We start from the raw sequence: 144,179 nt of genomic DNA on the forward strand, positions 1-144,179 counted from the left end.
TATCCTATTGCAAAGTGTCCTTGGGTGACTTGAAAGGCGCTCATATATAAAATTTATTATTATTATTAATTGCATTTGTCCTTAACCACCAGAAACCCTCACGTTAACTTTTATCAAGTGGAAAAAGGTTAGCGTTCATCCTTCAGCTTCACTGTGCTAATGTTATGCTAACGTAGCTGTTTTGCTAGTGATCACGTAGGACATCATTATATACCAGCTAGTCCGACTTCAGTAACCCTACAAAAGTCACTGCTGTACGTTTTAATTTTTTCAGAAATCTCTTAGTCAGAACATGGCATATCATGTTTAGGTGGAAACTAGCGAGCTAATTTCCTGCTAACTTCTAACTCCGTTGAATTTAATAAATCTGTTTTCATGGATGCCTGAATGTTAAACTTAATTGTTACACCTGGTAAAGCAGCAATGCTGATCATTTTATTAAAGATGAAAGAATTCAGACAGTTTTTAACTCTCAGTGATGCCACAGTGTTCCTTTGACTTTGGGACCTGAAGCAAACGGAGTTTTGAACCCAGATTACTCCGCAAGGCTCCTGACTACGGTAGCCATAATGCTCCGGCAAGCCATCAGGCGGTGCCTTCATAGCTTACCAAAGTCATACTAAAACATTTTTAACAGATTTCTGTGTGCTGTGTACTACATAAAATCGGTTCGAGGTCAGTAAGCACAACCAGAATTCATACATAAGGCACACTGTTGATTTTTGAGAGAATTAAAGGATTTTAAGTGTGCCTTATAGTGTGTAAAATACATTATACAGAAGAAAAGAATATATCACGATATATATCGTTACCCCACATGCTTCAAATTATACCATGATATGGATTTTAGGCCATATCGCCCTGTCCTACTCAAGAACATCTCTTTAAACAGTCTTTTCTCTTACCATTGAGTTTCTTTTCAGATCCAGAATATATTAATTGAAGTCTTTGTATGATATTGAAGCCTTTTTTGTGGTGAATTATGTACACAAGAAGGTCCTAAAAGGGCTTTCTTAATTAATGTCTGATTTTTTTTTCTCTCTCTCAATTAAATAATTAACACAAACAACCAGTTGTGCTGTTAGGTTTCCTGTAGGTTTTGTTTCACAGCTTTCAATTTTCTCCTCAAACATGAAGTGGCTTGGTGCCAAAAGAAAGAAAAAATAGTCTGACGTACTAACCGATCAACTATTGCAGACACGGTCTGTTAAACACGGAACAATCAGGCTTATGACACATTGCAGGGAATATGTTGCAAGTGCATTGTCAAAGAAGACAGTTTCGTTTTTCCCTTTAGGTTTTTCGAAACACTAACCAATCCTGCACCAGCTATGGATATAAAATCTCAAGACTCAGTCGTGTTCCTAACATTGGACAAGCTGATTCTTTTTCACACGAAATTGTCTTAGACTCTGGATTGTACAACTAACATGTCGGCTTGGCACAACAAACAAAACGACAGTTTTTTAGAAAGTTTAATGAAGAAACTAGACAAGCTGGTGCTCTTCAAGACAGCTAGTAATTTCACACTCACAAATATGAGACAATCCTGAGTTTCAAGTTCTTCAAGTTCTCTTCTGGTTCAGTTCATCTGTTTGTGTCTAAAACAGACTTGAAAGATTATTCCTGATGTCTATCAGTAGGTTGTCAGTTAGTATTATTACTGGTACTTCTCATATATAGGCTACACATTTTAAGCAGTGTTCTTTCTGAAATCTTTGGTATCTTAAATATTATGACACGTCACATTTATATTTTTTCATCGTCTCAGACCTTATAAAGCATATGGTGTTTGAAAGTAACCAAAAAGAGTGTGTGGGTTTTGTTTTTTTTTTTTTTAATTAAACCACCTGTATGTGTAAAATGAAATGCCATGTTTATATTTCCTTAAGAGGATATACTATTATTGAAGAGCTGTGTGCATTTTCCGCACCCATACATTACATTCTCTGAATAACTTAGGGTGGTGACCACTTAAAGAACAGCAGTTTTTCTTTTATTTGCAAAGCTATCCTTAATAAAGTACCATTCTATTTATTTAGAATGATACTTTATTAAGGCTGAAGTTCAAGCCTTATTTTGAAGGTCTCTTGCCGGATGTATAATGTATTTTTTATACTCGCTGGCTGCGGCTGCTTCTGCTCTCTGACTAAAATGTCTATCGTCAGTTTTGATAAATTACCTCAGGTGTCAAAGATTTGGATCGCTCTGAGGCGGCTTGACAAAAAAGGTTCGTGAGTTTGTGTGAGTTTCTCGTCATCTCGTCAGCCGTGATTTTTTTTAAATTACTCACTGATGTCAGTGTGTGCGTCTGCGTCCATGGCAACCAGCCCCTTTAACCCGTTAAAGTCTAAATGAGGATTATGTGTTCATATTTTCTTTTTCTTTTTTTCCCCCCAGATAATATAAGTAAAATCCATTTGAAAAAATATTTACATATTATTTTTTGCTTTATCAGGCAATAACGTATTTATAAATAACCCCCCAAAAGGGTAGGAGCATTTCGCTGGTGACTGTTATTAGCATATATTAGACCGCGAGCTCACATCTAAAATTATTATTATTTTTTTTCTTAAAAAGAACCAAAGAGGGAACGAAAATCTGATTATAGGATTACTAGAATCATGCAATTGGGTATTTAGCAAATATATTAAACGGTTAATTTTACTAAGAGATGAATGAAATACTGTAACAATCAACAAGTGTTCAGATGTGAGTGTTTAAAATCCATGTCAAATTTTAAGAAATCTGCTTTGAAAACATTTGTGCCTAATATAGTTTTTTTTTTACATAGCACTTACACATAATGTATATCTAAACAATCTGCAGTTACCTGAAAATATTAAACACAACAAATGTCTCCAGTTAACTATAAAGTCCATTCACTTGGATTGTAAATTTGATTTTTCATGACACTCATGTGAAGTGTGCTACCATGCGTTCAAACATAGTATATGTAAATCCAGCTTTCTCATGACGGCCATAAGACATAAATAAGCACTTCTGTGTTGAGAGAGATTATACTAAATATGCTGCTTTTTAGATCTGACGCACTGATAACATTCAATTAAGTTCAATCCAATCCAATTTTATTTTATTTATGTAACGTCAAATCACAAAAACAGTTGCCTCAAGGTGCCTACTAACTATACTAACCAAATGTCCAGCTACTGGCATGTTTTCCACAGCATTGGTGGCTGTTTTGGCTTATATCTTTATAAATTATACGTGAATGATTGATTAACCATTAATAAATGCACTGTTTGCAATTATGTAATGGTAACATTGTAAAAAGTAGACTCTTACATTTACTTTGCTGCAGATGAAAAAGTGGCTACTCTTCGAGAAGTGTCTATTCCCCCAGCTGCTGATGTTACCATCATTGTACAGGTATGCATTCATCCATCCATTGAGTCAGCCAATCAAATTTAAAACCTCAAAAGTTATACGTTTAATTCTCACAAATAAGCAGTTAAAGCAGACATTAAATTTAAAGATTTAAAATGATCACAGTCCTCACAGTATTTGTTGAGATTTGATTAATCTTTTATGTATAATTATGTAACTGTTCTTTCTTATCATGTGTATTTTTGGATTTTTATATATATATATATACAGTGGCGGTCCTAGCCTGTTTGGCGCCCTTGGCGAACACTCCCTCTGGCGCCCCCCCTCCCCCTCCCCTCCCCCCCCCCCCCCCACCCACAAAACATATTAAGGATTATACATTAACAAAAAACTGTTGTACACACACATGAGAAGAGAGAGAGAGTATGCATAGTATGCAAATTGCCACCAAACAGCCATCATAATTTGTCATACAATTAGAACAGGGCAAATCAACAATTAACAATGACTAATTAATATTAAAATCTGTAATATAATGTATTGTTTGGAGTTTAGTCTGTTACTGTTGCTATTTTTACCATTTCTCAGAGAAACTGTAACCCACATAGTTTCCTTAGGGATTAATAAAGTATTTTGATTCTGATTCTGATTGTTTCGGGATGACCTGCCATTATCCAATGACACATCTGCTTACCTGTATCTTTTGCTCGTTTCTCCTCCTCTTCTTTTCTCTTTTTTCTAAACTGAGGACCTGATGGCTTTGAACTTTTCTTGTCCATCTTCCATTGGTTTTAATTTTGCACTCCAGTATGAACACCCATCCCTCAACCCGAGGATCACCACAACATGACCTAATAGACCTACACCTTAGTTCACAGATTCACTTTTATTTCTGGGATTTCACACAAGCCAAGGTTCAAATCACGAATACATAATGGGCTTGGATTTACAACATTATAAATGAAATGTGCTCTATTTGGAAGCAGCAGGTCTCCCTCCCCTTTCGATTTGTTGTGTGTGAGACTTTAAATCATCAAACTGTAAATTTTACATTTTAAATTGTTATTGATCCCTTTACCCCGAGTCCTAAAGTTTACTTTGACTTCAGCAGCAAGCAGGCGCACCGAGGGCTCTCGCGCTCACTTTTCGTGTTCAGAATTTCGAAAAAACATCGGTGCAAATTATAAGTCTGTATTATAATGTCTGGTGTTTTCGTGTTTGTTGGTTTGTTTTTATTTTGTTTTATTTTGCGAGTTGATTATTATTAGATTCTCCAGCCAGAGAATCCCCCGCCGCCCCGCCCTCTCCTCCCCGTGCCGGAAGCAGCAGGAGGGCGATAGAAAACCAATCGGTGCCTGTGCCATTCCCTGGCTGATATATATATATATATATATATATATATATATATATATATATATATATATATATAAAATATTATATTATATTATATTATATTATATTATATTATATTATATCACCTTTTCAGATTGTCAGCAGTGCTTTTGGGCTGAACTGTTCCAGTGTTGTGTTCAAGGTACATGTGTAAAATACAGGCATTTCTCTAAATGTTTAGTGGAAGTGGGTCCATGTGTCAAAAATGATTAATGAAAAAAAATTTGGGGGGAGCTCTTGAAAACACAACAAGCTGATAAGTTTTCTCTGTGTGTAGATAAGGAACCATCATGGCCATCTTATCCCTCTGAACAGGTCCATCCCTGCTAACAGCAAGCACATGTATGTGGTCTGGTGACGTAAAAGTCTTTACATTTAATCACTGCATACTGAAAATATATAATCAAGCAGTTATATATTTTTCTTCACAGACCTTACGTGCTGGAGGTTGCAAAGATCTTTCAGCATGGTAATCAGTGTGTTTATCTTTAACAGTTTGTAAATGTTTCTACATTTCATAATCCTGTTAATGGAATAGCTACAGCCAATCAGCTTAGCTTATGGGATATACAAAGGCAATGGAATTATGAACAAACCTTGTATCAAATGTGGTGCTTGGAGGGGTCCCAGCACCTCTATTCTGGAAAAAGTATTTGCAATGATTCATTTGCTGTAAAAGAAAAATATAACTTAATATAAAGTATTAGATTTTCTTGTCATGGGACAGTTTTTTAAACAACATACAGAAATTGTAGAAGGTATCACAAATGGAATATCCTAAAGACTACTCTTGGTCAGCATCCACATCCTGTGAATGGAACCACAACTTTAATAGTAGCAGTGAATGGACTCGTTTTCCTTTATTTTGGATGGGAAACACATGAAACACATAAAACATGAATCAGTTTATCATGGCTAAATTATTCTACAAATAGTAAAGAAGATTATAGACTTCTCTGTTTAAATCACTATAAATATACAGAAAGAAAGATCACTACAATGTGTAGTCCTGAACAAAAAGGCACCTTTTTGATTTCTGTTTGGTTTCATATTACTTCAGTGTGTCCCAAGCTGAGAACCATCCCCATGACTGTGATCAATAAAACTATGAAAACAAGACTACAGACTATTGAAAGAAGGGTAAGTGCAATTCTTTAATGAGAGTACAGTACAGTTAGTGGTTTGGCAGTAGTCCACAGACTGATCTTTGAATGAATATATTAACGACTTAATAACAGATGCTACTTGTCTGTAAATGATTTTAGATTGTATTTTTAATTATAGATACAGAGACTGGAAGACCTTCTACCTCAAGTCAAACTCAGGCGTAATGAAAAACTAACCCAGGTATTTAAACTTTCTTAAAGCGGTGAATGCACTGAGAACAAAGCACAACCATATTGAAGAGTTTTAGCCTCTTCATCAAATCTCTTAACCCATTAAATCCCCCAAATTTCCCTGCAAAATAAGTGCATACATTGTACTCCTTAGACATCCCCTACACACAATATGTTTAATTTTTTAAATGTCATACGGGGTTAGAACAGCAACAGTTGTTCCCAGTGGGTTTAAATGGGTTAATATTACAGTGAGTTTTAAAAAAATCAAACACCTGGTCATTATCTTTTTGTCTGTATCAGGAAATTGAATGTCTCAACCAGAAGTTGAGGTTTCTTCATCAGAGAATGCAGGTAAATCAAAAATAATTACCATCCAACGTCTGCACACAGGGTAGATTAGTAACTAACTTAAAAAGTGAAAATCTATTATGACATATTCACATAGGATAAGGCAGGGTAAGATATCCTTTATCGATCCCCTTGTAGGGAAATTCATTCCCTTCCTTTCACTCATCAGCATAAGGAGCAGTTGGTATTCACTGTCAAAATATCTGGTGGACCAACTCCAGTTAGAAGCCAGTGCCTTGAACAAGCATAAGCTGACATTAACCTAGCGTTTTTTGTTTTAAATTATAAATTAAAATAAAGCAAAATGTGTGTCTTTTTTTTATATAATTCCTGTGTCTATTATGACATTGGGGATTTGTCTATTTATGATGTGCTTTACCACTCATCTGCACCTTAAATAACAGATTGAGATACGCAGCACTTTTATTTACTTTTATTTCAAATACAGTTGAGTATAAGGAATAATGTGTGTTAGACATATTTACATTGTTTAGGTGTTTTTCTTTTATGTTGGTTCTGCTCTGATTTGTTGCAGGTAGCAAATTCTCACACATGGAAAGGGGTGTTGATCAGAGCCCCTCTGTGGTAAACTGAGAGCTGCATTTCAACTGCAGAGCAATGGTTACAATTGCCATCATGGTGCATCATGTTACTATGTACAGCTGGTTCATGATTTGTGTGGCCTATGTTGTAGTGTTTCCAACTACTTATATTATTTATATTAGGATTTCAAACACCTGTAGCCATCCATCTAGTCACAGTCTGGACAAAAAGGCCTTAAACATTTAGATCACAGACTCGTGTTTGTATTCTCCAGGTTAATGCTGATAGTTTTTTAGTGTACTGCTTTTCTGTCTTCAAATGTAGTGAATATATTCCTGTCACCCAAGTATAATAGCAATATATCTGTAAGACCTTCATTTACTTGAGTAGCAAACAAGTAGCAAACTCATTTTGACTGGTGAACGATGAGTTTGACTGTATACTGTGTGCACCTTGAAATAAATAAAATAATTGAAGGAAATAAAAATAGTCTGACTGCATTATTTGTTATTAATATTTATTCATTTTGGAACTCTTATGCTCAGAATCTTTGTTGTTTTCTCTTACTGGTTGTGAAAAAGACAATGGTTGCAAATGTTGGGCAATTTCCTGCCTTTGTAACAAATGATGCAAGCAGTGAAACCGGTCAGGTCTGTCACACAGTGTTCAGTAATCTTTCTTGTGAAGGGGATTATGCATATTCAATTGCAACATAATATGCAAAGGCTAGGTGGCATCATGGGATTTTATGAAAAACTGTCATTTATTTGTCAAAACAAATGCTCAGAAATTGCTCCCTTATTGGTCCCTTTAGGCGCTGTGCATTGAACATTTTGATGTTAAAAGTGAGCAGTAGAGTTTGTTTTCAGACACTGCTGAATCATCATACTGGACATAACTTCAGCTTACACGTTATCCAAACAAGTCTGAAATGACTGGATTTGAAGAAGGAAAAAAAATGAATACAGACACTTTACTCTGTTTTAGACAAAAATGATAGGCAAAAGGACAAAAAATGTATCTAACAGAAATTAATTTGATTTGTTTTACTAATATGTCTATAATTAAATAAAATACATATCATGCAGTAGTTGAAAACATTATTTTATCAAAATTACCGTAGATCTATCAAGAAATGTAGTTTCAAATGATCGTCTTATACAGTAGGTGGCGGTGCATCCTCCAGCTGACTCACGTACAACATGGAAATGAAGACACGAAGAAGTAGCATTTTGTGTACAGTTAGCAAAAGGGCATGTTTGCTATGACGGCATTAAAGTTAGATATTGGCGGGCTTTGCTATGTTTTTCGTACCTTTTGTTTTAGTTTTTCGTGCTCAAATCCTTCGGTTACAAAAACAGATCAAATAAACAGTCATGTATTAAGTGGGCAATTAACTAGCGGTTAGCCTGCTATCTGCAGCTGTGTGTCTCAGTTGACTGAAATGTCTTATAGACGGGCACTGGTGGATTGTGCGGTGTTGTCTCTGCAAGATCCCTGTGTGTTTTATCCGTGTTGCAGATGCTGTTTCTCCAGGATTGATGTTGACCAGCAGGACACTACGAGGTAAACACAAAGGTTCAGTTGTAGCCGAGAAACGGTAGCATTGTGAAAATCACTTTAGAAACTGTCTGTGCTGAGAGGACTGTATCTAAGTGAGATACAGTCCAGTTAAAAGTGAATGGATTTCTTTTAGAAAATTAAAATATTTTTTATACAGTGTATGTTACCTCTGTTAGCTGACAGTATATGGATACTGGTCAATCGTCTCTGTGTACCCACCACAGATGCAGATGCTTCAAGTGTGGTTACAAGTGTCTGAGAGAACAGGTGGATTACAGGTACCGTCTCTCACTGAGGGTGGCCCGGGACGGACGTATATTCGGGATAACAGTATTTGGAAACAGCTTGAAACCATTCTTTGGCATTCATGCAAATGAATTACAAAGGTGAGTACAGAAAACCCAATGCAAGTTCTTATTATCAAGACTGAATAACTGTTAAAATGTCTTCCCTGGTTTAGAAGGAGTTTGGATTGGGTTAAAGCAGAGGCCATGGATACATATAAGTTGAGGTCATAGTACGGGCGCCCCACAGGTCGAACGTGGCTCAAGAGTTGGGAGTTTGCCTTGTAATCGGAAGGTTGCGGGTTCGAGTCCCGGCTTGGACAGTCTCGGTCATTGTGTCCTTGGGCAAGACACTTCACCCGTTGCCTACTGGTGGTGGTCAGAGGGCCCGGTGGTGCCATTGTCCGGCAGCCTCGCCTCTGTCAGTGTGCCCCAGGGTGGCTGTGGCTACAATGTAGCTTGCCATCACCTGTGTGTGTTGGGGTGGATGACTGGTTGTGTAAAGCGCTTTGGGATCCTTAGGGACTAGAAAAGTGCTATACAAATACATTTACCAATTTACCATAGTATGTGATGGAGTTGGTGTACTGGTTGTTGTTACTTAGGGTTTACTACACCTCCCTCCGAATATAAGAGGGTGGAGAAAACATTAGAACACTAGTGAGTGCTTTGTAGTTCAATACAACACCAGGACCACAATCCACAAAAATGCCAGAATTTAAGATTTTTGCCAAGTTTCTATTAACCCCCCCCCCCCCCCCCAAAAAAGAAGGAAAGAAATGGCAGTGCTATTGTATTAAATTTAACAGGTGTACCTAATAATATGGAGACAGTGGATACATGCTATTTGTTTTGTACGTCTTCTTTTTAAAGTGCAGATTTTAGTGGTATTTTGTCAGTTTCAAATGACTACAACGTGTGAAGAACATAACATCTTCTCTGCTGATTAAGTGAAGAGCTGTGTGGGCTTTGTGTCTTTTATAGATTGGTGGAAAACCTGGACAGACCCGTGGAACAATCTAGAAGACTCACATTGCTGGTGAAGGCAGTCGAGGACTGTTTCATTGGCAGACATTTCATTTTTGGTATAAAGGTACATTCGTAAATCACATGTGTAAAAGTATTACGTGACATGCAAGATCAAAAGTTATTCAAATACATATGAAGACTTAAAAATAGGCATTCGACATTTTAGTCACTATTGCTGTTTGGAGGTTTTTAGTTTTCTTTTTATATAACTTGAAATCAGTGTCTTCCTGGTCACACAAAACAGCAGAAATTAACTCAAACTCAGTTGTCCAGATTTTTTTTATTCCTGCTGTTACTTTGAACATGAAATGATTTTAAAAAACATGAAAAGCAAGACAAACTATGTAACAATGAAACAATAAACTTCTCTCCACATTTCACAATTTTAGTTTCTCAGTTCACCATTAAAGAAAATAAAATAATAGGATCAACATATGTCCAAAATGTGTTCTAATTATGCTTAATTTATTTTTGCGTTGTTTGAGCTTAGCTGTCTGTGGTATCATTTGTGTTGTTTAGGTGATGGAAGCAGAAAGTGCACTTTGGTTTGGAGGACCTGTTCTAAGTGGCTCCAGCAGTAAAAATGCAGCACAGTTTGTTGCTACTCAGATGATTCTTCCCAAAGCAACGGGAATGGGAGGATGCACCGTGGTCAGTTATTATCGGATTCTTCTTCAGAAAACTTCTGAATCTGAACTTGTATCTGCTGATACCAGCAGAATCTCCAGTCTTCCAGCAACAACCCCGCTCCTCATTCATGATCATTCTCCAACTAGCAGTTTTAGTGATGCCACACTATCTGCCTCTCATCTTTTGCCCCGATCACTTCAAAGGTAATGAAATTAAGAAATGATACAATCTTCTGTATTTTCTGTCCAAAAAAACCCCCTACTAACTAGAGAGTCATGTACTCCTATGTACTATTCCTTTGTAGGGACTACAAAATAACAATAAATGGCTCTGAAAGCCAAAGTAAAAACCACACATATTCTCATAAGCTCCTAATATTGACTTCTAAGCATGTGGGTGGAGGTGCTATTACATTACATGCAAAAATGATAATTGATAATAGCTTTTGTTTCCTTCCTAGATCACGTTACATAGACTGCACCCTTACTCCCACAGCTCCATGGCAGCAATCACTTGGACTGGTTACATCATCAGCAGAGCAGGAAGAAGGCTGCAGTACCCAGGAATGTGGAGATGAAAACAGAAGTCAGGCTGACAAAAGCGTAACACCATATCTTGCACAGAGGGGCTGCCAGGAAAACCAAAAAGTGGCAAAAGACTTGGCTCCTTTTTTCTCATTGCAGCACAGTTTTTATGATAGTCCATCATCTGAGAAGGGAGCTGGAAACAGCCCTAGCCTAAAGACTTGGTTAAGGCCATCCCAGTATTGTCAGAATAGCCCCAAAGAAAAGGAGTTTTCTACTGGACAGCTCACCAGAACATTTTCATCAAGCTCATTGGCTTGGAACGATTTGCCTTTCTCTGAAAGTCTGACAGAGTTTTTATGTGAAGCCAATAAAGATTTTGACACTGATAGAGATACGAAACAAGTTCAGAATGTTCACTGGAAGGAAGTAAAGGCAAGAAATAACCTGGGAAACAGCAGCTTAATAAGTGAAACATCTTCTTGCCAAAGAAATGTACAAATAACAGAAAGGCATTTGCAAGCATTGTTGGATGCCACTAATACGCCTGCAACAAGTGGATGTGGCTCACATGATTCAGCCAGCAAAGAATGCAAGAACCCTCTTCTGTTTGTCAAAAGGAGTCAAGCTAGAAACATCTATTCCCATGGGTGTTATCAGGTGGATGGCACAGCTAGTTCACTGTCTTTTCAAATGGAGGAAGAAGAGCAGCTTGAGGGGGATGCCTACAACTGTTCAGCAGATCTGTTTGGTAGCTCAGACACGATCAGTCTTGAAACGGAGAGGTTCACCATGCATGCAGAAGCCGTCGGTGATGGCATGGAAGCTTGCTCACAGTCTTCCAAGGCAGACGAGCATCATCTGATTTATGAAAATGCGAATGTGACACAATCAACACCAGATAAAGGGAAATTTAAAAAAAGTAAATGCAGGGAGAGTTTGATTCCACAAGACACCAAAGGATTTGACTTTGTCCCTCCCTCTCAGTCCACACCCATTGTAAAACTAGGCGTTGTATCATACTCACGTGTTGACTTGTACAAAAGTGTGACAGGTGAATTCAGTTCACAGCCTGTCAATCAAAAAAGTTTTAATGCGAATTTACATGAAATGGAGTGTAAAAACAATTCTGTTCATAAACTAAACTGTGGTAATGCTGACCAGGCTTTGCAGAGTGAGATGGAATCTGTCAAAGAAAACTTTGTGTGGAGAACTACATCCAGCAGACACAGCCACAAACTTACCCCCAAAAGAAAATTCTTGAAACCAGTCGAGGATAAAAACAGTCTACATCCTCTGCAGCACCTTAGGGTGCAGGAAGAGGCTCTAAACCGCATGTCAATCAACTGCAAAGCAAGATTTATTGACGTGTCAGAGTGTGGCTATGACAATGAAGCAATTGTTCCTCCTACACCTGCGAGTAAAATCCAACAAAGTGTGCCAATCCGAAAAAGAAAGCTGACAGACAACAGCAACAATTTTGGTTCCATTGAGTGTGTGCTGAGAAAGACAGAAAATCGTGACAGTGAAGAAGTTAGCGAAGGGAGCCAGACATGTGACTGCTCTAGAGATCTGTTCTCTGATTCTTTCTGAGACATTGTGTTGCAGAGTGACTTGTAAGAAATCGTGCTCCATTGGAGTAATACTGCTGTTATTTTACTCTGTGTGAAACAGAAAAAGAGGGCTCATATATTAAACACTATAGATAGAAGAGAGATGCTGTCTTAACCTTCAAGTTTGCACTTTAACTGAAAGTGTAATAAATTCTCTTCCTTCGCCTTTTTCATCAAATGCTTAGTCTAACTCAATGTTTTTAATTTTTATGCACTGTTTAGAAAGCGCTTTTAATTAAATGAAATATATAAACATGTTACATTTACCACAATCATTGCCTGGTCTTATTACAACCTGAGCTTAGCAGCAGTTAAGGTGGGGCAAAATCTCATCAACGACTATGGTTTTTGAAACATGTATAGAATGTGTTTGTATGTCCACATACTTATAGATCCATATTTTTGAAAGTATCACTGTCTTCTTTGAACACATTAAGGCTTTTTTGTGATTAATTATGTAATTAAGTGGATATTTAATTGCTATCTATTCAAGGACAATAACATTTTTCTTTTATGTTTTCATTTGTTTATATTAATACATGTATAATAATATAATACAATATAAATAAAGATTAAATACTATTACAAAAGATTATTTATGAAACAAAAGTCCCCTGATAGTTTAAGGCATGCTTCAGACCACAAAAGCCAACAACACTGTCACATCCTGAAAGCTCTCCAGTATAATTTGAATCACACCAGAGTCCTAAGCAGACCTACTGTTCTCCTGGGTTCACACTCCAGTTGTGCCTTTCAAGGGGTGTTTATGTTGGGATGTGTGTGTAAGGTATCATGCCAGAGAGCCAAGAATAGCAGCAATGACTACAATGTTCTGGGGGTGTGATCAAAATAGAGAGAGATGAAGACGATGTTACATTGGTAAAACTGGAAGTGGAACAAGTGAACAGCTGGAGCCTTGTACTGCATGTGTTACAGAAACAAGATTGGCATGTAGTCAGCTGGGTACGGCATTATTGTGTCTGTGTGTGAATGCACGTGCCTCTTTGGTTGGTCCTTGTATCTTAAAAGTGCATATGTGCACAGTTTAACTGATTTTGGAAAACTCATGTGAATACATGTGATGTGAATTCGCTGTTCATTTGGTTTCGCAAATGATTATGCATGGGTGTATGTAGGTGGTTGAGACTGAAATATCTCTAAATCCCATGTACCATGATGTTAGTAATGGCCATGTGACGATACCTATGATCCCACTATATGTTAATCTACTTAGTGCAATGGCAGAAAATTGCTTTTGAGGATCCCCTGCTTTTATTATATATTTTTTTCCACTAGCAGCACAGGCCAAATGAGATTATTATTGGAATTAAGTCAAACGTTTTTGATTTACTTCCATGCTGCATGTGATAATTATCAAAGGCCATTATCAGATCAGAATGAAAAAGAACCTATTATACTAGCTTGGTTTTGATTGTTGTTTCTCTTCTGTTAACCTTGCCAAACAACATATTCAACATTATGCTTTGATGTCCTCCAGCAACCATGGTTAACAGCCAACTAATAATGGCCTAAAGGACATTTTCAGTCACGAATGGATTCCAGGATCTGTGCAGTGTATTTTTGCAAGGCTTCTTCTTGTGGAGAGATGAAAAACAGACCATGCATTTGATGTCGAGAGCTTTATGAGTACTTAACAATTTCTTTGTGAAATTTTGCTTTGGTGCCTGTTTTTGGGTTAGGTCACAGTGACATCCAGCTGCTACTGCAATGTGGTTATTCTGCTATCTGTTGTTAGCTGCTTCATTAATAAAAAAAAATGTATCCTTTAGTTTCAGTAAGTGTAATTACATGATTTATGCAAATAGGAAACACAAAATGAATGCTTTCATATTCTGAATGAATGTGGAAATGCAAATGTGATGATTCAGGACTAGCAAGTATTGAAATTTGCAACTTACTGCACTAGTTTACATAAAATATAGGCAATATAAATGGGATTGTTTTTGTTTCCATGTAAATTGGTCCTTAGCCTTTTGAGGCTTTATGAGTGAAGCCCCATAACATCATATTGTTCCAAAACGTGCAGCTGTGTCTGTGAGCAAGGGAGACACTGTCTTTGAATGCAGCAGTACAGTACGTGAGCTATGTCACCAAGCACCCAGTGAATGGAAACATTCAAAGCCATGGTGTGCCAAGCTTTAAGTACGTGTGGTACTCTGAGAGAGAGAAAGGGGTGGGAGGGGCTGAGGGGCATGGTTACATAATTCAAACAATTATTATATTGGGCAAATCGATTAACTATTAAAATTCTGTTTTTGTTCATACTATGTATATGCTTTCTTTGACATTCTTTTAAAATTCGGCTGCAGTGAGAGGCAGAAATCATGAGACACAGAGTCATGCATTAAGAGTCACCTGACTGGAGTTGTACTATTAATCATACAGTGATGTCATGCACCTCAACCATTGGCCAGCTAAGAAATACAATTTTGTGATATTTTGCCTGTTTATTGTACCTACATTGTACTGTGGCACTCGATGACTTCACAGTGCGCATACTAAAAGTACTAATGTTAAAGCGGACATTTTTAACACCTGGCAAAATATTCATCTTCCATTTTCTTGTACTTTTATAAACATGTTATAATGAAACTGACTAAAAAAATACAGTATATATATATATATATATATTTTTTTTTTTTTTTGGTTTATATGCATGGGATACTTTGAAAAACTAATATAATTTGTAGCATATGCAATAACTATGCACTTAATTCTTCATACTTTAAATATTTCATAGCAGCTAAGAATTTTTCAGTCCTCGACATTTCCTGCGACATTAAGGGTTCTGGCCCTGTTTTTAGTGCCACTGGACTTATTTTTATTATTTACTTTGTGATGCAGTGGTAGTGCTACTGCACACTTTTTAGGTTAAATGTCCTGCTGTGTTGTGGACGGAGGTGTGGCTGTGACATTAGAGAGCTAAAGAGATTAGAAAGGCGTGACAGGCACATGGTGTGGAAGGGTGGAGAAATGGCTTAGTATGGCGTTGTCAACAAAACGTCAGCTGAGGGGGACTGGCTCGTAGTCCTGACACTGGAGAAGCTTCCCTCTGTAGAATCAAAGCAAATAGAAATACTTAAATACATCCCACTTTTCTTTTTTAGTGCTAATCATAATGCTTTTCTCTAACTTTACCATTTCAGCAGAAGACTGGTGGAGACTCAGAGCTAACAGAGTAATTAATGTTTTGATAAGATTAAAATCAGCTGTGCACTCTGAATGTCTATAGTTTACGTTCATTGCAGACTATTTTATAACTGTCCATGACCTCTAACCTCCCAGCAAAAATAAAAGCTCCTTAAAATAGTTCCTGCTTCCGTTTTATTATGGGTATGAGGGACTTAATAGGAGCTTGCACTGTCTTTTGTCTGATGTGAGTACAAACACTGGTTCTGATTGCTTTAGTTCTGTGGTATCTTGTTGGCTGTCCGTGGGCTGGTCTCAGTCCTCTCTCCAAAAGAGGCTATGGAGATTCTGACGTTAGACGCTAGCACTCCTTATAAGCACCTGTCCATTCATGTCACGCCATGCTCCCAATATGAAAAGCGTGTGATTGTTTTCCGAATGAGACAGTGTGCGTAGATAGTAAAGTGGTACTATATATCCTGCATATACAGTTCTTTTCTTCATTTCACTGCAAGCAAGACAGCCGAGGTTTGTTGTTTTTCTTCCAACATAATATGGAGGTAAGGGATCATTTTTCCTAATGTACATTTGAAATAGTATGTTTGATCAGTTTAATAGTCAGGTATAAGTTTGGAGTTCAGGGTAGATTTTTAGCATTTTTGTTGTATATTAACAAGAAACAAAGACATTTATTGACAGCTGTGTGTATTTAAAATCAGATTTTTTCCTATGTGCTTAAAGTAGTTCTAGAAATTTGGAAAACCTCATAAAGAAATGTCTTATGATTTTAACAGCTTATAATTTAAGAGAAAGGCAGTCTGCTTTTATATTCTTCGTGTGTGCACATTTTCTTTAATTTGGCAGAAATGGGGACATAAAGCTCTAGAATACATGTCTTTACTAAGTTTTAACATCTGTTGGATGGTGCATTTTAGGACAAAATCTTTAAGCCATCAGAGAAAGCATTAAAATATGCTTTAGATAGTGAAATGTTTAGGAAGCACACCCAGCTTTTTCAGATTTGTTTTGATCACTTTAATTATTCCTTCTGTTCAAAGTAACCTAACCTTGCCACTGTTCAGTGATGGGTGATACAATCCAAATCCAATCAATACAAAAATGTAACCCCGCTAATCTGAAGGCAATAAGGCGCTTTGGCAGTGTGAGCAAAATTATCAGATGTATTTACTCTTTGCAGTGACAAACTGCAAGTGATAAACTGACAAAATGTGGTAATTAAGGAAGTGTATTATTGAGATTCGCCACCCTAGTTCATCAAACATGGACAGTGGAATCATCTCATTAGCTTCAATGCACTGATTTTGATTAATTTGATTTTGTCACCTGATTAATGCTGTGTCAAGTGTCTTTATGAACGTGTTCGTACTAGTACTTGATTTTAATAAGCGAGAATCTATTTTTACTGACTGCTCTGTACTCTCCAGGTGGCACCTTGTGCTCAGGAAGTTGGTAGACATGCAGCGTTACTGTTGGCTTATCTGAACTTGCAGAGAAAACAAGGCCACTTTTGTGACCTTGTGCTCAGACCGGGACAGAATGCAGGTCAACTTTACCCCGCACACAGGTGAGAAAAATAAGCTAATAACAAACAAACACACCAACATATACATATCATCAAACTGCCCAATGATATCATGATTATAATAACAGTGTATGTCTTACACGATGTTCATGATTTCAGACCTCACCACAAAACTGCTCTTTGTTCCCCCAGATGTGTGCTGGCAGCCTCTAGTCCAGTGTTGGCATCTGTCTTGTCCTCTGCTGGCGCTCTGGTGGAGCTGCAAGCCAAATGTCTCTCTGACTCTGTATTAACACCTCTTTTGGACTATATTTACACAGGGGATTTGCCCTACAGTTACGGCCAACAACAGTATTATAGTCTGCTCACAGCTGCCTGCTACCTGCAGATGGATGAACTGCAAAAGGCTCTGAGGGCTCAACAGCAGACTGAGGTTTGCGCTGCAAATGGCGCAGAGGCTTCTGCTGAAGCTGAAAAGAATTCTTATAGGACAACTGTGAATACCTCCCCTCATATGCCATCAACATCCAGCATTTTTACCTTTAGAAAACCTGACGAAACAAACATCTCCAGTGAACAAAGTATGACAACCTCACCAGAGAGAGATATTCAGTATCAGGATTCAGACAATGTGGATCAGTTTAGTGAAAGTCAGATGCTCTCAGCTGCTATGGATTGCAGCACTGATGAAGTAGAAATAGATACAGGAAGAAATGGCAGAGACCACTGCAGTGGAAGGGATGCAAGGACGTTAAGCTATCCAAGTGCACCCTGTGGTATACTTGAAAGAACTGAAAGGAGCACAAATGCAAGACATGCCAGACAAGCAACTTATCTAACGCCACAGCATTTGACTCTAAATGTCCCTAGCATTGCTGAAGTGTATCACACGTCTAAAGTGGACAAAGAGGTGGAAAAGGATCGGCTTAATCCAGCTGGCATCTGGCAAAGGTACACAGGTGACACTCTGGTGAGGACAGCTGAAAATAGGAAGAGCTCATCTTCATCCCCACATTCATATTGTGGGGCAGTACCTGTCATCTGTCACAGCAGCAGAGCAGCTATCCCCCAGCTAGCAGATGTGTCTCCTGTGTCTCCCTTCCATTCAGCCCTCCAGGCTTCAAGCAACTCCAGCAGGTCTCCAGTCTCACGTTCAGCAAGCATAGAAAATGACAGCGTTGTTGAAGGTATTACATCTAAATGCAAACGTCAATATCAAGCACAGAGCCAGGAATACGGCCACAATAAAAAACACACCATTACACAAAATCTGAATAACAAGGATAATTTAGATCAATGTGCTTTACAAGATTTATATTACAAATCCAGTGGAGGTAGATCTCATTTTGACAGCAGCGATTCAGATCATTTTACAATACAGGACAATGAATGTGTTGACAGAGGATCATCTCACTTTACCAACAATAATGATCAGCATGCTTATTGTGATTCCTTTCAGAAAAATACACACAATCTTAGAGAAGATTCAGTGCTGCAGAGTAAGGACTGGAGCCAAGAATTGAAGCATAAAATTGATCTCAGGTTTGATGATTTCTCACCCCAAAAAAAGCAGCTGGATTTCTTTGAATCCTACAATGTCAGCAAATTGGCAACAGCAGAACCAGGAAGTCTGAGAGCTGAAGTTCCACTTATTGCTCATCCTGTGGAGGACTTAAACACAGAACATCTAGGTCCAGAGGAAGAGGTGAAAGAGGAACACAGTTACTCTAATAGAGTTCCAGCTGAAAGTGATATACAGGACAGCCACTGCAACTATGAACCAAAGAAAGGGTACTCAAACATATACAGAACTGACAAAAGTGCAAACAATGCTCCTTCTAACCATGATTCAAACTACAGTCCTACAGCTGTGGAAACCAAAGAATACCATGCTGATAGCTTCCCTAAATCTCTGCAAACTGAAAAGACCTCAGGCACTGACATCACAGAATCACATTCGATTTTTACAATGCCTGTGGACAGAAACATGTCTGACACCAGTGTTGACAGTGCTGTGGGACACTCTTATTATGGACATCTTCGTTATCATTGCCTACAGCATGATGATATGCAAGAGGATGTGCACTTATTGCAGGGAGGTTCTGATCACAAACATTTCCACTCAAACCACTTTGATGATTCTGATGGTTCAAGTGAGGAGGAAGACTTTGGTGCCTTTGAGAGTCCCCTAAAGCAGCACTACAGCTCAACAGAGACTACAGACCAGTTTCTTCTTCTGGATATTAGCACAAGACCTGCAGAACTATTAGTATCCTGCAAACACCAATCTGGCACAGAAGAGAAAGGGGATATGTTTGAAACTGGAATCTGGGCACATGATGGAGCAGAAAGGTACGAAAAAACATCTGTAGCATCTGTTGAAATGAAAAGAGTTACGGCTAGGGCTAAATTTGGAACTGGGAGACTTAATATGGGTGGCACACACTGGGCTGCAAAGACAAATGCTGAGGAAAGAAAGACTGTTGTTCAAAGTAATCCAGCTGTTGAGACTATTCAAAATTCTTGCATTGTGTCTGAAGTTTCCAACCTTAAAGAAGGTGAGAACCAAACCATTACCTCGACACACTGTTCACCTCCTGGAGTGTCAGACTCCGTGCAACCCTCTGTGTCTTTTTGCATGGCATCTGGCCTTTCAACCAGCATGCCAACCAATAGATCGGCTCATCTGTCATCTCCTGTTCACCACCCATTCCAATGCTCTCTATGCGACCGTTCCTTTAGCCAACGAGGTTCTCTAAATAGACATGTGCGGAGCCACCTTGGTGTAAGGCCCTTCCCCTGCCCCCGCTGCCCTATGACTTTTTCACGCCAATACCGTGTCACCGAGCACATGCGTGTTCATCAGCGATGTACCCCTGGGAATGATTTTCAAAAGCCCCCTGCTTCATCAACTTGAGAGTTTGAGGAAAATCTAGGAAACTGAAATGCATTTTTCATTATAATATAATGTGTGTTAGGATGACAGTTTCCTTTAGTGTCTTGCGAATATATGTAAGACAGGGAATTTTTTTACGTTTGATTTTTAAAATCAGAACTTGCAGCTGAAAGTTAGTCACTTTAATGCAATTAATATAGGCTATTCTAAATAAGCAAAAAAGTAGGAGGCCAAGAAAGTAAAGAAAAATAAATGCTGTGGATCTTAATCCTTTTAATATACAGCAGTAGGTAATCCTGTTGATTCACAGCTATAGCGTCCTGGATTCAATTCAGGGCAGGACCGTCCTGTTTGGAGTCTCTGCATTTCATCCGACCTCTGGGATATCTGGTTTCTGTCACCAGCAAAAACAAGTGTTCTTGCGCCCTTGACAAAGGTAATAAAACTGGTAGGAGTTGTTTCCCATAATGTGTTTACTATAGAGAATTAGTTTTCCTACAGCCATTAAATAAAAGAACCTATTAACTGAACATAGTGCAGAGGCAACATATCAAATGCATAAATAGAGAATGAATCAAATGAACTGCATTTTTGAATTTGATGCCAGCAACACATTAAGAACAGAGTGCGAGATAAGGCCATGTTGACAGTGATGCATCATCTCTGATATCAGAAACCCTGTATAAGTATTTGGCAACTGAGGTAACTAAATGCTGAAGTTTTAAAGGCAACATGTTTTCCATTCTTACCTTGGTGAAAGATTTTTAGCCTTTCTCTTATTGTATTTGTTGTATTTCATGTGTTGTGAATTCCTCCATTCCTCTGAAAGATGTGTCCTCTTTTTTCTGTTCATTTTATAACCAGTCATGTTGTTTAGTCGATGTCATCCTATCCTAGCATTCTCCTGTTACCCCTAAATTTACATATCCTTCATTATTCACCATTTTTTAAAAATTGCCCCATTATAACATTTGCTTACATCAAATTCAAAAGTATACAATTTTTAACAGTTGATATATTCCCTTTTTACTATTTTAAGCTAAACATATGGTATGACTGATTTGCAAATCAGTATGAAACCCAGAAGCAATTGGCAGGCAGGCACAGAAGCAACCTGGAAAACAAGGTGGCATTTCCCTGCAAACTAAGTGTAGAACAAATGAATATTTTATGTTTATATATTTGATATTTCACAATAACAATGTGAAAATAATGGCCAAATCTACAGAAAATACCATTCTGAATCTTCCCTCTACTTTATCTGTTCGGCTTGCAGTTTACTGTACTGGCAGCTATTGCATTCACATATCAGTGTAAAACACTCTAAAAGATTGCAGTATACTACTGGCACCAAACAACAAACAGATACCAGCTCATGCACAAAGTAGATCATTTAGTATCTAAACAGATAGAGTTCATTAGAGACCAAACCGAGTAAAACTTAATAATGACTTCACATTCACCAGGTAGCCAGAACCATGACATTTCCTCTGTGTGTGTGATTTAATTTAAAGATATTACCATGTCAACTAACTGGCTGGTACATTATATTCCAAAGTTGCTTTCACGGCCTTTCACATCCACAGGTACCAGAGTTGTCTAGTCTAATGCAGAGAGGGAGAGACACACATATTTTATGCTCTTATTAACTTTGCATGTTTAGCCATTAAGTGTAGCAGATCTTTGCCATAATGTTGACTTCATTCCATATAGTGTTGTGATTCTGAATCTCTCTATATGTATTAGTTATATGTCTCACATAGTGTTCCCTGTAAGAGAGGACAGCTTGTTGGGTGTCACAGTGTTTGTGCCAATGGTGTGAAACATGAGTCAAGGGCGGCTATGAGGTTCTGTGCATGTTCTGTCTGGTCTATTCCAAAATATTCCTGTTATGGACAGAAGGGTGAAAATGGATCATATTATTTGGTATCTTACACCTGGTATGAGCTATTGGTACCTTTGAGGTAAATACATATATAAATAAAAGGGCAATGCAATTTATGAGAGGTGCTTTAAGTTCCTAAGACTGCATTTTCATGTTCTGAAGTTCCCGCCTATTTGAATTTTTTTTTTTTAAGTTGGGTTATTAACTTGTGATGCTAAAAAAAAACCTTGTAGGACATTTACTTGTGTACTTATGATTAATAAGGAGTGCTGTTAATATTGTTTTGTTATACTAATGTAATAGTTTGGGCTCTATGGCTTTTGAAACATTAGCTGTGAGATGAGCAGTCTCCAGGTAAAATCAACCAGCTGATCTAAGAACACTGGAACAGTCAAACTGCAAAGTGAGACAAAGACAAACATTTCTGATAAAACAGATGTAATTAATTTTGAGGTCATTTAACTTTAATATTATAAGAATGTAACATTGTACTTTAACTGCATTAAAAGGTTTCATGAAAAATGTTACGATACCTTAAAAATATTTGTGTGTGTGTGTGTCTTTCTTGCAAACATCCTTTCTATCTCCTTTCTGTTTCTTTATTAACATACAAACACACATATATCAGCACACATTACAAACAAATACAATTAGTAGGGAAATATGAAAAAAGGTGCAACACATGCAATAATGCAATTAATTAATTGTATTAATTTTATAAGGAACCATCAGAATATCTGCTAAAACTCAGTTGGGGAGGTGCCCCAACAGAATTAAATGGCAGTATCTAATTAATTAAGGTAAATTGGACCAGTAAATACATTTGTACATAAATTTGGTTTATTAAGGATAGTATTAGCATGTGACATGGAATATGAACCATACTTGTATGAAACAGATTATTGATTTGTTCCTTATTGATTTATCAAGTTTATGTTAGGCCATACACCATGCAATTTCAAAACGATGTATTGAGTCTGCCCCTTCAGCAAAACTAAATGGTTTGTTTATACAGTATATATATATTTCTTCTCTTAATTTTTCACACTTCAGACAGTCCTCTTGTGCTTGCTATTCAACTGACAAATCAGGTGATGCAGCAGTCATCACTACAATGGCCTGAAAGAGGAGAAAAAATCATTAGCGTAACTTGACCTTTTGCAACTTTTTAAAACAAATATTGGGGAATAAGTTCCTTGTGGGACATTCCCAACACTAAGCAATGACTGCAGTGTGTCCTCTTACCTGGCTTTTTGTGGATCGCAGGGCAATGCCAGCCAGAGCTGACATTACAATGAAAATAACTGCAACAACAAAAGTGTAGAACACCAAAACTGCTTCCAAAGCCAATCCCATGAGCTAAAAAAAAGGTTTGACATTAAAGAAATGAAATACACTGTTACATAGCATTTAACGCTATATTATATTTAATTTAATACATTTAAGAATTTAATTAGTTAAATTTAAAGCTCCAGTCAAAATACATCATGCTGTCCAAAAGATAGGCAAATAACAATAACAATAACAATAACAGAGACATAAAACCTGAGGCTGAGAAATATGATAAAACAATCACCTGGCGATTTTCCATTGGTTCAGTAAATGAAAAGGTTCCATTATCATAAATGTAATCTAGGTGGTAGGAATATGCTTCTATGTCGGGCAGGATGTGTATTAAAGTCCAGCATGCGACCAGTATGGAGACAATGCTCAGAGATAACGAAATGGTTACCTGCAGACACCAACAGACAAAGATGGGGGTGATACACAGTCATTTCAAACAAAAAGTTTCCACTGGAGTCTATGCAGTTCTGTGAAAAACTGAGTACACATGAGAACCACTGTTGTAGCAATAACTTCAAATAAAATGTGAAAAAGAAATCACAACTTCAAGGCACTTTGTAAGGTAAAGAATCTATAGAATCTTTAGCATAAGGGAGAAATCTCCAACAATCAAATGATACGTTCTGAGCAACTTCTTAAGAAAAAATCCCATTATATTGAGGTTAGTAAGCATTTGTTTATGCACAGCTCTCTTAAGGTCCAGCCACAGAATTTCAGCTGGACCATTCAGCACCTCAAGTATTTTTATTCCCAGTTTCTTTCTTGTAGATTTGCTGGTGTCCAGTGTTTTGCTGTGAAAAGGCTTTCTAATGGAAAACCTTCCAAACAAACTATTCTCCTTCAGTCTTTTTCCAGTTGTACTGTCATAAAAATTAACATTTAACATGCTAACAAAGACCTGTAGTATAGTTTGTTTGTCGCATGATCTGACTTTGGGGTGAATTATATGATGTCCACATAGTGAAGATTGTTGTTAACATACATCTGAATGCTCCAGACCAGCAAACTGCCAAAAACATCTACTTTTACAGAGATGCTCTATTAATCAAGTGCATTTGCAGCACTACATACCCTGTTTATTTCTATGGAAGCAGTAAAGATGTGATTTATCTTCACAGGTGTTAAGATATTAACAATGTGAAACTATAAATCAAACTACACATTAAACTATAAATCAGTGTTGATGATAATGCAATATTAAATTCTAAGGCATCAATAAACACTTTTATTTGAAGAAACCTCTTGTTCAATATCTAGTTCTAGTATAATTTTGCTATAATATAACATTCATCATATTTCAGTAGAACTTACTGTTTTCTTGGTGGTGTTGTGTTGTGCCAAAATGTATGTAATTCCACATATGATTAACTATGAGAAGACAGAGAGAAAGACAGATTTATTACATATCCCATGTGTTGGATGGTTGTAAGGTGACAGGAAAGCAAACACTGACACTAAAATGAAGTGCAATATAAATTCTGATTATTTAATACTTCTTAAGTTGTACTAGAAAAAATATTGAGTCACGTCAAACTTCCCAAGGCACTATTTATTATTCCCTTGTTGAACTACCAACCAGTGTCCCCAGCAGGAAGCCTGGTGGGATGACTGTCCATATATGCATCATCTGGGAGTCTGCCGTGATCGCAATGGATATGATAAAGAAGGATGCACCCAAGATCAGCACAATTGTCTAGGAGAAAACATAAACAACTTTTAGCATGATTTGGTTAGCTATGTTTTATTTTCTGTGGCAATATAAGCCTCAAGTTCTTCTCAAATGTGGAAAGATACTGAAATGAAACAAAACAACAAACATTCGTGTGTGTATGTGTCAGTGTCTTACACCAATAATTTTGGGTTGTCCCTTTAAGAAGCGGTGTAAAGGTTTTGTGCCCCCCACTGAGGTGTCTTGAGGATTTCCATTATTCCCACCTGGATCACTCACAGAGAGGAGCTCAGCAGACATCTAACCCATTAACACACAATGGTTCACAATCATTATTCTCAATCAATTCTTAACAAATGCATGTATCAAATGTCAGATTTATCATCTGAAAAACTAAAATAACAATGTTTAACTTAACACAGGAAAAATAAATCATAGTTCCCATGAAGCTCTGGCAGCATGTGTGTAGCTAATGGGATTTCTTCTTATGCCAGCACAATATTTTTTCACTTTTAACCATAATTATACACTACAGCATTCATTTTTAGTTGTATCTTAGGAGATAAAAGCTCCCGGAGCCCATTTAAGCTTGTTGAGAAGCCCAAAAGCCTGATGCTGCTGAAATAGCATGGAGTCTGCAACAGATTAGCTACTAGCAACTGATCAACAATAGTCCAATAGACTGGCTGCCTGGTGCTTCAGCTCGTTGTCTGTAAGTAAACTAAGCAACTGTAGACAGTAAGCACATTCACAACATAAGCAGAAGCACTGTACTATAAACTATTTATTTAAAAAAGGAAAATCTGCTGTTCCACCAACCCACCGACACTCAAAAGTGTCTCTGCTTTAAGCTACAACTGTACTTCATTTTGAAGTGACTGACTACAAAATAAAGTTTGGGGTTTTTTTTACCAAGCAAAAAGAAAGCTAGTAAACAAGAGAAAAAAACAGACCGTAGGCAGCTGTGCAGTCAGAGCTGTAGTTCAGTGTGGAAGCTCTTCTCATATCAGGTTCACATCTGGAGCAGTTTATGGGTAATCTCTGGACGATCACATCATTTTGAACTCTGAGTTTTTTGGGAGTGTTTTTCTCTTTTTCTCCCCATTCCTCCAAAGTGTTTACTCATTTCTGTGTAGCTGAAGGGTTTTACTTTTTACTGTGAATGACTGTGAACTATCCATTACGGTGTTTACTTACTAGTCAGTTTTATGTACTGAACAATCAGGTGGACATTATGATCATTGTTATTTTTTTCCATTTTAAGTACATTAATATTCAAATGTGTAAATAGGTGCACATGCATGAGAACAGACATACGTCTTCCAACAAAAATCTTTTTCAACTAATTATAAACACTTTCACTCTGTGGAATGTGCTGAATCGAAATGATCGACTCCTTAAAATCGAGTCAAACTTTTCATCACTCCAGCCAAAGCAGCAGAGGGGAGGGATGAACTGTTTCTGTGTGGGGGCTAAAATGGGGCAGGGCTAAAATGAAGAAGTGGACTGTGGCAAAATAGCCTGAGAGTGGAAAACACATAAAGAGCTGATTTCCTGTTTAGCTATATGCTGTTTGGTGTCGTGCTAGATGGGAAAAAAATCAAATTGAACAGCAGAAGTTTGGGAAGGACAAAGTGTTAAAGTGATAAATTGGTAAGGAAGAAACGATTGGCTGGACTGAATTTTAAAATATAAAACAGATGCGGTTTAATAAAAAAACTACAAAGATTAAACACTTCCTGTCTGTGGTAGAATAACTTTTATTTTACTGCAGCACACTTCTTATGCCAGCACAATATTTTTTCACTTTTAACCATAATTATACACTACAGCATTCATTTTTAGTTGTATCTTAGGAGATAAAAGCTCCCGGAGCCCATTTAAGCTTGTTGAGAAGCCCAAAAGCCTGATGCTACAGATGCTGTTGAAATAGCATGGAGTCTGCAACAGATTAGCTACTAGCAACTGATCAACAATAGTCCAATATGTCTGTGAAGGTTCTCAGTCATCCAGGTCATCGTAGTCAAAGGAGCTTGCAAAGAAAAGCGTCTGGACTTCTTTAAGTTACTTGAAGACGTTTCACCTCTCATCCGAGAGGCTTCTTCAGTTCTAAGGTCAAATGGGTTCCCAGACGCCTTAACGCCCACTCACACCCTGGGCCATCTGACCTCAGGAATTCGCATGATAAGGTGGGGCCAGGTTTCACAATGAACTCACCTGAAACTCTGGCTGATTGGGACCCACACCCAGTTCCACACCTTGGCTCAGGCGATTAGAGGATCATCAGGGGGTCCTTTTGTCCCTCTGTGGGGGGACACTCCCACCAGGTTTACATCTGGGACTCTCCACCATTTGACCTTAGAACTGAAGAAGCCTCTCGGATGAGAGGTGAAACGTCTTCAAGTAACTTAAAGAAGTCCAGACGCTTTTCTTTGCAAGCTCCTTTGACTAATAGTCCAATAGACTGGCTGCCTGGGGCTTCAGCTCGTTGTCTGTAAGTAAACTAAGCAACTGTACACAGTAAGCCCATTCACAACATAAGCAGAAGCACTGTACTATAAACTATTTATTTAAAAAAGGAAAATCTGCTGTTCCACCAACCCACCGACACTCAAAAGTGTCTCTGCTTTAAGCTACAACTGTACTTCATTTTGAAGTGACTGACTACAAAATAAAGTTTGGGGTTTTTTTTACCAAGCAAAAAGAAAGCTAGTAAACAAGAGAAAAAAACAGACCGTAGGCAGCTGTGCAGTCAGAGCTGTAGTTCAGTGTGGAAGCTCTTCTCATATCAGGTTCACATCTGGAGCAGCTTATGGGTAATCTCTGGACGATCACATCATTTTGAACTCTGAGTTTTTTGGGAGTGTTTTTCTCTTTTCTCCCCATTCCTCCAAAGTGTTTACTCATTTCTGTGTAGCTGAAGGGTTTTACTTTTTACTGTGAATGACTGTGAACTATCCATTACGGTGTTTACTTACTAGTCAGTTTTATGTACTGAACAATCAGGTGGACATTATGATCATTGTTATTTTTTTCCATTTTAAGTACATTAATATTCAAATGTGTAAATAGGTGCACATGCATGAGAACAGACATACGTCTTCCAACAAAAATCTTTTTCAACTAATTATAAACACTTTCACTCTGTGGAATGTGCTGAATCGAAATGATCGACTCCTTAAAATCGAGTCAAACTTTTCATCACTCCAGCCAAAGCAGCAGAGGGGAGGGATGAACTGTTTCTGTGTGGGGGCTAAAATGAAGAAGTGGACTGTGGCAAAATAGCCTGAGAGTGGAAAACACATAAAGAGCTGATTTCCTGTTTAGCTATATGCTGTTTGGTGTCGTGCTAGATGGGAAAAAAATCAAATTGAACAGCAGAAGTTTGGGAAGGACAAAGTGTTAAAGTGATAAATTGGTAAGGAAGAAACGATTGGCTGGACTGAATTTTAAAATATAAAACAGATGCGGTTTAATAAAAAAAACTACAAAGATTAAACACTTCCTGTCTGTGGTAGAATAACTTTTATTTTACTGCAGCACACTCATGAGCTCTGCCTCTCAAAGTTAGTATATTATAATATAGAACCAAAAACAGTTCAATAAAAGCAAAAGTACAAATTTAAAGAAAGCATTATGAGGAGCCTATAGGCAATCTTGGCTGTTTTTTCTATTTCTGAGGTTAAAGGAACAATTAGGAACTTACGCAAGAAAACAATCAAGCACTGCATGCAGAGTCAAAAAAGTATAACACAAAATCAATATTAACTTTAAGTTTATTAAAGATGTGTCCATTGTACAGATTGAATTACAATGTTAACAATGGTTTGCACTGGATACTGGTGGCCTGTTGCTTAGAGCCAAAAACATAACATTTACATGGGAAGCAGCAAAGTAATCATCTAAATCAACACAGAGTCAGAGTCAGAGTGAAAACTAGTCAACAGTTTGAATGAATCTTTCACAGAAAGAAATTAGCAATCACCAAATGGGATTTTCTTTAAAAATGCTGGAAGCAAAATTTGAATTTTGACACAATGATCTCATCTCATCTCCATGCCTCCTCAAAAGATCAGGCGACAACACAACAGTCATTACTTAAGAGCATGCGTTCTGAGCATCTTTTTCCTCTGGCACAAATTACACTGGACTTCCCAAAGACAGTTTTTCGTTAAATAAAAAATAAATTCCTGACTTTCTTTTAAGTTAATCACAATACACAGAGTATCTGTTATATGTACAAACAGTGACAGTATAACCAGGTGAATCACAATCAGTCAGATTTGTTTCTGGCATTCTGGTATTTCAGTACAAGACACATGAACAAATACTTGTGTACTGAAAATATACTTGTTAATTTCAAACTAAAAATCTAACGAAGTACTCTGGGAATAAATCTTTATGCGATTTAAAACCAGTTAGGCAGTGGAAACATATCTGTTTTTGTGAACAGTTGAGGTTTTATCTTGGTTGCCATTAACGGCTCAAACCAGAGGCAGCACTAAAACAACTGGGTGTTGATTTATTGCTTCAGTGGTTGCGTGATGAAAATGGCACCTCTTAGTTGACTTAAAAAGAGATTTGCCTTGAAGCCTTAAATTGGGTGTGAATATTTGAATGAGCACCAGCATATAGGTATTTTAGACAATTTACTGATTCACAAGAACTTGTATCATAGTTCATACGGTCACAAAAATTATGTTAACACCATACGCAGTGGTTTTCCCATGTTAAGTAATATAAATTAAAAGAAAGGTTTACATTAGGCATAAAAGTTGTTTAGTCTATGTTATTAGATAAATGATGAAAATACAAACGTCTGATAACAGACAAAAAAAACCCATATGTACAAACTACAAAAAATAGGCATGTTTCATACAAAAACTTTACAGAATCTGAATACTCTTCCTTTACTTTCCTCTACAGGACAGATAAGTGCTTTACATGAACCTGTGCAATATGTCATATTGCATTACAAAACTGAAAATATACTTAGTGTTAAATTAGCTTATGAAGCAATTGCATTGATGGGCATTAGTTATTAGAATGAGTAGAGAGATTCGTATATTACATTCTACGATATCACAGAATTTCCTTTTTTGTACATTTAAAAACAATAGATAGAAACAGACAGAATTTCATTGCATTGTCTTGCACTTGTCTTGAATATAGTCACTGAAGACTATAATATGTGCCATGGCCACATGTTTCACAGTAGCACGGTCAAAAGACCACATGCTTTACTTTGCAAAGGAGTTTGGCACAGGAGATTTTTGCATACCCTATTTGTGCTATTTTTGCATGCTCTGGATGGTTTTACCATATATAGTCTGCATTTTCTGGTGCAAAATGTCCACTGTACTTGAGGTCAGAAAACAACCTTTAGCCACATAGCTAGATAGAATCTTATTTAAAGTTGTAGTCTAAGTACAACTAATACTGCATGCTACGAGCAGAACAGAAACCGCAGCAAAGGGCCCATCTAGGATTTCAAAAGCTGAACTAAATTGGCAATTTATGTTTTATTGTCTGCTATTTAGGCAATAGCTGAAATAGTTGATTTACTAATTGATATCCTTTAGAATATACATGATGGGTGTAGGTTAAAGGCAAGAATGGTAGCCAGTCGAAGGAATCAGTTAGTTCTGCCTTGGTGCCTTTAGAGAACCAACAAACATGTTTTGAGAAACATTTTGTAGCATAACAAAAAAATCTAAAGAAATATATACTCATGCTGTTTGCAAGGTTTACTATGTGTATGCATTAGAGTCAGTACACTTGCAAATGTGAGTTCGTTTAATTCCCAACCAGCTGCTGAATTTCATCACAGAATTATTTTGGTTTTGCTTTTTTTGTTTGTTTGTTTTTTTAAATCTCTTTTCTTTTTTCACTCAGCAGTCTCATTAGCAATTGATCCTAAGGTTGTCATTTTTAGTCCTCTGTTTTTATCTCCGTCTCCCTGACTACTTTTGTTATCACTCCTAAATGTTAGCACAGCTTGTTTCTTTGTGTTTACTGTAGAAAAAAAAACATTCATTTCCTTTGAATTGAATTATTTTTTTAAGGATCACCTGTGAGTTAGGAGCCATCTTGATTTACCATATTAGGAAAAGCTTGATGGCTTCATTCATCTTCACATTTATGCTAAAGCTGCTTCATGCTAGATTCAGCAGTTTCTTCAGCTCATCTTGGCTGGCTGTGGGTCTTCCTCTCCGTCAATAGTGCCTTCAGGAAGTACTTTGTTCCAGTAATTGCATTGGTCAAAAGTATCAGAGTGAGGGAAGTCTGCTTCCTCACCTTGCATGAAGACCGGAAAGACATGATCCACCATATCACACAAACGGCCATAGCTGAGAAAGAAACACAAGACTTTTGTCATTTTTCCTGTTGGAAGGCAGAATTCAGACATCAAAACATCGCCATGCATGTGGCACTGATGAAAACCAAAAAGCAACTAGGCATATAGCTTACGAGGAAATATTTGTTTTGGCATGCTCCTGCACCAGCTCCCCCTTAGGATTGACAGTGAAAATCCTGTTGAGTGGAACGCCCACCTCCTTATAGGAATAGACATCCTGAAATAACACCAACAACCAGCATGCTTTAAAAATCACTGAGGCAAAAATACAAGCGAGTAATCCACACTGCGGATGTCAGTGCAGTATTCTCACCGTAGCTCTGTTGCCAAAAGCAGCGTAGAATGGTTCAGTGTTCGGGTAGAAAAGGTGCTTGATGTCTGTGAGACACTCAATCTTAAACTTCTCGGGCTTCTTCTCAATCACCTCCCTAAATACAACATAATGTTGAACATTCTTTTTTTTTTTGTCGTCATTGTAAATCTGCCTCAGCTAACTTTTTTCAAAGGGTACATCTAAGTAATAACCACTAACTTGCCAGAGTAAATACTTTTGCCGTAGTTTAAATATGCAAAAACAATAAAGGTTACCTATTATTACCTGCAACTAAATATTTTAGGTTTTGTGTCAATGGCCAAAAATAATCTAGAGTAGAATTTTTCTACCCCTTGCTGTATATCTGACCTGTGCAAGGCAGAAAAAAGACTGCTTGGGCTGAGCAGCACTGGGCCCATTGGCAGCATGGTTCCCCTTTCATTGACCCAGTGGAGGTAACCTCTTGTCATGTCAGCCATGCCAATGGCCCTTGCAGAACAGTACATGAATTTATATCCATTTCTGTAACAAACAAAAGAAAATATGAGAGACAGAAACATAGCATTGTGCTCCACCCAAAAATATTGTATTTTAGCTGGAGGACAATAAGCAGCACTCACAGGCTGACTCTGTGGTAGAGCCGTGCGATGCCCTGGTGTGTCCAGTCTTTACCCAGTGTAGGGAGGATGTGGCCCAGAGTGTCTGATCTACAGCGTAACGTAAGACAGACAACGTCACAGAATAAAGCTGTCCCTTTGAACCCAAAAACTGTGTAAAGTCTGACTCCTGCTGGTAATATGATAGAACTGAACAGGATGTAGGCCACTAAGTGTTATTTCACACCTTGTAATGGTTCCATCTATATCGGAGATGACTATCTTGTCATCCCAGCTCCAAAGATAGATTGTGCCATGACATCGGCACGTGCCTTGATACTGAGTGGTCACGCTGAACACCACTTCATTAGGACCCTCCTTTAGCTGCAGGCTAGCCTGTAAACACACAGATGAGGAAGGTTGAGAAGTTTTCTTGAGGTTTTGGACGTATTTCTATTTTCACTTTGCCTCGACTGCAACAGTAATTTAAACTCTGAGATGGTCTTATTAAAGACAGTGTATTATTGTTTGTTACTGTACAGATTTCTTCTATATGTAGTGAACCACATGAGCAAAATATCTTAAATAAGGTCATTTGTATTCCTGTTTATGTCAATAAAAGCAAGTGTAGAAACAAACACTGTACCAGCTGCTCTGACGTGAGCCGAAGAGTCTTCTTGTAACAAATGCCACCAGAACTTTCAAGGGGCTCCGACTGAAAGACTCCTGATAGCTGACTGGATGATTTGTGGTCTTCATCACTTGAGGATGATTCATCCTTCAGCCTGAATTATACAAGACAAAAATGCTCATATAAGATTAAACAAGTAGGAAAAATATGTCAATAGGTGTGGAGAGAAAAATACACAGTTTTAAAGTCTAACGTCACCTGTTTACTGGGGCCATTGTTATGGAAGTCTCGTCTTGGTCTCCAGCTGCTTCTGTCACTGATTCCTGAGGAACAAAAAGGTCAAAGGTCACATGTATGACCCAAGGAAGAAATTTGACTAATCCTTTCCCCGTTCTTCCTAATGTCCAGTAAATGATACGGTGAATCATAGATAAACAAGTTCATCATCTGCATATCTATCTGTGCACTTACTGACTTATAGTCATTGTTCCTGCTTCTCCACGAGAACCACCAGCGTCCTCCTTTCTTTGGCATCTTGTCCTTCATAATGTTCTCCACCGATGCCTGGAGACAATCATGCACATACAACTCAAAACTGACCGAAAATGTAACTTAAAGCTGACAAAAAAGAGAGAGAGCACAAGAAAGCACAAAAAGAAAATCTAAAAGGCAAAGTAAAATATGACAAACACCACATTTCAAACCACACTAAACTCCAGCTAACTTGCTTGAAAAACAATTAGAATTGAAAACAATAAGACATGCAAATCGAAAAATAGCAGATGCTAGATTAAATGAAAAGGAAGATGATGTTCATGGTTGGACTCAAGTGAAAATATGGGGAAAAAGAGAGGCTGACAGAAAGGGTAACAATGATAAAGCAACAACGCAGGCAGATAAAGTCATGCCCCGACCAACACATAAGCAAAGCCAGAAAACATCATACAGGCTGGGAAGGACTGGAGCCAAACAGACCAGGGAGGCAGTATGAGAAGAAGCCAAAAGCAGAAAACACATAACTCAAACACCAACACTTGGTAAATATAAACATCGGGTGGATGGTGAAAGAAAGAATGGGTTTAAATAAAAGGGAAAAATAAGAAGGGGGACAAAGACATGACATTAATCAAGTGTTAGGTCAATGAATTTACCACAACAGTTCACTGTGATATAGGACTGGCAAATATGCTATAAGCTCTTCCATGCGTCGAGTAATTTTGATTGGTAGCATGTAAGTTTTGTTCACTTGGGATAAAGTGAAAACATTTAAATCTTCACTTAGTTTTGAAATATTGATTATTGAAACAAGAAATGAGTGTGAACGCATTTCAGTTGGTATTATTTTGTTGTATTAATGAGAGGTGGCTGGCAAACAACAATAGTGAACCAGAGTGAAAAAAACAGATTAAGAATAAATTGTAAAATGCCAGAAATGCTCTGGAGTAAAGGTGGTCCATAACATTGCAACACAACAAACACACCATATAACAAATAACAATATTGAATACAACAGTAGATAGTAGCCAAAGTAACGTATATTCATCAAAGCAAAATGTGACTTTACACATTGTTTCAGACAAAAAGCAAAACTCTTCATTTACACATTTTATTGATTAAATACAACAAAGCGTAATGGTCCGTCTTCACAGTTTTTGAGAGGGCAGAAATTTGTGGCATTCATGTTGAATGGAAAGAATCAGGAGTAAATACTTGTGTATCACTGTGGTGGTCTTACCTGTGGCAGTGGTTTCTGGTAGACTTGCATGGCCAGCATGACAGGAGCAGCTGTGTTCCAGTTGTAGTACCTACAACAGGTGACAGAGGAAGCTATTATGCACCCCTTCATTCTTAAAGACATCTACTGGCAAAGGATGGCTTACATATTAGCAAAAAAAGAAAGAAAAAAAAAAGCTTGTATATATCAGACGCTCAGTTCAAATAAAGAGCAGTAGAAGTACATACTTGCTTCCTATCTTGACCACAAGGTTAGGGTCATCAATAATAGAAGGGTTTTCAGAGAACTGTTGGTAGGAAACAGCCTTCTCCATGAATTGCTCTGTAGCAAGAACAAATGAGAAAAAAAAGATCTGATTGATAAGATAGTTTTTTCATATAATAACTTATTTTTGTCTAACTGTGTGAAATCTTAAAAATCTATTTATTTCTGTTTAAAATATGTAAAACATGAACCGACCTGCATTTATGAATATTGTTAAAGTTTTCAAATTAAAAAATATAATCTGTTGTTTTTAATTTCTTTCATATAAGCCTTATCTCGACAACTGCAAATATTTCATGTACATTATTTCCCTATTATTATCCAACGTCATCATTCCCTGTCCCACCTTTTGTAATCTCCCTGTTATCAGTGAGTCCTCCACACAAAGAGATGGCGACATGAGGTAGATCACACACTTGATCCACCAAACTGTCCACGCCACTGTCCACCCCGCTGCTGCCCACTGACTGTGGGGATTGGTTAGCGCTCCGCACACCCACCATCATCTCAGTGTCCCCCTTCATCGAGCTGCTGCCTCCGTCACTGTGGAGGGAAAAATACACACACATGGATCACACAGTAATTCTTCATACTATCATGCTATACTATGTGAATAATGGCTAAAATGTATTTAGTACACTTCAAGTTCTTCAAGGCTAAATTCAGTTTTGGAAATTGGAGTTCTCGAAGACCTTGAGAGGAGGAATATCTGTCTTCTCTTAGTTATAAAGAAGTTCAATGGCTGTTACCATGTGGTGACAAAAATACAACTGAAAGAAGGTCTCCTTCTTTCTCGTAGCCTAGCTACCTCATTAATCTTCCTCATGCTATCAAGTTAAAATAATCTCCTATTATAAGCACTTACAGTGAAGCAAGTGCTTAGTTATAGAAAAAAACCCTAATGTTATACAAAAATCATCCATAAAGTATTCTGTGCTCTGTGTGTCAGTGGAAAGAAATACTGTGATCCCTAATATGGCCACCAGAGGGTGCTACAACACATGCTGTACATACGTTTTAGGAAAGTAAAGAGCAGCTACTTCAGGCTCCAGTTCTGTAATGTCATCCAGGTAAATACCATCAGCACCCAGGTGTTGACTTCTCTTTTCTAGAAGAGACATTTATCAGTGCATAAAAGAGGAAACAGAAATTTAGACACACTGAGATCAAGATATCCTTTGTTTACGAGCAGAAAACTCAAACAGTACCTTTCCTCTTGGACGGTGAATCAGTCCTTTTGATGGGACTATTCCTGCTATCTTCCAAATGATCAGGAAGAATTCTTTGAGACACTGAGCATGTTGTCAAACTCTCCATCTGTACACATGACGGCCCAACGCTTTCCACTTCTCTCTCTAAAGGAAAAAACGCAGCATTTCTCAAAGCATTTTAATGTGACGCTATGCAAATCTATCCTGCTTTTAGATATTTGTACATTCAGTTATTATTATTATTCTACCTTGTTCTCTGACAATGTGTCCATTTCTGTTTTCCTCTGTGTCTTTGTCCAGTGGTGGCACTGGACTGCATGGAGTTCCCGTGTCACTGATGGCTCGGAAGTGAGTGCTAGAAGACACCGGTATGGAGACAACAGCAGCAGAATCCTGCTTCTGGTGGGCGGTCAGGAAAGATGGCTGTAAAAGAAAAACAGATAGTCAGTTCAGACAATATTTGCTTTCTCACATACATTTTATTAACCCCACCCCTTAGTCATGTTTCCTTTTCTCCACTCATACAGGCTGAAGTCTTAACATTACTTATAAAACAGATATGGCTTTGTTGGTTCTGATCAGCAGGTGGAATCAGTTCAGAATCAGTTCAGTTCAGAATCAGCACATTTGTGTCCATTTGTTTGACTTTGGGTGTGCAACCTATGCAGACATACTTTAGTGTAGTCCTCCAAGAAACTAACAGTGTGTAGCCTAATGTTGATGAAGCTGTGTGTCGACTGATACACAAAGTGGATCAGCGTGAGTAGTAAAGGGAGCAACTGTGGAGCGCAACCCGAAGGCGAGAAGCATGAAAAAACAAAAAAAGCAGCACAAGAAGTGTTAATAATGGGTGTGGTGGACAGTTTTCATTGTTTGCACACTTTATTTTACCTTGACTCTTTGCATGTTATAACGCAGTAAACAGCTACAACATGCAGTTATATGTATATATTGTATTTTATGACCATGCAGTTGATTTAAATGCTGCCATACCCAAAAGGCAAAGCCAACAGACTCAATTCACTATGTGATGCCATGTGTGGTTATGTACCTGGGCAGCCTGTGGTAACTCCCCCCAGGTCCATAGCATCTCAGGGTTGTCCTTAGATGGATTTGTTAGCTCTGAGTCACTCTTTGGTGTTGATGACTGCGAATCGTCTGGGCTACTGGAAAAGTTAAAGTCAAACATTTGTTTTGGATTGTCTGGTACTTCACAGTTTCAAAGTTACAAAGTTACAAAATGTATCATTCTTTATGCAAATTTTGAAAATTAGTGCATTATTTCATATTTAGTGTTCAGAGAGGGTGGAATCTAAGGTGATACCTAGTAGGGGAAGAGAAGTGAGAGGACTGCTGAGGACAGGAGATGGATAGACCACAGGGCTGAGGAATGGACAGAGTCTTCTTAATCAATTTACTACAGAAAGAATAAAGGACAAAAAGAATACAAAAAAAAGAGAAGGGAAGAAAAGAGAGAATGAAAGACAGTGAATTGTGAATCCATCTAATTATCATGAGGACAAAAAACATATTAAAATGTGCAATATGCTATGAACAGAATAAATAAGGATTTGATGAGAAGAGTTTATTAAAGAGTTCAAGTGTGTGTCTCTCAGTGTGACAGACACACACCTACATCCAAATACCTCTGTGAATGAGTCCAGTCAGTGCTGGGGAGAATGTGGGCATTGGCAGTCAATCCCTGATCGCCATACACAGGTCTGATCACAAATACACACATCCAGTGAGATGTCAGTCATGTGCACAACCATTTTATTTCATCATTAGTGCAGACACTTGTATTTACTATGTAAACAGTGTGTCGATGCAAGTCGTATCACATCCAAGAAACTATGGTATGGTCTTTTTATTTGTTGAAAATTAAAATGTCATGGGCTGTTTGACTGTGACCGCATATCACAAACCAGCCAAGGAAATACACTCATTAAGTACAATTTAGAGAATGACTTGAAGCACGCAAACTTTTTTTGCTTGTCTTTAAGGGTTTCAGGATCATGTGGCAAACTTCCTAAAAAAGGCTTGGAATGCCTTCAGTAAGGATGACCCCGTGAGCCATTCTTTCAAAGAAACAGTGCGCGCTGTGGGAAACGGACAAATCCTTGGAGCAAGTCCAACAAGCAGAGCTAGTTCCCAAGAGGGCTTCACACATGAACACAAACATGCACAAACCTGCACACACACATACAATTGCTTCTCTTTAAACACTTAAGAAAATTGTTTATTTATTAAACAGAAACTAACCTTAATTCCATTTAACACCGGTTAAAGAGAAAATTGGTCCTGGTTTTCAACATAAACACACCACATTGATTTTTCTGATGCCTTCTCACTGTTTTGAGCTGTGCAGGGCTTGCTTAGACAAATTAAAATCTAGCAATGTTTGAATATGAATCTGTTGAAAGCAGGTGGGCTGTTTGTTATTGCCATTCAAATCTGATCAAACTACACCGACACAGCAGTCCTCATGAAGCACATGTTCTAAAGTTTTCAGTGTTATATTCTTCTCTTATTAAGTACTTTTTCAACACATATTTTAATTGGAGATAAATTATTGGAATTTCAGGAGCGGGACCACACCTCCAAACATGCTCCTTCCGATTCTTATCTATATTTGTTCCTCCAGTTCTACAAGCTGTTCATTCTCGTTTACGTGCCCCACCCTCCATCCCCTCTTCAATTCTCCCAAGCAGATCTCGGGATCTGCTTGGCCCGGGAGCCGCCACCAGGCCCCTTTGAGGCCTTCCCCAAATCACAGTTCAATTCACGTCCAAGCCATTCACCTTTATCTACTAAAACGCTGTAAAACCTAAAATGAGGACGTAGGCCCAGATATGAATATATATATATATATATGTAATCTGTGATTTAAATTATATAAATACACACCCAGCTTTTAGACAGTTCAAACAGCCACTTAAACACATACCCATGAATGAAAAATGTAAGCACACACACACAAACACACACAGGTTTTCCACTTAACACAGTTAAGGAATTATTGGCAGTGGTTCATCGGCTTCGCATACAACACTGTGACAACCAACAAATGTTTTTTCCCCTGTTAAATACCAGGCTGGCAGGTATAATAACCTCTCTTTCTTTCTCCCTCTCTGTTTCATACACGCAAACATATTCAAACTTTCTCTTGCACACACACACCTGCTGCTGTCCCCCTCCATTTCCTCATCTGAGCTCAGGTCAATAGTGAACATGTCCTCATCATCTGAGAACTCTTCTCCACTTTCCTCTCTCCTCAGTCCTGCGCCTCCTCCACCTCCCTCTGGCCGTGCCTTCTTCTTTCTCTTTCTCCTCTTCTTGGTCAACCCTCCTTCACTTTGCTGCAGTCCCAGATTCTGAACAGGAAGCGGGCCGCATGGGATGGAGTCTATATGATGGGAAAGAGTATCATAAAAAACTGTTTATGAAAATGCAAATTGTCACAAATTCTAACATCGCTGTTTTCAACGGCGCCTACCATGGTGACGAGAGTTGCCCCTGGCCAGATGTGACTTCATTAACTCCTGCCCTGTTGACATGATTGGTGATGTTGCCAGGTAGGATGGAACCACTTCCTGTTTCCAGGGAAAGTGAGATAAGGTCTGAAATTAGCAATACTTGACGCAAGTCTTTTCTGCTGTACCATCTCTTGTGTAGAACACAGCATCTATAATAGCTGCTTATACTGACATGAGAAGTGCTTCTACTTTTGTTTTTTTAATTATTATTATTGCCTTATTGAGAACTCTTTGTTCATACATTTAATGATGCGGTTGTCTTCTTTGGTTTAAGCCATTTGCTTTGGTTCTGTGACATTTATATCTGGAGTTGTTAAGAATTATTACACAACAGCAAGTAAAAATTGCCCTCAGAACAGTTGTAATATAAAATAGATTGAGAATCCAATCATGTAGGATAAGATGCATGAATAAAGTGGAGCATTTTAAGGTCCCATCACCCTCTCTACAGCTGGGGGTGATGAAAACGCCTTGAGTATAGCAGGTAATGACCAGGCCAAATATGTTTGTTCTCTGTGAAAATGTCATAGCAGTCCATATTGCAGATTGCTGATTTTTCTATTCTAAAGGAAAATGAAATATTGCAACAACAGATATGGTCATTCCTACTGCCAAACAGCCACCTAAATAATCTGGTGAAAATTTGAGCTCAGATAAGCAAAATCACAGAGATTTGCTCATCAGGGTTGCACTGCCAAGAGGCTGCCACAAGAATAAAGAGAGACAGAGAGAGAGAGAGAGAGTGGGGGAGGCGGAGGCATGATAAAGGGATGATCCAAACAGAGCAGACTCACACATGCCTTGCAGTTCACGTGTCATAGCACAGTCCAACACAGCACAATTCATTTAGACTGGAGAGGAAAAGGGATAGTACAGATCTACTCTGAGCTCTATACTCAGAGGGAAATATCAGCTCGAAAGCCAGTTTTAGTTCCAGTATTTAAATTGTTTTTGTTTTTTTACTCCAATCTGTTGATATTTCAGTTTCTCACTAAACTATAAGTGTTATTCCCACAATTTCCTTAGAAAAAGAGCATTTGTGCACAAATATAGAGTTCTTAAACCACACAAGATCAACTATAAAGCGATTTGTTTATATGCTGCAAAATGCAATGTAATAAATAAGATTACTTCAATTACTGAGTAAAAATCTTTCCAACACTTTGGTTTTACATCTGTGATATTTGCATTAAAGGGTTGTTAAATGCACATGCCATAAAGATAAAGAGAGTAATAATTCTCTTTATGTGTCACCCTTTAGGGCACAAAATCATTAAGTTACATCATCGGAGATGTTTCTTTTATTAAAGCACTGGTATTGAAAGACGTGCATTTATTTGATCATGCACAAAGCCCTGCAAACTTTGCACCTTGAGAAACAGAGATGAAGAGTGTACAGAGTGTCCATTTGGACTTGAGATGTGACAACTTAGACTGACACAATCTGCAAGCTCCCATGATAATGGTTCTTTTACCTCTTCATGTGAGTGACAAACACACCGTGCTGTGCTACCATTGTGCTATTACCAGCTAGAGGTTTTATGTCCTCGTACTGCTCCTCTTTCATGACATGTACAGTATGTCTCAGTAATTTCCGAGGGCAGTCTGTGTGTAACAGACTATACCGTGTGTGAAATGGCAGACCTATAAATAGGTCTCCGGTGGTTTTCCACTCTCTGGAGAGAGAGTTATGTTAAGGGAAAGGATTCAAGTCGAGACCAAAACTATAAGACAAACATGGTCAAACCGAATTTGCAAATAACTCTATGTGGGACTGAAACTAAAAGCCATTATTTTCTTGTCTATTGTGGAAAGAGGTATTATAGTATTGATTTATTAATAGCTTCTTCTCTATAAGATGGACAGTAAGTAATGGATGCAGCATTAGATGGACGTAATCCTTCGGAAAAGGAATTTAGAACCTCTCAGATTGCAACATATTCCTTTTCCTTCTTGGCCAGGGGAAAGTGCGAGCTCTTGGTTACTCACCACTTCACGAGTAACATTGTGACTGCTGACAGATGTTGTTTACCACAATAGATCATCCTTGAAGTACCTCTCAACCTCAAATACTCCCATACTCCCTCCTACCTCCCATGAGACGTTACCTATTGCATTACAGAATCAGGTTTCAAAACAGAAGGGAATGTTCCCAGATTATGCTGTTACCTGTGACGTGTATGTGCATGTGCGCTGCAAATACTTATGTGTAATACGGCGTATTACAGATACATGAAAAGTTAAAATCTGACAGATTAATTCAGTTTCAGGGGATTGAGGCAAACCAGTGGGTAAAGTCTATGGTTGAATAATGTGAGCCGTTTCTATTACAGATGGCCCAATTTATCAGTTGAACATTGTATCTGTTGCCATTTGCCTGGAAGCAAATAAACTGGTGTCTGGCACTGGCAATAGTCAATGTCTGTCTGTCCTCGCATGACACTTTTGTACTGCGTAAATGTTCATAAGAGCTTTTAGACTTTAAAAACAAATGTCTTTGTTTCCCTGGCTGAAATGGGAAGAAAACGACAAACTGTTGCCTGCTCCTGGCTAATTGTTGGAAGTAAGAAAACACCCTGTATAACATAGTTACAGGTCCAAAACAACACAAAACACATTTAGGCAAATGTTGCTATGAATTGACACTATATGAATCAGTCATTCATTTCAATCAAATTTCTTTTTCTCCACCCACATATCAAAGTTAGACAATGACAGACTGTCGACTGTGTGTTTAGTGTCTGACTGACCAGTGTTTGTCTCTGCTTTCTGCTTGTCATGATGGTTTATTTCTGGGAAGCTAAACTCGTGTTTGCCAAGAAGATGCCACAGGAGGACAGAAGCACTTGTTGTGCCTTGTTATTGAGCCTAGTGTTTTGCTAAAATGTTTATCTGCTTATCTACAAACAAGTTGATAAGGTCTATGCTTGGATTTTTTTCCCCCAAGTATGACAACACTAGGATATTTTATATACACGTGTAAATAAAAAAGGTACTCAATTCATAGAAAACCTCATAATATTAAGAAATTTTGAAGTATATTTTACACTCCTTAAAGCTGTGTGGTAAAACTGACGCTGCGAGTGAGTCAAGGTACATCTTTTTTCTTACTCTGGGCTTGTCAGGGCAGGACGAGAAGACATTTAAGTTTGGCAATTAAAGTAACAACAACGTGTAGTTGCAGATTAATCAGTGAGTGGTAAAACCAGTGAGAATCGCTACTACCTAAGAGGGCAAATAATAATTTAGCTCTGTTGGAGCACAGTGATAAATCAAGCACTTCTTGTATATTAGTTCAGGCTTTATGACCTTCATATCTGCGAGTAATGTTCTGTGCTATTCTCGTGTGTGTTTACTGATTCAGGAGTAATGACTCTGTCAATCACTACTCACCATTTTGTTCTCAGTCTCTTTAACAAAGAAAGCCTCTCCATTTTCTCCCAGCTTCATGTGTAAGCTCACTGGCTCTCCATTAATTTCTATGTCCACCTGCAGAACAGAACAGAAAAAGAATTGATTAAGACTAATGCCTTAGACTTCATTAGCATTTCCTGACAACCTCCAGACTGGAAGGTTGAGAAGACCAATGCAGTACCTTTAGGCTATAAAAAATAAATAATAATCTGTTATAACCTAATGTTATCATTAAGATACTGACTCATGAGTTTTAGTGATTGAAGTCCTGTTTTAAATATACTGTTATAATGCACTGTTTTAGTTTATTTTTTTCAAAAAATATACTATAGCGCTACACAAATGAATGCAGATTAAATTTACATATATTAAAATTTACATTTAGCTGTCGTGAAATATAAAATAGATTTTGAACAAGTGCAGGTTAGAGAGCGCTCTATGATCTCACCACTTTCTCACGTGACCGCAGCACACCCATCTTGCCAAAGCGGACGTGAAACGGAGAGCACTGTAAGGAGCCATCTGGCTGCCGGACCACAATGACATCTATACACCCAGACAGTGTTGCAGGGTTGAGCCCTCTGTACAGCTCCTTGACCTGCACAAACACCTGCCCCGCCAGCTGACCCACATAATTCATGGTTTGCAACTGGGAGATAGAGAGTGAGAGAAGAAATATAGGAGATTATTCATCTGTTTTAGTCACGTTTCATGTCTTTAACGTCAAAACACAATGCAAGGCCATCTTGTTACATAATTACACATTAAGACACATTATTGATATACTGAGTCCAGTTTGTGCCCACTCATGCCAGCTAACTGCATAATCTCAAGTGGTTTCTGGCAGGTTGCTGATACCTCAAGCAAAGACAGCTTCATCATTCTTTTCTCTACTCTTGTGGTGCTTCTGAGTGCGGGGTATGTTTGTGGGTGTGACCAAAGTTGGTATATGAGAGCATTCTGCTTTTCAAAAAAGACAGAATGAGGGGGTGGGTTTCCCCCCCACCAAAAAAGACAGCATTATAAACTCTGAAGCGCATTTTTCTTCCTGTAGTGCAAATATACAGTCCATCAGGGATGTCTGGCATTACTCTAGTACGGCAAACATGCTCTTGTGAGCGCGTCACAGACAGGGAAATGCCTTCAGTGACCTCCAAGATTTATGGTTGTGAGTAATGGAGAAATGAACAGCAACCCATCTGTTATGAACTGAACAGCCTTATTAATTTTTTATGAATAAACAAGTTGATCTTTCATAAGCCTTCTTCTGTTGTACTGTTGTACTGTCTTTGCAATGTACAACCTAATGGCCCTACAGCTATGATGGCTTATTAATAGTAGCCACTATGTAATAGTCAATGGTAATTGTAACCAGATATTTTTAGAGAGAATGTTTAAAAATATATAAATCCCCTTTCGGTGAGAGGCATACAGAAACAAGAGGGAGAGTGGGAAAAGGTTACGAAAGGGTGGTGAGGCCACGTGCAACATGGGTTTAAACACATTCAAGAAAATTGTAACCACCTGTCACCTGCTTGTGCTGACTAAGATAGTGTCACATACACAAACATTACAGCACGCCCAGTCGGCAGATGGCTTCGTGCTTCAGCAAACTGTGCAAGAACGCTGATGATGAGGATGATTCATTAACACGCATCAATTATTGAACATCCCCCAGACTGGGGATCTTTTGTTCTAATGGCCTAGCTTTATTCCACTGCTCATCAAAGCCACATAAGTCAATCATCACACCCTTGGTCTAACCAGGCCACAACAATAATAACACAACACACCACAACACTGTTATTAGAATAACGACTACACGCTGTGCACCTTTCCTTCTTTTTTTGCTTCTGCAGAGGAGTGTGGTAGAAAGCGGCTTAACTTCAGTGATATCCGTATATCGTACAAAGTAACCCATAATGCTGTTCATGGAAATCAAAATGATTAATATGTGTTCTAAATGTTTATTCAACATTCTTTCTTTTAACATGGAAAGAAAATAATAGGGTGGAATAGAAACTGTAGTGATAGCTATCGAACATACTTTGCAAATGTACAAATTTGCATATAACCTCATGGGAGAAATTATGTTCTTTTTCCTTTGGTAGTTTGTTTCAACATGTCAGTTTCTATGGTGCAATTTCGAGCATTACAAATGGGATAGGCAATAATTATTTGATCCCTTGACCCAACTCTGACTCCCTGGACCTCATGTCCATTTATTTCAACACCATGAATATGAGTCCATCAATGTTCATGCCACAGACCTGACATCACGGTAAACAGAAATCTCCCGCAAACACATCTCTCTCTCCGTTAATCTCTCTCTCTTTCTCTCCCTCACACACACACACACACGGCCAAAGCCATGCCCAGTCCTCCAGGACGTTTCTGTTAAAGAGCCAATCACACTGCTCCTCAATTACGTAATAACCTATCACGAGTCCACCCAAGGGGTCATTATGTGTCATTAAATGGACATGCAGCACAAGAAACAAAACAGTTAGGCTACAAGAACCTGATCTCAGTCACTGCTGTTCTTTTTCGGACAAGTGAGCAGCAACGCTGAGTTGCATTCACAGTGTGTGACATAGTGTGCTGAGGCTTATTTATAAACATAAAACATCAGTGGCCTCTCACCACAGGAAAGACAGTGTGGCCACCAAACACGGACAGGATAGCTGAGAGGTAATTGAGAGATTGAGGGATTTACAGACAGATGATAATGTGAAGGATTATCCAATTAAATCAATTTAATGTGACTGGAGCAGCCAGACACACCGGGATTATTGTCTGTGACAAATGATAGCTAAATAAAACAAAAAAGGGAGGGGGAGGGCAGAGGGGTTCTATATATTAGACAGCACTTTACTAAATCACTATACCGTCTGAAAACGCACACCACGAAATAAAATCATAGATGCATATATTATACCTATATACAAATATATAAACAAATACTGTCACAAATATTGTGGATATTCCTCTTATGCAGGATGTGAAGAGAAGCTGCATCAGTACGGGATTGATAATTACGTCGTAGTGTGGCTCTGTGGCGACATGTAAACACGGGGTGAGGCTCTGCAGTCTGCATCAGGACTCTGTCTTCATTCAAACAGCCCAAGCAATATATAACACCTGTACTTCAAAAATACCTAGACCCCATGACATGTCTCTCACAGCATGCTACAGAAGCAATGTAGTCTTTGCTTACATTATTTATGGACGTCGCTCTTCCCTCCGGAATATTTCTTCCTTCCGAATTTTCCACTAAGGGTCCTCTACTGTTTTACGGCGTTAAGTGTCAGTGCTCAGTACAAACATCATCGGTAATATTCACACTCTTACAGCTTTGTTGACATCTGATCTTGGCTTCTGTGCTCGAGGCTGATATGCGTTTTAAATCGTATGCCGCGTTCACGTTACCTTGGAAATCGGACGCATGAATCGGGAGTGACGTCACTCCAGTATTAAAGTCTGGAAAACACGAAAAACAGGATTTGTTTTTACTTCTTAGCAAGGTACAGTCTTTTATGCACCACTAATAATACTGGAAAATACTTTTACTGTTTTTAACACATATTTGTGCACAGAAACTGCTCAGTGCTCCGCCTATGGCTTATTTAGCGAGCACGACAGTGCAGATTACAAGTTTTACAGTTTAATTTATGACACCTCGGATTGTTAACTCGATATTAATGGGGTTGTTGCGACTTCTCCGGTTGGAAGTCAGAGCTGGTCGTTCCAGACGAAAAATAAGACTGCAAACTCGGAAATTGACACTTCCAAATTACTCTGGAACGCACCACGTGGATTAAATATTCCTCCCTCCACCACAGAGCTGCAACCTCGGACTGATCGATTGGCTGAGCACCGATGACGCCACACAATGTTTGCTGAACAGTTCCCTGAAAAAAATCAGTTATGACTATATTATTGTTTTATATCTGCTTGTGTTTACTGTTCACACTTTCTAATTCCTGCATTATACTTTAATATTTCTTAAAAAAAAAAAAGAAATTACATGCAACAACTTTATTAATAAAGTAATTTTAAATCTTATCATAAGCCCCTATAAAGGTAAATAATTATGTTGAAAAGGGACCATTTGACCTCAAAACTCGTTGAAAATATTTCACAAATGCACAACCGAATTATACATTTCAATATTATATTCTAATGTAATTAAATAATACCTCTAATAATTATATATAGATAGCGTACTATATCAATTACTATATCTATATATAGATAAATGAATATATAAAATATGTAAATGCTATATGTTAGTGTAAATTCACTTCTTGTTTCAGTGAGAAAAGGATTGTCTAAGAGCAATGCATACATAGCTTACAGTTTTTAACAACTTTATTTTAATAACTGACTAAATATCCTTAGAGTAAAATACAGGTTAAAAAGTTTGAAAATCATTACGTTTTATTAAAATTACATTAATTACATATTACATGTGATATAGCATCCTTCTTTGGAAACAGGGAGGATTATCCGAGACATTTTCTGAGGACACATTGGGGTTAAATAAGAATTAAATTCTTCAGCAGTGATGACATATTAATGTCTTTCATGTTTTAGTTGATTGAAACGTCACATTCTACATATAATACAGTACATAGCAGAGTATTGACTGTAACATCATGGGAAAACTCAAATTACTTAGATATGGCATCATTAAATCACACTGTATTCATTTCTACTGAAATCTACCCAAGAGAAAAGGAAAAGAACCTTGTTCTAATTCTGAAGACATGCAAGCCTGGTATGAGAAGCCAAGGAGACAAGAATAGCACTGACATTCAGGGAGCTTGAAGGCATCAGCATTGTGCAATGTACTGACTGTATCTCAGTGGTCAAAAGTCTACCCATCTGTCCGGAGAAACTAAACCTGTAACTGCAGTTGGTAGTTTATCTATCTAATACATTGCTATAAAAAAAATAAAAATGAAGGAACACTTCATCGACTGAATTCAAAAATCAAAGTGAAAAATTGATGCAGCAGTAGGCTAATCGATTTTGCCCAAATTTCTTAGCATCTATTTAAAATAGTCCTCAGGTTGTATGGCCTCCGCATGCCTGACAGCGTTGGGGCTTTTAACGAGACAATGGCTGGACCAGGTTATCACTGAGCTCCTAGAAAGTCTGAGGTGCAACCTAGCAGTGTAAGATGGACTTGAAACAGGTCCCAGAGGTGTTTTATTGGATTTAGGTTGGGTGAGCGTGGGGGCCAACCAATGGCTTCAATTCCTTCATCCTCCAGGAACTGCCTACATACTCACCGCACATGAGGTAGGACATTGTTGTGCACCAGGAGGAACAGAGGAGCCACTTTACCACTGTAGGGTCTGACAATGGGTCCAAGGATTTCATCCTAATACCTAACACTTGTCAGGGTGCTGTTGCCTAGCCTGTAGGGATCTGTGTGTCTCTCCATGGGTATGCCATCCTGGTCATGCTGAGTGATTTTGCATGCAGCATGATATTCTCTACATCTTCTCCAGACCCTCCAGACGTTTGTCACATGTGTTCAGGACAAACCTGCTCTTATCTGGGAAAAGCACAAGGTGCCAGTGGTGGACCTGCCATTTCTAGTATTCTATGGCAAACACCAGTCAGGCCTCATGGTCCTGGCAGTGAGCACAGGGCCCACTGTAGAATGTTGGGCCCTCAGGCCACTCACATTAAGTCTGTGTCTGATTGTTTGTTCACACCAGTGGCCTGCTGGAGGTCATTTTGTAGCTCTGGTGGTGTTCATCTTGTTCCTCCTTGCACAAAGGTGCAAATACCGGTCCTGTTGATGGGTTAAGTATCTTCTACAGCCCTACACAGCTGACCTTACTGCCTGCCTCCTGGATTTTCCTCCATTCTCTTGACTAAGTTTGGAGGCACAGCAAACCTCCTGGCAATGGCACATATTGGTGCACCATCCTAGAGGAGTTGGACTACCTATGCAAACTCTGTAGGGTCCAGGTATCACCTCATGCTACCAATAGTTACACTGACCCTAGCCAAATGCAAAACTATTCAAAAAACATTCAGAAAAGATATACAAGGCACCATACATCACAAACTGTGTTGCACTGTGTAATCTGACACATTTCTATCAGAACCAGCATTAATGATGATGATGAGATAATCAGTGTTATTTGCTTTACCTGTCAGTGGCCATAATGTTATGCTTGACTGGTGTATATACTTTATAGATGTATATACTTCAACAACTGCAACCTTAAGCAAAATCATATCCTACGAGGAGGGTAATATAATCCTTTATTCCAACAATATAAAACAGCAGATTTTAAATTGTAAACGAATGCTTGTAATGTTGTTTTTTTCCCATTTCATAATTTCGGCGAAATGCTCTTATTCACTTTCTTGACTTGACTTGATGAGAAAACTGATAACTCCCATATCTATAGTCCTCTGTCAGATGTTTCTAACTATAATCCATAATCTGATAAAGTTACATTTATATATGGCGCCCTGAGTTGAGTCTGTACTCAGAGTTTAGAAAAACAAACACAAAAGTTTCGACATAAAGTCTCCCCGAACTGGGTCTCATGGCTTTTTCCTGTTACTCAGTGTTTCTAAGAACCAGATCAACTCCCATCCAACTGCCCCCACGCCTGCTTGTTCTAGACCTCTGTGTATGTTTGTGTGTGTATGTGGTCCGCATGAAACTGCAATCCCACGTGATACAGTTCATGACTCTGTGGATCAAATTCTGCTGTCATTACAAATATACTTTGCACCGCCTTGCTGTGGAGCACTTTATCATGGTGTCACACACACATACATTGCACCAGGCAGGGGGGAGAAAGGAAACACGTGTTGGGTTTTCTAAGAACTGGAGCATTCAACATGCAGGAAAACATAGCCAACTAGAGTGGGAGAGGGAGAGGAGAGAAAGAGACAGGAAGAATACAGAGCAGACAATACAGCGAATCTGGAGAATGCTAATATTTGTTACTGCTGTGTGTGAATATATGACAGAAAGAAATAATTGTAGATATGTGATGGTTTATTTACTGCAGTGTGTGAGGTCATCAGCGGGTCAGGTGCTCAACAAGGTTAAATGTATAATAATAATGATTTGCAATAAAAATAAGTACCATAATATCTTGTGTGAAAGATACACATTTGCATTTTTATGTGTGAAGGGAATAAAAGTGAAAGCTGAGGATGGTTTTAGTGTAATCTCAGGAATTTCATTAATTAGACTGTGGCCATGTGGTTTTCGTGCATATGTGTGCAGGTTAATATTTGTCTTGTTCAGCCTCGAACTATATGTGACTGTGCATGTATGTACATGCTAAGTGTTTCATCTCAGTGTGTTTACAGTGCATGTGTGTATGTGTGGGGGTGGGTGGTTGCTGGCCGATAAGCTTTCAATTGCTCCAGTGATTGCCTTGCAGTGTTACTACATATCAGACACGTGAGAGTGCTTGCAAACGACTGGAGGGAGGTGGGTCGTTTCCTGAGGCAGGGGTTGCCTGATCTCTCACAGGCACTCCCCCTTTGGGCCACAATGCAATCTTTTCATCACCAAGGAGATGGGGGTGGTGTTTGGGGGGGTTGGCCTGCTTGAGCCAATGGTAAAGCTGCCTGGGCCACACACTACAGACCTGCTGAGTCTGACCCCACTGCAGTACTGCAGTGCATGCTACAGGGCTTTAGAGAAATCTGATTAGAGTGGATTCCAAGGCCAGACGTGAATGGTTAAAGCCACTGCCGCCAATCCTGTATAAACAACACTAACGTACAGCATGTTTGAGCAGCATGAGCATGAAACACTGACTGCTTTTGAAATTCTATATTCCAAACTGCGTCTATATTTGAATTAATCTTGCCCTTGCCTTGCAAACCACCGTAGAGAGTTTCTGGGTAATCAATAACAATCAATACCAATAACAACTAACTATAGATTAAGTTCAGGAAGATGTTAAAGTTGCAAAAGAAAAATGTGGGGTCAAAGCACTGCTGTGGAACAGCATCACTGACTGATGTGTTATATACCTTTATAACACGTGGGCTTGAGGTAATGTGTGGAGATATCAGCTGCTAATCCAACACGTGATTTGACTGCACACACAGATAAGAATTCATCAACTCTATTTACAAAACCAGCAGACATGCAGAAAATGCTGTGTCCTACACTTCCTCCATCTGCACACAGTGCTCCTTTTTTTTTTTTTTTTAGCAATTTTCTTCTTTAGTCCCTCTGAAATCTTTCTGTCTTTACATTTGATTATATTAGCAATTTCACTCCAGACCTATTTCCTCACTGCTTGTAGTGTTTTGGGTTCCTTTTTATTTTATTGATTTAATGTCAATTAAGTTTATAGTACGAGCCTGAACTTATGTTATTCTGCCTGCCTCATGCATCCGTGCAGTATATATTTAGTTTTGTTACCCAGGACCAGCTGCCATTGGGGCTTTCATCTTCACTGTGGCTGGTGAAGTCTTCCTCTTCCATGTCATAAATGGCTGCTTCTTAATGAAATGTTCTTCAAGGAGTCTCCAGAAATCTGAAATATTCCTTACATGTAACAGACAAAAAAAAAAAATCAACAAAGAAGCAGTTCAGTCCTTTTAGATGGTTGATATGTCAAAAAGCTGTGTAGTAGTTACTGATTTATTTAAAGCTATATTTTATGAAAACTGTCTTCTGGTATGAAAAAACTATCTTCATGACAGTGAAAAAGCAGTTCTTAGTGTATCTGGACGAGTCCTTAGACTGTAATGTGTACTGTTGTTTTGACTGAGCTGCTAATGCTTGGGCAGCAAATGTTTTGGACTAAATTTATCAACAAGCGTTTTCTGGGAATGGAGTACTTGGGAGGAAATCTGAGAGCATCCGCTGCTGCTGTACTATCCTGCTGCTTCAGATGCTGATCTGACACCACATGACAGCAAAATTATATAGGACTGAAATGTTACATGGATAGGCTATAAAATCTTTGTACTTGAAGTATACACTGGACCAGAGATAGACATATAATGTAGCTATTAAAGTTTGCTTTTTGTATAGAGTGAGCCTTTATGATGTCTCAGGTTTTACATTTAAACAAACACAAGTTATTTAAAATGTCTGTACATTTATACAGATAAAAGCATACAAAATTGTACATACAAAATACAGTCAATTAATGTTTCTTATACATGTACAAACAAAATAATCACACAGCCTTCTGGAGCACAAAAAATGCCCTGCATCCGATATAAACAGCTCAGGATTCTTATTCTTGCACAAACTGAAACAAATTTATTTTTTACATGATAACAATCTGATGAAATATAATTGAAAATATTTGATATGTAAGAACATACAAGCAAAACAAGCATCTACAAAAATAACCCTACAAAAATATCGACAGAAGCCAGCTACCATGTCACACAAACGATTGCCTCCACGTTCCTTAAAGCTCTCCGTGTTGCCTGCACCTGCAAAGAAATCTAAACACTGAGTAATTCTAAACAACTGAATCTGCAAACAGATATCACAAAAATCAAAAGTAGCACTGTGAGTTACGGAGCCTAGCAACTTTGTTTTAAGGATAAAAATGCCTCTTTCCTGTGCACATACATTCCCCAGACATCTCAGACAATCAGTATATCTCGCTGAGAACATAAATGTATTTCCAAAACATGAATATTAACCGATTTCATGGAGCAGCACATAAAGCTTAAAAAAAAAAACCCAGAACAAAAAAAAAATCCCTTTCCTGTTTTTGTTCTGTTTGACAATTAGTAATTTCAGTCCTGTCTACGACAAGCCAAAAGTGCACATCTGCTTCAGTTATATGTGTTTTCCAGTCAGGAAGAAGAGCGGCCGGTCCTCTTTGGCATTGGCAGTCTGGAATTCATCGCTGAGCCTAAACCTCCACTCTTCTTCCAGCTCCAACCTGCCCACCGTCTCCCTCAGCGAGCTACGATCTGCGCTGATGACACACAGAGTTGCACCTAAAGCAAGCAGAGAGGAGGGAGAGCGACACTCTTTAACAAAAGTAAATGGCCTGTATTTATATAGCGCTTTACTAGTCCCTAAGGACCCCAAAGCGCTTTACATATCCAGTCATCCACCCATTCACACACACATTCACACACTGGTGATGGCAAGCTACATTGTAGCCACCCTGGGGCGCACTGACAGAGGCGAGGCTGCCGGACACTGGCGCCACCGGGCCCTCTGACCACCACCAGTAGGCAATGGGTGAAGTGTCTTGCCCAAGGACACAACGACCGAGACTGTGATCAATATAAAGTGATAACCACTGACTAATTTGCTCTTATTTTGTGGGACTTAATGTAAATTATAACTGTTCTAGCTTTACTGGTATTTGTTTACTTAAGTAGAAGTGAAGAAGATTGCTGGTCTGATATTCAGAATGATATCAATCTGCTCCAAATTCTACACTGCATTGACTTCTTCTTAAATGAGTCACCTGTAACAGACACATGCTTATTGTCTATATTTGGTCTGCTGCTGCACCTTTAAGGAAGGTGAACTTCTTGAGGAACCCGGGAGTCACAAAGGAGTCTGCAAAACAAAGGAGGAGGCCGCTGAACAGCAACCCTGCTGTACTGATGTTCACAGAATGAGGTCTGGAACTCACAAAACACACAGTCACCTACAGGAAGCAAGAAAATTAGAGTCTTTATGAAGTGTGTGTTGAAATATAATATTAGATATTATGATATGATATTAGAATTTCTTATTTGTGTAATTTCTTTTTAAAACCATGTCTACATGTATGTGTAGATGTGGAGTGTGTGTGTCTGTATACCTCAGGTCCCAGGTTAAGGTAGCAGTCCACAGACAGTACAGGGTGCGTGTAGTTCTTGGTGCTGAGTGGAAACAGTTTATGGCTGTTGTGCTGGAGATATTTTTCCAGAAGGAGCTGAGCTGGTGTAGCCAAGAAAAGGTGCTTACTGTCTGGGGCACAGATGTACTGTGAGGGGCTCACAGAGGTGGGAACATCTGTCATCTGGAGACAATATTTTTTGCTTATTAACAATAGCTTGTGAAATTAATAAGTTTTTTTTTATGTAATTGCAGAATGACAAGGAAAAAAATATCAATCACTATCTGTTGCCCAGTTTATGATTGCTAGTTTATGTTTTGATTTTGCTGACTGTGGACGATACCTTTGTCTTGATAATAAATGTTCTGTATCCTCCAATGGCGATCTGCTTCTTCATGACACTGAAGTTGTTGAACCTGCAGACAAGCAGCCCGGCACTGTGCAGCCTCAGAGTGAAATCGACGTCATGACAGGTGAAGCGGTTCTGGTCATACTGGACATTCTGACTGCGGTCAACATTTAGGAGGAAGAAGTCATGAAGATGACCTCGAGAGAAGGGTTCCCGCAGTACATTACCTGGTTTAATACAAAGGGAAAAAAAGTTACCATAAATATTATTTTAAGGCACAAACAACTTATTTTAAATAGTTGCTTTTTTATGTAAAAAAATAATCTCTGATCAGTAAGTTTGTTTGCCGGATTAAGTTAGAAAAATGCTGGAAAATAATGGAAGCAACTGTGATTTATTTTCTTATAAACAATCTGCTACACCTGCTTTTGGTGAGGTAAAATACATCAGGTAAAGTTGGGTGCACCCATTGACCTTTTTACCTCTTCAATATCTCTTTTTACTTTATTTTCAGTTGTTTAAGAGAGACCAAGAACCTGTAATGTACTGAAATTTGGCAGATATTATAAAGTTTAATAATTTATTATGAAAATAATATTTTTCAATGAAGAAAAATAGATTTTTGCATGAATATAATATCAGTTATAGCGCTTAGAAAAAAAAAAAAGAAATTGCCAAAAATCAGTATCAGCTGGTCACAGGAAAAAAATCTGGAAAAAAAAAAATATATATATTGCAGTCGGTGCATCTCTACTGCTATGGTCACCACTGACCTGTGAGCGCACGGCTGCTCCACTTCCTGATGCCACATAGACCATAGTGGGATAGGTCTGGACAGGCCTCCATGTGCTGTAGCACCTGTTTCAGTGACACAACGTGCTCTAGTGGGCCACTAAGGAAAACAGAAATCAAACACTGGTTGTGTTAAATCAAACCAGAAAATAAAACAACAAACAACAAGTCCTTTAACTCATACAATGAATTATGTTGTAAATAATCTGTCACTATGTACTTGCGTGCTTCTAGGTCTACTGTGTTCCACATAACACAGGAGTCATCAGCCAGGATGATGAAAGGCCAGACATCACCTGCTGGACCCCCTCCCTCCAAACGTCGGCTGCGTTCCAGCTCCAAGTTGTGATAGGAAAGCTCTTTAATCAGGAAGTGAGCAGCACCTGCGAGTTGGTTAAAAAACTTTAAAACTTGGGTTGACTGTAGCTGAGAAGAGCAGGTCATCTAATACTTGGAGGGTTGGTGGTTCAATCCCTGGCTGCTCCAGTCTGCATGCTAAGGTATTCTTGGGTAAGACAGCAACCCCAAGTTGCTCGCCATGCATCCATATGAATGCTAGATTAAGAGCACTTAGGCCTAAAAAAAAGGGCTTGTGTGAAGCTGGGTCAATGGGTGAATGAGGCCAGTCGCATAAAGTGCTTTAAGTGCTCAAGCTGAGTAGAAAACAGCTATATAAGAATAAGTCCACCAAAATGGTGATGAAGAAGATACTTTTGACTACTGCCTTATTCCATAAGAAGTCCCCACAGTTGATTGATCTGCATCATAGATTTTACACAGCATGGGCTTCATCATCCAGGATAAAATCCTCCCATTTATTGGGGGTAAACTAACTGCCGACCCTCCAGACTATGGAAGACTATGGATAACAGTTTACTTATTACTAACATGAGTAAAATACCTATTCCAGCACCATTGAAGACAGTGGGCAGCACCAGCATGATGTGGTTGGGCCAGTACTTTTTGTAGACGGCCATCTCATATTCTTTGACTACCAGGATATGTAGATGAGAGGCTCCATCCATGGCGTGGTACAGGTTAAACAGACCATGCTCGTGACGGCCGGTGGTTGGGGTGAAGATTGGACTCTTGATGCAGTCTGGGCTCTGGGAAAGTAGGGGGAAAATAAATTAAATAAAAATAATGCTAATAAAAAGAAAATTGTTATTTTTAATGTGAACTTTATTAATAAAATTCTGTATTACTATGTGGAAAAATAAATAAAAATAATGCATGCAGGCTATACTAACAGCATCCTCAGGATACCTCAGGATTTTATTTAAAAAATATATAGATTATGTTGAATTTAAACTCTGTTTAAAGTCCAGGTAATAGTCACAGATCAGAGCATTTCTGACTGATGCAAGAAAAAAATCTTGTAATTTCAAACAATACTTTCTCAAACCAGAATCTTTTGTTTGCATAATTTTGTGAAAACAAATAAGAACTGCTGGGCTGGTGGGACAATTTTAGCAATTGCTAAGCTAATTGCACCCCCTAGTGGAACCACCTGGGTGTTGCACTGTGGCAAACCCCACAAATCGCTTGTCTGTTCACAGAAATAGTCAACAAAAACAGCGGATGAAAATGTTCATGGAAGCAGACAAGGCAAAGAATTCCTTTTAAATCTTGACACACAAAACTTCAACTAAATTCTACGTCTCTATTATAATTGCCGCCTTTTTCTTGATGTGAGGTGAACAGAAAGGGGAACATTTATTTTCAATGATCAACTTAAATGATCAAGAACACACCCAGTCAGAAGTGAGCGGCAGCCGCATGCTCTCCAGTTGGCCTCCGGGTTGGCTGAAGCTGAAGTAGTGCTCTTTAGACTTTGGGATGATGAAGTAGAGCTTGATCTCTTCCCCAAGCAGTAGATGAGTGAACGTGAAAGCATGCAGTGTTGACTCGCACATCTAAATTATGATTAGAGATAACTGTCATGTTCACATTTCAAAGACAGTTTGAGTGAGATTTTTTAACTCTGTCTGCTTGCATGTACTGTCCTGACCTGGTATCTAGAGTTGAAGCCCAGGTATTGATGACACTGTTCGCAGTGATGATATGTGTTGTAGGCTGCATACTTAGACAACTTTATCCTAGCTGTCCGCCGACGTAGGTACACATCTTCCTGTCGCACAGGATTTCCTGGAGAACAAACAACCAAAGGCAGATAAGGACCAAAAAACAAAATACAAAAGTAACAGGTAGCACAGCTACAGGTAATATTCATACTATGCACATATAGTTTTGGCTTTGTGTTAATATATTGATAAATAGATCAAGTTTTTTCCAGCTTTACTTACCTTCAGAGTTCGGTTTATATCCAGGGCAGTATATGGTGCTGATGTCATCATATTTGGAGTCGTGGATGGTGTAGTCGAAAGGCATCGTCCTCACAATCTCTGGGTTGGGCCAGGGAGCACTGGCTGGATGGTACTGCACTCCATCTGTCTGGGAATCTGAAGATACAAAACATTTACAAATGAATACATTGAAAACAGGTTTATGTAGAATCTGTACTGATTACTTAATAAATACTGACAGATATGATTTTATGATCCAAGCAGCAGCAAAAACAGTAACATAAGAATCTAAAAACTGGTGAATGCTACAGCAAATGCACTGACTGCAGTTGATGTCTTCTTCATCGTAGATATCCACCTCCATCAGTCTGATCAGCATGCGCGACAGAATGCCCAGGAAGTGCAGGTATGCTCCTGTCTTACCCACCTGATGTCGGAAAACAACAAAGGTAAAATAATGTAAATATAAAGTACAACATATGCTCGAGTTTGAATAAAACGAATAAAAACAGAAATCACCTGTGGGGGGCCACTGAGCAGCAACCTGCGAGGGTGGAAGTTGTCACTGCGGCCTTCTGTGCGATTGCTGCTGTCCATGTGGTATGAGCGAGGGACCGTCCACTGACGATAATAAAGTGACTGCTCTGTACATGTCATCATTTTACTCAGTAAAGGCCTGCACACAAAATACAAGATCGGTCACTAATTTTGACCCACAAAATATTACTGTGGAATATTTTTTAGACTCTTTTCCACTTTCAGTATCGCTGTTCTATATGCTTAATGTTCATATGAAAAACATGGAAATATACGCGCATATGTGTTATAAATTGTTGTATATGTCCCCTACCTGAAACTGCTTGCCCATGCAACAGACATGTGTGGCAGGAATGAAGTACATCGTGGAAGCCCGCTGCTGTCACTTGCAGTGATGACGTTGTAGAGGGCACGAGGCAGGAGCACAGAAGGTGGCCGACTCGCTGCTCGTGCCCAGGAGCAGCTCGGATCAGGCGAGGAGGCTCGCGGAGAGGACGAGCCTGATGATGTTGATTTAGAGCGTATTTGCATCTGGGAAAGTAACGGTTGTTGAGGGGGTATTTGAAGGTAAGGTTGAGAATTTGTTTGAGATAACAGCTGAATTTGAGTCTGGGACTGCAGCTGGGAGATCTGCTGAGACTGTGAATAACATGGAGCATAAGGTTGCGTTTGGGACTCTGGTGCAGTTTGGGGACATGGAAAAGACTGAGAGGAGCACTGTGGCTGAAGTTGAGTCTGTGACTGTGAGGAAGACTGTGGGGCATCCAAGGCCACTTTCTCAACATTTGGAGAGGTGGCACTTTGAGCAGGGTTAGGATCCAGAGCTCCACTATCTGGGCATGCCTGGAGTGGCTGGCTGGGCTCCCCTGAAAATACCAGGCAGAAGAAAATATATAGCACGTTTGCTTTAAAAAAAAAAAGAAAAAAAAAAGAAGCATTTATCATTTTCTCAAACAAAATGAGTTCATCTATCTCTTTAGATATGAAATATAGATTTAGTGAAATCTTACCATTATCTTGTCCTTCCTCCTCTTCATTGTCAGTACTACTGAGTTTTTCAGCATCGCTTTCGAGCAGGTCACTTCCTGATCCAAGGTTTTGTGGTGGTCGTGACTCTTTCTTCACTAGATAAGCAGCCAGTCCCAACTCTTGTTCAAGCGTGGTACGCTGCAGGTATGAGCAGCTTATTACTCGAAGGTCACAGTACTTTAGCGATCTGTTGAAAGAATGACCCCTTTGTTTAAGCTCAAAATTACAACTATGACAGCTTTTTTGGCTGTGATGCAAAAAAATGTGGGGTTATACCTTTTTAATCTGTTAAGGCCAAAACAGAAAGTAACATTAACACTAATACTAGAACAAAGGTAAATACTGTCAGGGAGGGATGAATAAAATTCAAGTGAGCAAACCTGGGAAGTGACTCTCCTAATGGCTCAGCCCCTGAAAGGATCAGGATGCAAGGAAGGGCTTCCAGCTCCAAGTAGGTACGAGGAACCCAGTCAGCATCCTGGATCTTCAACCATTTCTACATGAAACAGAAGGACAAATCAGACTACATGCAGCTTTCAAAGTATTTGATAATTTTTTGTAGTTCTCTGCAGGTGAAATCATATATAACATATTTCTGAAGAATTACTACCCCACCTTGATCTGATCTGTAAAGGACTGTCCAATACTCAGAGCTTGCTTGGGATTCCCCAGTATGATTTCGAAATTCTCCTCCAAACCCAGCTGCTTCCTCACTCTGGACAGCCGTTGGTGGGCCCACGCTGCCAGAGCCAAAGAGGGGATTCGCACAAGTACCATGTGACCATGATGGGCTGGACACTGCTGTGCAGCATTGACCAGTGACTGTACAATTTCCATGGTCTCCACTGAAGTGTGTTTTTGGAGATTGTGGGAACGGTTGAACCTCCCAGACACAGCCATCAGAGCAACACAGTAGTGCTGGATCAAAACTGTGGTCCGGATCACAGCACTGTGCAGCTTTGGAAACCTGGAAATCACAGACAGAAATATCATAAAGCCTTCTTGCTGTATTCTTGATATCATTTTAAACTCCTTTTTTAATCATACAGTGTTTATGTGGATTTAACACATGTGAGTGCACAACCTTTCTTCCAAGGTAGCTGCCATGCTTTCAAATGAGGAATCATAACGCATCAGAGGCAGGCTGCTCCCTGAATGAGTCGACTCCAAAAGCTCTGACACACCAAAGTACCGTGTCCTCTCATGATACAGGTCCACATCCTGTATACACACAGCCAACAGATTTAGCCACTTGTGTGAACATATAGGCATTGCTAGTTTAAAAATGTTACGCTAAAAGAGAGTACCAATCACATAGAAAAGTAAATCTTACATTACTAAATGCAGACGGCCAGTGGATCTCGTTGTAGGGACTGATGCGGGTGCATTGTGTCTGAAGAGCAAAGGGAAACGAAGTGACGTGTAGAATCAGGATGTTTGTAGCATCTCTGACTTGTCGGGAGTTTAACAGTTGGTCCACAAGACCCAAACCATTATCTGAGCTGCTGTAGGTTGCACTGAGAGTGTTAAAGAGGGACAAAAGGGAAGAGATCCAAAGAGACTGAGTAAACACACTCGATTTGCTCTTGTTGTACCAGTTTTGATACTGTTAAAACAATGACAACTGAAAACAATAATCATTACATTTTTCTTTTTACTTTGCACACAAACCTGCTAATATCCCAGTGGGCATGGTCGTGGACCAGGATGTAAAGTGTGTACGAGTTACTGTATGCTTCCCGGATCAGGCTGTCAATACGTGCCTGAGCACTGTGGTCCATCTTGACCACATAACGTTCAGCCTCTCTGTGAGAAACACATGCCTGGTCTAAACTGCCAAGCTCCTGCAGAACACCTGACAAATACAGAGCAACATCAAAACACAATATGTATAGGAATAAACACGTTCATTCAGATTCTTTTGATTGCTTTTTTTTTTTTTTTTGAAATAAAAGAAGAACCATGAACACGATTGCTGGCAAAAGACTTATGTGACTAACCAGAGCTCCAGAGGTGGAGAATAGTCTGCTGAAATGTAACCTCAGAGGGCGGGACAAGGATGAGAAAGCTGACCCTGTCAAAGGAGCCAAGGTCCAGGTTCTGTGTGCTGGAGTCAGCTATAGCACAAACATGGGACAACAGCTTTCTAGCCACTGCCAGCTGGATGGGACGCACCTCTCGCCAATCAACAGAGTATTCTACACAAATACAAAAACACATTTTAGGCCATGTCACTTGACTCTGATGTATCCACTTACTCTATCCACTAAGTCATGTGTGCTTTACCTGAACAGGTGTCTTTGGGACCTGAAGCTGTGTCTTTTGGGCTGTCTTTTGAAAGTTGTGTATGTGAGTCCTTTGGACTGTGTGTGACTCTGGGACTTTTATTACTCCTCTCCTCAGCTGACTCTTGGCTGCTGGATAAAGGAGATGGCTCATTGCTGTCCAGAATGGCATTGTCCAGAAGGGAATCTATATCACCATCTGCAAAACATAAAGCCGCACAACAAGTTAGGAAACAATCACTAAAACAGAGCAACAGGTCACAGATAGAGAGACACACCTTGTCCGAGGGAATTGCAGTAGTGGATGAGTTCTTGTGCAACACCAGTGGAGAGCTGATGGGCAATTTCTTTCAGACCCTGACTGGGAGAGAACATGCTCTCTGCCAAGGCACGACACTGGTGCTTGCCTACAATACAATACAATACACAAAGACGATAAAGACCACATTTTTCACATACAGTATAAAGGCATATACTAAAAATACAGATCCCACCTGTAACTACCACACAGGACTGCGTTTCCTGTCCTGGAGCAGTGACAATGATGACCACATAGTTGGTGTTTTCAAGCCGTCCTTCCATTAACCTGCTGAAAGTTAGATGGAGGCCTTGAGTCAAAGATCCTACATCCTTCCCCAACACTACCACGCCCTCACCATAAGATGATGCAGCCAGCTGGGCAAGCCAGGGAAGCTGGCTTGGGGTCAAGGGTTGTGGGCTTTGTGAGGGCAAAGACAGATACTGGGGGAGCCCAGGCAATACAGGGGGGATCTGGAGATAGAGTAAGGCGAAAACTTTGTTAATTTATTGTCATTATGTTTTCTGTAATCTTTTTTCTCAAATATTTTGCATGAAAAGGTTATTAATATTTGCTTCACTGTACTAAACAACTGAAAAGGAAGCTGTGGTGTTATGAAGTGTTTAAAAAGCCCTGTAGATATGTACCTTAAAGTCTCCTAAATTCAAATATAGAAGTATAAAATGATTTATTTATTTTTATTTCTTGCAGCGTCTGACCTCTATGCCGTAGTGCCTCCCTGGGGTTCCAGTTGTTTGAGGTTGCTGGTACTGTCTGATCTCACTGAGGTGGGACTCCCTCCAGGATCTCATGAATATTTGTTCCAAGTCCTCAACCAGAGGCACCTGGTCAGACCCTTGGAAATAGAGGTGAGAAACAAAACTTAACATTTATTCATTTAAAACAGTTTAGCAAGTAAAAAAGCCACAGTTTTGATGAACTATTTACTACAACAGTGTGTTTCTGAAATAAAGATTGTATACTTACCAAGCTGAACAAGGTAATAGACAGTGAGCAGAATCTGCATCTCAGTGGACAGCGGTTGAATGGGTGATGGCCCATAGTGCTGGTAGACTCTGGGTAGTGTTTGTGAGCTCAGATAACAGCTCTGAAGTAGAGAACTGACAAGTACATCACTTACATTGCCAGTCAGCTGAGGAAGAGGGCCATGACCTGCATACATAAAAAACAGTGCAGAGATAAAATAAAGGAAAATATAGACATAACGGGGAATGAGGGAGAATGAAACTCAGCTGGAAATAGGATGGAAAAAAATGTAATTCAGTTTTATTTAGATACAATTCACAACAGTTGTCTCAGGTTGCTTGATATTGTAGTGAAAACCCTACAATATTAGAAAGAAACTTCAAGAACAAATCCCCCTATGAGCAATCACAGTAGGATGGAAAAACTTATTTTTAACAGGAAGTAATCTCCAGCAGAAAAAGTCTCAGGGAGGGGCAGCTGTCCAGAGAAGAGCTCAGACAGAGACAGGACAAAAGAGAGAGCCAGAGTATAATCTCTGAATGGTTTAATACAGTAGTGGTGTATAAACACTGTGATGAGTGAAGTGCTGGGAAGTCCCCCAGCACCCAAAGCTTATTGCAGCATAACTAAGGGATGGTTCAGGGTCACTTGATCCAGCCCGAACTATAAGTTTTATCAAAAAGGAAAGTTTTAAGACTCATCTTAAAAGTAGAGAGGGTATCTGGATCAACTGAAGACATTTCAGGGTGTTTTTAGAGCAACCTGATAATCATGAATTACAATGAATGCATGAAGAAAGATTTTTAGGGTCGAGTACAATAACCTCAGTTTTGTAATAATTTATAATTAGTAAAATAAAGGTCATATGGGTCTTTATGTCTTAAAGGCTTGTATATATGTAAAATAGTAAGCATTTTCTGAAGTAATACATTAACAGACAAATGCAAATGAATAAAGTTGTTGGTGCAGAAAAGGCAAAAACTGAATGCAAGAAAAAAGGAAAAAAGAGACATAGGTGACCTATGTATTTGTATTTTTCTTCAGTTAACACAATGAAGTCTGTAAGCTGGTTTAGGCAGGCACCTCGTACTCTTTGGCCTCACACAGACTAAACTGGACCAATTTATCTATTTACGTAGCAGACTTTCTCACCTTTACCTCGGGCATGTCAATACTGGTGCTGTCCTGCATCACCGCCTGTTATTTCAACTAATCTACTGCTCCAGCACCCACAAGAAGGCTCCAGCTGTTGATTCATCCTACATAACTCACAACCTCAGTCTTACTTTTTGGCAGACTGGAAGACTTGGATGGTAATACTGTGACGGAATGAACCAAATATTTAAAAAACACAACAGGTGGTAAGATGTTGGCTGGCGTGGTGAGGGGCAGATAGGTTAGGAAAATTTAGTGAAAACACAAAGTTAAGTTTACAGAAAACAAAAAGGGGCTAAAAGGGTGGAGGGTGACCAACACCATCAGGTGTTGGCTGGGCTCTGATCCATGAGGAGGGGCAAGCTAAACTAACTTTTGACTAAAAAACTCACGCGTAGGAAAAGCTGAGTTCAGCTGAATGGAAAATGATGATGAAATACAAGCTGGATGAGGACTGTCACAAATCCAAATAATCTTGTGAAACCTAACAGCATGTTCTCTTACTCAAGTGCAACATATTCCTAATCCATGAGTCCCCGAGGACCTGCTTGGGTCTGAGTGACATTGATTACATCATCAGAGGCAAGCTCCTTGCAGACATCTGCATGTCCTCCAGTTTATTGCAGTACCTACACTACAAGGACACCAGCAGATCATTTTATCCAGGCAGACTAAAATAAATAATATAGGAACTACCACACATTCATGGCATCCACAGTTGACCAAGTGTGAGCACAATTCCAGCCCTAGTAAGGTAGAGTAGCTCTCACTCGAATTTCTAACCTTTGAAAATGACAGGTTGCAGTCTGCAGGTTTGCAGCAGCTGATCCGGAACTATTACTGGCACCTCTGGGGGAGAAAGCGGTGTTGAGATCCACTGTGATGAACCCTGTTGGGCTGTTGTCTCTGCATACAGAAGGAAAATACAAATATTTAGACAGAAAAACACACAAGAAGATCATACAACACACAACTGTCTTGTTGATACATTTATAGAGTCATAGTAAAGGTAAAATATAGTCTTTTTTTCCTGATTGTACCTGCTCTGGAGCCGTTGGTGGCGACAGAGGACACTGATAATGTTGATGAGGCCAATGAAGATGGTGGCGTTTTCGCTGTGCTCTCAGGCAGACTGCTGGTAGATGATTCAGGTGACCAGCCCTTGTGCCTCTTTTTGGGAGGCCCAGTATTTACATGTACCCCTGAAAGATGAAGAAAAAGAAAAAGAAAAAGCTTATTAATATTAGATTTAAATCTTTAAATTGCACCACTTTCTTATTTTTTCCAGATGCACAAACTCTACTTCTCCTACATGTTTTGACAGTTAATTTGTTAAATTAGATTTTTTTTCTACAACTCAGGTTGTTTTAGGATTGACTTTCTGTAAAACATGGAGTACTCTTGGTCAGTGCCACGTGAAACAAACCAACAGAACATCTGCTCTGCGATTTTTGTTAATCCAACAAAAAAAAAGAAAAGAAAAAAGAATTGCATCTTAGTCATGCATCAACCTGTCTTTTCCTCTACAGTTTCTGTTGTAATACTGTAATATAGGGGACACATAAAAGGCCCACTTGTTAAAAGGACCATGAAAAAACAACACTGACAGGAAGGAAGCTTTTCAATAAGAGAGAAAGCAGGAAAAAGAAGATGAGACGGGGTATTTTACAACCTTGGTTTATAGAGGTGACAGACTGAAGCAGAGGGAGGGAGAAAGACAGACAGAAGAAAAAGGGGATGTAGAAGTTTAGTGCCTGAAGTGCTGGCAAATGAAAGCAGGGAAAACAAAAGACATCCCTCTGCAGACAATGCAGCTGGCTGGCGTCTGTAAAGCAGGGGTGTTATAACACACACACACACACTCACACACAGTGTTTTGACTGATGGAGGCAGGAGCTCTGCTTTGAGAGGTGAGAGGAAACCCTTGGGAGGGGGTCAATGACAATAGGCACAACACTCACTGTGTTTACATGCACACAGAAGCCAAGAGATCAGGTTAAAACAGCAAATTAAAAAATTCTGCAACACATTACATAAGCTGTGTATGCAACTACTTTATGAGATATTAGATTTGTAGCATAAACAAAACCCCTTTAAACAAAATATCATCTGTAAGCCTTTAAACCAACATGGAATAAACTGCAGAAGTCTCCGGAGTGCACAGTGTACCTGTAGCTGAGGGTCTTCCAGGCCCTGACTGATTTAAAGGTGGCTGAGTATTGGAGGGAACAGCCTGGTTGTCATTTATCAGAGTGTGGGAGACGTCAGCTGTTTGTGTCTCCGTGTGTGAAGCTGCCATTAGCAGAGACAAACAACAAAGTTGAATCAAAATAATCAACAGTAATGAATGAAACTTTTCATTGAAACTATTTCTGTAATAATTGCATTCACTCTTCACTTTAGCTCATTTAAGCAAAATACAGATTGTCTGTTTACAAATTTTTGACGTGTCTATAACCCTGAGCAGCCTTGTGTTTAAATAAGACTTGCACCCTGAAAATGATTAAATTAAATCTTTTTTAATACAAACAAAAAATGATGACAAAAAACCAAAAAGGAACCCAAGAATCATCTTGTCTTTCCTGGAGCTTATCTCTGTATTGTTTGTTACCTGATGGCTGGCTCAATGCTTGATTTGGCGGCTGTTCATCTGGTGTCGATTGGCCTTCTGAGAGGGTGGGTCCCAACTGTCTCATCCTGCCATCTGATATAGAAAAAAATATCACCACTGAGACAGAAACGTAGCAACAAGCTGCTGTAACGGATAGCTTTAAATGTGTGTATGCATCAGTGTGCAGGTGTGCGAGGTTCATGGGAAGACAAAGTGTTCCAGTCATGGTCTGAAAGTTCAGCAAAGTTATCCAGACGGCATAATAATAATGGCATCCTTCTTAAAACTGGGCTCAGGGAGGAAGGCATACTAATAAGCAGTCAGTGAGAGTTACAAGTGCATCAGAAAACCATGTAGCAGAAGAGATTAAAAACAGTATCGAGTAAAAACGCAACGGTCCTGGAGACGTTTGTGGGGAACGATGACGATAACTACTTAACCAGCCAAATACTTGCCCTTATGGCTTTACTACTTATTCACTTGGTTGGGAATACACGAGCCAAAGATTCTATACAATGGATAATTATTTTGAATATGATTTGTTTGTAGATGTTAAATGAATAAAAAAAAACCCCAATGCTGTATATGTACATTACTAAGCTACAGCATTAGCTGTGAGAGTTTGGTCATTGTTTACACTAAAACAAGCATTGGGTGTTTTGTTTTTTTTGTCCTAACAATGCTAACTGAAATATGCAGAGAATGATTTTCAAAATAAAATCAGACCTTGAGACCTTCTCATAAAGTTAATTAATCTGTCAATGAAACCATCATTTAGTGGCAATGTTTTTCATTCCCTGTCTTTAATTTGAGTGGAGTAGTAAAAAAAAAAACAAAACACATATCAAGAGCAATTTATTTTATTCAATGGACTACTACCTGTTTAAAAATAAATACAAGATACCACAAATTAAAACAGCAGAGAGTACCTTTTATCTTTACTGCATCATGATGCTTTTAACAGTCCACTTTTTATTCTGAGCATTTGTTATGTTTAAGAGGGGATAGGGCTCATCTATAAACTGCTGGAAAATGGTAAACTATATTTCAAGGCAGATCGAGGTTCTGCCCTGTGCTTTATGTGAATCCTATTTAATGCAGATGTTAGAGTTATGCAGAAGATGGACACCAGTAATTGCTGAATCTAAATCTGATCAAAGACAAATGTTTCTTGAAAAAAGACAACGTTCATGCACATCTGTGACCTACAGTGTTTAGTCACTACGATTGAATAAATCGGTGTTTGTGCTACAATCAGGAAGTCAACTTAACTGTTTCACTACATTAACATGTGTGCACCTCTTACCATTTCCCCTCCAATAGATGGGAGCTCCTCTGACGAGCAAGCCCTGGCTGTTTCGGTACAGATAGTACTTCAAGTGCTTCTGTTTCTTGGGCTGGGTGTTGAGCTTCAGGTTAATGTGATTGGAGAACTCTGTGAAATAGCGGAAACCTTTCTCTCCACAGCCTATACAGTTTCCTGAGAAACCTGTTGGGGGTACCAAAATAAAAAAAAAAAATTATTACAATAAAAAGTATATAAAACAAAAAGTATTTTTTGCGTATCCCTACATTCACACAGACTGAATGGCACAAATGCACTCTTTATTTTCCTCTTTCAGCTGATTTTTTGTTAACAGCACCAATTTCCTGTTTCAGTCTTCTCCCTCACCCAACAGTGCATAACGACCCCGTTCGTCTGGCAGGAAGCGGCGGTCCACAGCGCAGACCAGCAGGTTCTCAGGAAGAGAAGGAGACTTTACTCCAACCAACATGAACCCAGGGGGTACATCCAAGGGATCAGAAGCAAGGGAGGACAAGCGAAGGTCCTTGCCCGCTTGACAAAAGCCTGTGGAGTGGAAAATCAGGACAGAAAAGTGATTTTCAGTAAATGAAAGGGCAGTGTGCCTTGTGATTGACAGTCCAGGGTGTAACCTGCGCTTCATCCGATGACAGCTGGAACAGATTCTGCACCCACACATCCCTTAATTGGATAAGTGGTCAAGAAAATTAATAAATGAGTAGTACATTTTTATCGTATCTATTTTTATTAAAGAGTGACTACAAAATGAGACACAGAAGACAGCTCAACTCAAGAGTAGGTACAAATCCTGATTTTTTTCTCCATTACTTCACCCATCATGTACAACGCATTCACAGAGGAGGTAACGCCTAAAAGGTACATCTCCTTGTCACTGTTCCAGCTCCGAATCCTATTTATAGTCACTATCTTGCACATGTATTCCTGAGAGTGTATGTTTATTGGTTTTATATGGTGTTTATGTGTATGTATACAAACCGTCAGTGGTGCAGCATCCCTCAGGTGGGGGCTTCATCTGGTAGGGTATCGGAGGACTATTAGACTCTGAGCCATCTTCGTCTGTTTAGGATGTTTGAAGCACAACCACAATCTTTACATTTTCAGCATAAAAAACGTGACAGGAAAATAAAAACTAAAGAAACTGAGATTCAGCTGAACATCAGAAAGTCATCAAACCCTTGTGTTGTTCAAAATATCATTTCTCATGACCATCCATAAAACCCACCGTCACGTGCCGGTGGCTGCTCTGTCTCAAGGTATAACTGTGAGAAGACAGGTCGGGGTATTATGGTGTTCGACCTCAGCGATGCCTCAATGGAATTATGGAGGACCTCCTCAAAACGTGTGGTCCGCAGCTGGCCTGCATAAGAGTTCCCCATTGGTGTCCTGTAAAAACAAAGTGACCTTATCTTGTGATGAACAGCACAGGACAATTTGTCCATGCTAATGTTTTTTTTTTTTAGTTACTTTAGAAAAAGAAACTGCAAGATGGGAAAAAGACCACATAGAAGTTCTGTGATGTTTGTGGTTTCTATGGAAGATGATTTCAGAGGAAGAGGATTTCAAGACTTCTTAAAAAAATAGCTATGTTATATTTTTTTTCTTTGGTCCAGGTGCATGTTTCAAGCACACACTACAAAGGTGACATTCAAGTCTTATTTATCATAAATAGTTAAAAGGCCTCCTTTTAAGGTAGAATTGATTTTGAAGCCCTATGATATCATGATTACATTTATTCTTTAACACTGTTGAGTAACACACACACACTAAAAATAATCAGAAACACATCTAGTCACAAAGAAACACAGGGAGAAACACGCGCACACACACGCGCGCACACACGCACACGCGCGCACACGCACGCACGCGCGCGCACACGCACGCGCACGCACGCACGCACACACGCACACACACACACACACACACACACACACACAAACAGTGGTTACTGGTGGATGGAATCTGTCCAGACAGCATGATATAAAATCAGCTGCACTGACAGTGTCAGGGCACCCTGACCTAGACACTACCCCCTCCCTCTGTTTTTCTCCTTTCTGCTCTAGTGCATCTCTCTCTCTCTCCCTGCTTCGTTTCGCTTCTCTACTCTGAAACAGATGAGACTGTTTTTCTTTTCTTTTTTAAAGTCAATTACACAATAATACAAAATGTATTAAAACACTGAGTATTTTCATAAAAGACTTCTGTCAGAACTAAATGTGCTGCAGAGAGAACAAACTGATTCAACACAGGGGAGAAAAAAAAACAAGAAAAAAACAAGGCTGAACAGTAAACACCAACTTAATCCCCCTCCTCCAAACCTCTGAGTGCTCATATACTAGCTGCTACAAGCACAGACCCACACAAGCTGCACATTACTGACTGGCAAACCTGGGTACACGAGCCAGCAAATAGTCAGAAACCCGAAGGGTAGATTAATTTCTTTTTTAATGGCTTGCATGTCAGATTACAGCCTTAAAGCTGAGTAAATACCTTACACTATGGTTCTCTAAACCATGAGGCTTATGTACAAAATCTTTAAAAGCCAAAATATGACATCCAGTTTTAAATATCATGGTATATGGATTAATGAGTAACAGATGTTAGTTTTCTGTCTCAGTTTTCTGTAATTTCAGCTTAAACAAATCGTCTTTAACTTATACTGACATGAACTACCATTTATAATAAAACCTGCTGTATTCATTTACTTAACTGACCTTTAAAGAGTTTAACATCTTCACAAAAATTAAACCTGGTTAAAGTTTTCCCTAAACATCTATCTATCTTTTACTGGGACAAGTCTTCTCTTGATTTCAGCTTTATTTTCTCATCTTGAAACACTTCTTGGAAAGAGACACACACGTCCTCTCTCTCACATTTCCCATACACATACCTTACCAGTCAACCTTCTGCTTCCACACTTTCATATGTAAAGAAGCAGAGCTGGCTTTTAATGCCTTGCACCGTCTTGTAGAGAGCAGAAAGACAAAAAGCCCTGTCATAACACAGTCGGGACTGAGAGGAAGTAATCACACCTTCTACCAAAGTGCAGTCTGATCTTTTTACAACCACAGAAAGAGACTGTGGGGAGGGAAATGGAAGGGAAAGCAGATTAAAGCAAAGAGGTGTAACTCCACCTTTTACTGAATCTTAACCAAAATCCTAAACTTCAAATAGGCAAATGCTGTCAGTCTAAGGAAACAGAATTGGCTTTCCCTTGAGCTGTGTGGTGTGGTTTTGTAGCTACTTGTTAATAAAAAGTGATTCCTTGTGCTATCACTTCAAAGACAGATTTTCTTCACATATTGTTATGGGACAGTCCGATTTAAAAAGGCTCAAAGCATACAAAGCACTGACAGCAATCTTCTTCTGGGACTTGTATTGTTCAATAAAAATGCCCTCATCTTTATTTTCTAGCTGCACATCTAAGGAGCAAGACATGATGCAGATTCTTTACTTAAGTAAAAGTGCCAACACAATGCAAAATCTTGCTAAGAATTAGCAGGAACATTACTGTAGCATTAATGCATTTTACTGTTGTAGATGCTTTTGTTTCAGCCACTTTTGATCAAGCTGCATATTTTTCAGTATAGCAATGCATCACATGCTAGAAGAGCATTGTATGTTTGTAAAAAGAGAACCAAATATCTCTAAACAGTCCCCTTTTTATTAGCTCAGAAACATTTTTTGTCACGATTTTGTGACAATGCAGTTTACAGTTAATGCAAAAGGGGGTTTAACGTAGTTTTTATATAAAAAGGAATAAAAACTTTTCTTAATGGGATGAGTAAACCTCATCTTTGAAGCTGTTTCTGAAATGTACTCGAGTAGGAGTGTAAAATACCTAGGTAAAGGACAAATAGTCTAGTGCTATTGATTCAGTTACATTCTATTATATTACTTCTGTACTCTTACTGTTATAGGTCCTAAATTAATTCTTTTTACTACATGTTCCAAGCAAAACAGAGATCACTTACACATGAAGGAAGACATGCAGCCGAGATGACAGAAATTATCTCTAAACGAAAACTTTTAAGGAAGCTTTGTTGATCTTTTCTCCTCCCATCTCCCCCACCTTCCTCTCTCCTTGGCATGGAAGTGGGAGATCCTTTCAAGTCACCACCACCCCCCACCACCCTTCCCTTCTTCTCTTTCTGCCTCTGTTTCACCCTGGGGAGAGAGGCACTATTGTGGTGGTTTATGACCTCTTGGACCCTGTTCCCACTGCTGGCTTCAAACACAGCACCTCACACATACAAACCTGCAGTTAGGATCCTCCCAAAGCTCTGAGCACCACGCAATCCACACACTGCACTTTGCCACCAGTACATTTATATTGAGAACTTCAACACTTTTAAATAAATGGATGTAGCTGCCTTTAAATAACAAATGAAGAAGATGAGCTCTATTTGTTTATTTTCTGTTTTTAATGAAAAAAAACAAAACAACAACACACAACGCACACCTCGTGAGTCCCTACTTGCTAATATATGCAAACTTTCATGCACATGCTGACTTTTGAGGGCAAATTGATTGAGAGATGTCTCATGACCGTGAGGTCAAAGGGGGGTTTAGATAACAATATTTAGCTAAGGCTTTGATGTGGCTTATACTTCTTATAGACATGTGCATAAACATGCACAGTCACACACACACACACACGCACATGTAGGCACTCGCGCATGCTCTCTCATAGGCTCTAGCTCAGCTGACACAAAAGGCTTGTCTTGAGGGGTGAAAGGTCATCCCGGGGAGGTCAGATAAGAACCCCAGGCTCTTTCTCCGTTGGCCAGGCACACATACCAGCCACACACAAACACATGCAGTAGCTTTTCTTTCTTTATGTTCAGTCAGACATGAAGGGTTGCAGTCTCCACACACCGCAAATATACAGCCATAAATCTTTGACTTCAGAGGACATTATATTAATTTACATTACCTTTCTGAAGACTAACTCTAAATTTAACTTTTAATTGCCTAACTGGAACCTAACCTTGAAACATGTCCTCAGCTTTATATTTAATTATTTACCTCATGGATTTAAAAAAAATTGTTCCTAGAAGTAAGACATAGCCAAACACATACAATACCATTACATAACAGTTCCTGTTAATGATACTGTTAACACTGTTAGTCATATGCATATATTCAGCTAATTGTGCATGTGACTGTGTGAGAAAGATAAGACGATAAGGCAAAGGAATGTCGAGCACTGTCAGCTGGTCAGTACAGCATGTCTTTCGGCACCAAACAGCAGAAATGGAAAAGAAAAAAAAAGCCTCCAGCTTTGCAGATGCTCTGTGAGCACTGAGCCAAAGCCTGCCACATATGTAAGGGGAAGCCAATAATACACACACAAAAACACACAAGCGGACCTTTTGATAGGTCCATAGCTGACCACTGACCCACAGTAAATGCTTTCATTCACACTTTGCTCAGCTGACACTGAATCGATGGTGAGGGAGCCAACTGGCCAACTGGTCAGGCAACTCTTCAGCCAGCCATTCAAGCAGCCATCCACACATTGCACTGGGAAGCCACTCAGCCAACCACTCGCCTTTGCCAACACAAAGATATCCAATCACTGAAACTCAGCGATTTTTCACTGATGTTTCTTTCTGAGCATGCCTACATGTACATCAATTTTATAATAAAACACAACATTACATCTGACAACATACAGTACACAATACATCTGTTGGAGTTTGTGCACAAAAATAAATAGCTGGAAGGGACTACAAAGCTCCAACTCCCTGAATTTTCAGTGTCTGCTACACCTGCTGCTTCGCTATCTCACTCAGCGTCCTTGAGCAGTTTTTGTTTCTTCTGTTCTCTCTATCATGCATGACTCCAGGGAAACTTGTGTTGTCTACATGCATGCAAAATCAGTATGAACCTGCACCTTACAATTTAAAACAGTTTAGCTGCAGGATGACTTACAAAGTGACTAAAAAGGGTCCCATTACCCAAATATTATTTGTGTTATTTACTCTGTATCAAAATTGAGTTTAGCTACACATTACACCTAACATGAAATAAATTTTCATGACACAAAAATATTGATGTACAGGCTGTAACCACTGTGTTTAAGGACCTAATAGAAGAGAAAAAATAGGCAATTTTCAAGACAACACATGGTCTGTTGACACATCTACATAGATAATAAACAAAGTAACATAACAGAAGTATAAATGTCTCATCAAGTAGGCATCATTATTAGTTCATCTGACAACCTGCAGCCCAAATTAAACTTTATTTAATTAGTCAAACTGACATTTTGAAGATATCAAATTAAGACGTGAGTTTGGAAAATGAGGTCAGACCTTATGAGAAACTTTTTCATTACGTTGGTACAGTAGGAGATGGGGACAAACTATCTGCACTAGCAAACATAACAAAATCCTAAAATTTGCTGCCCCAGCTTTTACAGGATGCATCCTTGAATACGAAAGCAAATAAGATATGGATCTATGATTAAGCTGCCAACCCAAATCCTATATTACACAGACAGCCGTCCCTCACTATTAAATAAATACAAACGTAAAAGGTTAAAGGCACATACACCACGAGGGTTTCAAGCAAACAGTGAAGACACAGCGCCACAGCTCATACCCACTCTGTTCGCAGTGATCACTACAACATCATCTACAACCGAGCTGGCAGAGAATGTTTTTCATCAGCAACAAACCCAAAAAGATAATGTGTCATGCCTACAGAAATAACACCAAAAAATAAACTGGCTACTGAGCGCACTTACCTCTACGATTCAGCGAGAAAAATCGAGCAACTACTCTTCAAGAAAAGCCTGCAAGCTAATCTGGTGTGACACCATGTCTCCGGTGCCAGACCTACAGCGGGACTGGGGATCGCGCGTGTCATCACCTCTGATCCTCCACATGGAAAGGTCCCCCCTCCCCTTCCCCCTCCCCTTCCCCCTCCCTCCTCAACAATGGTACAGTCCGACTGCGAGCGCTTGCCTTTTTTTTTTTTTTTTTTTTTTTTAACCCTAATTCGTGTATCTTTTTCTTCAAAAGCAACAAGATACCATTGCTCTGTTACTGTATTATTATTATTATAAGGAGCGGACAACAGTAAAGCTGTGGGAATTTTTTTTTGCAAAAGTTATTTGTTACACAATGAGCTCCCCTGAAAAAAAAGAAAATGGTTCAAAAATGTTTAGATGGGAATTTTCCCCCTCGTTCTCTCTTTCTCCTAGCTAGCAATTAAATAATTAGTCAGCCTTTCGACAACCAATGAATCCTCTCTGAAGTTTCAAAGAAAAAAACAAACAACCCAAATTTACACTTAAAAAAATAGAATCGTGGTGATAAAGAAAATACTCCAAAATACTCCAATGGTACAGCCATGCAAAGTGAACAAGGAATACTAAATTACCTAAGTTAACCTCCTTTCGCCTCAAAGTTTTCACCCGCTTTTGAGAGAATCAGGCCTCAAGGAAAAGAAAATTATGAAACAGGATAAAACGGTTGAGAAAACGGATTCAGTTGAACACGAAAAATCGTCTCTCCTGTATTAGGAAGAATTTAGTGGACCAATGACTGTGCCAACAAAAACACAAAAAGCAAGTAGGTGCATATCTATTATAGGTACTGCTATTTATTTGATGCTTCAAGACTCTTTAATTCACCAACAATATCAACGTTTGACATCTTAATGAATCACGTTACTTTGATTATTAACGTCAGTTTTCGCGACATGGTGCGGCAATTGGTCACTGGGACATAGTCAAAATTACATTTTCTCAAGAATATGTATGCTGGTTTTAGAGGTTAGGATAAAAAACGACATTAGGCTCCATATAATTACTGCATTTATATCGTTTTTTGAGATTCACCGTCATTCGCATAGAATTTTACACTAAACACTCCGCAAAACCTTTAACTGTGTCAGATAAATTCACTAAAAGAAGTCTACCTTTTAGGGGTTCAGCATCTTGCTCATCAAAACTTTAATGTGGAGGCCTGGGGATCGAACCACTAACCTTCTGATTAGTAATTTAACCGCTCCTGAGCTATTGCAAAAAATAAGCTTCCCCAATAAATAACGTTCCATTAATAGTTTAAAAAAATGCGCAAATGCAAAAGTGTACTACTTACACCTAACTTTCTTTTCTCACAGTTCGGCTATTGAACGCTAACGTTCACACAGCAGTCCTTTGATAGATCTCTGTCGCCCTCTAGTGGACTAAAAATGAGCTCATAGTGTGAAGTATGAGAGGACCCAGGAATACTGCTAATAATGCACGTTAATCAAAGATGATTGGAACCAGGGGCGATTTTAGCCCAGTTTTGGAGGTGCTTCAGCACCCCCAAAATGAATCAAAGCACCCCCAAAGATGTCTTACTTTTTTTGAAAATATTTGCTGTTTGTGGGACACACTACTAAAAGTATAAAAAGCATACAGTACTTAATTGAGATGGAACATTTTAACAACAAAAGTATAGATAACCCCTCCCCCCTCCCAAAATGGTTTGTTCCAGCTCGGCTCTGTCCCACTTGCTTTAGCACCGTTGCTGCCAGAGTGATGGTGGCTGAGACGCAGTGGAGCAGAGGTGGAAGTGCCTGGCTTAAAACAGGACATATTAGCTGCATTTAACTTTCAGTTACTCTTTATATAGTTAGGTAGGAGTCAGACCATGTTTCTTTTGAACTAAAAAACATTACAACAGGTAACCTGCTGTGTTGAAAATAGGGCTGCCACGATTAGTCGACTAGTCACGATTACGTCGACTATCAAAATCATCGACGACTGATTTAATAGTCGACGCGTCATTTGAAGCTTTGTAAGATCACAAAAGACGCAGGAACAAGTAGTAGAATTTAAGAGTGTAATAACGGACTGAAACAGAAGATGGCAGCACTGCATGTACAAGGATGCCAGCTGCCGTTCAACCCCGAAGAAGAAGAAGGAGCTGTGTCCCAGAATTCATAGCAGCCCAGCTCAGTTTCCAACAATGGCGGCAGCTAGTTAGTTTTAATATTACTCTTATTATTCTTTCTGGGTCACAAAATAAACGTTTAGCATATTTTCAGGCGAGAATGTAGCTGTGTAAACCTCAAATATCTGCTCAGTTTATCAAGACACCACATATTTTCAAAAGCGCTCCGACGTTTTCGGAGACGTCTGTTACCCACTAGCTCGATAGCTAGCCGAGGGCTAGGCTCTCTAGAACCCGTGAGAACACCGGACTCCGGCAAATCGCTTTCAAACCCACTGCGGTCTTTTGCTACTCAGGTTAAACATATATAAGTCACTTAGATAACTTAAAAATGTTATTGTTTGGCTTTTTTTAGTATTTTATTTGTTCCTGAGTAAATGATTAGGCTGAGATTAAAGTTATAGTTTTTACACAGCTGAATAAACTTCAAGCAGACAACTGATTATCAGAAGTGTGAGATGCTCGAGAATATACTCTGGTGTCCCGTTATATTTTAGATAACAATGAGTTTATTAAACTTCACCGAAACAATCTGCAAATTTCATTCAAATTTAATAAACTATCATCTTGTCTTTATTTTTAGTTAGCACATACCTTAAACACTTAGAGCTGTAAGCTAATGATAGTTATATGAGAGCAGATGCTGCTGGTGCAATAAGCTGTATGCTGTACATCCAATGGATGCATGATCTGATTAGTCGACTAATTGCAAAAATAATCGGTGACTAGTCGACTATCAAAATAATCGTTTGTGGCAGCCCTAGTTGAAAACGTGTTTTCCGACGATGTTTGCTCTGTAGTAAAATTAGCGATATTTGACTGCCCTGTTGATCTCATTGAAATGTATACAGCCTATTTAAAATCTAAAACTTAACATTGTCCGTAGCCTGCTGTTGTTACCACTGTCCTGTTTGAAATGTAATGAGAGAAACTGGTTATTTTGCCATATGTGCATGTGCCGATATTGAACCCAAGGTACTAACTAGCTAACTGACTGGATGCCCATTAACCTTATAACTCCTGTTGTGTGTGTGTGTGTGTGTGTGTGTGTACAGATTGTCAGTCCAAAGAGGGAGAGAGGAAAGAGGGGAACATGAGGACAAAGTACAAGATCAGGAAGTACCAGGTAAGAAAACAGACAGGGAGTACTAACAGGCAAAACAGTAACTGTTTAACTGGCAAAGAAAAAGAAAGACAAACAACTAATACAAACAACTCATACAATCTGGAAGTTGTGTTCTCCCTATATTAAAGCTGCTATACAGAATCTGCAAAACAAACTGGGTTGTCAGCCCTGGCACTGCATTACCATATTGAGCTTCAGTCAGAGGAAGTCACGGTTGCCAAAGACTTTATAAAGCTCAAGAGTGAGGCTGGTGCCATTCCAGATATGTTAACATTGTACAATCTTCTGGATAATCAGATCTTCCCCAAACTGAAAACTGATTCAGGTTGCCCTAACAAACCCAGTTAGCAGCTGTAGCTGTGAAAGGTCTTTTAGTGTCTTGAGTCAGCTCCATACCTGGCTGAGAAGGACCATGGGTCAAAGCAGACTCCAGCACCTGGCTGTGATGTCAGTTGAGAAAGAGATGCGTGAGAGACTAGACCACCAAAATGTGATAGACAGATTTACCAACCTCAAGGTGAGGCGACATAGGTTAAAAGAAAAGAAAAAATCTGCAGAGCCATAGTAGTATCTGCAGTAAAGATCTTTTCATACATTGTATACATTGTACCAAAGGCCAAGTGTCTCCATCTTCTAATAATATTTTGTATATTTCAAGGACTCTTCTATTTTTGGAGTGTATTTTTTATGTATCTGTATTGTATTATACATACACTTTAGAAGTGAATCTCTGTCCAAAAAATGCACACAGTTTACTTTTTACTCACTATGAGCATCATTCATCATTTTTCCCCAGTAATTAAGGTTAGGATATGTATTTTTTTTTAATTCCAATCCATTCTTCTTTGACAGCATTTTAATAACCTTGATCAGATTTGATGGTTTTGTTACAGACTTTTCAAAAAAGTGTTTTGCTATTCTTTCAAATATGTGGGGATTAAATTGTGTTAAAATGTACAAAACAGTGATGTCATGTTTTGTGACGAGGACCCAGGCACAGAGAGACTTGATGAATTTAAGAATCTTATGATTTAATAAAGAAATTTGCAGACTTGCACAGAGAGGGTAAAATTATGATGACTGATAATGGAGATGAAGACAACAGACGATGAGGACAGGGAGGAACAGGGGTTTAAATGCACCAAGGAGACAGTCAGAGAGAACTCGGGACAACTGGAGGCATTTAGGGATGCAGGGACTGACAGAGACGGGGAAGAAGTCTCATTGTGATGAGAAAAGTTTACCTTGCCTGGATGGGCAGCTCTCTGGGTGCTCAGCACCCCCAAAGCTCTGATCCTAGAATCGCCCCTGATTGGAACTGTGTTTTTTAAACATACTCATATTTATCTCAAAAATAAAAAATAAAATAAAAACCACATCGTACAGCCAGTGAATGAAACAAATGCTGCAGATTTTAAATTTCCTGCAGTTGAATATTGCTTGTTTTCTTTAAACAAGCAATATTAAACAAGTGAAGTTTAAGTGAGTATGATGTGCAGGAAAAAAAAATAAAAATGAACTCTCTTCTGAGAGTAAAAAAAGAAATCTGCGCATCAGGTGACCACTCTCTTTGCTTTCATCAACATGGGTAGTAGTGTCCATGTGGAAAAAGAGCATGCCAAACAAGAAAAAACCCACCTACACAGCAGCACAAATACTCATTTCTCATTCATCATTATTCCCCACCATATTCCCCTATGACACATTAAGCCTTGGCGCTTAAGAAGTAAAACTTCATGTGACAGAAGTAATATTTTTATTTGTCTCATAAGGTTAGCTTTGTTAGTCCCATAGAACCCATTTAGGGAGCACAGTCGCAGCAAATGCAGCTATGGCTGTGTTATGCTGTAGATAGGAGCTTGAATCAGTCCTTTGGGTGCTGCTGCATTGGGGAGTCATTTTTGTTTCTAAGGTTTGCACAGAATTTCTATCAGTAACAGCTTAGAGGCAGGTATTATGTAAATAATTCTAAAAACAATATAAAATCTAAAAATGTACAAATATTTGTATATCTCAGGTGCAAATGCAAACGTTATGCATTCTTCATGTGACAAATAAATCTAGATCATATCATACCTCAATCACTTTTGTGAAATATTAATTTATCATTTGGTATAATAGATGAAATAAATGCCATATTACACACCAACCTCAAAATGAAAGTCAGTGGTGTGATTCATTTGCTAAAACAATGTGCAGGGATACTTAAAAAAATCCAGATATTTGTAAAAGACATAAAAATTTTCCCATGTTATCCTCCCTGCTGATTACAGTTTATATTTTGTCACAGGGATTCTCATACTTCATCGTTCTACTACCCCAACTGGGCAGTGCCAATCTGTACAGTGGCATAACCATGCCACGCCAACACAACATCCCCTGATGGGAGAACAGGTGTTGGACAGGGTCCAGTGGAGCAGAGCGAAGTGGGCTGCCATGATATATCAGATGAACCGGCCAGCACCGACTCCTCTGGCCCCAGGGAGGGGGACCCGGCCATTTATTAAGTGTGTGTCTGTGTGTTTGTGTGTGTAGAGGTCCTGTGAGGGCAGCGGCGGTACAACAAAGAAACCCAACAAAAATGATTGGGACCCAAAGCTGCTACAGGGAACCAGGCTGAGCTGGGAAAGCCCTTAAGAAAAACTATAAAGGCTTCCTTGAAGCAATTAATAATTTTATAAGACAAAAAGGAGACATTTTATTGATAGTAAAAGAGAAGAAGTCACATTAAAAGGCTGCAGACTTTCTGTCAGCACTGTCTGACAGATACACAACAAATTATGCTTTAACATTAACTCAGTGAATGAAACATCCAAATTTAGTTGATTTTGTTTTCTTTTTAAATTTTGGGTGGCCTTAAAACAGACTCCCCACTAACTTGTACTTTGTGACTCAGACCTTAAGAAACTGGTTTATTGGGTTTTTGAGATCAGTTTCTCAAGTCCCTTTACTGCTAATTTTACAGCTAAAATGACACTAGGTATGATGATTTGCTAAGTCGCTGTGGAGCCATATTGGCCTAGGCAAGGCTTGTAGTTCCTGTTAATGGGTTGAATATAATATTTTATGTCCCGTTGCTATAGCCACGGTGCTTAACTTGTGATGTAAAAATAGTCAGGCCCATTCATTTTAGTATAAATACTTCACTTCGCTTCACAGACTGAGCTGTATGTAAAACATGTCTATTTGAATGTGCCCTAGCAGAGGGAAAAGGTATTGCTACTTTACACATAATGACGGCCCAGGTCGTTTGGTTGAGAATAATGGTGGTTTCGCTGTAAAGCATATCACTCTCATTAGGTTTTTACACACTGGTCGTGCCTAACTGGAGATGCACTTGTCTGGATACACACACACACACACATACATGCTTGCATGCACACATAGACTACACCCTCACAAACACACACACACACACACTCATATCCATCTCTAAAGTCATTAAATCCCTTTGAAAAGAGGCCTCATTTGAGAGAAGCAATAAAATTTTTAATCATTTTATTACCAAAAGAGTATTTAACAAGTGGGTAATGAAACGCCAAAGGCAGGTTAGCTGAGTTTAACCTTCATAGAGGAAGCCATGTATCACATGCTGCCCCCAGGCATGGTGGGACAGAAATGTCATCCTCCATTATCCACCATACCTGAAGTGTGGCTTTGCGCGGCTGGCAGGCAGGCGTCTCGCTCTGCAAGGCAAGGCTGACGGGAAATTAGGGGGAATTCAATTAATGGACGTTTTTTACGCACCAGGGAGAGGGCACAGCTGCACACACACCTTAATGCGTGATGCACACACAGTGTAAGAAAGGTAACACACTTGCGAATGCACATACACATATCTCCAAGCATATCCTACATGTCCCGCACAGTGAGGGGCAGCTGATGGGACAGGAGGAGCAGGTGAAAAGCATGTTCTTTCCCCAGTTACCGGTCACCATCTCTCTTTGGAGCTCTCCTCACTTTGTCACATCTACTTTCTTAACTTTTTGTCTTCTTTTTTCTGCATGTATGAAGTCAGCTGTGTTGAGTCTTGCATTCTCTCAGTCTTCTTCAGGATAGTATAGCAGGGTCGCTCCATCGCTTTCCCTCAGTGGGTCAGTTAAGAAGAAAATGAGGCAGAGGGGGACACTTACTGTCTGTCACCATAAAAGAACCATACCTACTTACCTGCTCCCAGTAGCTCATATAAAACACTGTTAAACTGCGGTGCAGGGTAAATTGTGGCTTTGTGTGCACGCCCACTTCCAAGAGTGCATGTGAAAGAGGATGAGAGTATGGCAGGAGAACAAAAAAGGGAGGGACACCATATTCAGTAAATGCACCTGTTCAAGAATCTTAGTTATTTATTTATTATTTTCCTGAAAAGCAATCATCAAACAAGTTTTTAAGGGAGGGGAAACACACCAGCCACCTCTGGAAGAACCAAATATAGCTCCTTACATTACATCTTCCAATTCATTTGACATGCAGGAATAATTTATGGTTGATAACAAAAATACTCTATTTTCAATAACAAGCTTCTGTGGTACTTAGAGGGACTGGCCCCCAAAGTTAATTGAAAAGTGTCCTGGCCCTCATTTGCATAAGAAACACATTTAAAGGTGAAAAATTATAAATAAATATGCGGCCACCTGTGAAATATGGCTTTTGGCCTGCTGGTCATTTATAACTTTGCCTTTAATTACGTGACAGGCTGGGGTTCTGCAGCTGTAATGAGAGGCTGGAGTGATGGAGAGGAGTGTGGGAGAGACAGAGGGCTATAGGTCATTTAGTGTATGAACAGACAAACACGCATGCAGAAGCACACAGATGGACAGACAAGCACGCATGTTGAAAGATATAATATATAGACACACTCTCACATGGCTTTCGATACACATAGGTAAACAAAGAATATACATAGCAATGGAGTCAAAATGCAATTTTAATAAAATCGGGATTCCCGTGCATTATATTTTGAAGACTTGTAATCAAAATCAGTATGTAGCACAACTTACACCTTTTGATGACTAGTCAGCCGATGCAGTATAGCATCCCGATCAGTGGAGATGCTATCCATCCCAGTAATCAGGATGCACCAGCTCCTTAATGCTCCCTAATGCTTGATATTTTGACATTTGCCATCATGGGAAACAAAGTTGAAACTGGCTGCTGATCATTTTCCTCACACCTCCACAGTAAGGGCGGCATTACGGTACAGTGTTTGGCACTGTTGCCTCATAGGAAGAAGGTCCTGGGTTCAAATTCACCAGCCACCTGGCTCCTGCTCGTGTGAAGTGCGCATATTCTCATGTTTTTGTGTGGAGTTTGCTTGCTGTCTCTCTGCCTGTGTCTCCGTGTATCAACACAGTAAGACACACAAAAACAAAACCTGTGACAAGTACCTGTGGCATTTCTGCATACTCAACAAAAAGCAAAAAAGACCAAATACATGAAATCAAAGTAAGAAACTGAGAAATAAATAGAACACATCTGTACACAAGTAATGCTAAAATTCCTTTTTTGAAAATTTAATACATTCTTTTTTATTTTTTCTTCAATATGTATTTATGGTTTTTTTTTTTTTTCATTTCTTGGAATGTAGTGCAGTAAGTGTAATGATTTTCTAATTCACTACCTGGTGAAGGCCCTTTAACAAAGCGTTAGAATTCTGGACAGGCTGTATTTGCAGACTCTAGCAAATTTCAGACAAACATATTAAATGACCAGTTAAAACTAGCTATGATAGAAGTGAGGCAGGGAGAGACAGACATGCATTACAGATCATCATTCGATATGTAGACAAAAGACTGGGTGGTGGCTATGCAGTGTGTGGCACTTCTGTCAGTCTCTCCTCACTCCCTCACCTCCTCTCTCCCTCCCTCCTTCTCCTTTATGCATAAAGAAAACAGCTTGCATTGCCCTGCAGGTACTACCAGAGCGTCGCGCCGCCGCGCACTGCCTTCACTTTCACCTTCACTCCTTCTCTGCGGTCACTTCCCGGTAGAGCTTGTGCTGCGGCAGCAGCACTTCCTGGGGTGTTCTTTCTCTCGCTCCCCTTATCTCATTTTTTTTATACCCCCCAATCTCTGAATAGCAGTAGAGAGAGGAGGGATGAGGGAGGGAGTCATAAGCATGCCCCGCCCCAGCCCAGTAAGTCCTATTATAAGTAGAAGAAGGCGATATTTCACCATTTCACCCTCCAGAAATATTACAAGATAGACAAGCAAGCAGGGGCTAATCCCTGGGATGAAATTAGCGGTGGAGGGGTTAGCAGCAGGATGGACGGATGATAGAGGAGGGGGGAGGGTTCTGGGGTGGGTAGCTGAGCCCAGCTAGAGGCAACTCGTCCATAGGGATAATTACAAGATGCTCCTGGGGTCTGTCTGTCTGTCTGTGGGCTCTATTGGGCTGGCCTTCATTTTTGATGGCTCTATTTTCAACACAGGGGGTGCGGGGGACTCGCTCTCTCTCCCTCACTCTGTGCGCGTGGGTTGCCCTTTCTTTCTGTGTCTCCAGTGCTTCAAATACATAGTAAAAGCTATTAAGATTGAAATTGTTCTAGGGGCAGTGAGCGAAGGAGGGAGAGAGGGGACACACTCAAACCCCACAATGGACTGTTTAATAATGGTGTGTGTGTGTGTGTGTGTGTGTGTGTAGAGATGGCAGGTCCTGTGGTATTTTCTTTTATTCCAAGCTACATTTCTCTTAAATTTATAACAGCAAGCTTGAAATTGTGACCATAACGCCTCATTTAAAACTTAGGATCAGATTTATTCCTCAACTTCAGTTTATCTGACTTTTCTAGTTTTTATTTAGTTATCAACCAGTCTAGTGGAAGAATACCTTGTATTTTTTAAACCTTTATTTATTACTGATCTTTTTTTTCCCAATCATAGTTCTAAATAGAATTTAGAACACAAATGAGAAAAAAAAAAGTGATTACAATTTTCCTACATTGCAGGTAAAAGTGAGCAGATCTCCCTCGCTCCCTCTTTGGTCAGTGGTTGGGAGGTGAGTGTGGCAGCAGAAAGCTTTGACCAGCACACTGACCTCTCTCTAGGGAAACAATGACTTTGAAAATGCTGGAACACACATGTATGCTTTCTCTCTCTTTCTCTCTCTCGCACACACACACACACAGTCACGCACACACACAATGAAGAATGGAATGGGCAAACTCATTCATCACTTTCGCAAATATAACAGGCTATTGTAAGAGCTTGCAAAACAGGAGACAAAAGCCAAAACAATTGCACTTTAGTCTGACACATTACCCACCTACCGCGCACACATTTGCAGGCACATTTCTGCATGGACATACATTTCAGTGCATTTAGTAAAAATTAAAAAGTTTTATCTGAATTTTTTGTCATAATACAGCTTAGCAACTTTAAAATAAATACAATTTTATCACTTTCACATGTACTTAATGTACCACTACTTTACCAACACCTCATAAAAAACACTTTCAGTACTTTCTTCTCCTATAGCAACCCAACCTGGGACTGACTGACTGACTGGAAAACTTTATGTCTTATTTGAGTATAATTCTCTGAAGAAAAATGGCCTTTTATTGTATTTATTTTAAAAATATTAATAAATGCTGGCTGTCATTTCTCAGCGGATAGTCCTCTCGAGCATGTTGCTGAGTCTAAAAAAAATGTTTGTCTCTAAAAAACTGGTGACTGAGACTTGCGCAGCAGCTGAGGTGTACAGTGTTGGACCTGTAGATGGAGCTCTGCACCAGGAAATGATACAGAACTGTGGTGGAATGTGGACCATAGCGCAGAATAAGAGTGTGTGTGCGCGTGTGTGTGAGGGGGAGAGAGGGAGAGCTGGAGAAAAGGGAAAATAGAACAAGAAAGATGGAAAGCGTGTATGTATCTGGGTGTGTGTGTTATAAAAAGAAGAAGAAGGAGGGAGTAGAAAGAGAGAAGTGTACAGTACCTGATGTTACAGAATAGTCTAATGACCGTCCTTCTTTGTCTTTGAGCCCGCAGACAGAGTCATCCAGCACATTCAGCACCAGAATAGCTACAGAACAACCACGCATAAAGTGAAGTTATAAACAAAAAAGAGCACACTAGATCATCGAGAGAGACAGGGCCAGGATGACATTTCCTTCTGATAACTGCATCCTCTCACATAATTCACAGAATCGCCTGCATGCCTGGACTGGAAACTCCTCTGGGTTCAATTAGTTATGTAAACTATTGTTTCGTGCCTAAACTTCTATTAAGAAAATGGAAAAAGCTGATTATTTAATGCTTGAACAGGTTTACATCTTAAATGACAGAAAACGGGCTTACAAATAAAAGCATAACAGCAAAAAAAAGAAGAAACATACATTCCATCACACATGTAAATTATAATTGAGGGTAAATGTAATTGTAATTACAATTAGGGTTTTGTTTTACCTTTCTAGCAGAGATTGTTATTTCTCAAACAATAAGAAATTTTTTTTTTTTATTTAAACAACAACATAATGGGATTTTTTCCTCTCAGTGATCAGAGTGTAATAAAATAGAGTGAAATAAAATGATTAGTGATATGTCGCAGTAAGGAAGACATACAGAATAGACTGTGCATATTTGTTATATTATCATCGCATCTATGTGAAGAGAAACATTTATTCAAGGTCAGGTGAATAACTGACCCAGTGGTTAAGCAGCTGCCACATTTTGTTACATACAGTTACACAGTAATTACACTGTAATTACAGAATCTAAGCAGCAACAAACACAGACATAGAGCATTTTGATTCTTTGTCGAGTTGAGACAGGAGCAGTAAGTGCTATTTTTTTTCCAGATCACCTGCAAAAAAAATTACATATCTTAAGCTAGTTCCTCTTTAGAATAACGCGCACCTTGTGGATAAGAGCTTGAATAATTCCTGCCTCAATCTAAGAGCCACTGAGTGACACATATGTCATATTGTTTCCATCCACCTTTTGCATGAAGGTGTTTCAGGGTAAAAATCTGTTTATTCGGTGTTAGTGGGAATGACATTAATCTGACAGGGATTCCAGTCTAAAAATAGAAAGACAGATGTGACCAAAAGACAAATTCAGTGCTGCGGTCTTCACTGCGCGTTGCAAAAGCGTGTATGTATAACCAAGTGAAAAGTGGTGATTTACAACAAAGTGACAAAAAGAGAAAGCAGACAGCAGATTTTTTTTTTCAGGTCAAATACATATTATTATTATTAACTGGAGAAGTATTTAATAAATCAATTTAAAATAGTAAAAATATATTCAAGTAAATTTAAAATAAGTTTGCCTAGTTTTTAGATTTTGTATTTTTTAATCCTCTATTTTGTTTGTTGGTTTGTTGTTTAAACAATTATTATTACTACTATTATTATTAGTAGTGCTTTACCTTGCTTTTTTCTTCAAATGATTTGAAGGCTCAGATGTCAGGCTGACTATCCATGTGCAAATCGCAGAGAAAAAAACAAAATTAAATGCTAACTCTAAATCAAACTGACTTTTAAAATATTCTTCAGAATTTGGTTTCAATAAAATATCCTGGAAATGATCAATGTCACATATTTTGCCTTTTCAGCATTTAGTCACTGATTAAATATTGCAGAAGATTTTTTGGCCATATGCTGTGATTTAACAGAAACTGCAGATGCACGTTTACATATGTTGGATCCTGCTCTGAATATAAAAAAGGTGTCCTTGACAGTGACTCAGCCCCTCTGTATTGATGCTTTCTATCATTATTTAATTGAACTTTTCTAAGTTATAGTGTTGCGGTAACCCAGATGAGGTTTCAGATAGGGAGAGAGGTAAAAGTCAAACTCTTGTTTTCTATCGCAGCTTTTCATAAGCTGTTGATTAAACGCGGGACAATATTCCAGCTTTTCTTTAGACCATCCAGATTGTTTTTAATATATTTCTTAGACTTTATATGATGTGGATAATAGCATTTAATTTTGTGATGTTGTGTGTGTTGACCAAACAGACATGTACCTTTTAAGGGAATCGGGGAACTTTTGCATTTTAATCTCTCTTGTAGTGTTACTTCTTTTATTTGCAGCCACAGGGGAGGTCAGAGAGAAAGGGTAACTATATACTGACATGTATGGGAACCACTCAGCGTCCAGTATACTGCATATGCTATCAATTTAGCTTTAATCATTTTTCCTAAACAGTGTTTTCCCTAAACATACACACTTTATATTCAACAAAGTGCGATGGCTTTTTGGAGTGCAATGAAAAGGTCACAAAGGTGTTGATGTCATTCATTAATAAAGCATTCGATTTAGACATGCCAACAAAAATGTGCTGTAATTTGTTTCATCGTTTTTTTATAGTTCAGACAGGCTTTGACTTAGCCATCATCACCTTTATACACCCTCAAGGTGTCTCTCACATATAAGGACACGCACACACACACACACACTAGTGCCTCTTTAGCGCTCACCATTTCTCTGTTCCGCATGTCCCACTCAGCAGTGTATGAAAATAAAGACAGCGCCCTTGCCAAAGACACACCAGCGTTGCGAGTCAGCCTTGTTTTTTCTTTCAAGTTTCCTGATTGGATTTTTGTCACTGCATGAGGAGTTTGTCAAATGAGTCGTGACAGAACTCGCAAAAACAAGTCATAAGCGTACATTTTTAAAACCACATTTAATGCTAAACTGTTAATATTAAAAATATTCTGAAATTATTATTAGTATCTAGTGTTAGTATCAATGTAACTACTTTAAATGCTGATATATACATTTAAAAGAAAAAAGAAAATTACAAATAATAATAAAGGAGACATTATACTATTTTTTTTAAATTGCCCAACATTATTTTTATGCTACATTTATTTCTATCAAGTGTCTTTTAATTATTGTCTTAAATAAAACACATAACGTATTTCACCACAAATGCCAGTTTTGTTTATATTTCCATGTTTCTAAATTCAGTGTTCCCATAAATAATGCTATAAATGACATGTCTCAAGAATACAATAGGGCAGGGGAGGGACACACTCTTTCTCGCTCTTCCTGTCTGTCCAAGTGCACTGACTTTGGTTTTTTGCATGATAGTTCCTAACGGTTAAAACTAATGAATTGACCAGCCTCGGGGAGGTATATATAAACCTATTAGCTTTAATAAAGTCCGAAGGTATAAAATTACTCTCTGAGGTATTTCACTATACACTTAGTACTCTCTTCAACCTAATAATATCAGCTTCTCTTTCAAGTACATTGTCGTGGTCTTTGATTGCATTCTGGGGGTCTGTCTGCACAATTATTTTCAATTTAACCACTTAGATGACAGAGACGGGAGCAGAAAAGTGTGTGGGGAGATGTGTTGTCTATATTTACCTCAGAGACAACTCCAGAGTGTTGAGAGACAGAGGTGGATATGAGAGAATGAAAAGCAGAAATTAGAAATGGAGAATAACAGAGTATAAAACGATCAATGAAGAGAGACGACGACAAAAACAGAAGCAGAGAGAAAGACATAGACATTAGTTGAGTATGTGCACGTGTGCTCATTTGGCACCTAATCCCTGATTCAATTTCTACCCTTTACACATGACGAATTACACTCCTGTCCTTACCTAATGCTTTTAACACATCCCTATAAGAGGTCTTAATCATGTGAGATGGGCCCCAATGTTACTGGCTGTACATACGCACATGCATAAACGTCAAATACACATTCACAGACATGCAAAGTGTGTTGGCTGCACATACATACAGCACATAAACAGGAACACACACGCACACCTTCAAATACACACAGATAGGCTGATTAGCCTAGCCCTAGTGCTAGCCACCCCGGATAAGCCACCAGGTGGATAATGTGCTGCTTTAGCGCCTTAATTACGCTATAATCTGTTCAGCGCCTCAACCCCCTGCACAGAAGGACAGAGACATAGTGGGGGAGGTGGGGGTGACTGAGGTGTGGGTTGGTGGGAGGTAGAGGGGGACTAAAAGACAGGACAAGAGAAGAGTGGGTGGAGGGAGAGAGGGAGCAGTGGGAGAGAATGAAAGCAAAAGGAGCCCTAAGGCACTCCTCTTCTTAACCTATACCCCCCCCCCCCCCCCCCCCCCCGCACCTCATCTCTAAACTCTCTGCGGTCCTCCTGTGTTCACCCTGCATGTTTCTCTCAATCCTTCCTTTCCTTTTTTCCCCCCTTATATGCTTACTTGTGTCCTAAATTCCTTCAAACACCCCCTCGACACACCCGTTTTGTTGCCTAAAACACTTCAGCTCTCAGATTTAGTCTCTCTGGCTACCAACACTCATGCTGTTCTCCGTGCATCTTGAGCCTCTAGTTTCTCCTCACCTTCCTCAACCACTCACCCTTCCCTCTTCTGGCTGTTCTCCCTCCATCCACCTCTCTCCTTTGGTTTGTGTGTTTCAGTATCTCAGGTCCTCCTGTACCCTGTACCTGTCACTGTGCACGGCCCTTTGACAAATCACGTGAAGGGCAGACTGAGTTTTGTAGGACGAGACAAAGCTTAAACATATGGCTGCAGTGTCCCCAGGTGCTATGCTGTGTGCTCTAGCAAGTCCCTGTGAGTCCTTATATATAACATTAGCTACCTGTATGTCTACCAGAATAGTACCCTTTCTGTCTGTCCACTTCAGAGTGTTTATCTGCCTCAAAAGTTCTGACTGGCTCTCCAAGATGCACACATGATATTAGTAATGTAACTAAATACTAATGGACCACAAAAAAAACCCCTTCAATATATACAACAACAGGAAGCAATAAATCTCCATATAGAGTTAAACAACTCACCATAAAGCTTTGGGCCTGTCTTTACATGTAGTTCGTCACAGTGTGGAATGATTGATATCAGAAAAAAATGACTTTTACATAAAGTCTATTCTGCATTTTACTTTTGTGGTGGAGTATTCAGTATGTGAAACTGATGCATACCTTATCCAACCACTTATGTCACATATGTTATACACTGAATTTATTCATAAGTTAAAACTACTGATCTTATTTTTCTTTAGCCAATGGAAAATCAGCATGAAGACTAAAAGCATTGCAAACCAATGCAATGTAAATGTATTACTGTTGTTAGTCATATGCTGAAAAAAAGAGTGATTCAAAATTGGGTCAACTGGGTCATATGCATTTGACCTCGTAATATTGTTTTTTTTTATCATTGCCGGCTGGTTACTGTTCCTTTTGAAGTGTACACACACACACACACACACACACACACACACACACACACACACACACACACACACACACACACACACACACACACACACTCACAAATCACATCAGTTTTGCTAATGAAGATGAAGTGAGATATGAGTGTTTTCTCACCGCTCTCGATGCCAATTAAGTGCCCCATTTAATGCTAATTGGCCACTGAACCTCAATTTGCAGAGTTATTTATTCTTTTGAGCTTTTCTTTCTTCTCATAATGTAAGTCAACACAGGAGAATTACTATCTTTCCTCTGCTCAACCACTGTAAAATTTGCTAAACCTAAATACATAGGATACGCATTCAAGTTTACAGCAGCACTTCACACTTCAGCACACGCTTTAAAGCTGTGCAGCTTTTTCAGAGGTGTGCTGCATGAGTGGTTTAAAAAGTTATAAGGATCCTTTACTACATTTTAATGCTGTAAAAACATGTCAAGACTGAAATTCAAGCTTAAAGCCGAAACAATTTTTCACAGTCTATTTAATGCACCACCCACTATGCACTGGTACCAAATATATGAAAGTACAGTCACTATGGTAGAGGGCTGTTATTTGTATTTGCTGATGCTTACATTTTAGACATGTGAGACTGTCAGCTAATTTTACAGTTTATAATAATTGCTTATGAGTGAGCTCTAATATTCTGAATATGCATACTTTCTTTGCCAAGATGAAATAAAGTCAGTGGATCTTACGACGAATGCCATCACTATCACAGTATAACAGCATATCTTTATTTATTAAATGAGAAGAGAGGAAATGTTTGGGCATGTCCTACAAAGTTTTGAAGTTCTTTCCTTTTTAAACTTTACATGCATTTGCTGGCATGCAGAATAATTTTGGGCTTTGCTCGTCTCTGGGGCAATGGCCTCAGGAGCAGGCAGACCCCCACGGGGTACAGGTGTCAGGCAGGTGTGCACTGTATGTGTGTGAGTTTTAAATGTGTGTGTGTGTCAGTGAGTAATGGTGCTATCAACTGGCCTCCACGATCCATCATGCACGTCCCTGGCCTAGCACCTTTAGGCCCACAGTGCACATGCGCACTGCAAATGAGCACACACACACACACGCACACATGTACACTCACACACTCACACACCTAAACAAGCAGATGTATTTAAGCATGAAAGTATTTAACAAACAATTCTTTTGCTCTGAATCCCCCCCCCCATGGACAAGCATAGACACTGTAAAAAACACTGAATACACAGTTGCTCTCAAATCAAGATTACCTTTTGCGACTACTGTTAAATGAGAAAGTTGTGAAATCGTATCACAACTGTTTTACAAATGGTTTGTGGGCCTTTTGCTTTGCAGTTCCTCACATAAAGCTATTGCAAAAAGGCAAACAAGAGGTCATAGATTTAAATCAGACACTTGCTGCTTTAAAAGGAACTGCTATTAAAAACTCAATTATACTCCAATCATGAAATGCATTGTATTGTTTGAGTATGAAAAAGGGGCCCATTTTAAATTCTAACAACCCTCCACTTTCTATTATTTATTTTCTGCCTCTTTGGTGTTCTGTCTTTCCATCTAGTTTCTTCTCTTTGTCCAAGCAGTTCATCTGTCGTCTTTCTTCATGTAGCAGAAAATCCTTCTGAACAAATTGCTCTGTTCAGTTATTATCTCAACAGGGGAGGTTGATATTATAATTAACAAAACAATAAAAGTTTATTAATGAACATTAAAATGCAAAATAGCAGGAAGGGAAGACAGTGGGTGCTATCAATCAAAAAGAAGTGACTCCCTCGCTTTTTTGAGTCTTAATTAGCCGTCCATACCTTAATGAGTTGAGTGTGTTTGTGCGTGTGTTCGGGGGAGGTTACAAAATGACTTTAATTGATCAGTGACCCCAAAGTGGGCTATCATCAAGTTGGAGCCTGAAAAATAATTTATAAAAAAGGTGTCAGATTTTCTTTTCACAACAACTAATTATGAAACCAAATGAATGCAGCTTTTACTTGGTTAAAAGCTTCATCTTGTCAAATGACCACTTTACAATATGATACTCCAAGTAACCATAGAAACGATACTAATGCTTTATTTTGTTGGTTAAACCAAGTAGCCTGCCTAGTAAGTGGTGGTGATCAGGATTACACATGATGGATAACATTTTTTTCAGTAATCCCAAAAGGTTGATTCTGTTCATCTGGACGTAGTGTTTTCAGTGGGAGAAACATTTCGTCACTTCTTCAGTCACTTTATATAAATCACTTGAATGAGTGACAAAACGTTTCTTCTTCCCTTCTCTCACAGTTAGTATCCTCTGTGTTATTCTTTCATTTCAGCCTGTTGTCGATGCGGACACTACTTCTACTCTGCTACTTCTAAGTACTTCTACTCCTCCTGTCACTGGATCATCAACTAATCCTCCTGCTCAACACTAACACATCAACCGCTGCAGAGTATTTCTAAAGGCAAGATAACATGGAATTATACTGATGTTACAAGATGGAAAAGAAAAGAAAAAATCTGTTGATAGAGTAATATTTAGCCACAGTAGGAGAAGTGTTTTGCAAAAAATGTGATGTAGCAAAAAAAAAAAAAAAATGCAATAAAATTGTACATAAACACAGAATAAATGTTGAAGTACACTGGCTGGAAAAGTTTCCACGCTGTACCCCAACTCTCAACTGATGAAAGCTGGAACTGGCTTCATATAATCCATCCATGGAAATAAGTCAAATTCAGAGTTTTCAGTAACACTCAACAGTAAGACCATATGAAAAAATATGAATTCATGTAAACTTTATGAACAACCAGTGAACCACTAACTAATGTGTGTGAAAATGTCACCTGTTAGCACTCAAATATAGTATAACCATATCTCCATCCAGACTTCATCTCATCTTATGACTTAGTGACATACATCTACCACCTAGAATTTCAGCTTACTAATAAGAATTATTTCATTTGAACAGAAAGCAATATAAACTAAAGGTTCTGAGACCGCCACGGAGTCAGCTGTAGGAACTAAACCTAAACTAATAAAAAAATATAAAAACCCAAACAACCAAAAACAAAAAAAACAAAGAAAAAAAAACCCAAAACAGATGACCAAGGCCTAAATCCAAAATGGAAAGAAAACACACCCCCAGAGAGAAGCAGGTATCATTGGAGGCTGAAGAGGTTCTTGGTCTTGAGAAAGAGCCTCATTTAAATAAGTGCAGGTCAATCATTAATTACATCAACCTGAGAAAGAGAGATGAGAGAGTGGAGCAGAAAAGAGAATGCAAACACAAGGGAAGGTGTGTAACATGCTCCTTCATGTAACATGGTTATTGAGGTAATATTAGAAGAAAAGTAAATGCATGGATGGAATGGCTGAGAATATTAATTACAGAGCATTTACACATGTTAAACAACAACATAATACAGTATTTTGTCTTCACAAAAAACAAAAATAAACTAACATTAAGGAAGTCCAGAAGTATTATTTAATTTACATTACCTATTAGCACATAAATGTCTGTAGACCTGAAATTGCTTGTTAAAAATATATCGTGACACATGATATGTGACACTTCTCAGCTTGTGCATAATGTTTCCATGCATATGATATTTTGAAATAAAATCCACGGCAAATACAGTTAGAGTTATTCAATACTTCTTAATATTAAAACTGAGCACAGGCACATTAAAGTTTTTGACGGTGGTCCCCAGGATGCCATTACACTCATATAAACTTAAACAGGACATAATGAAGTTGTAAAGTACAAATTGATTGATAAAATCACAAAAAGCATTTATATAATAATGCATCTTTGAAATATGACAAAACACATACCTCATCTGAACCACACTGGTAGGATGACGGGTGAAGAAACATTCGTATGGACACAGTATTAATAATATTTTGGGGCTTTACTGACTCGTGACATTGCCATTTGGTTTAAAGAAGTCTTTTTTTTAAAAAAAAGCTGTGAGGGTGTAGTGTAACATCACACATCAGTTCGGAGTTGAATTTACAGTATATTAAAAAGCCAACCAACTTAAACCAGTGACAAATTAGGTTGCCCTCCTGAAGCTATATTTAACATACTTTAAACCAATCAGAAGCCATCTCTTTTCTTCCTCCTATATCTTTCATGCATACACATACAGAAATTACTGAGGCACACACTACTACGCCCACGTGAACACATACAGTATACAACCCAGCTCGATTTATAATAGTTGGCATGACCATGTGCCCCCTCTCAGGGAGGAACTAAGAGAGTTCAAATCGTGGCCTAATTACACCCCGCTCCGCTTCGCTCCCTCCGCCCTGTGCTCTCAGAAAGTAGAGCGCACGGCTAGAGCGCACACAAAAGCCCAAACACGCACACATGCTCTGCTTTCAGAACAGACAGCATGTTTCACACCAAACTCCCCTGCTTCAACAATATGTGTACAATTCTGCACACAGTACTGAAACTATTCCTTTGCTACCTCTGACAAATCTTGCCACATGTGTATAGTCAACCTACATTTTTCTTTTAGTGAGACTCAGTCACTGTACTGGGAGTCCATAAAGTGGAAAGTCAGGTGGTTCAGACCTGGATACCTCCAACCCTGCCAAAAAAAAAAAAGTGCGAGTAACTCTATATATGTATATACTTCAAATATATATAAGAAAACACAAGACAGATAAGGAAGTTATCTTCAGTTTAATAATAAATAATTTAATAATAAATGTTGAGCCGCTGGGGTAGTGACACTTTAATCTGACTTTTTGATAGTTCAGTAATCAGGGTATGGGGGACAACATACAGAATATGCAAATCAAATGAAGAGGGCCATGTACATTACACATAAACTCACAGCTCTGCTTGCTATGATGACACACTGATTAATCATAGTTAATAATGGTGAAGGTCACACAAATACCTGACGACCAGAGATCGTATGTAATACCTGGTTATACATCACACAAATGTGGAGAAGGTCAAGATGTAATACCAACAAAGTCACACACTGATAAAAGCCTGGCATCTAGCAGTCATCTCTATATCCTCTTCTCACCTAAACACATAGACCTACTGTTGACTGAACCTAGTGCCAGTTTATGCAAACTGCTTCATTATGTTATTGGATGGAGGAATAGTTTATCTTCAACATAGCCACATGTCCTGGAGGACTTCTGCTGAAACTCTGACTCCGAAGCTTGGTTCAAGATAAATAGCCGCCTATTTTTCTTCAGTAGTGCTCTTCAGCAGTGCTCTCCAAACTCCTCTGAGAAATGCGGGTTAGAGATCTAGGAATGACCACACAGGCTTCAAGCAGGGAACATCATGATGGTGACAATGATCTGGTGGAGGGCAGCCAGTCTTTAAATACCAAGTGCTGATTAGCCAGGGTGCAGGAGAGACAAAATGGGAAAAAACAAACCCGCAGGCAGACCCCCCAGGAAATCTCCCAGGATATGTTCTCCCAGATGTCCAGGAATATGAGCGGCGAACACTTAATGGAAAAAGTTACTGAATTTAAAGTAACGTAAGGAATTGCAATCAATTCAAACATTATTGTCAAGTGAATTACTGTCAAGTAAAACACAGAGACTCACACATTGAGCTGAAATTCAACCAGTGCCCTAAGATTGTCATCTCTCACCGGTTACAGACCACTGATTGAGAGAAAGCTGCAGCTAGTATATAGAAACAGATGTCACACAGTCATCACTCAGTGGAAAAGTCTTCATGACAACCAAGAAGTGGAGATGTTTCCATTTGTGGGCCTCTGTGGGCTGGGTTTATGTTCTATGTTCCTTCATGAGTATCTGGAAAACATGAATGTGACTGGGGGCAACTGGTTGCAGAGGCACATTGAGGCTCCAGGCAAGTGGCTGAAGGATAGGGAGGGCAATAATTTGCACACCCATAGATCTATATATAGCATATTATGAACCCAGTCCACATTAGGTGATGCAATTAATATTTTCATTGGAAAATAAATGCTTCTAAGTATGGCATTTTGATGAAAGGGGATGAGTATCAGAGTTTTAATTGATGCCCAAAGAGGAATTCATACAGTATATATATCGAAATTATAAACATTAGCAAATTTTAGTTGATAAACTTCCACCAGCAGCTTAAGGAAATGGAAATCTACACTGATATACTTTTTAAGGTTTGCTTTTTTTAAAGTCTTCTGAAAACATTTAAAAATAATTATTTAGTTTTTAATACTGATTGTACCACAGATGTCTGAATTGCCTTCCTACCTTCCAGCTTTCTGACAAGCGCCCATGTAAAAAAAAAAAATCTGGTTCTGACTAATGTTCTTAACCAAAGAAAAAGTCGTCAAAAAACGGAATCACTTGAAGCGTAAAATGTTTCAGACCTCTTTTAAGACGAAAAGCTTTAGTTCAGATCAACTGACTTTGTCTGAAGATTGACAACTTGAAAGTTGTGAAATCTGCCAGCAGGTCTCTAATAACATCCACACACACACACACACACACACACACACACACACACACACACACACACACACACACACACACACACACACACACACACACAGGTAATGTCTGACAAAGAACAGACTTTATGAAAAGAAATGGAAATAAATTGGATGGTTACAGTTTAATAACTAACATTTCTTTCTGCATTTCTGCCATATGCTCAGTCTTTTTACACCCAGGTTGCCCAGTAATATCCTGCATTTCTTACCACGAGTCTTAGTTCAAACGAAGATTACCAAAATAATTTGCTTCATTAGCTAAACTGATGTGATTTGTGTGTGTGTGTGTGTGTGTGTGTGTGTGTGCGTGTGTGTGCTAAAGGTGGATAGTGGATTGGGGGTGGTGGTGGTGGGGGGGTGTCTCCTCACAAGTAAGTTGTAGACAAATGATTTGGCCCTGTGTATCCACTCCGGGTTTTTTCTTCTTCATTTCATCCATGTAAATTAATCTGTCCAACATCGCTCTCCTTATTATAGCCCATTGTGTTTGTACATTGTGTTTATCTTTCTAGTCTTAAAATGTGAAAATTAATGTGTTAACCTTATCTTTAAAATAATGTTTTATCTTATGAGATCAATATTAAATATATATTTAGATAATATAAAAACACAATATTATTATTATTTTTTCTAAAAAAAAAACCCTTCTCATTTTTATCTGAATGACTTTCTGTAACTCTTTGTAAACAGTTCACTAGATAGTTTTCAGAACAATGCCCCTTTATCAGTGTGGCGTTAACAAGGGCCTGCAGTGCAATATGTCCCTGTCCTGTTTCACTGCTCTATACGGCTTCATTATGTGGTAGTTGTTTCAGTAGCACACGCTTGCACATACTGTACATACAACAGTGTTGTATATACACACACACATTTTGTACATAAACAGGGTCACAACAATCTCTTTGATGAGAATATGACAGGACAGGTAAATGTGATTTGATTCTCTTTACCAGGCTGCCTGCGAAGACAAATGCAACAATGACTGCAAGCAGAGCTGGTAATATGGCATATGACTCCCACAGACATGACACGCAGGTCTGCTCAGTGTGGACACCTCAAATCAACGGGCAAAAACAGTGAGACTGAGATTAATGAACAGAAGACAAACACATATATGGAGAAAATGGGAGTTAAAGAGAGGAGGGAAAAAAATAATTTGTAGCAGTTAAGCAGGGAGTTTGATATTACACTACCCCAATCAAAGGTTCTAGAAAAAAATCAACATTTTTCTTTACAACTTTTTCTAGTTTTCACTTCTTGATTGATATTTTTTTATTAGAAATACCAGGTAAATTCCACTTAAATTTATGGACTATTAAAACCAGACACTATTTATCACCTTTCCTACATTTTTCATCATTGTTATTATTATTATTGGTAAACTTCAATTAATATTATTCTTTTTAAAATATATATGCAAAATGTGATCTTTAAAAGACCTTAAAGATGCAAAAAAGCAGTTATGTGAATTCTGTATGATATCAGTTCAAGCATTTTTAAAGATATATATGTATTTAAGATATGTATTTTAAATGTTCTCTTTGGGGTGTAACTTCAGTAATCCAGTAACCATAGGATGTTTTAAATTTTTCAACATCAGACACCCTCATCAAAGTTACCTAATGGAAGTTGATCAAGCTCAGATTTGAGTCCCAGGAGACACCACCAATGGATCCCCACTTTTAATCTAAAGCCACCTAGTGGCTTGCGCTGAAGCTGCACTCACAAATGTAATGGCTGTTTAAACTAATACTGATTTGTTTCTTTGTGTATCAGTTTAGTGTTAAGGATATAGCTTTGCATAAATTTACAGAATTTGCATTAACGTATCAGTGTAATGTAGAATGATCTATCAACATTACGTAGGAACTGGAATCTTCTGGTGTGACTTCAGCTGTGCAGACTAACGCATATAACATGGCAATTATTAACTTTTGCCTGAACACTTTATTAGTGACTATCCTAATAACAGCTCACTAACATCAATCAACAAACAAAGAATTGAAATACTGCATGAGATAGTAAAATGCACAAAATGCACGCTTAGCTACAACCCGTTTAGTCTAAAACTAAATGGAAGTGACAAAAATTGGCATACCACACACAGTCCAAATACATTTCCTTTATGGTTGGATTGCATAGTATGCTTTTTCTTTTCTTTCTAGGCTATGTCCTTGCAAGTATTTATTCTTTTGTATATAATGAGCTATTCACTTGCAAGTTTTGTTAAAAAAACATAGCATACCGGATTTAAAAATTCTTAAATTACTTCAATAACTTTATTTATACACCCTTTAAGTTGTCAAATAAAATCAAGTGCAACACATTTTATCAGCAATCACACACACATGCATATATACACATACACGCACGCACACATATATACCTGTGTGTATAAAAGGGGCATCTATAATGGACGCACCTCAAATATCTTTTTTAGATGTCAGGAGTAATTACTGTGTGTCAACCTCCAGAAGGATAACGTAACATGTGTGTATGGTAAGGCCTGTGTGTATATGTGTGTGTCTTTCAAAGAGAAGTTCTTATCCTGAAAATCAAAATCTCTGCAGTAACCTGCCAATATTTTATTTAATCTTGTATAATTAATAATTTCTTTAATATACTGTGTGTGTGTATGCAGGTGTGTATCCAGAAAGGGAATGTCTCATGCCGTTATTGTATGATGTGCTTCAGCCTTAATGCTTCTCTCTGTCCCTTTGAGACACAAAATGTACCTGAAGCAAAGGTGTAATAGAACACACACACACACACACACACCTAGCTTCAGGTGGCTGCTTCTTTGCATCATGTCAACCTTTGTTTTCACTCATGACAATGGTTTCTTTTTTCCCCTTGATGGAATATAACATGATGGCTTCAATATGACACCAGTGCTGATGGGCTGGAATTGAGGAGCTCAATTTCCAGATGCCATGTAAACACATATCACATAAATAGTAAACTATAGTTATCTAAGCTCCTTGAGGCGACTGTTGTTGTGATTTGGTGCTGTGTAAATAAATATGTACATAAATATATATAACTTCAGAGCTTACTTTGAATCTATACATATTGTCAGAGTTATAAAAGCAAGAAAAGCACAAGTGTAAAGCACAAGAATATAAGTTGGTGCATTAGCGTAATGAGCAAGCGGGACACGGTTCTAGCTTATTATGAACATGTTATTATGAACACATAAATATTCCGAACTCCAATCTTACTCTTTGTTCAATGTAATTACAATAATATACAAGAATATATGAGAAACTATGTGTAAATTTGTAGAATATATAATATATGTAGGATGATAAAGGCCATACACTGTGCACTTGTTCTTGTATTTTGATAAAACTGTGGCATCTGTGTGGAGTTATTTACAGATTTATGTGATGTGATCTGATGTTATTCTACCATAATGCCCAACTACAAAAAAACTAAACACAGACACAAAAACACAAAAAAAACAGGTGATTAACTTTTTTCCACCATTGGTTTCCCTTTTTTCCTGTTTGTTTCATTTGCGCAGGAGAGGTGCACAAATCTGTCTCTGATAGTGTTTGTGATCCAATGTAAGTGGATCATGTGCTCTAAACCACCGACCCAATGTAGCAAATACCTCAACACTCAGTTGTATATTATGGGAGAGACATGATTTGAAAAAAGAAATGAAAATAGTTTGGCCTGGTACGAGTATTTTTTGGTGTTTGTGTGTGTTAGGGGAGGCAGATGTAGCTCACTACATGAGGTCTGCTGAGAAGAGAACATCTGATCTCAACTGCCACAAAAGTGACATGTCTGTCTATGTGAGTGTCTGTGTGTGTGTGTGCAAGTTAAGATGAGGCCCTGAATCACACTGCTGATGATCTGTCTAGTCTAGTCAGACCCCTGCGAGTATGTGGTTGTGATTGGGGGTGGGTCGGGGTTGAGAGGGACTCTTAAAATGTCACTTGGCACTCTCGCCTACAGCTGCATTTTTAACTTGACAGTGACCTCAGCGCACACACCCAAACACACATTAATACTATAGTTTTTCTTGCTTTCCGTTTTTTTCTAAATAGTAGAAAATTGATAAATAAAAAAACACTGAAAAAAGTAAAGACTGTAATTTTTACTGTTGTGATATGAGGGTTAGAGTGTTGTGTAAACAATAAGAGGTATGTGTTTTCACAGTCATTGTTACATTATTGATACAGGTTTAAAGTCTGGGTATTGATCTTGTAAGGGTAGTAGTGGCCTAATTGATTAACCACTTGCTTAATGCTGACAACATTAAGAACATGTTGGAACTCCATCACCAGGGCACTTCAAGGAGCTCAGTGGAAAACATACATGCGTACACACACAAGGCCCTACCTTTGTCATATGTTAGCTAAATCAGCTTACCAAAAGAATTCCACCGAGGTATGATAGCGAGAACATGCTTTGGTAAGACTTCACACATCTCCAAACGTTCCTCTTTGCTTTCATGTTAAAAGTGTTGCATCTCTCTGTTACCAGTCTTCTCCTTATCTCTAGTTCTCTTTCTCTCTCTCACTCTCTCTTATAGATGCCAGCCATAATGGCAGTGCCAGGCAGGTGATGGTGATGCCAAGCTGGAATGACACACACATACACATACACAAGTATACACAAACGTCTCCCTACAGACGTTCTTAATTAGACTCCACCCGTCCCCCATGGTCCCTGTGGCAGGCGAGACAAAGGGAGGTTCACTCGTTTGGACGTGTGAGTGTGTCTGCTTTTGCCTGTGTGTGTCTGTGGTGTGTGTGTGGGTGTATACTGTGTGTTTGTGTCAGAGGGGCCTATCTTTAGCAGATGCTCATACCTCTCCCGTCTCTCTGTGTGCTGAGCAGCGGTGCTATCATTAAAGTGTCATTGAGAAGTGGCACCACTTAATTTTAGCTGCTCTCACTGGGGGCACTGCTGGGAGACGCTGGAGACTGAGAGGGAGAGAGGGAGGAGGAAAAGGAGAGAGGGACAAGAGATGGAGACAGAGAGGCGAGCTAGAAGAAAGACACAAATATTCAGTGGAAAGAGTTAGGAGGGGAAAGGCGTGTAAGATTGGAAAGAAAAGCAAAAGAACTTTAATAAGACAAGTTACTGCAGTCACAGGCTCAACTTTCCCCACATGTGCAAGAAAGCGAGAAGTGTTGCTTACCTTGATAAAATGTGATAAGATTTGCTAAAGCAGCAGTCCCTCAAAAAAACATCTTGTATAAATTTGTGTTTTTTATTTTAAACTATTACAATTCAGAACAGAATTCATCTTTCTGATCCAAGTCCGTCGTAATTTCAAATAAAGACAGTGGCCATGGAACTCATACCTCAGGGTTATGAGTCTAGATTTGAGGGCACGCACTTGGTACAGTAGTTAGCCTCACAGCAACAAGGTCCTGGGCTTGAGCCATTTGGGATGCTGTGGAGTTCATGTTTTTCCCTGTGTCTGTGTGTCTTCTCTCTGGGTAATCTGGCTTCATCCTATAGTTCAAAAGCATGTGTGTTAGGTTACTGGGGAATGTAAATTAGCCATAGGTGTGAATGTCAGCATGAACTCTGCAGTAACCGTGTGAGAGGACTGACAACCTGTCCAGACATTTTGCCTGTGACCGTTAGGAAAGGCTCCAGCACCCCCACAACTGTGAATAGAGAAGAAAGGATGGATGGCGATAGGGTTCAATGCGTTGCATCTCAACAGAAAAAGAAAATGGACACAAACACTTGACAACTTTGTACTTAGGAAAAATTCCTGTAGCTGCTTCACAGCGAATGACCCTCAGTTAATTCAGAAGATGTCAACTAGGTATCCAAAACTGGCTACTCCATGAAAGAAGCTGTACTTTATTGATTCTGCACTTTGGATAACAAAACAGAACAAAACAAAAACAAAAACAAAACAAAAACACAAAAAAACAGGAACAGTAGGAATAGGAGGAAACAGATGAAAATTTAGAGGGAGGGAGTATATTACACTACTCTCAGCAATTTCCCAAACAACTTAATTGCTCTGAGATGAGTTCCATGAGACACACACATGCACACACAGAGAATCCCATTGGCGTCGGGCTCAGTAATGAATCCATGTCTCAGGGACGTCAGGTGAGAAGCAGCACTTCCTATGGAGAACCCAAAATAACCAAGTGTTCAAGTGTTTGAAAGAGAGAGCAGACAGACGGATGAACAGACAGGCAGACAGATAGAGTACGTGTAGAGTGATAGATAAGTGAGTGCACTGTCAGCCATAAGAGAATGCCAAGCAGAGGTGGCAAGAGTACAGACATTCTTCACCTAAGCAGAAGTACATATGTAAGTGTGAAAAAGTTGAAAAAGTGAAAAAGTATGGGGCCTAAAATTTAATCCAAGCATAGAAGTAAAAAGTAACTATTTGGAGGGCACGTCTTCTAGTTACTTTCTTGCAAATGAGACTGAAACTTGTGCCATATTAACATAATAAAATATTATTAATGTGCGTGAATGAAATCTTTATTTCAATTTTAATTCTAATACAAAGAATGAACTCAGGTTGAACATGTGTTGTATAGAACACATGCATAGAAAAGGGTAAAAAGGAACTTTTTCCAACCACTATACAGTATAAAGTTAGCATAAAGGTGGGATTCAGTGAGTGGATATAACCAGTATCATCACCTTAAATTTAATGTGCTGTCTGCAAACCTTAATGTAACCTAACAGTGACCATGAACACCACAAGTGCTCTGCACCAGTCCAACACAGTGCATTACTGTAAATTCACAACAGTACAACAAACTAACCTGTTTAACCTGCACTTAACTGCTCAGTATTTTCATTCAACCTTTGAATAGAACAAAGTATATTTCAGGGGGGGTTTTTTGTATGATTTATTTTACACAACATGAAAAAACAGAACTTCAGCAACACATCACATATAAATACAAAAGTTACTAAAAACAAACTTTCAGTTTATCAAATGTCACTGAGCAATACCTAAAAATAACCACCTTTCTTTCTCTCCTGTTCTGTCTGTACTGTTACTGGATACACTAATAAAATTATTTTTATGTGATATTTTTCTCTCCATTTGGTTTCAAATCAGTTTAATGTTGGGAAGTTGTGCAGTGAAGGGAAATAACTAAATCTAAAGCAACAAGCATGTTTTAAAATGTAAAAGCTATAAAGTAGAGATATGCTAAAATGTAGGAAGTAAAAGTAAATAGTTTTCAGAAAAATAAATACTCAAGTTTAGATACCTGAAAATTCTACTTAAGTACAGTAGCAAAGTACTTGTACTTGCCACCTCTGATGCAATGTCAAGAACATGCAGAAGTTTGTGGCAAGGCTGGAAATGTATATCTGATTAATATAGGTCTTCCAGACTTTTTCTATTTATTTATTGACCTTGACCTTGATATCATCACTCTTTCGCTCCCTCCTTCCCATTTGTCTGCCCAATGTGTCAGTAAAATGTTAGCACATTGTCGTTGTCTTCAAGAGCAGGTATAGACTTGTTAATCTTGCCCCCACTGCTTTCTGCTATTTAGATTTTGTCTTCAAGGCTAATGCATTTTCATAAGGCAGTTGCCAACACATACAGAACATTTTCCACAGTCTCGCCAAACTGTTACTTTTACTGGAGGGACTTTAAAAACTTTTTTTTGTAGACTTTCCATTATTATCCACATATTATTTTCTTTGTCACCTCTCCAGCCTACCATCACCACTCAAGGTCTTTCAGCTTTTCAGGCTTTGTACTTTTGTAAAGTTTTACACAGTTGCTGTGACATATCAGTGTGAGTTATTTTAAAAAATGTTTTAGTGGTGGATTTTCTTAATATTTAGCAATCAAAAATCAAAGCGGCAGTCACCATATGAAGAAATCATTTCTGACAGGGATCTTAACAGAGATATGAAAAAAACAAACTCCCTAATATTCTCTTTGGTTGCATTCTATATAATTTCAGGCAGAATTGCAGAAAAAGTTATTGTGTTTGTATGTCATAGTCAATGCAACAGTGTTACAATCCCCAAAATTATCAGCACAATTCTTGAGTGGGTTGGAGGTGGGGGAAGCAGTCAAACTAATTTGGTGTTTCAACTAACCTTAAGCGTTACAAGTCCTGATGGGACACTGTAACTCTTCAGTAAGTTGTATAAAATGTGAAATAAAATATAGATGTGACTTCCCAGAAAAACAAAGCCAATACAGAAGTGCCCGAAAACCTGCATTCTATTACAAGGCCACCAGATGGCGATAGCTGAGGTCGCAAAAAGATTTTCAGTCCTATAGAAGTCTATGGGAAAAAGGTTTTCTTTCTTGACCCCTGTACTTATTCTCGCTCATACAAAATAAAACTTTAAATTGATTTTTTCAGTCATGGTAATACCATGTTTCAAAAAGGATTATTAGCAGTGTTGTTTTCCCACTGATTCACAAGCCATTAGCCAATGAGCAGGTAGTTTCACTCACAACTCCTTATTACATCTTGTTTCTTGCATCCAAGATGTTGATGGTGGAAAGACACATCTTAGACTTAAGAAAAAAGTGGGCAATAACACAGTAGTTACGTCCATCTTTTTATACTGTCTATGCTTAGGAAGCTACAAAATTTACAAGAAGTAAATTCTGTGTAAAACAATATCAGCATCTGTGACACATCCTTTAGGGTCAGAATCAGATTAAGCATACAACACTATGAATGCAAAGCAGTGCCTTCTCAATAGAACGTTGTCCTTCTATCTTTTTTAATATACGCTTCTCATAGTCTCCTCTCTCTAACCTTACCTTACAGCCACCTACTGCTCCCTCCACCCTCACTCTCTTCTTGTTTAACACTCACTGTCATACGTTCTTGGCATCTGCTCCCTGCTTACTTCCCACATGTGTTCCTACCTTGTCCTACCCAAGACACTCCATATATCCTTTTACTCAGCTTTCATCTCTGTCCTTCTCCCTTTTCTGTTCTCCGTCTACATGCTGTGTCTCTGTCTCGTCTCATACCATGTGGTGTACCTGATAGGGCAGCTCACTCCTCATGGATCTTTTTGCGTTGTTGGCTGGGAATTGATTGTGGCACTTTTAGTGTTGGAGCCCATCATTGCATTTTCGTCTCACAGCATGGTATCCCTCTCTGTCTGTAACCCTCTCTTTTAACTTTTCTCAGTCCTGCAACCGCCTGCATCTAGCCCTACTTTTAATGCTGGGATCTTTGTAGTTTAATCTTTTTCTGTAATATAGCATGTTTGGTATAGTTGACATCAAAATAGAAATGCTTTACTTACAAACTGAAAAACATAGTTATTGCTGTCGTCTTTGCAATAAAATTAAGCATGCTGTGGCTTGAATCCGCTTTGAAACATCCAATTTTCAAGCTGGTTACTGTAATGACAGGAACATATGATGATGATATTATAGAAATGTGATGTTAGTTGGTATCTGCTCTGTTGGGACTCCACATTAATTGTCCAAAGTGTTCCAACTGTACTGAGAACAAAGTAGCTTTTAATCACAAAGAGTGATTTGTCTTGACTGCAACATTACAAGTATTACTATAGCCCACATCAGCTACGTGTGTGTCATTTGCAAAGTGGGGGATGGTAAACAGGTTTGCATTATGCATAGATCATGATGGTCTACCAGAAAATATGGCAGGAAAAGGACTGAAAACTCAAACATGTGATTTATATACTACAAGGGGATGATTAAAAATGAGGCCAAAATTGTTAAAATTCACAAAAAAGACATACAGTGAGTCCGGATATGAGAAAGCAGGATAACGGTGAGGAAAAAAGAACCGGAGAAGAATGTGGTGGGAGGTGAGAAAGTAGGCGAGCGGGGGGACCTGAAGAAGGGATGAGAAAGGAGAGGATGAGGAGGAAAAAGGAGTGAGGCCCTCTTCATTTATTGCTCCAGTGGAGAAGAACGTAGAGCTCTCTAATGGTGCTGCCATGGTAATAACAATAAAAACCAGGAGAACAAGAGAAAACGAGACGCAGCGAAAGAAAGGGAAGAAGACAGAGGTTAGGACAGAGCGGGAAACATAAAGTATGACTGTTTTCTTTCTACATTTCCATATTTTCCCATTTAGCTCTCCCTCTCTTTCCCTCTCTCTGTATCCTCCACCCAGCACAACGGCACTTTCCCTCTCTTCTTCTTTTCTGTCTTTCCACTGTTGGCACTGTGTGTCCTTGCTCTATGCTTTGTTAGGCAGGGCAGTGGTACTGCTGTAGCTGCTGTGTCAGGGCTTTCTATTGGTGGTGATTAATGTATGGAGATGGACTGATCGTCACCAGCTACCAACAATATTCTCACCGCCGGCACAGTGGAGGTGCACGCAGGGGGTAGGGGACACAGAGACGGGCTGCACATTGGTGTCAGTAGCAGTGAATCATAAATGCTTGTTATATTTGGACACATAAGAGACTACGGCACAAATACGTAGGAGAAAAAAACTTTTTTGCTAAGTAATAATAAATAAAGCCAATATTTGCATAACACCGCATTTAATATATCACAGAATTATAAACTAATGGTCTTTGACATTCATATGTGGTAATGACAAAAGTCATAAACTAAAGTGATTAATCAATAAATAATAATATGGAACAATTTTGATTACCCTTTTGAGCATTTGACCCTAAAATAGTAAAATCTGTGCATATGGTCTTCTTTAAATAACAAACAAACAAACAAAAAACTTCACCTTTGGTTCACTGTAACTGAGATAAGCACTTTACAGACAAAACCAGTGCACTAACAGAAGAACATTTTTAAAATGTTGGGCCTCATATTCATATTTCTAAATCCTGAAGTCTTTAACTGATGATTGCGATAAATAATCAGTAAATTATGATTATTGTACAGCCCAATCTTGGTTTTGGTGAATTCAATACATTTGAATACGAACACATTCAGAGATTGCTGTGCGCTGCTTCCCGATCACTTTGGTTCACTGAGCATTCAGTTCAGAGTCGGACAAGTTGCTTCAATGAAAAACTGAAAAACTTCTGTCTGTCTAGTAGTAGTAATCCTGTTGGATGAAGCAAGACACCAAATTAAAACATGATAAATTTCCAAAATCTTTTTCAAAATCAGTGGAAGTAGCATTGAGCTTCTTATCCTTCTTGAGATATACGTGTTGATAGCACAGTTCACTCTAAACTAACAGAAATTACCAGGCCAAGGTGGAATCATTACATGAGAATACATAGATCTCTACCAAGAATTTCAATATCTCTGTAGTGGTGAAGAACAGAGCTAAGATGAAACATCCAACACTGTTGTTATTTAATGAGCATAATTAACAAGCAAAATTTGTGCAGTATATGAGTACCAAATGGTGAGCCAGCCTGGCATTTCTGCCCACACTGCATATGTGTGTGTTATGATTAGGCCAAGGAGACAGTAGATAAATTAGCTTTGGGTAGAAAATGAAAGTGGAAGATATACTGGATGGCCCTGCGAGAGTTCATGTAGTAAGTAGTGATACAAGCACGCGCACACACACACACACACACACACACACACACACACACACACACACACATACACACACACACACACACACACACACACACACACACACACACACACACACACACACACACACACTAAACCTTTCCTCTGTCTCTTCCTCCCTATCCACCTTCCCATCCATCAGGCCATCTCAGGGAGCTGCCCGCAGTTCCACTGGCTGGTTTAATTGTTAATGCTAATTGCTATTTATTGGCTCAGATGCAAATGATAGGCTGGCCAAAGTGAAATTTTATGAGGAGTGAACTCCCCCTCTCACACAAATTGAAAAAGTGAAACAAGAGGAAGAGGGAAATGAGGCGAGAAGAGAAGAGCTTAATGGCGGCTCTTTAATAGCAGAGAGCAAAAATTAAGACTGATTTAAGACACAGAGCTAAATCCCCCCAAAATCCTCTGTGATCCCCACTCAGGGAGACACCCATTTGGCACAGCGAGGAGAGGAGAGGAGAGGAAGGAAGAGGAGAGGATATTAAGGAAAAATCTGAAATTCATTTAGTCTTGAAAGCTAGTCAGTATTACATAAAATGTAACATTGTGCCTGGCTATAAACCTTGAAACTTATTTAGAATAAAAACAGAAAAAAACTGATAGATAGATAGATAGATAGATAGATAGATAGATAGATAGATAGATAGATAGATAGATAGATAGATAGATAGATAGATAGATAGATAGATAGATAGATAGATAGATAGAAACACCTTCTCAGTGGAATAATTGTATTAGTGGAAAGCATATGGAGAATGACAGTAGACTGAGGTCAAACTTAGCCAGCGGCAGCCTCTCATTGACTCCCTATATACCAACTGAGCGCGCACTTGAACATCTTCCACTTTCTAATACACTCTAAAAGGCAAAGCAGTATTTGGACGGCACATTATCTTAATGTAAGCCTGACAATATGTGTGTATGTGTGTGTGCGCTTTGCCAGAGTCCAGGCACAGGACGAGCTTTGCGGCATTGTTTGACACAGCAGTGTCCTCTTTTTAGGTTCACTCATTTGCTTTTCTGTCCATCCATTACTGCCTTCCTCACTCCTGTCTATCCGTCGCTCCATCACTCCATCTGATTGAAGGATCTTCTATCCATCCTCAAGGTGTGATCGCCCTGCCAATTAAAGACCAATCCAATCACATCTGAGCTTCTGTGTGTGTTTGCGTGTGAGGCTGCAGTGTGTCTGCATGTATACACATATGTATGAGAATGGATGTGTGTGCATGTGTGTGTGCATCTATGTGTGTGTTAGATGTGAGATCTGGCAGGTTAATGCAGTTAGGGTTATTTCACAGTCCATTAAGAAGCTTATGTTGACCTCCTGACCCTAAAGCCAACAACACAGAATCCATTATCATGACAATAGGACTCTGTGTGCACATTTGTGAGTGTGTGTGACTGTGGACTCTATTTGACATGATCATGCTTTGTGGAAAATCTAAATGCTTGGACTTCTGCTTTCCTGAGACTTAAGGTTTGGTCAAAAGATTTTGTGTTGTAGAATTTGTATGATTATAGTTAACACAGTAGCAGAAAAAAGACAAATAAAAATGCAAATAAAAGAGAAGATGCAGATGTTAGCACTTTTTGGGGGGGTGCTGTAAAATTTGATTGAATTACGTAATAAGCAAAACTGGTAGCCTCTGTAGGTGCTGGACCACATGTGTATTTGTAGGTTTACGTGGGAAGTTTATGTCGATCAAAGTCCACCTTTTTTTTAACATTTATTATGATTATTTTTTTCTTTTTCTCTCGTTGTCTCTTCTAATATTCATTTATCTCAATCTCTGTTGCTTGCTTTCTCATCTGTTTATCCACTTTTTTCCCTAACACTGGGCGGCTAACCCTGACCCTCACCTTGCCGCTCTGTATCCAAACCTCTAGGATGGCTATTGATCCGCACCTCCTCAGACTCGCACAAAGACCCGGCTGCTGTGTTCATGGTTAATGAGACAGACACGGCCAGTCTAGGTCTGGATGGGTTACAGTGCGAGGACCTATAAATAAACTTACAATGCCTGAGGGAACCACAAGATTGAATTTATTACATTTTTGTTCAAAGCCTGAAAAAACTGTGTAAAGAACAGGACTGATATTTAGCAGAAGGAAAGCTAGACAAATGTTTGTATACACTAGAGTAAGGACCAAAACTTAAACAAAGGATATAATATAAAAAAATGTACAAAGTAAAATAAATAAATAAAATAAAGCATCTTTTTTATTCTTTAATCAAACACCACTGTAGATATGTGCAACACTACAGAACGACAAAAAAAACTTCATTTCTGTGATCACAAACAAACACACGCACACACACTCCTATCTACCTTCACCTCTGTTCTGTACACAGTGTTTGTGCTGAAATGTACCTGTAATAATAGTATGTGTTAAACTAGCCAGTGTTTGCCCACTATGTGCACCTGACAATAGTACTGTAGATCTGTGAAACAGCTCAAATCTGATAACTCTGGCCATGTCCCCAGCAATATGTTGCCTGTTTGGGGACTTTTCAAACTGATGGATTGGTGTGTGTGTGTGTGTGTGTGTGTGTGTGGAGGGGGTTTTGGTGGATGATCCCATGGGAGCCCTGCCTTAATCAACCACACTTGTACACAAACACACTCACGCGCTTCAACAATATGGCCAACTTAAGACAGCGCGATACTGCATTAATTAACAGTCACAGAACTCTGTGTGAATTTGATCTTTACACACACATCAAACACACTGTACACACACATCCTTAGACAGAAACAGAGCTAGTGTGGGTTGTCTTTGACAAAAATAAGTGTTTTCTTTCCCCTTTTTTGCAAGTGCTGTCACTTTAAATTAAAGGTGAAAAATGCATATTGAAACTTAAAAAAAGCTTCTTCTTCTTCTTCTTCTTCTTTTTTTTTTTTTTAGCTCTATCAACAATATAATTATCAATATTTAATATTGTTCAAATTAACAGCAGCATTACTGGTAAAGAATTTAACAGTTAAAAAGTTAGCTAAGTGAGGTTACTTCTCTTAAAATGGAGACTAAATACTGAGTGGTCCATTTCACATCCATTCGCAAACATAAGGTATTTAATAATATACAGTTAGTACTTTCATTATTTCACTATTATTGTACAATCTGAGTAAATCCATCCCTCAATTTAACTTGACATAAAAAATTGAATTTCAGCTGTACATTAAGGTGTGATTAATGTTGCTTTTGAAATATTTGTCTTTGGTGTCCTGTAGTTTCACCGCACTGTGTCTTAGTGGGTTTATATGTGTGTGTGTGCGTGCAAGGCTGTGCCTGCACACACTAAATGTGTTTTAACGATTCCGAGAGCTGTTTATCAGTGAAGAGTATACAATGCTCTATTGTCAGTACTGTCCAAAAACACAGCAGGACAAAGAACACACACACTCATACGTTCCCATATAGATGATGGCGCTCTCTAAATTGTCCTTCACACAGCTCTCCCTGTATATTGACCGTGTGTCTTTTTTCTCAAGCTGACATTATTGTCAAATTGTTTCTCAAACAGGACACAATTGAAAAGGCGGACAGTTGTTCAATGGCTCGAGTTTTACCATTGATTCCCAATAGGGCCGTCTATTCATCTGTCGACAGGAGGAGCGGAGAGAAACTCTGCTCTGCACTCGTACCATGACCGTTCTCTTTTTTTAAAAAAAATCTACACCGGTACACATACATACATACGCACAAGCACAAGTGGATGTTGACATCTATTCATGTACACACACACACGCACTTTCATTTAAATATTGCTCCTGTCCCAATGCATTCTGTTACTTGATACAGTGCGATACCCACAGATCAATGGAAGCCAAGGAGACACCACACACACTTGTGTAACCACACACACACACTAGGCTGTGTGTTGCCCGCAGGCAGATGGTATCTGCAGTAGACGCTTGTTATTCTCAACAACTCTGATATGGACATCATTAGCACAAGGAAAACACTAAAATACGTAGAAACACCTGAAGCTGTACACAAGATAAAACTTTTTACTTTACCGATCACCATATTAAAGCAGCAGTGTGAGCGGTTTATCTCCTTAATACACTGCTGTTAAATCACTAAGTAGTCATACAACAGCCAAAAAACAACAGATATGGAGATTATTAGGAAGTAAGAAACGTGGATTGAATACAGACGGCACATACGCCGTTATACAAAGAAATGGGAATCTGAGTTAAAACAGGGAATAATTAATTATAGCTAGGGTGTACTATATGCCTTTCAGGATGAAGGATCGCTACAGAGCAGGAACCAGCTGAAGAGGTGCCCTTGTAAAAGAAATTTGAAGAGTTTTCCATAACTGATAATACACTTTAGTTTCGTGACTGCAAACATGCTAAACAAGTCCGAGTCAATTTATTAAAACATTTTTTTTAATTTATTGTGTTTTTTGGCTGCCTTACAACCTAATTAATTCCCTCTTGTGTGATGTCAAAGATATAAATTGAAAGAAAAAAAACATGCAACGGACAGACACAATCAATCAGACTAGTGTGCATCTATAAAAATGTAACTAATAGTTTTGAATGAATATTTAACAATCATGGCATACATTTTCATAAACACATACTTTGTAGAAGTTGGATTTGAGCGAGTAAAACTGTAGAAGTGAAGAGAAGAGAAGAGAAGAGAAGAGACTGATAGAAAAAAGAAAGCATTGACAAGAACAATGAGGATGAAAAGGATGAGCATAATTTTTCTCCTTCTCTGTCCCTTTCTCCTTGGCAACACTTTTCAACAGTAAATAAATTAGAAAAAGTGTGTGTGTGTGTTTGTGTGACTGAGTGACAGAGAAGGAAACACAGACCGAGGGAGATAGTGCAGATACATTACTAGGCCCATGGTGTATGTGGGTATATGTTTGTACTTGTACAAAAAGCCTTACTGCTCTGCGCTGCTCCTTCCTCTCGCTGTTTGTGTGTATGTGTGTGTGTATGTGTGTGTGTGAGAGAGAGAATGAGAGAGAGAGAAAGAGACAGTATCTGAGGGAGCGTGCGGCACGAGATTGATGTGTACCGCCAGCGTGGCCGTTTCTGCTGAGAACGGCCACACTCCTCTGCCTAATGATGCCACATCCATCCTGCAGCGCCAAGTGCTACGCGATTAGGAGTGTGTGTGCTGCGTGTGTCCACAAGGCGTCTATCCTGGGGGCTACAACGCAGAACCTTACACAGCCTCTGATCACTCTTTATTTGGCACTGAGCATGTGTGTCCATTTGTGTGTGTGAGTGTGAGAGTGAAGGGTCCTATGTGCCCATTAATATTAAATATAGATACCCTTGTCAGTGAATTACATCCACTGATCCCGTATTCTCCTCTCAGGGAGGAGAGGTGAGCAGAGAGGAGTCATGGGAGGTGAAAGAAGGGAGAGATAAAGTGAAAAGAAGAAAGGAAGCATACAGGCGATGAAATGGGGAGAGAGTGGAAGGTAGCAAGGGTCGAGAAGTGACGAAGGGTGAGCATGGAGAATGCGGTGTTGAAAGCGAAGGGAAAAAGGGTCCAATAGGGAAAGAGGAGTTTAAGTAGGAGGAGGAGAGTTAGAGGAGAGCATACTGGTGGAAAGGAAAGGAAAGGTATAGAAGACTAGAGAAGACTAGAGAGAACTTCTTGTTAACAGTTCATAATAAATGTTTAACATGATCAGAAAAAGAGTCATAAAGGAAGACTGAGAAAGGGCAGAGATGAGGAGAGAAGGAGACAAAGAAAAGAAAAGAGTTTAATGATATGCAGGAAGCATCACATTAGAAAGGGAGGAAGTAGATAGGAACGTAGAGAGTGGGAGAGAGAGAAAGGTGAATAAATCTGTGGAAAGAGGAACCACCACAGAGGGGACTAAGGGGTTTAGGGATGAATAGATTGAGGGAGGAGGGGCCAGCTGATTGATTGTGCAGAGTGTTGGAGACTTGAGAAAAGAGGGACGACAAGAGGTGGAAAGGGAAAAGGAAAGGAGAGGACTGAATCCATCACTTCGAGGGAGAAGACGGAGGAAGGCGCAGGCACGCTTAGACAGAAAAAGAAAAAGAGACATAAGAATAAACATTAAAATGTGGAGGAGTTACAGGATAGAAAGCCAACATAAAGAAAAATAGATCAGACTGAAAGAGATTAAGAAAGACTTTGAGAGAAACAGATTTACCGGATGCTGATGTTAGAAAACAAGCAGAGATTGAGTGATGAAGGGTGGAGAAAAAACAACAGAGTGAATAGTAGCAGCTTTGACCTGTCATCTGTCTGTAATGAAAGAGAAAAGGGAGGAAGAGAGGAAAGGAGGAGTGACAGTTTGATTTTCCCAGCCTGGCGTTCATTCCCATATTCCCTGGCAAGCTCTCACCTGATGGAAAGATGGCAGAAAATCAATAGTCCATGTGCGTAATGGAGTAATGACTCTGAGTGTATGTGTATGTGTGGATAATGATAAGTGTGTGTGTGTCCGATCCCTAAGCAATCACACACAGCTTAAGCCAGTCCCATGGGGTGGGGGCCACTTTAACTAACAACTTCATTACTGCAGCCACACACACGCAAGCTCACGCACACACACAAACCATGCCTTCATACAAACACTGTTGATAACGGACATCTTAAGAGTTTTAGAGAAAATTTTTACAGAGCAGCTTTAATTTTCATTTTGAAATAGCTTATATGTTTACTTAATTTGAACCCACACATGCCAAAATTCACCCATGAATACGGTCATGTGACACCACTGCTGTCAGTAACTTCCACATTTCCAACAGCTCTACCTATCTGCCAATGTGATTTGGATATGCCTGAGCAGTTTGGTGGTATAAAAACTACTTTAACTTAGGTTAATTTTCTTCAAAGGGTTAAACCAGAGTCCAAGTGTATCAGCATGGCGTCCTTAAGTGTGTTTATCCAAGCAGCTCTCAAAGTATTTTCAGCCTCTGCCAAGTTGTTCTGAAGCTGTGAAAACATTCCCAGCTCTGGGAATGCTGAGGCCCTGCCCTGGCACGCACACACACACAAACAGAAACACACAGAGATGCACCTCAATCAACCAATTAGGTCATCAAGGGGCTCTCTCATCACAATAACAGGCTCACTGCCATGTCCAAATGATGGGGTGCTGACGTACAAACGCACGCGTGCAGACACAAACCATTCTCTACTGACACCGACACACAGAATAAACACATGCGCACACAGTTACATACACACCGCTCCCATGTAAACACCAAGCGCACACATGCACTACTCAAACTCACATGTGGCCCCGACTCATTATGGGTCCACTGATCAAAAAGAATGATGCTCCCTGTAACTATCTACCAGAGGAGGATGGGACAAGAGGAATTTGGACTAAAGGCGGCCCATTGCGGCTTAGCGTCGGCACAGACCAGCAGCTCATGGCGGCAGCCCCCTCTGTTTACTAGTGGCTAATTAATTCGCCACATATGCTGAGAACATCTGTCGCTAGTGACCTGCCGGGAGAGCAGAGGACGCACTGCTGCGACAGCCCGCTCCCCCCAACTCTCATTAGCACACACATACAACTTCATATACACACACACACAATCATACAGCCACACCAAGAGGGAAACACACACACACACTCAAAGACGTGTATGAATGTATGCACATGTATGTGAAGACACATCGAGTGTAACTAGGGGTATTTTGAAACAAACATAAACTTCGATCTATTTATAATTTGGGACTAATAGTTTCTCTGCAACATATTAAAGCTCCAACGAGCTGAACACTTCAAACAGATGCCAGACACATCTCTAAGAGTCTGCACTGCAGTTACTACAATCAAAAGCTCAATTACTTAACTCAACAGGCTTTTTTTCTTATAGATATTCACCAGAAATGGCATGCTGATACTGAACACAAAATATGAACTTATTGTACTACAATAAATTATGTTATACTTGAATAATGGAATTCTGCATTTGTATGCAACAGCTAAAAGGTGGTCATCTTTTCAAAGATCTGATTTGTGCAGCAAGCACCTTTCTGAAATATTTTGGTTGCAGCTAAATAACTAATAAAGTATTAATTCATCAAGCAAAGAAAAAAATTTTTGGTCAAAATTATCATCAGTTTTTCTTTTTGCCATTATTTGGTAGTAAGTTTCTGTTTTTCTGCGTGTAATTAAAAGGTTGTATCATCACAGCAGGATGCAAACAGTGATTATTAGGAATGAGACACTCATATGAGCTATGTTAGTGTTTTGTCGTACTACTGTGTTTAATGGGTTTAGTGGTTTCAATACTTTAAATCTACATTTAATATACAATGAAAATATCATGAAAGAGAATTCTACATGGGAAATTATCACTAAAAATGCCATTGGGATTTCTTTTTGAAACTGCAGTATTTCATTAATAAAAAAAAATTGTTGTTTTTGGTTTTTTTGCCTTTTACCTGTGCCATAATTTTGAGCTTACTACTACCCAGGTGTGCATGCATTTTAAAATGTAAATATGAGCATCTTTAATTTTGTGCCTCAGCGATGTTAAACACAAGTTTCATCATATTCTACTGATTCAGTAATATTTAGCACTTTTTGTTTGCCACACTGTCCTTCATGCTGCACTGTGTCTAAGACAAACTTGGCGAAATAAAAAAGTGAAGCAAGTGTGCAAACCGCAGCACCAGCAGAAAAACTCCCACCAGCCAATCAGATTCATTAACCTCCACTATCCCACAATACCCCAGGGGGACCTACAGAGACAAAGACAAACTCTCTTCCCCTTGTGTCCTGTGTTCTCCCTCTTTCTCCCCCTCATCCCTCCACCTACACCCCATTACACCGATCCAGTCTTCCTACCCTCCCTCACATGCCACACAATTAACAAAGTGCAGGGATCTGACTTCTTGCTGCAATGAAAAAAACAAGCTCAATTTTTTTTGAGGTGTTTATTGCCACTAAAGACTGTCATTACTGCAAGGTTCACTTGCACCTACAATTAATTTTAAAGCTTTAATTAATGATTTCAACCAATGATTTTTAGTAGCTCCTGTGATTATGAAGCAAATGAAGCATATTGAGCTGTTTGTTTTTGCAGGAGTCTTCAAAACTGCACTTTTTATCTTCATGAAATTCAAGTTTTTGATAAAAAACTAAAGATAAACGTATAGACTGATTAGGCTAATTGGCTTTTCCAAAAAATTGTAGCTGTAAGCCAGACTATCGTTGTTGTTATTGTTTTTAAATAAACTTACTACTAAACACTTACAATCAAGTGACCCAGTCAGCCATTTAACAATCACTCAGTCAGGCAGGCAGCGGATCCTTTGGGGTCTCCCCTCAACTGTCCCTGAAAATCTACTGACGGATCAATTAAAACATTAAAGAGTTTGATAAGTTCTCCTCACCTTCAGCTCAACAAAATTCACCTGGTAAACTCAGTTAGTCAGTCAACTCCTCTCGTTGCAACTCAGTCAATCGACCGCCAAACAAGTCAACAAGTCAGCCACTCAGTGAAGCAGCCAACCAAGCATCCAGTCAGTCAAGCAGCCACCCAGCCAGTGAGCCCCCCACCTGTCCCCGCTAATTTGGTGAGGAATCAATTAAGGCTGTGTTTGCTGAGTTCTCCTTGCCTTCAGCTCATCTGCTCCTCTCTAATGCAATTGTCCTGTGTGCTGCGTGCAGAGCGGCATAATAAAGTGATAAGGCTAATCAGGTTGGCTGCTCCTCTCCTCTCCCCATACGCACACTACACTTATTCTATTAGATGTGTAATGAGATTCTGCACTCCATCAACACGATGCCGCTATGTGTGTGCATTTGAAAAAGCGTGTCTTTAGGAGTGTGTGTCTGTGTTCGCGTGTGTGTGAAAGTATGAAGGTGTGTGTGGTTGTGTGTCTGAGCGAGAGAGCTTCTGTTCTTGCAGAGGAAATTTGCTCCATTTACATTCTATCATTAGCTTGAAACAAATGTGCCCTTGAGCTTAGCGCCCCTGTCTCTCTCAGCTGCAAACACTTTACTTTGGCTAGTGATCACAGCAACATACACACACTGACACACTCTTGAGTAAGCGACTCGGGCATGTAATCGTATGTACACATGCACAAACACACGCTTAAATGAAACTCCTAGCAAGAAAGTATTGAAACCGATGTGTAACGCTGCATGTGTGGATGAGATCATTAGCTGACGACTCATCTGACTTTTCATTATGTATAACACCCAGTAAGAAAATACACACACACTCTCACACACATTTCTACTTATACCCATCCACTCATCTCTTCATATATCCACCCATCCAACAATCACGTCTCATCTCTCATATACACACAAACCTTCAACCAACCACCAACTGACACACGCAAGCACAAATGTATTACACCCCCACCCAGACAAGAGAATGATGGTCGAATAGATGTAGAGGACACGGGGCTCTATGATGTGTAGAACAGTTCTGGTCAATGGGCCAGATAATGAGTTGCCATAAACAGCAGCAGTCTTCCACTGTCCAGCTCAGCTCATTACCATAGCTAGCATATGTAATCAGTGTGTTGCTGGGGCGTGTCTTAATGTACTCTACTCTGCTGTTTCTCAAAGACAGGGTTGGGCCCACAGGGTGGGTCACGAGAAGGTAAGAATGGATCAGTGCATCATCCTCAGGAAACCTTGGTGATTAGTATTCAAAGCTGTAAAAGCCAAATAATGACACTGAAGTCTTCCTGGTTTCAATTTACGCTAAATAAGCAACTACAGAGACAATTATGTGGTACAAAATACTGTTATGTATATATCAGTATACTTATCAAATAAAATATAAACAACTACTTTGAAGTATGATGGCAATTTAATCTCAAACACTACATAAAGCAGTGAATTTCCTCTTCTGTGATTGACTTCATTAACATAAATCAGTGGGAAAACAAAACAACAGAGGGTATACAGTATATGGATACTTTGGAGGCCAGAAAGCTGTCACTGAGACGTAATTAGAAAACACGCACACACCCTCACACACATACAAACACAATATCAAGCTGTGCACATCCTCATTAACTCCATGAGTATGATAAAACACGATTCTCTCTCATCCCACCCAAGATTCCATAAAGAGGAGATAGTAATTCAAGCTGCAGACACCAAATCTCTAATTATAACTTTATTTGAAGAAAACAAGGGAGCACTTAATAAGCAAATGAGAGTGATAATAACTTGGAATATGGATTGGACCTAACAGACTAGATTATAGGGGCGAACCCCTGCCGAGAGAGAGGGGGGAGAGAGAGAGCAAGAGAAAAAGAGAGAATTGTAAATAATATGACAGAACGAGTAAATTATGAGGCTAAAGACTCAAAGCTGTAATTATGTCTTTCTTTGAATAGAGAGAGATGAGTGGGTGTGAGGATGATCGGATTGAAAAAAGTTAACTGCTGTCCTCATTTTTCCTTTCTTCTTCCCTCATTTGTTCACATTCACTGACAATGCAGACACTTTTAGTCTTTCTTTCTTGGTTTTCCATTGTTAAGTGCATCAAATATTTGGATGCTTAATGTTTTTGGTTTATTTAAAACCATAAAAGGATTCCTGTAATAATTTCATGCATTTGATCAGTTCACAAATCAAGATGAAGTGCAACCTGGACTGTAAAAATGGTGGCACTGGAAGGACTTTAAAGTCAGAGGAAAATAACACTAGTGACATCATGATGGGTCATAATTGCTTGGAAATTGAGACTTTTTTTTTTAGCCATAAGTTTGGAAAAGCATAGACTTAATGAAGGACTAAAACATAATGCTAAATTGTGAAATAAAAAGATGGATTACTTGTTTTTAGAGCTTGACAGGTAGAAAGGACTAGAAAATCAACTTTAGGGCCTTTATAGATCTCTTGCAATGTATGTGGATCTCTAAATTCCAGAGTATTAGATGTGATCATATAGTCCCAGGAATCAAAAACTGGCTAATGTACCCTTCAAGGTCATCTTCTTTTTCACCTCTTCACTGCTTCTAGCACTCCAGATGTTTTGTTTTTTTAGATTTGTTTGTCAAGTCCCATTCAATCTCTTTGCTGGATATCCTCCAGTCTGTTAATCTGATGATCTGTCAACATGAACTTTATTTTGGGGAAGAGGCCAGAGTCAACACATCACAGTTTAGGTAGTTTCTGCCAAATGTTCTCCCCAGATCCCTCAGGAAATTGTGGCAAAACTCTTTGTTGCAAGTCTGAATTTGGCAGACCATCTCACTGCACTACTCACAATTCAGGTTGCGTTCCTTGTCTGAATGTTACTTTGAGGCCTGGACACCATTAACTGGAAACTCTTTGGTGTCTAAGTCATAGCAACCGGTTAGATCAAAAACAGTAGTTGTAACATTTTAGCAGAGTTTCTTAATACAACATTACAACAGTGAGAACTTTATTGTGGTAAACTTTTCACTCACATGAGAAAGGAACATTAAATACAAAGTCAGCTTTAGGTGGAGAAAGGTACAGCATTGGAGTGGGTCAAGATTTTTCACTTATGAAATTGGGTTTCTTCTGTTTTTATAATTAAAATAAAAATATTAAAATTATTTTTATAGGCATGATTTAGTGTTTTTTTTAAATGATTTTGATTGATTTAGGCAACTGAACTACTTGATTAGCTAAAATACAATGGTATAGGCACTTGACCCAAATGACTAGGACTTACATTTGTTACCTCTTACAGTTGTGTGATTAAGTGCATGTAAAATCCCTGACCATTTCAGAAAGCCAGTACCACCCATAATTAAAAAAAAGAAAAAAGAGGAGAAGCATAATGCTTTCCATGATCCCAGCACATAATCTGAACTCATTACAAGTCATCATGTATTAAAAGCTCTTAAAAGAATAACAGTTTCATCAAATCTGCTGAATACATCATGGACATTGCACTTGTAAATGGTAAGTTATAATTTTTCAACCCCCATTTAACCTATGATCCTGGCTCTCACCAAGGTCTCCTCTCCCTCTTTTCTTCCCTTTCTCTCTATAACCCATTTCATTTTTTCCCCTCCACCCTCTGTCTGTTTCTACATCAATTTCAAATCTCTTTAGGTTTGTCTTGAGCTACAGGATATGAAATTGACTTGTAAAGAAGAGACAAGTATTCACAGAGGATTTTGCTATTCAAGGTTGATTTCATTTTATTTGCTATCAGAGCTGTCTGTCTGTTTGCATGTTAAAGATACGAGCTGAGTGTTCGTGTGTATGTGTTACTCTACGATTTGTGTCTGCCATTCAGCCAGCTGTACATATGTCACACAATCTCGCTTTCTATACATGGTTATATTTGACATATGCTTAACAGGGGCCAGGGGGATCGCTTGAAGCACTGCACACTTAGGTAGATAGATGTGTGTGTGTGTGTGTGTGTGTGTCTCCCTGAGCAGCAGTCTGTGGTCCTGTACCAATCCAGTGAAGTTGTCTGAGAATGACAGCTTCATTATCTTCTATGAAAGTGGGACAAATTGAAACATGTCTCTCTATCACTCTGAGTGTAAGTATGAAAAGCTGAGAAAATACAAACATTAACACACATCCACATATTGACACACACATATACGCTTCGCTTTTCTTTTTTTCATCACCAACTTGTCTGCAGTTCAATCTCTCCACGAGCCCATAACTCTAACATTTATTTCTCCTGAGGAGTGTGTGTGTTGTGTGTGTGTGGCAGCTGGGAACAGTAAGTGATGACTGTATCTAAATGTTGATCATTGGGAGATGCTCTGTTGTTCTGAAATGAGGTGGTGGGGGATATGTGCATGCATGCATGTTTTGGGAGTTTTCTGGCAGATGTCAAACAGTTGAGGCTTCCCACAGACCTGCTGACAACTCTCTTAGTAACTGGGCACCTTAGGGGCAAGACAGGTGTGTGTCTGTGAGTGTATGTGCTTGTGTGAGAGAAAAAAGGAAACAGACGTGACCTACCCCCCTCTATTTCATCCCATCTGCAGCCTGACATCTGACAGGGACATCACACCAGGCCAATCCACCTTTCTGTGTGTGTGTGAGTGTGTGTGTGTGTGTAATTCTTCATATCCAGTAGAAAGGTAATAGTATGTAAATGACCCCACATATGTCATCTATGAGAAGACAGGGATGGACATACACACATACACACACACACTATTATACGCACACACTTTAATGCCCTCAGGGTTGGGGGGTCTCGGCCTCTGTCTGATGTCTTTGGGTCAGTTTCTCACACTTCTGACAGGGTCACACACCTCTCCTCTCATTATTAACCTGCAGCAAAATGTCACATAGCCAAACAGAGTGCATATATAGGTGTGTGTGAAAGATTAAGTCACAGGGAGAGTATATGTGAAGAGAAAAGCTGGAAAGCTGTCCGTGTGTGGGAAGGAAAATGAAAGACAGCGACGTAAAAAAATTCAGGTACATGCAGGAGTGTTTAGAGAGACTGATAGGGAAAGGCTGATAGAAAGGGAGTCACTTTCTTGTTTGTGCGTATGTGCATGTCCTTGGGGTATTACCTATCATATTAACAATTTGACAGACTGCCCAGACTCCTCTCCAATTTCCCGTCAATCAAGCACATTCAGCCAACAATATCTTACACTAAACAGTGAAACCACCCTGGTACAGTTTAAACATGCTGCCCCTGTTTAGGACAGTTTAATGTATATATATGAGCATTCAGCGCCATTTAGTAGTTTCAACCCTCATGGCTCCCATCTGCAGCTATTTCCCTACAGACGCTCCCAGCTGCACACTGGTGGTGTTCACTTTAATTTGATTACATTATGTAAAACTGCCACAAGAGAGTAAAGAAATCATAAATATTTTATTTTATTTTAGCATTTTTTTGTGTGAAAACTAATGGATGAAGTGAATATATATGTTTTTTAAAAGAGACTGAATATACTGGAACAGCAGAATAAAAGACTGAGATGTAAAAAACACATTGCACCAAAAGACAGAGATGTGTATGTGCTTACACAGATATTCTTTACTTTTTGCTCCCATGATTCACAGTATGCTGGTAGAATTATAAAAATTAAATCCTCTCTAAATTCCATCACAGTTACTGACAGGATTATACTCTGTCACTGTGTGTGTGTATGTGAGAGGGGGAGAGGAGACAGGTGATGAGACTCCCACACTCTGGTCACTGCTACACAATAGGATTAAGACCAACACATACCTGTGTGTATGTATGTGTGGTAGCTGAGCAGTGACCATTGGGGAGAGTCTCCTGAATGATAAACAGTGTGTTCTTCTGCCTTTCCTTTGTTCCCTCTTTCTTTGTCTTTATCTACCTCTACATCTATCTTTCCAACCATCTGGACCCTTGGTCTACCCCCCACCCCCTACCCATTAGCCCCCAGTGCCAATACATACAAACATACAAACACACGCATGTAGAGTACTTCACATATGTACAAGATGTATTTTGAATATGTTATGTGTGAGTAATACAGACTTCAGGCAGCCCGGTAAAGTTTGGTATTGTAAGAAAAATACATGGACAAAGCCTGCTTGTGTGCTATATCTATCAATCCTCTTTTATTTTATTTTTGATATAAATAGCTGCTGCATGTAATGGACCTGATGAGTAAAGATAGCTGCTTTGGTGTCATTGGAGGTCTTTGTACTTGTACCACATCTTTTTTGTTGTGTGTGCTAATGACCTTTGCTATGAATTTACTGAGTTTACAAACTGTTACTTTTTCCCACTAAAGATTTTTATTGGGGTGGATTACATTTCAGTGACGCTCCAATGTGCATAGTGGAAAAGTCAGGGAACAATTAGGGGAGAACGCAGTTAAAATTGATTAAACTGGGTTTTGTCTTTGGTGTCGTTTTCATTGACAAGCCTAATACCTTGTGATGCAAAGGGCATTTTTTATGTGCAGTTGAATCCCTGAGTAATGTCTTCATCCACTGGGTAAAACTGTAAGAGAAAATAATTTAATAAGATATTACATTTATATAAAAAGGTGTCATGAGCACACATGAATTTATTATCTTTACAAAAGCAGTGCATATGCACTTTTCTACCTTTGTGCGTGCACACAATTTTACTTACAGCCATTATATATAAAAAAGTTTAATGTAACAGACTGTGTTGGGTGGGTAATATAAAGTAAAACCATGAGAGCACATATTGAGTTGAAGAAAATACAGTTGTAAATTGTATATGCATATAGACATAATCCCTCCTACTGCTACAGTTTCCTGCATACTGCCTACTATATTATATACTGTAACGTAAAATAAAAGCAAATATGTCACAACCCCCCTAAAGCATGTGTGATGAGTCTGTGTAACCATGGATGCATGGCCTTTAAGACTAATAATCTGGCATGTTTCCAAGGCATACACATAAAATAAGTTCAGTTGGGTCTCCTTATGTTTTTAAGGAAAAAAAGATATACGTATGTGAAGTGTAGTGCTGTGCATGTGAGTTTGTGAGCGGGTGTGTGTCTGTGCCTCCCCACTCCCCCCAGGCTTACTCCATCAACCTCCCTTCACTAACAGCTGTCTCCCCTCATTTACATGCTCTCTCCACCCACTAATGGAATTAGCCACAAGTTTCCTGAGGTGAGGCAACACGCACAGACACAAAGACCTATAGACACAACTGTGTGCACTGTATTTGTATCCATATACAAGATGTTTTTGCTTGTTCTATTTTTGTGTGTATGTTAGAGATGGACTGCAAAGGTCAAACAGAAGACACAGCTAAATTCAAAACGACTCTGTCAATATTCTGAAGAAAAATAAAAAAACAGGGGTTTCTTCCGCATCAAAGGGCAGCCACCAGAAAGCTAAGCAGCAAAAAGAATAACCTAGGACAAAAGAGGAATGTCTAACAGAAACTGGTGAAGTCACCTCACCTGTTGTTTAGCCCATGCTTGATTTAGTGGCTCACACTCACATTTCTATGAATTTCATTACATTACATGTAGTGTCTCAGCTCCAATCTGAGGTGGTGGCATTTAGGACAGTAAGTAATAGTAATGGCCACTTTCCATTCAATTATACAGCAAGTTAAAAGTAAAGAAAACTAGTGAGAACTAGTGAGAACTAGTGAGAACTAGTGGTTACTAGTGGCGTTGCTGGTGCCTGGGTACTATGCACTGTATAACTGCAGTGATGTCTCATGATAGAGTTAAAGGTGAACTGATCCAGATCCAAAACTTTTCCTTCCTATTCTTACCATGACCTTCAAAAAGTTTCAAAGCTCCTGCTAGTGTAGACCTTTTTTCCCTCTTTTTTTTAACTGTCTCCTCTGGCCCTCTCCACCAATAGGGCTCTGTTTCCTATTGTTTCGTCCTTCATCTCTCTGTCAGCAGATCCCGTCCATCAATAGAGAACTGTCACTCACTAGAGCGACAATTGGCAGCTGTCGATAGTTTAGAGGGTCGCCAGTCTGTATATAGGCTTCAGCTCCTAAAATGCTATCAGCTGCCAATACAAACTCACACATGCACATGCACAGTGTGACATGCACAAGAGAGCAAAGACTCACACACGCGCGTACATGCCTTTTTCTCTTTGCATCCTCATCTCGCTTGATCATCGCTGACACAGGAAAATTTGGTTTGGTAGTAACGATATCAGATCAGATGAGGAAACAAAGAGCCACCTTCTGACTATTCAGTGTTTAGCAGTGTGTATGTGTGCGTGCACACACACACACACACACACACACACACACACACACACACACACACACACACACACACACACACACACTTTATTGCACTGATAAAGGTCTTTGACACAGACAAGAGTCACTGACACATGGCTCCCCCTTCTGGAGACCTATAAGACCCTTGGCAATGACATTGCAATCCCCAGTTACACTGTAGCACATTAACATTCATTAATTGATTCCATCATCCATCTATTAATTTAATCACTCCTCCCTCTTTCTGCTATCCATTTCCCCTCACTTTATCATAATCGTTTTTCTTTTAGTTCCCCAGTCCTTTTCCCCCCACATAGTTTCTAAACTTGTATTGTTCCATCACACCATTTCCATCTTTGTATTTCTGTTAGATTTGAAAATCAACCAACAGAAGGTGCCAGATGATTACCGGTTGACTTTTTCACTGATTTGGCTTCATTTTGATTTATTATGATATTATACTCATTCAATACAGATATTTGGTGAGAGTCAAAATGCTACAAGTCACACATACAATGTGTCATAAAAATTCAGAACGTAAGACACTGCAGTTATTTAGACCATGTAGTATTTATGTAGTATATCCTAGTACTGTATTATCTCGACAGAGCACTTCAATCTCATACTGCAGGCTTACTTGTGGTTCTTAGAGCTTCCAAAAGTAGGATAGGAGGCGGCACCTCAGCTATCACGTCTTTCTTTTTTGGAATGTGCTGTCTTTTGATTCAGGAGACTGACACTCTCTTATTTTACAGTTTTTCTGAATTGCTAAAACACTTTTCCTAAAATCTCACCTCTTTGTCTCAAAACACTAAACACAAACTGTAAAATTCAAGCTACACACACAAAACCTTCAACTTGTCTTGCAAAACCAAACATTTGACCCAAAACTACTTTAACTTTACTCAAAATCAACCACTACTGTCAAAAGCCACACAAAACCAGCCAATGTGCAAACACAACTTAGCAACTATTACACACTACAGAAATAAAAACAAAACACTGTGGGATAGCGGGAAAATAATATTCATCTATTCATTCATTTATTCTTGTACTCACATTTTAACAAAAAAGAACTGCAATAAAAAAGTTACATATACATAAAAAAATTATATATTTTTACAGCATATTCAGATAATTTAATCTGCCTCAGCATCAAGCCTCTGTGCTGGGTCAGGCCACAGGACTTCATCCACATCATATGTTATGGTCTCCCTTGCAATGCAATGAGATGCCAAATCCAGCCCTAGCAAGATTCCAGTCCCATCTCACCATGCCCCAGTCATTGCTTGAAGTAGATTTGCCTGTGTGTAAGGGTTTCGGTTGTATACTTTCCATCTCCATGCTGAGAAACACTCCTCGATAGGGTTCATAAGGGAGAGTATGGTGGAAGAAACACATTGATAAAATGCTGCTCATTGTGAAACCAGTTGCATATTTTTGGACCATGGTGAAAGCTCACATTGTCCTACATGACATGGGATCTCTCTACTCAAGCAAAGCATCCCGTAGACCATCCAGGAATGTTGCTAGAAGTTCGGTGTTGTATGGCCCAACAGTAACATGACTGTGGAGAACCCCATAGCTGCTGATGGCAGCACAGATAGTTACATTTCCACCACGCTGGCCAGGCAGTTCATTAATAGCACGTTGAGCTATGACATTGCAACCTTTTTTTCTCCTTTTTGCTAGATTCAACATGTATGTTGTCTTCTATAATCCACTGCTGTATTTCATGCAGTCGAATTGCATTATTCTGATGGACCATATCCACAATAAGTGTCTCCTGGTGTTGTGAGCGCATGCGTGTTCTTCCACCCTCATGCGGCTATCCTTCAATTCTAAACAAAATACCATTTAGTTATAAGTATACTTGTATACATAGCACATGTATACATCATACTATTCATTTACAGAACTAAAATTAGTTTGTTGTGTACAGAGAATCTTTGAGCTTGACTCAATGGTTAGGCCTCATGAATACATCTTCGTGGATGAAGCTGTATTCAATCTAGCAAAAAGCAGAAGAAGAGGTTGTAACATGTGTTTTCAATTTTGAGTGGTAGTGTGTTAATGATGAAAACAGTGTGTTAGTTGTGCCTGTGTGCACCATTCTGGATACAAGTGCACCACACTGCTAAATGTGTTTTGTGTTTGAGAATGTGTTTAGAGTTTTGGTAAATGGGTGATTCAGATTTGCAAATGAATAGTGTTTAAGATTTTGGCAACTGTGAGATTGATTTGATGAAAGAGTTTTCATAGTTGACGGTTTAGTTTTTACAATGGGATTTGGTGTTTTAGCAATTCAGAAAAACTGTAAGACTAGACTTAAAACTTTCCTGTTTAATAATGGATGTAGTTGGGACTGGATTTCATGTAAAAGATGGACTTAGCAACCATGATGTCATCCATTGCCTATAAAGGTCCATTGTGATGCGTGAAGACTGTTTTCACCTTTGTCATTTTGGTGTTTTCAAATCAGATGTGAGGCAGATCAAACTGAGAAATATATGGACAATGCACCTTAATAGGCTAGATACTTGCCGGTGACACAGTAAAGAAAACTCTTCATTACTGTTCTTTTTAACTTGAATCATAATCTAAAATATGAGCTGCTATATTCAATAAGACTAGACAGGTTTCTGAAGCCATAAACCCCTCAGGAGAGTGAGGTCACAACAGAGTTGAAGCTTTTTTTTCTACTTCTTTACTGTCTCAGTGTTTTGCAACCACAGTAGTTGACCCCTTCTACCCATCAGAGAAAAAAATGTAGTCAATTCCACATTACTTTTAAGACACGGACATTAAGTCCATCTTGTACAATTTGTGGCACCTCTCACAAGATTATGGCATATATTAGAGCCTAATCAATAAGCGTACCAGTATTATTGTTCTAAAAACATATTTTATATTTCTTAGACTCTCCCAATCAATGACAGACTAATTGTGATAGTAAAGAAATGCAAATATACACAAGTTTAGTTTAAAAAGGAACTACAGTTAGGTCAAAATTAGACCAGGTTGCACCATAAGCTCATGCCAGTTTATAGAATAATACTGTTTTGTTTATCTTCTGAAAGTGCACATTCCTTGGATTTTGATTATTTTTTACAACCTCCTGCTTTTTTCAAAATGTTAAAGCTCCTTTTTTAAGAACACAGAAAAGGAAAAGTGACAGTGATGTGCCTGTCTGCTGTTCTTTACGCACATGGCGTCCATCCGTATGAGAAATGTGATTACAAATGAGAGCGTGAGTGAGAAAGCGGAGTGTCACAGCTGGCATGGCATCTGGCTTGGCATATCGTTGCCCGGCCTCGCTCGCTGCCTGTGCGTTCTAATGTGGCTGTCGACAAGCCCATTAAGAAGCTATTACTAAATGCTCTGTCTCTGCTCCTCTTCCACGCCTTACAGCACAGGCCCGAGGGAATGCCAGCAACATGAAGGAGAGAAAAAGGGGAAGAGAGACAGAAAGAAAGGGAAAAACAGGTTGGGGACAGACAATGGTGCCACATCAATACAGACAATGTACGTGTGACAATACGGTTTCTGACTTAATTACTTTATTTAAAGATAAAACGTGTGTTATATTGTTATGCTACTGTCTATAATAGATAGTAAAGGCTCTTAAATAATGTTATAGGAATTTAGCCATAGGAAGACGTGTTGTGAAGCCATGTAAACCCTGTAGGATTAAACTAAACAATCCAGAAAAATGTGTTTCTCAAAGCAGCTGATGCAACAAACAAGCCAATCAGTTGCTCAACTTGAGTTGCAAATAATAGCCTCAAAGATGAAGTTCATGGATCCTGTGGACACATACCATTAAAATAGGTCATTACATTAGAATCTTTTATATCGCACATTCCCACCTAGTGACCTAATTTACTGGAGAAAAGCTACCTCTTGGCCTGCTAGAAGACACACTTATAGTGTCATTTGAAAATCCTATGTTGCCTTGTGCTGAAGTTATTGCATTCACAGGATTTTCACTAAACTTACTCTGATCTTGAGGTCAAGGTCACTGACAGTCATTCAAAGGTATTTTGTAGATGCACCTGCGCTATTAATTTGAAGCCCTTATGCCACCTTGTTCTCGAGTTATCGCATTCACAAGATTTTCAGAAAACTTGACCTCCATTGACCTTTAGGTTGAGAGTCACTGAGATTCAAACTTGTCTGAGATTTTTTTCGTGCTTAAAAAAAATTCATGGATAGAGCCTAATCTGTGCTCTTCATATAGTTTATTTAATGAGTCAAAAATACACAGCTGTGGCAGTACAGATTAAATTTTACACTTTCACAGCTGTTTATGTTCAGTACCATCATCTTGGATCGCTAACTAGGTATGTCGGTCTGCTCTGACTTTCCACTTGAAACTCCAGGTTGAGGAGTTTTTCAAAATTAAAATCTGTTGGTCTGTTTCAGACTTTTCTTTTTTCACTGTGACTATTTTGGCATGCCAGAGAATCGAGCAAGTTGATTTTAATTAAAAGTGACAGATGAATTGTAACTTTAAAAGTGATTTTACCCTCCTAGAGCCTGGTGTCCACATATGTGGACATCACATTTTAGGGTGTCTAGACCAAAATACTACATTTTCCTCTATAAAGACCTGATAACCACTTACGAGGACATTATACTGCCACTGTTCAATCAAAATTTAAAGAGAATGTCCTCATATGTGGATCTCATTTTCTCAGAAACAAATATCAGGTTAAAAAAAAACAACAACAACACATAATCCTTTGTTTTTACATTCGTCAAGGTCCCAATCAGCCCAAATAGCAAAGAGAAATTAAAAATGCATGCCGTGGAAGAGTTCGGGTCTTAGGAGGTTAAGTTTTGAAGACCTGCTCTCACAAAAAAGTTTTAAAAATATAGCATCTTATTCATGTTGTTGTTATTATTATTATTATTAATGTTATTCCCATTTCCTGGATTTTGCAAGGTGTACATATCCTATTATGATTCCAATACTCACAATTTCCTGCTCTGTGTGTGTGTGTGTGTGTGTGTGTGTGTGTAAGAGAGAGAGAAAGTGTGTTTGGAGCGATGAACTGCTCTTTTCATGAGTGACTGTGACAGGTTTCTCATCAGGCCCTGAAGCCTCCTTGCAGTTAGAGACCATGTACAGCTCAGTCCCCAAACAACCAGCCCACATGAACACATGCTGAAACGGGTGATGATTCGAAAGACTTTTCCCATTAAAAAAACAGCATATCGGAGCAGTAGTTGGTACCACGTGTGTGTGTGTGTTTGTGCATCTGAGCCGACTACTGGAACTAAGCGGGGCTCTTAATCACGGCTGTAACGGGCAACATTACCAGCAGCGGCAGCAGGCTAATGATGAATGCCCGAGTCTCTGTGCAAACCCTGACCTCCTTTTCTGCTGTGATGCACAAAAAGCTCTAGTCCTCTCATCAAAAATTACACACACACACACACACACACACACACACACACACAGGTATTAGATTACACCAACGCATACATCTTAAACAACCGAAGCAAACAACCATGTATTGAACAAAAAATTGCTTGTGCACGCACACACACAAACACAACTTACTGCTCCATAGAAGGTGATTTACCTCCAGCCAGCCTGCTCAGGGAATGTGTGTGTTTGCAGGTGTGAAAGAATACAACTTCCATTGCTAAGAGAATCTAAAAAGTTGTGTCAAGTCCAGATATATTAAATCTGGAACTGAAACGGTAAGAGAATGATTGAGCGGTAAACACAAGAAAGAAAGAAGTGGAAAGAAATATCAGTAGTGGTAACATGAAATGTAAATGAGAGAGGAAGAGAAATTGAAATAAAAGAGGGGAAAAAAGATCAGCAGATGAAAGAGACAGATGGTAAAAAAAGATGTAAACAAGAAAGATTTTGCAACGCAGAGAGTGAGTAGTTATAAACGAATGTAAAGTTTTGATGAAGGACAAACTAATGTCAGGGAGTTGGGCGGTTTGGGCTTCCTGCTCCCCGGCTAGCACATGTGATCCCGCCTGTCACTCACACTCCATCGCCATGACAATCATCATAATGCCGACGCCTGGAGGGAGGGACAAGCCTGTCCTTGTAACAAACAGAAGCCCTCCGCAATCTGACGCCGACAACTGTTAAGAACACACACACACACGAACATGACAACCGTCATGTAGTGCTGCCACATAAATAGACAAATATAAAACAAACTCCACTGTAGATTTATAATGAAAGCACTTTTCAGTAACAATGATGTGATTTGATATGTTACTGTCACCCATTCTGGACCACGCTGCATACATTGTCAAACTCATTCATTGCATAATATGCAGCATGTGGTCATCCGTGCATTTGGACAGGTGTGTGTGTGTGTGTGTCACATGTGTGCCTATACATTTATTAAGCCTAAGCATTCAAACAATACATGTGAGTGCATGACTGGTGTGTTCACATATCATATGTGTGTGTGACAGACAAGTGAGACAGAGACAGAGAGACAGTGCGTATGTGTGTGCATGTTGGCCACAGGGTGGGAAACAGGGACTTGTCAAACTGAGGAAGAGATGGCAAACTGGATGGTGATGCCAGCTCAGTGTGACAGCTTCTTCACATACACACACACTCACACATACACACATGCTCTAGCCCCCCAAACCTGCCCTTGCCCATACTATAGAGCTGTGAAAGCTGGGATACAGAAAGAAAACGAGACTGGTGGAACCTCCCTTTAACTGGAGGCTGATTAGTGTGTGTATGTGTGTATGTGTGTGTGTGTGTCGGTGTGTCTGTATGCGCGCGCACGTGTGCGTCTCTGTGAGTGTGTGTTTGTGGTGGGATGGGGTTCAAAATGTCACATCAATTTGTGGCTCCACTGTTTCTGAAAGAGGCTAACCCCACTGCCACTTAAGTTTAGCACATCAGTGAACGGCATAGCGGCAGACAGGACACATACATGCGTCAGTACACACACGTGAAACCATTCTAATCCAGTAATTACCTACTTAGAACTGCAAGCACACACATTTATATTGGGCTATACAGATGTAATTTAACTTGATAGACAATTTCCAACTGCTTCAGATGGTGACTCTGGAACATGTTTTAAACTGCTGCTGCTGCAAAACTGTTCTTTTTGAAAAACAATGTTAAAATGCTCAGTTGATCAACATCCCATGCAGTAATATTAGATAATTACACATGCTGACATGTGTGTTAATTTTAAATACTAGATGACAGTTCAATACAGCTTGAGAAATTCACCATGTGAATTATAATGACAGTAATATTGATAATATACTGATAAGCTTGCATCACTATCTCCACATATACACAAAGATTAGTTGAAATCAGTCTTTTGGTAGGATGCTTCACTCCATGTTACAGTGGAAAGAGTCAGCAGAGGTAGAGTTGTTGGTTAGAAACCCCCAAGAGTGACCTGGGCAGGGTGTCAGACTACTTTAACCACTCATCTCCATTAACAGACTCGCAGATATTATTATGTTCCCAGGGGAGCAGGCGTGCTCTAACCAACCGTTTAGCCTCTCCCTCTCTCCACTCTCATGTCTCCTTCTCTCTGCTGTGATGTTATACTATGAAAGAAGACAGCAGAGAGAAAAATATGAGATTGATTTATTTGCTTCAGTGTTCTTTGGGATGGAGTCCTCTCCCACACTTTCTCTCCTGTTTCTCTCTCTCTTTCTCTGGAAACTGAAACCAATTAGTGGGCAGAGCACTTGTAGTGGGGAATGTAGGGCAAGCGAGGAGTAATAAAAAAGTATTGACTTTTCTGTGACTGTATGCGGCGTGAAAGGGGTGCCGCGGCCTTGTCCGACATGAAAGGAGCTCCATTAATTTCACTTATTTCTCCCAGGCCCCTGTCAGGAGGCCCTAATGCGTCCCAGGCGCACTTCTCACATGCAGGCACTCAGACAGCACGACACAGCTTCAGCCTGGTTACTAAATGAGTTTACATTATATATCAGTGAGGGAGAGAGAGAGAAGTGCAAAAGAAAAGAGTCATTTCTAATTCTGTGGTTGAGACACAAAGCGGGGCCTTTCATACATGGCTTATTTGCTCTAACCTCACCTCCCCATCCTGCTGAACTCTTGCTTTCTTTCACTTTGCATCATGCAAACACACAGTCCCAGAAAAGAATGACCTACAGTATCAAAACAGGACCACAGCAAAGACCATTTTGATTTAACTAATTATGCTTCTCCTTTGGGACATCATAAAATACAACACAAAGTCTTTGCATTGAGGACTTGTGCAAGATTTCTTACACATGGGTCAAAAATTTAACACGAATAGTGAAAAAAAGTTAAAAAGAAAGAAAGCGTATGCATTTTTACTGTATGCAAAGATAGCTACTTCGAAGCCCAACAGTTTGAAGAGGTGTTCCTGCATTTTTACAGCTTTATCACATTTATCAAAAAGATTATCCCAGATCCTCCTTAATTAAAAAAAGGGGAAAAAACCCCAGCAAAGACAGGATTTTTGAACTTTTCTCATTTTGCACTTAATGATGACCTAATGCCACCAGCTAAATTACATGTATCTGGAATTCCAACAGTACTGAGTAAGTGCATGTAACCTTGTGTCTGCATGCTTGCATACACTGTGTGTGTATGCTTGAGGTACACACACCACATGAGTATGTGTGTGTGAGAGAGAGAGAGAGAGAAAGAGCGAAGAGTGAGAGGCTATCTGCAGACAGAAACTAATCAGTGTGTGTGAGATAAGAAAGCAGCCTTTATGGTGTATGGTAATCAGCCCCCCTCGGCCTGCCACCGCCATGCATAATCACCACGACTTATTCACATGATTGATGAAATATGCGTCTGTGAAATCTGAGCCGCTTTTGTTATCATCCTGTTTTTCCCCGCTCCCTTCTCTCTTTCCTTTTCTCTCAATCTTTTTTTTGTCTGATTCAACCTCTCCATCCCTCTCTATATCTATCCCCTACTCTGCAGTAGCCAAAGATGTTTGGAACAATGTACAAACAAGAAATTACACCCACAGTATGGGGTCCCTCTTACTAATAAACACACACGCACACACTCATTCTACACATACTTTCTTCTCATGCGGTAGTTATGTGATACACAGGGCATATATACAACATTTTTGTAAAGAATAAGACAATAACTAAATGAGAAGTACTAATTATTCAGTCTTGCAAAGAGTGTGAACGGGTGGGCCGGATTAGAGGGGTTTGCTGAGAGTAGAGAGAGAGGGAGAGAGATGACATGATAGATGAAATTAGATACATGCTTCAGAGAACTCATCACTGACATGCAATCACATTAATCTGGAAACAAATGCAGAATTCAAAACTAACATATCAAGAAGAAACAAAACAAAAACAAAAAAAAAACAATATAAACAAAAGCGACTGCAGCAAATCCTTATGAAAATGCAGTTACCACAATGAGTGGCTATGGTTGTGACGTGTCTGGCCACGGTTCTATACAAATAGGGTTACCATAAAAAATACAACTAGAATGGAAATTAATTAGCATAACTTTTTGTCTTTAGTTACCTCACATTTTCCATGCTACCATGGTTCAAATGTGACAATCTTCCTGCAATTTGTCCATTATTCTTTATCATCATATTGCTATTGGTCATTTCATGATTCTAACAACACATAATACAAAGGTTTAATGAATGTTGTGTAATCCTAGTTTTCTATTAGCCACTGCAAATGCCCTGTGGGACAAAACAGTGAAATTCTGGTTATCTCCCAAAGGCATTCACAGTGCAAAAGTTTGCAAAAATGAAAAGTATCTGATTTTTGCCAATTTTCCTCGTCAATTCCAATGTCAGAAGGCGGTTACAGACACTGTTTGACCGTCTGACAAGTATACTAGCACCCTAAGGCTTAGAATAGGAAAGAACTAGGAGAGAGAAAGCCTAGGAGGAGGGCTGCAACTAGGACTTTGATTTGGGTTGAAAGTAGGCACTGGGGGAAGGTGGGGGCTGAGACTGAGGGTAAGATTAAGACTTGGGCTGGGGCTGGTGAATTAAGGGCCTCAGCCTCGGGGTGCTATTACACATCTATAATGAGAAACGGAGAAGAGGGAGGCTTGTCTTTGCACCTCGGCACACCTTAGATTAAATATGCACAATTCCCATGCAAAATGGGCCACGAACAGCCGGGACCAGCATTGCTGTCTAATCCCCTGTGCTGGAGTTGTTTCAGCCAGGGTTAACAGGCTCATCAGTCAACACGGGCTGCTTTGCACAGGACATCAAGGCCATTTGCTGGTTTAAGTGTTTGTGATTGCTTCTCTTTCCAGGTCCCATCACCACCCCCAACCCCCAACACATATTCCCACACTGGCTAAGGAACATATGAGACTTTAATAGCACACGCATACATGTGCATATACCCAAGTGTGCACATCTTGTATAGTTACAACTGATAAAGGGGTGGTTTTTATACATACACTAGGCAGCTTAGAAAGTTACAAAAGCCATAACACAAAAAACCCAAACATAACCTGAAAAAATAGGACTCACACACAGTGATACATACACACCTTATACCTCCAATAGATAGATACAGAATGTGGGTGCTGGATTCTCTGTGCCCATCCAATAAGACAAGCTCCTGGCCTAGAAAAATGAAGCCACTGTGAAAGTGCCAAAAACAGCAGTACATTTGAGGGTAGCCCCAACAGTCAATCAATCCAAATAGACTTCAGAGTTAAAAAAAAAAAAATGCATCTGAAAAGAATGAATGTTCAGAGCCTGTTTTTTGGAAACCAAAAATGGCCTGGGTCTTCATGTCTAATCTATAATTGCTATAAATTCAACCATTACATTTGAGTTTACTTAAAGTTAACTGACTGATGGATGCCAACAAATGACTATAGTGGGCCACTGTCTAGCATTGACCTCTTAGAATTTCAGTCATGGAACTGGACCTCTTTACTTTGTGTAGTGTTGGTGCCATTTGGAATATATGAAAAGGACAATTGCTTGTGGTGTGTGTATATCCAAGTCTATCCAAGAAGTCTGAGCTTCATTTTTTATAATAGTGGTCTGCTTCTGGTTTGCTTGTTTTTTCTTAGCACTAAATAACAGGTACTGTATCTATCTTATGTAATAAAGCAGTCAATGGATGCTGCTCCTTAGTTAATGGATATCTGAGGAGTCTACCCTTTTTTTTGGGTGGGCTCCTAAGCCACCCAAATACCCAATGGTCACTTCTGGCTCCAAAAACTAAAATAGTGACACCAAAAATTATATTGTTTCAAAAACCAAGACATGACCTGTTGCAGCTGATGCCTGCCCCTTGCTGAGTCTGATTCTGCTGAAGGTTAAGAGGGAGTTCTTCCTTCCCACATTCACAAAGTGCTTGCTCATAAGGGGTCATTTGTTTGTTGGGGTTTTCTTTCTAAAACTGCAATCTTTACCTTACTGTATAAAACAACTTGAGGCAATTTTTTTGTGATTTGAAACTATATAAAACTATATAAATAAACCATTGAACAGAATAATGCCATGGGTAATATGTCCATTTTTATATACAGTCTTTGATCTACATTTTAGCTTCATCACAATCCATTTATATTTCTCTCTATATATATATGCACTCAGGTATTTTTTACTAGAATGGGGAAAGGGGTGTAGAAAAAGCTACTGGTTGGTAGTACAGATGAAGAAGTCAGAAAAAGAGAACATATGCAAATAAAGAAGATAGCAAAGATGAGCAAAGAAAAAGTGATGGAAGGAGAAAGACATCGACAGTGATTATACTACACTATATACAGCATGGTTCAGTGGAGCATATCCTTACAGGGACAGGCAGTCCATTAAAGTACAGACACCCCTATCCAGCTTGTCTGCCTCCTTTCTCTGACATCTATGTACACATGGAGAAGAAAACATCTACTCAGACTTAAAAACACTTCCATCTTGATTTTGGAATAACTATGATGACATAGCGTTTTATATTGCAGTTAACTTATATTTTCACACAAATACTGCCAATCTGTTAGTGGTTGTGGTGTTTTGTTGGGTGTATTAAGGCAACCACAGTGAAACAAAAACAACTCCCTTTTTTATTCATTATTTTATAGAAAGAAAGTTCTACAAAGTCACTCAATCTGGTAAAGTTTGGTCCAAAAATATCTTAAGTCATTCATTCTTTCAAATCTCACCAAAATATATCTGCTACTTAGCAGATACTGTCCATTTAACATCACGCTGTGTGAACTTGACCCTCACTGTTACTCTGTATACAGTCTTAAATGTCACCATAATGTAAGTGAATTGGTGGGTTAACTGATAAGCCTGAGGTCTCAAGTAGGAAGCGGTGTGGCGGGAAATGTTTTATGGTTGAGCAAATAGCAGGGTTTCAGAGTTTTACACAAGCTGTAAAATGGTTAGTAGTAATAGTTAGTAACATGGACTCTAATGCAGCAGAGTCGGATAGATCAATATCACAGTAAATCATAAATGCATCTTGTTAACTAATCTAGCTAGTTAGAGCTGAAACTATCTGACAGTGTCCTAGGTTATCTTTATTATTCAAGCACAGTGGTTAAAAAAATGAGATTGCAAAGCCTAAAGTGTCATAACAGCTTTTGAATAACCAATGAGGGTTGACACAGAGACTACATCTATCTTTTAGATACAGTCTGTGGAAACAAGAAATCAGATCATATTCTGGTGTATATCAATCTGTATTTGTTCTGATAATCTATTTGATTTTGACTTTCACCCTTAGACAAGTTTTTTCACGTTTTAATACCCACATGGCACCATTATTATTGGTAAATTCAAATGAAAAGGTGGTGAATACCAGGGTCTTCCATGATATCATGGTAATTTCAAGAAAACATTTGATCAGTTTCATTATTATTTACAAATTGTCTTTCTTCCTTTACTGTAAAACCACACATATTAACTATAAGTTAGGAAAAGAAAGTTTACACCTGAGCCTAGTTTTAAATGTAAATTATTAAATAATGACTTTTGGGTTCACTGTTATGAGTCTGGTAAAATAATCAAACTATATGATTTTTTGAACTATAATTTTCATACTAGTCTCAGCTTAAATACATTATTAGTTTCAGGAGTAAATTGCAACATTAGCTGCTTCAACTGCTGCAATGAAAACTATTATTAAAAAATGGTTTCGACCAAATTTGGCCAACGTTCTTTTCAGATACATGATCACTTGAAAGGGCCAGAATTTAGAAAGATGGACATTGTATAGTGGTCCACTGATCCAAAGCCGTTGCTACAGCTAACACAATCTTTAGCCTTGCCTCCACTTTGTTATTACTATCTTGGTATTACTTTTAGCCATTGATACATAATTTATGTTTATTTTTTTATGACTGATGTTATATATGTTTTTGGGGGTTTTTTTTTGCCTCCACTGCTGTTCTGGTTGTTTATTAGTATTTATATTCTATTATGTCTCGATGTATTTTCTTCTTCGTCTGCCTGTCCAGTTTGATTTGTATTTGTTTTCATTTATTTATGCCCTTTAACTTTTCATTCAACTTTTTATGCATTAACTTCTGTTCTGAAAAGAACAGTCTGGACCTCATATTTGGTATTATTTCAATAAACAATTACCAGAAACAAACAAACAAGCAAAATTTTAAAAAGACCTGGACCGAGGGAAGAGTGCTTGTGTTTTAGTGTGTATCAGTGAGTTTCTTCTGATGCTCTGAAAGTTATGATGGACATCAGTCTAATGAAAAGAGAAGGAAAGGCTTGGAGCACAGATAAACACAGACGTGACCACTCACTGTAGTGTACTTTATTAGCACGTAGCCTCCTAATTAGCTATCTTCTATGGTTATAGGCAGAACCGCTGGTGACATGGCTAATAACGACCACAAAATTAGCATGAACACAGAGGGCTTTCCCATATCTGCATTTGAAATTAGTCTTTGCTGGAGCATGTAACTGGTTCACAATCTTTTATAGCATTTTATCTTACAGTACTTACAGGCAATGCGTTGCTTACCAAAAACCTACATTTTGCTCTTTATCACTTTATTTCTCCTGAAATAACAATGATAATAATAATGATAATATAACATGAACTAACGAGTAAAATAACCATCATTGTTGTGTTGGCATAACAGGGTTACCAGGAACATAGGCAAAAAGGGTAAGCAGACATATGGGGAAGAAAAGGGGCAACCTTTACACAGCGCTCTTTGGCCTGAGACAGGGAACTCAGCTTTTCAAGAGGCAGGGACTGGCATTTTTGTGAATGTGTGTGGATGCATGTGGATATGTGTGTGTGTACACTGACAGACTTTCATATTGTGACCCAGATGGCTAAGGTAAATAAAGGTCCAGGAGTCACAGGCTATTTCTAGGGCTTGATTTGGTCTGAGGATGCTGTGTACATACTGCCAAGAGCTGTGATGGTCAAGCCAAAGAAAACAGAAAAAAAAAAAAAACTGGGGTATGTTAATGATGAGGCTTCAGGCTGTGTGGAGAAGCTAAAGCAATGCTTAAGGTGATGATTACAAGCAAGGCTAGGTAATGTGGCAGAGACTGGGTGAGGGCTATGGCTAGGCTTTGAAAATAATTAGGAGCATGGCTGGATAACATAGCTAAATAATGTGGCTGGGGGGAGGCTGGCTAGGCACGGTATGAAGATGATGAGTACCAGGGTTGAGCTGTCCACTCCACTGGCCCTGTGAGATGTGACAAGAAGCTCCGCTGGCTGCTGCTGTAGCTCACGGTGATGCCAATGATAGGACTAATGCACTAATTATCACAGAGTGAGAGGAGAGAGAGAGTAAACAGAGATAGAGAGATACAAAGACACAGAATCTCTGAGAGAAAGATGCGAGGTTTGATGAGTTCTGAGTGACAGCAGTATGACAGGACTGGGCCGAGGACAGGCAACTACTGTCTTTATCATCTTCCTCAACAACATCCTGCATGGCAATGTTATACTATATAGAGAATACGTTTAGCAAATATTTGATTTGAAATAAAATAAAATAATAGAAAATAGCTAAACATGTCAGCAAACACACACACATACTTATCTAACAAATGAATCAACTTAATAAATGAATCCTGGCTCATCCCACCATTTAAATTACCATATCTCATTCTAATTCACACTTATACTTACCGACATATTATTTGATAATCAGTGGGTATGCCTGTTAACAAAGAGTTAAAACTGCCATGCAGCTTTGCTATGAACCTGCGTTAGTTCAACAGCATATTTGGGACATTTGTTTCCTGTTTTGTCTAGACAGGTACTTTTCACCCAAACGGGGCTAGGGCGATAGGCAAAGTCAAAATACTACCACCAATGCAGATCTACAACCTTCCTAAAATTGTATTTGACAAACATGATACAGTGAAATATGGATCGTACTCCCTCAATTTCTCTTGTCAGTTTGAGGAGACCCCGTTCACCCGCTCACTCTCTCCTCATACTTATTTATCTCCACTTCCTGGGGCCGTGTTAGTTCATTCCCCTGTCGCTGCTCTCTCCTTTTTCCCTTGCTCCTCTCTCTCTCTCTCTTGTTTCACTCCTTGTTTCCGGGCAATTGGGTCTGGTTGCTGGTGGGGAGTAAGGGGCTGGGGTGGAGCTGCTGGGAACTTTGTGTATGTGTGTGTGGGTGTGCACGTATGCGAGTGTGTGTGCTGGGAAGTGAGCTAATAAAGGACGGTGATCCATGAAAGGCCTTGAGCAAAGACACAGTCAATTACCTAATGCCTGGACCAGACCGCAGGGCCCACGCTCACACATTCTCTCACTAACATACCCACACATACACACCCATGCATACACCTCATTTACGTATACATGGAGAAGGGGCAGTGGAGGGCATAGCTGGGAATTGTGTATATGGGTGTGGGTGTGTGTAGATATGCGTGTGATGGAGAGTGGCGATTTATTAAATTGCTGTCACTTTTGACAAATTTGTGCAACACAAGTTGAAAGGTTTAGGTTGTGCTGCTCTGTTTTTTCATGTCTTTCTTAGAAGAAGAATTATACCTTAGGATCAAACTAATTCAACCATATAAACCCATTACAACAGCTTTTAGCCCATTCAGACCATTCCCTCTACATGGGATAATTAAATAAATAAACAAACAAATGATTTTTTTTCTTTTTGTTTAGTCTTTTTAGTTTTCATCATACATCCTCTCAAAACCAGTGTATATTAATCATCTGAAGCTCTTGCCGGTATGGGCTGGATGAAGAAATGAACTGCTGCTGTGGCTCAAATGGTGAAGTGTACTTCCTGTTCCTCTGGGTGTCAGACAACAAGAAATAGCAAAGTTATACAATATAGTGCACACAGGAATTCAGATTAGTTTTATGTCTCTCACTTTCATAGGGCTAGATTCACTGGTGTAAAACCCTCCATGGATATAAAACTACTGTCAGGATTTACTAGAGATGGTGCAGTGTCAGTTTTGAAACTAAGAGTTTGCGGGAAGCAATTTACTGCAAATAGTGGCATATTTAATTATGAAAGCATGTCTTATTTTGCACCAGAATAGCTGAGATAGTTGCAGCTGGGAGCTTTGCTATATTAGGGATGCCAGCAAGCAACTTTATCAGAATTAGCGCATAATTGGCACAGATGGACAGCACAAAGCTGTGAGTTTAGTGCCAAAGCTTTGTTCTTTTGTCCTGTAGGGCTTCACTGAATCTTGATCCTAAATGTTTAGAGTGGAGCTCCACACATTTCAGTAACACCAGTATTTTGATAAAATACAGCTTAAACTGAACTCAATTTAACATAGAGCATCAAAAGGAGGAGGCGAATACCAACACAAGACACATGCAAGGATGTAGCTTACACTGGATTATTATGTTATTATAAGTTTTTAGTAACATTTCTGTACAGACCCCACAATGAAAAATTGTGTCTCTCTCTTTCAGCAGTGCTCACTCAAAGAGCAGCTTCTTGCTAGTATCAAGTTAATACAGACACTATTTGCAGTAAATAATATCTGTTAAAACACACCAAACAATGGGACTTGGACATACATGTAGCTGAATTATGTTAGATTAATGTATGAATGTTCTAATATATTGTATATAATCTAAAAGAATTATCCAGACAGGTCGGACAGAGAACTCCTGTACAAACCTAAGTCTCACTGGCTCGAGTTCACGTAGCTGATTCTAGGCCTCCTCTAGGTGCATGTAAGAGGTCTGAAGACATAACATCAATTCACGACAATGCAAGTGCTGCTTCCAAGCCTCTCCTGCTTCTCTGTAAAGACCCTGGAATAAGAACAGACAAAATAGACAGTAAATTAGTCGAAAACTGATCGCAAAATCAGTCTTTTGCAGAATTAAAAAAAGACAGAGGTCAGTCCTCTGCATCTATTCTCTTGTGACAGGAGACAGGATAAGTGTAGAGAAAGAATAAAAAAGATCAAGTGGCAGGAGAAGTAAAACCAAGCATGCTAGTTCAATTTTGGAGAGAGGAGGATGGGAGGGGTATCAGTTAAAAAGAAGACAGTTTTGGAGCAATGAGGACACTGTCTGCAATGGGTTAAAATCATGATTTGGGCTTTTGTGGTGATTTGTTAATTGAAATCTAAATGAATATGATAGTGGATCTTCCCCCCCCCACCCCCCCCCCCCCCCCCCGTTCTCTTCTTTTCCCCTCACCCCCAATCAGTTCCAGCATATGGGTGCCCCTCCCTGAGCCTGATTCTGCC

The 144,179-nt window shown here is 39.1% G+C and overlaps 7 protein-coding genes across 10 annotated transcripts in view; 3 read left to right on the top strand and 4 right to left on the bottom strand.

The window, feature by feature from the left end:
• The first annotated feature begins 2,060 nt into the window (after positions 1 to 2,060).
• si:zfos-1056e6.1 (uncharacterized) lies at positions 2,061 to 7,460 on the top strand. 2 transcript variants are annotated; one of them, XM_006779902.2, is made up of 9 exons: positions 2,061 to 2,230; positions 3,323 to 3,390; positions 4,835 to 4,882; positions 5,018 to 5,082; positions 5,172 to 5,209; positions 5,801 to 5,880; positions 6,025 to 6,087; positions 6,381 to 6,431; positions 6,964 to 7,460. In XM_006779902.2, the coding sequence occupies exons 1-9, from the start codon at positions 2,098 to 2,100 to the stop codon at positions 7,015 to 7,017; spliced, it is 600 nt and encodes a 199-aa protein (XP_006779965.1). In that variant the 5' UTR covers positions 2,061 to 2,097; the 3' UTR covers positions 7,018 to 7,460. The 2 variants fall into 2 exon arrangements, with proteins under 2 accessions (XP_006779965.1, XP_035762206.1); XM_035906313.2 differs by lacking the exon at positions 4,835 to 4,882.
• Positions 7,461 to 8,187: 727 nt separating this feature from the next.
• ddias (DNA damage-induced apoptosis suppressor) lies at positions 8,188 to 14,433 on the top strand. Its single transcript, XM_006779903.3, has 5 exons — positions 8,188 to 8,537; positions 8,759 to 8,920; positions 9,803 to 9,911; positions 10,367 to 10,680; positions 10,938 to 14,433. The coding sequence occupies exons 1-5, from the start codon at positions 8,416 to 8,418 to the stop codon at positions 12,592 to 12,594; spliced, it is 2,364 nt and encodes a 787-aa protein (XP_006779966.2). The 5' UTR covers positions 8,188 to 8,415; the 3' UTR covers positions 12,595 to 14,433.
• Positions 14,434 to 16,318: 1,885 nt separating this feature from the next.
• On the top strand, positions 16,319 to 20,224 carry LOC148106392 (uncharacterized). Its single transcript, XM_087843291.1, has 3 exons — positions 16,319 to 16,324; positions 17,210 to 17,349; positions 17,500 to 20,224. The coding sequence occupies exons 1-3, from the start codon at positions 16,319 to 16,321 to the stop codon at positions 20,222 to 20,224; spliced, it is 2,871 nt and encodes a 956-aa protein (XP_087699417.1).
• Positions 20,225 to 22,543: 2,319 nt separating this feature from the next.
• Positions 22,544 to 26,891, bottom strand: LOC102789145 (uncharacterized). The gene is made up of 7 exons (XM_006779904.3): positions 26,055 to 26,891; positions 25,279 to 25,401; positions 25,009 to 25,125; positions 24,744 to 24,800; positions 23,665 to 23,820; positions 23,334 to 23,447; positions 22,544 to 23,207 (listed from the first exon to the last, which is right to left on the bottom strand). The coding sequence occupies exons 2-7, from the start codon at positions 25,399 to 25,401 to the stop codon at positions 23,160 to 23,162; spliced, it is 615 nt and encodes a 204-aa protein (XP_006779967.1). The 5' UTR covers positions 26,055 to 26,891; the 3' UTR covers positions 22,544 to 23,159.
• A 1,968-nt stretch (positions 26,892 to 28,859) lies between these two features.
• lpin1a (lipin 1a) lies at positions 28,860 to 51,937 on the bottom strand. Of its 3 annotated transcripts, none has more exons than XM_035905205.2 (24): positions 51,591 to 51,937; positions 43,608 to 43,808; positions 43,139 to 43,234; positions 39,706 to 39,802; positions 39,390 to 39,615; positions 37,856 to 37,930; positions 37,534 to 37,626; positions 37,261 to 37,375; positions 36,458 to 36,632; positions 36,207 to 36,353; positions 36,013 to 36,106; positions 35,345 to 35,541; positions 34,962 to 35,055; positions 34,735 to 34,804; positions 33,946 to 34,032; positions 33,471 to 33,563; positions 33,258 to 33,322; positions 33,015 to 33,153; positions 32,616 to 32,764; positions 32,393 to 32,479; positions 32,142 to 32,294; positions 31,773 to 31,887; positions 31,573 to 31,676; positions 28,860 to 31,451 (listed from the first exon to the last, which is right to left on the bottom strand). In XM_035905205.2, the coding sequence occupies exons 1-24, from the start codon at positions 51,651 to 51,653 to the stop codon at positions 31,280 to 31,282; spliced, it is 2,907 nt and encodes a 968-aa protein (XP_035761098.1). In that variant the 5' UTR covers positions 51,654 to 51,937; the 3' UTR covers positions 28,860 to 31,279. The 3 variants fall into 3 exon arrangements, with proteins under 3 accessions (XP_035761098.1, XP_006779968.1, XP_035761134.1); XM_006779905.2 differs by lacking the exon at positions 51,591 to 51,937 and adding an exon at positions 46,377 to 46,701; XM_035905241.2 differs by lacking the exon at positions 33,946 to 34,032.
• Positions 51,938 to 52,262: 325 nt separating this feature from the next.
• Positions 52,263 to 74,524, bottom strand: greb1 (growth regulating estrogen receptor binding 1). The gene is made up of 34 exons (XM_006779908.3): positions 74,407 to 74,524; positions 68,878 to 69,038; positions 68,631 to 68,711; positions 68,004 to 68,180; positions 67,638 to 67,820; positions 66,332 to 66,424; positions 65,890 to 66,012; positions 64,761 to 64,922; positions 64,504 to 64,626; positions 62,566 to 62,751; positions 62,298 to 62,434; positions 61,775 to 62,051; positions 61,559 to 61,687; positions 61,282 to 61,479; positions 60,996 to 61,193; positions 60,667 to 60,850; positions 60,329 to 60,512; positions 60,080 to 60,216; positions 59,611 to 59,962; positions 59,376 to 59,491; positions 58,977 to 59,182; positions 58,280 to 58,832; positions 57,949 to 58,105; positions 57,754 to 57,856; positions 57,430 to 57,585; positions 57,135 to 57,271; positions 56,878 to 57,039; positions 56,025 to 56,229; positions 55,344 to 55,506; positions 55,105 to 55,223; positions 54,326 to 54,558; positions 53,965 to 54,165; positions 53,670 to 53,808; positions 52,263 to 53,140 (listed from the first exon to the last, which is right to left on the bottom strand). The coding sequence occupies exons 2-34, from the start codon at positions 69,029 to 69,031 to the stop codon at positions 52,977 to 52,979; spliced, it is 5,892 nt and encodes a 1,963-aa protein (XP_006779971.2). The 5' UTR covers positions 69,032 to 69,038; positions 74,407 to 74,524; the 3' UTR covers positions 52,263 to 52,976.
• A 68,073-nt stretch (positions 74,525 to 142,597) lies between these two features.
• The window catches only part of spata17 (spermatogenesis associated 17), a 21,341-nt gene continuing 19,759 nt past the window's right edge, over positions 142,598 to 144,179 (bottom strand). Inside the window, exons 8-9 of the mRNA XM_006779909.2 lie at positions 143,600 to 143,736; positions 142,598 to 142,749 (exon numbers count right to left, since the gene is read on the bottom strand). Coding sequence (XP_006779972.3) covers positions 143,635 to 143,736 — 102 coding nt within the window. The 3' untranslated portion in view covers positions 142,598 to 142,749; positions 143,600 to 143,634. The remainder of the gene's footprint in view (positions 142,750 to 143,599; positions 143,737 to 144,179) is intronic.

Source organism: Neolamprologus brichardi, chromosome 1, assembly GCF_056152115.1.
Source record: "Neolamprologus brichardi isolate AB-2024 chromosome 1, ASM5615211v1, whole genome shotgun sequence".
In the NCBI taxonomy this organism is placed as follows: Eukaryota; Metazoa; Chordata; class Actinopteri; order Cichliformes; family Cichlidae; genus Neolamprologus; species Neolamprologus brichardi.

Bases quoted from the DNA above. Each gene is read 5' to 3' on its own strand.
- si:zfos-1056e6.1 (XM_006779902.2), top strand. From the start codon at position 2,098: ATGTATAATGTATTTTTTATACTCGCTGGCTGCGGCTGCTTCTGCTCT. The intron at 2,231-3,322 runs GTTCGTGAGTTT...ACTTTGCTGCAG, and splicing joins GAGGCGGCTTGACAAAAAAG to ATGAAAAAGTGGCTACTCTT. The intron at 6,432-6,963 runs GTAAATCAAAAA...GATTTGTTGCAG, and splicing joins TTCTTCATCAGAGAATGCAG to GTAGCAAATTCTCACACATG.
- ddias (XM_006779903.3), top strand. From the start codon at position 8,416: ATGTCTTATAGACGGGCACTGGTGGATTGTGCGGTGTTGTCTCTGCAA. The intron at 8,538-8,758 runs GTAAACACAAAG...TACCCACCACAG, and splicing joins GACCAGCAGGACACTACGAG to ATGCAGATGCTTCAAGTGTG. The intron at 9,912-10,366 runs GTACATTCGTAA...TGTGTTGTTTAG, and splicing joins ATTTCATTTTTGGTATAAAG to GTGATGGAAGCAGAAAGTGC.
- LOC148106392 (XM_087843291.1), top strand. The intron at 17,350-17,499 runs GTGAGAAAAATA...TTGTTCCCCCAG, and splicing joins CAACTTTACCCCGCACACAG to ATGTGTGCTGGCAGCCTCTA.
- LOC102789145 (XM_006779904.3), bottom strand. From the start codon at position 25,401: ATGTCTGCTGAGCTCCTCTCTGTGAGTGATCCAGGTGGGAATAATGGA. The intron at 25,126-25,278 runs GTAAGACACTGA...GTTTTCTCCTAG, and splicing joins GACAACCCAAAATTATTGGT to ACAATTGTGCTGATCTTGGG. The intron at 23,821-24,743 runs GTAAGTTCTACT...TGGTGTCTGCAG, and splicing joins ACAACACCACCAAGAAAACA to GTAACCATTTCGTTATCTCT.
- lpin1a (XM_035905205.2), bottom strand. From the start codon at position 51,653: ATGGAAGAGGAAGACTTCACCAGCCACAGTGAAGATGAAAGCCCCAAT. The intron at 36,107-36,206 runs GTACTGTTTGAG...TGTCTCTTCTAG, and splicing joins TTCACCGTCCAAGAGGAAAG to AAAAGAGAAGTCAACACCTG. The intron at 31,452-31,572 runs GTAAGCTATATG...TTTCTTTCTCAG, and splicing joins GCCAAAACAAATATTTCCTC to CTATGGCCGTTTGTGTGATA.
- greb1 (XM_006779908.3), bottom strand. From the start codon at position 69,031: ATGGGGAACTCTTATGCAGGCCAGCTGCGGACCACACGTTTTGAGGAG. The intron at 60,217-60,328 runs GTAAGATTTACT...GTGTGTATACAG, and splicing joins GGCCGTCTGCATTTAGTAAT to GATGTGGACCTGTATCATGA. The intron at 57,272-57,429 runs GTAAGTAAAGCT...TTTGTTCTCCAG, and splicing joins ATATAAACCGAACTCTGAAG to GAAATCCTGTGCGACAGGAA.